The sequence below is a fragment of the Melopsittacus undulatus genome, chromosome 2, assembly GCF_012275295.1.
Source record: "Melopsittacus undulatus isolate bMelUnd1 chromosome 2, bMelUnd1.mat.Z, whole genome shotgun sequence".
NCBI classification, from domain to species: domain Eukaryota; kingdom Metazoa; phylum Chordata; class Aves; order Psittaciformes; family Psittaculidae; genus Melopsittacus; species Melopsittacus undulatus.
Genome location: NC_047528.1, coordinates 13298710 through 13442888, shown reverse-complemented (window position 1 = coordinate 13442888; position 144179 = coordinate 13298710). Strand labels below are relative to the sequence as shown.

General features: G+C 39.6%; 2 protein-coding genes across 9 annotated transcripts; both read right to left on the bottom strand.

The window, feature by feature from the left end:
• Nucleotides 1–28615: 28615 nt before the first annotated feature.
• YAP1 (Yes1 associated transcriptional regulator) lies at nucleotides 28616–115248 on the bottom strand. 8 transcript variants are annotated; one of them, XM_034072642.1, is made up of 9 exons: nucleotides 114630–115242; nucleotides 111577–111824; nucleotides 67523–67638; nucleotides 59669–59782; nucleotides 47969–48162; nucleotides 46462–46509; nucleotides 36292–36422; nucleotides 33292–33404; nucleotides 32320–32695 (listed from the first exon to the last, which is right to left on the bottom strand). In XM_034072642.1, exons 1-9 carry the CDS (start codon nucleotides 114945–114947, stop codon nucleotides 32457–32459), a joined length of 1521 nt encoding a protein of 506 aa, XP_033928533.1. In that variant the 5' UTR covers nucleotides 114948–115242; the 3' UTR covers nucleotides 32320–32456. The 8 variants fall into 8 exon arrangements, with proteins under 8 accessions (XP_033928540.1, XP_033928543.1, XP_033928562.1 ...); XM_034072645.1 differs by having other exon boundaries at nucleotides 47981–48162; nucleotides 114630–115241; XM_034072649.1 differs by lacking the exon at nucleotides 46462–46509 and having other exon boundaries at nucleotides 28616–32695; nucleotides 114630–115243.
• A 968-nt stretch (nucleotides 115249–116216) lies between these two features.
• Nucleotides 116217–138305, bottom strand: CFAP300 (cilia and flagella associated protein 300). Its single transcript, XM_005149716.3, has 7 exons — nucleotides 138138–138305; nucleotides 137618–137699; nucleotides 135926–135998; nucleotides 130134–130300; nucleotides 127535–127707; nucleotides 120710–120776; nucleotides 116217–116565 (listed from the first exon to the last, which is right to left on the bottom strand). The coding sequence occupies exons 1-7, from the start codon at nucleotides 138245–138247 to the stop codon at nucleotides 116434–116436; spliced, it is 804 nt and encodes a 267-aa protein (XP_005149773.1). The 5' UTR covers nucleotides 138248–138305; the 3' UTR covers nucleotides 116217–116433.
• Nucleotides 138306–144179: the final 5874 nt, after the last annotated feature.

Sequence of the window (144179 nt, the reverse complement as noted above, 5' to 3'; positions counted from 1 at the left end):
AAATACACTCTCATGAAAATATTACAAATGTAACGTAAAGTCTAAGTATGTGCACTAATATGCACTATGTAATGTGTGCTTTTCTTTCAGTTAGTGCACATTAGATTACTTTTCATTTATTTACTCCTGTAAGTACTGAAAGGCAGAATTTTCAGTACAACTGCAAGTCCTTTCTCAAAATATTCTGAAGAAATACAGTGTATACAAAAAGATGAGCTTTTTTGTTTGTTTTGTTGGTTGGGTTTTGCTTGTTGTTTTTTGTTTGTTTCATTGTTGTTGGTTGTTTGGGGTTTTTTTTTTAGCATCAACTCATGCCTGCCCTGACTTAAAATCTATCTATCTCAGTACCAGCAAGTACCAGCCATCCCAGGTAGCAGATAATCTGTTCATGCAATGGAAGCCATCTCTACCTCTAATGCAACCATTTGGGCCTGTTAGCTGAAGGTCAGTGTTACTAATTATGATAATCCAAAAGGTCACTCAAGTCCTTTTTTGGAGGAAAAAAATGTTTACATCCAAATAGAAACATTCTTGGCTCAGAAATTTGAAGTGCCTGTGAGTGCAGCTGGCTCAGGGAGCAGCAGCTAGATCCTGAGTTCATTACCCTACAGTGTTGCTGAGACGGAGGAAACAGCAGCCTTGGGAGAGCAAAAGGTCCTTTGTTACTGTGTTGGGTAGTTTCAGCAGAGACAGACAGTTTTCAGCTGGAAAAGTACTGTCCTAAAAATCACTGGAATCAAAGAATGTGAAGGGAAGAGACGAAGTGGGATTCTCCTGTCCTTCCATTATGTGAGACTAAAGAAACAAAATAAACCACCCCATTGCTAACACCCAAAAGGAATGAGTGCATGTTTTCAAGAAAAAGGAAAACCTGGTAAAATATGCTTGTACAGTGTCTGGAAAACAAAGCCCCATCCTCTGAGGCTTTAAGAAGTCATTACTTCAGAAAATATTAATGTCCTAACTAGACCTGAAATGGATTTTATCCTGCTTGGAGAGTAAGGCACAGACTTGAAATAGACAAGACCACCAATTGTGAGATTCAAGGTGCTGTGCTTTCTTCAGGCTCTGATAGTAGTGAAGATTAAATTACTATCTTAGGGCTGGCACAGAAAAAATCTGTCTCAATATCACATATTTCAAAGCTTTAAGAATACAGGATCACTTCTAGCACCACCTGCCCATTGAGAAGTACGAATGTAAAGGTCTGAATATGAACACTCTGTGGTTTGATACTGGCCTCTTGCCACTTCTGTATGACTTCCTTGGTTTTATTCTAGAGAAAGTTAACTCAAGGTTCTTCCCAATGCAGTGTAAAATTGATATCTAACTGTGAGCCTGGTTTTTGTCTCAGCTTTGTTAAACATATGCTGTAGGTCTCCAGAATGCTGTCTCCTTCATTTGGCCACACAATTATAAGCATAAAATAAACTACTGTGAGAACATATCCAAAATAAAGCAGGATATCTTTCTCTGAAAGAATATACAACAGTTTGGCATCAGCCCAGAGCTGTAGGGGTTTCTGTTTTCTGTGGGTCTGTTTTTCTTACTTGGAAACAATAGTGGTATTCATGTCTGGGCAGCTCATGAGGTTAGCACTTCTGAAGTTGCATTTCCAATATGCAGCAATTGCTATAAAAGATGCATCATACTTCAGACCTAAGCACATTCAGTGTTAGCACAGTGATTTCCCTTCTGCTGGCTCCTACGGAGTAATTAAGAAAATAATTTGTTTTGAAGTAAAACATTGCATGTACATATGAAGCAGCTCAATCCTGCACACAGGCATGTAGATCTGTGGGCCAAGGCTTTGTAGGTTGAAATACATATATACAGTGAGGGCTATTCTTTTGTTTCCGCCCTTTCAAATCTCTCCTTCCCCTTCCAGTCAGCTTCTTTCTAGCCAATGTTAATCTTCTGCACACAGAAAATGAGCACATTTATACAATAACCTGTTTGTCAAACGTTGTTTTGTCCCTTTAGTTATTCCACACAAATGGTTTTCAGCTGACAAGTTGTCAGCTACATCATTTGCAGGTTGTCAGGCTTCACAGGTTACAGTATATTTGCCCAGCCCTACCAAGAAAGACTATGGCTTTTTCACAGACAAAGATAAGCTACAAAATTCATTGCAAACCAATCTCTTCTGTTCAACGAATAGTTGAACAAAAGGCAAGCCCCTGCAAAGCAATGCATGTTTGTCTTCTGTAATATAATACTATGTCAGACACCACAGAAAGCTATAGAAAGCAGGCATGCTACAGCAGCTCTGAAAACAAAGAGAGATGCTGACCTGCAAAACTTAGGAAACACCAAGAAAAAAGGTGCAGAATTTAAATGTCAGGCAGGAGAATAACAAAGGTTTCAATTATGCCATTAGGAAGAGAGAATAATCTAGTAAAATGTAGAAATACCGTAGAATAGGTATATCTATATGGTCAGTCTTTACAGTCAAATGAGAAGAAAAAGGTGCATTTAGGATGCATTTTTTTATTAAATCTTGAAATAGATGTTTAAAAATTGATTAAATGCACCATGCTGAAGTGTCTTTTTGTCTATGTTAGTCGCCAAGGAGGTGAGAGTGTTAAGTCCCTAGTGAGCCTCTTCTGAGGCTATTACAACAGATAATACAAAACAAATCTGGTTTTTCTCTCATGGTTCTGTAACATCATAGGAGACTAACGTAACTAAAATAGGCAGATGAGGGAAAATTACAGATAAGTCAATGATTGCTCCAGATCTACATGCTTTTCAGTATGTGGTTTATGAATCAAAGGCAGGAACCCAACAGTTGTTCCCATGAACTGGACCAGTGATCTGACTGGGGCACTCTGCTGCTGTTTCTAGCAGCTGCAGAAAGTACAAGAAATTCTACAGCAGAAAATTATGAGTAAACACAGCAGATCTTCAAATACCTCTGTCTTTTACTCTCTGTCCATTTTCACTTTTGTTTCATTAAAGACAGGATTTGATAAAACTGCAGAGAAATGAAACTGAAATGTTCCCTTCAGGTCAAGTGATCAGAACCCATGAGCTAGTTGGTTGTCTTTTTTAAAGCATACTGCTTGGGACTGTGTTTTTTTAAGAAGAAGGGCCGTTGTTTTACTGGAATAATTACGCAGACTGAGTGACGACAATAACATATTCTTAGTAGGACACTAAAAACTATCCGTAGATGTCCACTTGGCCTGACTGAGCTCATACATCACCAGCCCAGAAAGCCCAGTCTTGATAGCCACATGCACTGGTCCCAGAGAGTCTCTTCTCAGCAGGGAACATCTTCTCTGGGGTTGGGCTGCTCATCCCTGTGGCTCACTGCTGTCCCTACTGCCATCTCTGAGCATGAAAATCCAGGTACTTACCAGCCATGGCAGCTGCATCTCACATGTTAGCAGCACTTCTTCCATCGGAGCAATCCCTGGCACAGCTACAGGTTGGGCAGAGAAGAGATTCAGAGCAGCCCTGCGGAGAAGGACTTGGGGGTGTTGGTCGATGAGAAAATGAACATGAGCCAGCTTCAGTGTGCCCTCACAGCCCAGAAAGCCAACCATATTCTGGGCTGCATCAAAAGGAGCGTGACCAGCAGGTCAAAGGAGGTGATCCTGCCCCTCTACTCTGCTCTCGTGAGACCTCACTTGGAGTATTGTGTGCAGTTCTGGTGTCCTCAACATAAAAAGGACATGACACTGTTGGAACAAGTCCAGAGGGGACCACAAGGATGATCAGGGGACTGGAGCACCTCCCGTATGAAGACAGGCTGAGAAAGTTGGGGCTGTTCAGCCTGGAGAAGAGAAGGCTGCATAGAGACCTCATAGCAGCCTTCCAGTATTTGAAGGGGGCCTACAGGGATGCTGGTGAGGGACTTTTCATTAGGGACTGTAGTGATAACACAAGGGGTAACGGGTTGAAACTTAAACAGCAGAGGTTTAGATTGGATCTAAGGAAGAAATTCTTTACTGTGAGGGTGGTGACGTACTGGAATGGGTTGCCCAGGGAGGTGGTGAATGCTCCATCCCTGGCAGTGTTCAAGGCCAGGTTGGATGAAGCCTTGGGTGATATGGTTTAGTGTGAGGTGTCCGTGCCCATGGCAGGGGGGTTGGAACTAGATGACCTTAAGGTCCTTTTCAACCCTAACTATTCTATGATTCTGTATGTCCAATAAGTAAATGCAGTAGCTGACTGCTATTTAGGTGGCCAGACAGGAAGAGAGGGCATAGTGATAAACTGCTCATGGGGAGGATGGTACTACAGAAAAGCGCTGCAGGGTGTTTCACGCATCAGGAGTTTGGAAAGCTGAGCAATCTATGGGCGGGTTCAGACACACAGAAACTTTGAACTTTGAACACACTTAAGAAGTGTGGTGTGGAGCTAGATTTCACAAGAGTCAAGCTTATCAAAATGATCTGGCTGTTCCCATCAAGGGCTGCGTTTTCTCGAGTAAGATCTGTGATGCACCATGACAGTGGGATTTTATTGCCAAAGAGGCATCAGTGGAATCCTTGATGAGGTTTCAGATTGGTTTCTGAGGAGCCAGCTTCCCAGAGGAGGCAGGAAATTTGGCAGGATTACCCTCAAAGCTTGTGAGAGTCATGTTTGAGGCTGAAGGGATGAGAGTTCATGGGCTGAAGATGGATCTCCTCAGCCTATGGAGCCAAGGACGCAGAGGAGAGAGGCACACCACTGCTGCAAAGCCAGTGTTTCTGTGGTGAATATCTGTTTTTCCAGCAGGAGTGTGTTCAGCAGCAAAAGTCCAGCCCTAGGGTGCCTCAGGGTAACTGCAGTCATCAAAACACTACAGACCACACACCTCTACAAAAAACTGCTGTGAAGAGAGGGCAGTGATACATCCAGACGCTCACTCCTTTGCCTTCTCCCTAGCATTCCTCTTGTCCCCAAACCCCTCACTCCTTCACCTCTTGCATCCAGCAACTGCAGAGCTCATGAGGCCATGCTTCCCCCATCTGTGCCCCAAAAGGAGCCACAAACAGCCATTTCCCTCTCTGAAAGAGCAGAATTTACAGGGTCTTGTTGACTTGCAGCACAAGAGAAGCCAGGATTGAGGTATATCCATGTTTCCTGAGCAGCCCGTGAGCTGGAAGAGATCCAGCCCTGGCAGAGCACGAGCACTGCCTGACTTAGTGTCACCCACATTATCCAGTGTGGTACCCAGTGCAGAGGACAGCATGGTCATGTCTCTAGCACTGGACCACACCTCTGGAGCAAGAGCTGTTTCTTGGGCTCTTCACATAGCATTTAAATGGCTAAGAGGTCAGCACACAACAGCAAGTCATAAACTGTAAGTTAGGCCATTAACCCCAGCACTGCTTCTGGTCACAGGAAGTTAATAAGGTAAAAACTGGTAGGAAAAGGGAGAACAAAGTACAGCATTGTCTGCAAGTATTTAACCACCCATGTGCTGATGAGTGCTGGGGATGCCTGGAGTTGGGTTGGTTCTATTATTTCTCATAAAATCAGAGTTCAGAAATATCATTGCAATTGTCCACAGAGCTATATTACAAGAATTAATACGATAGATGTAATCACATCACGTGCTATGTAGGTTTTTCTCTCCTATTTAAAATTCAGAGAATCCTTCCCTTCAAACATACCAAGTCACTTGCCATTTGGTGAGTTGTTGACTGAGAATTAGGTTAGGAAACATTTCTGGCTGTTCAAATCCTGATCCTTCTGTCTGTGTGCTGCTCCACCTGGGATGGGATCTGTGCTGGATGCTGAGGCTTGGGCTCATCTCTCACACTAAAAGTAGTTGAACTTGAAGAGGTGTGTGTTGCATATTAAGCTTCAGGGTTTTTTTTACCAATCTTTCTTGTATTAGCTGATTAAGAGAAAAATGATGTTTCCCCCAAGCTTTGCCTAGCAGTGTCAATTCTTTGCCAGCTATTTTTGAAAACAAAAGTAGTTTTCATAGTGGCATTACTCCATTTCTCTAAAACGAAGATGGAATCACAAATTAATTAAATTACAATCAGCATCAGAGGAAAGGATTGTGGGTTTCATTATCTCTTCCTGTGTAATTAGGTATGATGAGTCTTTTGTGTTGCTTATCTCTGTCCCATTGGAAACAAAGCACCAGAGTATGAAGCAGTGACCCAGGGAGCTCATTAGTTTTCCTGGCTATTGGATTTGCAGTGGTAGTTTTTCGAAGTGGTGACTTGGACATCCCTGAAGAACACAGGCATTCTCTGCCTGGCACAGGCCAGTGAGGAAATGCAGGAAAGGGGCTGGTGGTGTTTTAGCACCACCGAGTGGACAAAGAAGGGAAAAAAAGTTCGATTTTGAGAGGAGAGGCGCGGGTGTCCTGGGCAGACAGTATTCCCACCATCCCAACCTCACTCAAGTTCTTCTTTTCCACAAGTATCTCAGAAAGCTGTCATACACCATGTCACCAAATCTTAGAATAGTTTGAGTTGGAAGGGACCTGAACCGTCATCCGGTCCAACCCCCTGTGACAAGCAGAAACACCTTCAACTAGATCAGGTTGCCCAGAACCACATCCAGCCTGGCCTTCAATGTCTCCAGGGATGGCTCATCCACCACCTCTCTGGGCAACCTGTGCCAGTGTTTTACCACCCTCATTGTAAAATACTCCTTTCTCACATTCATCAGCCTGAGTCTTCCCTCTTTTAGTTTAAAACCATTAGCTCTGTTACACTGCATGTGGTCACGGAGCCTGGGAAGTCGCTCTAGAAAACGTCAGAGCTGTAAATACAAACATGATGTCTATAATAAATATAACTGTAACATAAAACCAAAATGTGTAGTTTGTAATACAGAATTTCAGTTGTCTCAGAAGTAGCTCAGACATCTTTCAGTATTTTCTGCCAGTTCTGTGCCTCTCGTGAAATCAGTGCCTCATTAGGTAAATTACTGTCATTCCATAAATTACAGGAAATAAAATCCTTAATGTAATGTTTCAAAGTGTTTCTTATACCTCAGCTGTTCTGTGGAGCTTTGGACTCTCATGGGTGGCTGGCCTTGGGCAGCTTTTAATCCTGCTCACAGAAGATATATGAAGACACGTAGCAGCTGTAGCTAAGAACTGCTTTCCCCTGGCACCAGATAAGATAGTTTGTTGAATGAGATAAAAGTGCACTCATCCCTCCCCACACCCTGTATTCCCTCTACTTTACTGGCACACTTTGAGCTTTGGCCAGCTCTGTCTCTGACTTATCAGCTATGGATCTATATTTTGGGTTATGCTACAGCCTAAAGAGCCCTTTGTGCTGCTCCACAAATGCACGCACTGTCTCTTCACCAAAGCATTTAGGGTTGGCTGAGATAAGCCAGGGAGAAAATGAAAGCATGGGTTACCTTTGCTTTCATAGCAGCTCTGCAGCAGGACTACCAGAATGGCCTGTGCCATGCAAGGGGTCTCATTATCCTCCCTCACCAAGACAGTGGAAAGCAGGCAGAGGTGGCTCCTTTCCAAGAGGGGATCTGTATGCTCCTCTTCCCAAGAGGGGACTATATGGTGGTGTGGGAGACAAGGAGAGGCAATATTCCTGAAGTACTTCCTGTAAGAGATTAACACTCGGATGACTGGTGAGTATCCTTTGGGATACACCTGGCTGCACTGCTGCAGCCAGCACAGCTCTCCTGGGCAGGGCAGACTGCACACATCTTTTCTGCAAATTCCCCTTTTAACAGCATGTTTGCTGCTTGCTTATCACATACAGCCTGCTAAAAATAGAAACATCTGAGAGGCAGCTGACATCTCAGGTCCTCTCTGCTTTGAATAGAGAAGAAAAGTCCCCTGAAGAGATTCAAAGGCTACAAATTATTGTTAACTTTTGCTGTGTACTTCTTCATCCCACACGCACTCCTCCAAAGGTCAAGTGAACACTCAGAGCCAGGTCTGACAGTAGATTTCTCAGCTGTTTATAAGACATCAGACCACCTAAGTCCAAAACAACACAGCTGAAGAAAGCAAGAAGGAGCCTGAATATTATTTTCCTTGTTAGGCTGGTTTGGTGGAGGAAAACTCACCTCCTACCTACCTGCCACCCTCCAGCACTAGAGGAGACACATCTTCAGCCCCACTACTCTACAATACTGACTGCTTTATAGTCCAAGTATAGCAACCATGATATTATTCCAAGTTATCTATAACCCAGACTTGTTGGCTGTACTTGTTTAACCCTTCAGAGTAAGGGGAGAATTCACAACAGGTCCCCCACATTGTGGGCATATGAGCTGTGTAGCAGGCTGCTAGGTCAGGTGGGCCAGCATGGTGACACTTCTTAGTTGCTCATGGGCACTCTGCAGCCCATGAGGTTGGAGACCTGAACACATGGGGACACAGAAATTACTCAAAATAGGCTGAGGTGTGGAATAAGCATGTTAGATGCCACACAGTATTCTCTATCTTGACAAACTCAGCCACCTTCTGTCTTCTAAAATAAGCTTGTGCCTTTCTTTCAGGACTGAAATGAATTGCAAGGACAGCAGGGGTCAAGGGAAGCCTCTGAGCTATGGACCGTAAATAATACAAGGCAATGAAAACTCTGAAGGGCAGCTTTTTAATCTATGCTTGTCCCTAGAACTTCTTGCTGGATCATTCCAAGTAGCATTCCACAAAACAGCTTAGCATCAGGTGCCTCTTGCTTTAGACATTGACATTTTGGATTCTTTTCAGATCATCAGAGTCATCCTAAATGCTGCATGCAGGGAAGGTGGGTACCTAATGTGAGGTCCAGCTTCCATTCCACATGGGAAGCTCCTTAAAGTCCAGCTTTGCAGTGTTCAGTTGGTAGCACATAAATTGTCTTTTACATCTCATTCTGAACATCTGGGAGATCTATTACCAAGCATGTTTAGAAAGTACATCTGATCTCAGTTCTGGTTAGAGCAGAGCATTTTGTCTCTCCTCATCCTGCATTGCCCAGCTGTTTGTGTACCAGCTTTCTGTGTAAACAAACCTGCTCCTGCTGATTCATTCAGCAGTTTCACAAGCCAGCATCTGTGACCTTGCAATTCCCAGGCCCCCCTTGGAACAAGCTGATTAAAAGAGATCTTGTACTACCCCACATCTGTCCTGGTACCTCACAGTAATGGGAAAAGGGATCCAGAAACCTATTCCACATATGCATTTGAATACAAAGAAGATACTGTTCCAGCTCACCCAGCTATGGCAATGGCATTAAGGACATGAAAGTTTGTGCTATGATTTTCATAGTAGGGAGTCAGAGGTTTTAGAAAGCATGGATAAAATACATTACTTGGGTGTCTCTTACCCATCTTGCCACGTGGCTGGCTCAAGCTGTCAGGCTCACTTACCTGCTGCAGTTGCACTTCAGAGAGGTAGCAATATGGTTTATTTCCCAGCTGAACCTTGATGGAAATGCAGCTTAGAGAGCAAAACCTGGCTGGCTTAGCAGCATCCTCCATCTCCCTGTTCCTTCCCTGTATCTGGAAACCAACTTCTCAACCTGTCCCCACCCGACCCTCTCCAGGCCCTGATCCTCCCCAGGAGGCACCAGCAGGCAGTTAACCATTCTCCTTCTGAGCTTGTTTCTCACAAGCACTGTCGAATGGTTGGGAACAGAGAACAGACATGGAAAGGAAACAGGGCAAGACCAAGCCAACAGCTGCCCACAGGCATCACATCATCCTACCATCATCCATCCCTCTAATCTGCAGTGCCACCTACCAAACCACCCAACTACATGTGCCTTCTCCAGAAGACAGTGAATGAAGAAACAAAAAAAAGCATGTAAGAAGAGTTTTAAATCGTAAAAGAACATAAAGAAAAAAAATGCAGTTCTGATCATTCTATCTCAGTCATTTTCTCGATGGCATCTGCAAATGTCTCCAGAGCAGGATCCAACAGCTGTGCAAAGGCAAACACCTCCTCAGTGCAGTATGCTCCCTCTGCTCCATCTTAGTGGGGAGATTTTCACTAATAGAAAAGCCAGGTAATTGCATGTATTAATAGATTGTAAATTACTTTAACAGTAAATTGTGTAAATTAGACTGCAATTGAAATGTAATAGACTATTTTCACAGCAAATGTTCAACATCCGCAGGTGGTGGAACAGTTCTCATCCCAGTGAGAAAAAAGTTTTCTTGTTGGGTGACAGACATGTCCATTAGTATGACGATGATTAAACTGCTGGTGTTACCTAGCAGAGATTACATCACAGGATTCATCACCAGCGTTGCAATGAGTGCCAGCCATCACGTGGAAGGTACAGGGCAAGCAGGTGATCAGGCCCAGTCAGCATGGGTTCATGAAAGGCAGGTCCTGCTTGACCAGCCTGATCTCTTTCTACAGCAGGGTGACCTGCTTAGTGAATGAGTGAAAGGCTGTGGATGTTCTCTACCTCGGCTTTGACAATATTTCCCACAGCATTCTCCTGGACAAACTGGCTGCTCATGGACTGGATGTGTGTACTCTTAGCTGGGTAAAAAACTGGCTGGATGGATGGGCCCAAAGAGTGGTGAATTGAGTTAAATCCAGTTGGCAGCCAGTCACAGGTGGTGTTCCCCAAGGCTCAGTATTGAGGACAGCTCTGTTTACTATCTTTATCGATGAGGGGATCGAGTGTACCTTCAGTAAGTTAGCCGATGACACCAAGTTTGCAGGTGGGAGTGTTGATCTGCTGGAGGACAGGAAGGCTCTGCAGAGGGATCAGGACAGGCTGGATCAATGGGCCGTGGCCAATGGTGTGAGGTTCAACAAAGCAAAGTGCCAGGTCCTACATTTGGGCTACAACAACCCCATACAACTCCAGGCTTGGGGAAATGTGGCTGGAAAGCTGCTCGGTGGAAAAGGACCTGGGTGTGCTGATCGATGGTTGAACATGGGCCAGCTTGTGCCCAGGCACCCAAGGCCAATGGCATCCTGGACTGTATCAGGAACAGCATAGCCAGCAGGACCAGAGCAGTGATCATCCCCCTGTACTGGGCACTGGTGAAGCCACACCTTGAATCCTGTGTTCAGTTGTGAGCTTTCACTGCAAGAAAGACTTTGAGGTGCTGGAGCAGGTCCACAGAAGGGCAATGGGGTTGGTGAAGGGTCTGGAGCACAGGTGTGATGAGGAATGGCTTGAGGGAACTGGGGTTGTTTAGCCTGGAGAAAAGGAGGCTCAGAGGAGACCTTGTCACTCTTCCTGAAGGAGGTTGTAGCAAGGTGAGGGTCGATCTCTTCTCCCAGGTAACAAGTGACAGGACAGAAGAAAACAGCCTCAAGTTGCACAGGGAAGGTTTAGATTAGCTATGAGGAAACATTTCTTCCCCCAAAATTTATTCCCCAAAATGTTTGTCAAGCGCTGGAGCAGGCTGCTCAGGGAGGTGGTTACCATCCCTAGAGGTATGTGCCACTGAGGGACATGGTTTCGTGGTGGACTTGTCAGTGTCAGGTTAACGGTTGGTCTCAGTTGATCTGAGAGGTTTTTTCCAACATAAATGACTCCATGATTAAGGTGTCAACTATTTAGCTAAGTTGAAGTGCTCACGAGTTACACCCATAGTTATCCTGAAATCATTACAGATGCAAAACCTGGGGGGTCCTTACTGGGGGATCAGTGGGTGAAATACCTAGAGCTACCATAAAATTGTGCCTGAATACTGCTTTGTCAAGAAGAGTCTGAGTAAACATCAATCCAGGGAAGCCCCACAGCTGTGTTACGCAAGATACCAGATTAGATAACAAGCTTGTCTCTTGGATTTACAGCTGTGAAAGGGCTGAATCCTTCCTACAACTAACTAGGCAGAATTTTAACCCTTTGCAAATCCAAGCAAGAGCTGGCCGAGCAAGTTGACCACGCAGGTTGTGCTAGTTCATCCTATGTAGTTGGTGAGCAACATACTCTCCAAAGTGTGTCACTAACATTTATTACCTTATATTTAAGCTTATATCTGAAGATTATATAAATGAGATTCTGAGTGTCCACAGTTGGGGGTTATAGATTATCAGGTTTTTTAGCTGACTATCGGAAGCTCATTCCTATGCTAAATTGCAAGTTAATACTTCTTCCTTGCTTCTCACATAGAGGTTGTTTGTTTGCTGCATCATTCTCAGCTGAGTTGAATAAACCATTTCAGAGATTAATATAAGCAACATGAGGAGAAAAGTAAAAGCAAAAGACAAGGGATGCCAGATATGATTTTAACTGAAAGCTGACATTAGGGTGTTGATAGAACACACGAACACTGTTCCAGATGGCAGGAACTGCAGAGGAGGAAGAGCACAACTGCAAGAAGTAACAAAAGGAAGCTAGCGATAGATGCAGTCGGATGAGAAACAGACACTCCAAGGCATTCATCCAGTTCTTCAGGTTACATAAGATTAACTTTGCCACTTATGCACTTCCCTCCTTTTCTGGGTGATGTGCATTGCAGATAGAGTTGGTAGCACTGCTTGTAATTACCACCGCTTGACAGTTCTCATTATGAACTCCTGCTTTCGGTTGCTGGTAAGCTTGTTAGATATTACTCATCCAGGCTGAAATGTCTTCTGCCAAGGCTTGGCCTCGGGCTTATTCTTTCCCCCTCCATTTTCTTTTAGGAGGAGGAAAGGGGAGGGCAGTTTCAGTAAGAATGGTTCTGTGGTTTTCAGGGCAAGATTAGGCAACCGTTTATTTGAGCAACAGGCTGAAATTTGGCAAAAGAGGGAGAAGGTCACTCTGATGCCAGAGGATGTAGCCAAGTTATAAATGTGTTTTTAAAAAGCCTCAGCTCATGTACTTTAGCAGGATCTTGTCAGCTTGGCAGATGAATTTGTAGGGGGCTGTGTCAGCAGCAGAGGGCACACCGTTGAGTGCTTCCAGCCCTGTGAGGGGCAACCCTTTCTGCAGGGTGCTCAGGGTGCTGCTGTGCTGGAAGCATCCAGGCTGAGTGTGGATGTGAGTGGAGAAGTAGGGCTGAAGTGGCAAGGTAAAAAGGCACTTGGGTTGCAAACCAGTGAGAATAAAACTGTGATGACAAGGAGCTGGAAAGCAAATACTAGCACCCCAGCTTAGTGAAGAGCCCAGGACCTGGACTGGGATGACTGGTGGGACAAGAAGAGCAGGGTGGTCAGGAGGGGGAGGACGGAGAACATAAAGAAGAGGGCAGAAAAACACCTGAGTGATAGCTACCATGTCCTTTCCAGAGCCCACAGCAGAGCTGAGGTCACTCCCTCCCTCTTTCACTAGCAGAAAACTGGATATCAGCCGGCATGTATGGTTCTTCTGCTTGTAGGGGCTTTCTGCACAGGCTGAAAACCTGTCGCTCCTGTTCCTTGGTTAGATCTAAAGCCTCAGTTCTCCACCAGGGAGATGCATTAGCACTTCACCTGGTAAAGCACCTCAGCCTGGGATGAGGGCAGACTTCTCTGCCATCTGGCATGAATGCTTTTTCCTAATGCTGCGGGGGAGATGAGGAGCGAGACGTGGTGCCCAGGCAGACAAGCTGTCTGTGCTCCCTTCCTTGCTGCTTGGGAGCAGAGAATCGCTGTCACCAGGCTCGGCTGCACAGAGGTGATAAAAGGCCCTAATACCATGAGTTGCAGCAGGCCTTGAAGGATGACATGGAGCAGCTACAGAAGAACTTGAAGAATGGGAAAAAGCAACGGCCATTAACTGTATCCTTACATGTCCTGATGATCTCCTTCCACACTCAGCTGCCAGCCTCCCCTCACACTCCCACCAGTTCCTCACCCCAATATTTTAATCCCCACAAAAATAAACCTCTGCCCCAGTCATGCCAGCATGTCCTTGTTCTGCATCTCAGCATCATCCCAGTACCATTGCCACAAGTGCCTGCTATCCCTCAGGCCTTTTATCCCCAGTATCATCTGAGTACCCCAGAACTCTCCCAATAACTCAACCCCAGTGGCTGCACCCAGGAGCCCTTCAGGCTCTGGCATTAAACCCTGTTAATCTGTAGGCTCTACACCCTCACACCGCAGTCATCCCCACATGACAAGTGATGCTGCTCACATTCAGATTTATCTGTATCATCTTAGATGTCTGTTCCTACAATAACTCCCATATCCCTGGTGCTGCCCTAGCCTTCAAGGTCTAGTTCCCGGTGTCATCCTGTACACCTTCTCCAGCTGCTTCCTATCCTCCATGGGAAGGGAGCTGAATGCAGAGACCTCATCAGCAAAACACGACAATAATTTCTTGTCTTTCTTGGATGCAGTCAGCTCAGTCCCAAGGGCTGGGGTTCCTCCCAGCTGACCTTAGACACCCACATGCAGCCAAGTGTGCTTCAGTTTCCTGGACAGTGGATGGAGATGACTGGACAGTTTTAGGGCACCACTGGTCTAACTCAGTTTAGACATTTACTTTGGCTGCCACAAAAGCACCGTTATCTCTGTAACCACTCCAGTGGAGGCAAGGATTAGCTCAGTTTAGATATGTCCCTCATTGACTTACAAACTTTGTTGAGATGACTGCATGCCAAACAACATTGCATATTTACTCTTATTTCTTAATTCATGCTCAGTGATGACCATTACCTTCAAAACAACATTTCGAGTTCCCAGGCGAGTATCCTATGTCATGAGCTTGCCCAGCGAGGAGGGCTCGGCAGCAGCACCTGTGGCTGATTGATGCCATCAGCACACAGCAATACCACACAACACTGTACCACACTATACCATACTATACCATACCATAACCATACCATACCATAACCATACCATACCATACCATGCCACCTAGTGGTAAGAGTTTGCATCTCAAAACATGATGTCGAAAAAATGTAACAGTTGAGCACAGAGATGCCAGGATGGTAAGCAGGAAGAAAGATGAGCAGGAATAAAGATACAGGAATGACTTTTCCACTATTTCCATCCTTGTTCCTAGAAAGCTGTTCTCAGGTAGGCATCATTTGGAATACATTTAAATGGTATCTTTTGTTAAGGTCAGTATGTTCCAGTTTGATTGGCTTGATCAAAATGGGTGAGAAGTTATAGAGACTAGAGAATAGAGGTGATAACATTACACACTGGAGAAGTCCAGGTGGGCTCATGTCTGGAAATCTCTCGGCAGTTCTGTGTATTGAAAGTGATTGTGTAAGAAACTGAAAGGCTCCAAGAAAGGCTGCAAGAGTACAGAGGTTTGAAACCAGCTTCACACAAGGAGTGTTGAACAAGCTACAGGTTTTCATCTCAAAAATAGAGAAGCCTAAGCAGAAAAAAGATTAAATTTAAATAGGAATGAAGTAATCAGGAAACTATTGCTCACCCTTTCTTCTGTTACAAAAGTTAGACAGCATCAACTGGAATTGGCAGGGACCAAGTTCAAGACAAGCAAGATGCAGTGGCTGTTTACACAACAGTTAACCAAGCAAAGAACTGTGTAAATCTTTGACACATGAAGCAGTGAATAGTGAAATGCTTACCACCTGTCAGGAGAGCATTCAGGGCTCCTACACCGTACACGCAGAGTGCAGTCTGTGGTAATACTTTTATGCTCTGGACCTTAGGCAGACCCATGTATATGTGTGTCTTCCTGTGCTTGAAACCCGTCTGCTGTTGGCCGTGGCAGGCAATGGGGTACCTGCTTTGGCAGAGCTTTGCTTCAGGAAGGGAAGATGTTCTTAGGGAAAAAATGTGCTTAAGTATGAAACAAAATCCAGACACAAAAGCAGAGTGTGCAAAGATAGAGAAGATTTTTTCAGCTGATCTTGAACAGTTATTTTCAAAGCTTTACCATAAAAAATGTTTTTTGTTTTTTTTTTTTAATTGTGCACTGAAACAAGAAAATCTGAAGTAACATCATCTTTCAAAAATTAACCTTGGCTCCAAGCTTCTTTTTCATAGTATAGGTTACTCATTCACGGAGTATTTTCATTATGTGCTTCTGTAGTGAAGATAATTTGCAGCCATATTTATTTGAAAGGTATATTACAGTGAATAAATATATAATAGATATGAGAAGGCAGGGTAGCATTGCCTAGCAGCCTTCAATCTATCATTCCCATGGCTGCTAACTTGGTAATCTTAATATAGCTCTTTGTGTGGGACAAATACTAAACCATATAATCCTGAGGTAAGGCTTTCATTGCCTACATGGTAGTGAGTGCATTTAATTTTCAACTCCATTTAAGTCCCAGGTGCTGTCAGAGTGTCAAAGTTTCAGTCAATATGATTTTTCATATTGCAAATATACTTTGTTTAGTTTAAAATGGAGCTGTCGCTTAAATCCAAATGCAGTGTCCACAGCCTTCCCCTCAGCACCCAGGCGAGTCACCTTATCATAGGAGGAGATCAGGTTGGTCAAGCAGGACCTGCCCTTCATGAACCTGTGCTGACTGGGCCTGATCCCTTCATTTTCCAGCATGTGCTTTATGATCTCACTTAGGATCATCTGCTCCATGACCTTCCCTGGTGCTGAGGTCAGGCTGACAGGCCTGTAGTTTCCAGGGTCTTCCTTCTTGCCCTTTTTGTATAGAGGCATCACACTGGCTGACATCCAATCCTCTGGGACCTGCCCACTTGACCAGGACTGATGATGAAGGAGAGTGGTTTAGCAAGCTCCCCTGCCTGCTCCTTAGCACTTCTTGATGTAACCCATCCAGACCCATGGACTTGTATATGTCACCCATCATCCAAGGTGTTTCTAAGGCTCTTTCTCCCTTTTGTGCATGGGCAGGCAGTGGTTTGCCTGGGAGCTGGGATGGGAGCAGACCTAACACTCTCCAGCAGTTCATTCCCTCCTACTTTGGGTACAAGTGAATAGGGAAGGAGGAAACTGAGCCACTTCTGGAGATGCAGCAGCTGAAGATCCAGCTTCAGCTGCCAGAGATATTTCTCCTTTATTTAATACTGCAGAACAAAATTACCAAGGATTTGATTAACCTATCGTAAGAAAAAGAATCATTTGACCTGGAAGGCCAATGCTTTTCTTTATATCACTACAAATGACACATCCTTTGCAGTTTCAACACTGGTGGCATGAAAGTTTTACCAATTAAAAAAGCTGAAGTGACCACATTAAATTTGTAGGTATGCACCATGAACAAAATAAAAATAGCTTAGGATGCTAGAATCATTCCAAAGCAAACACAACCTAAAAATAATGAAGCTAAAGTTAAATTTAACAGAAATCAAATATATTAAGATCCAGGAAATCTGAAGCTAAAAAAACCCTGCTTTGCTCTGACCCTTGAAAAAATTATTTCAGGATCATGAACAGTATTTGGATTTATAATGAGCTGGGATGTTTTTCATGCTTTATCTGTATAGTTTCTTCTGTTTGAGATTCTGGCCTTTACAAATGTTTAACATTGGACATTTATGAAGCAATTAAGCATTTAGAAATGGACATTCCCATTTGACTGTTATGGTTAGATTGCTTTTTAGGAGGCAAAGGAATGAGGACAAAAGAAATTCTTCCATCTAAGACAACATCAGTTCTGAAGCTGAGCACTGCTCTGCATAGGAGAATTTTGGTTGAATAATGACATTTTTAAACAAAACCAAGAAACAGAAATTACTGTTTTCTTCACACTTGGTAAAACTGTAATTCAAGCACACAATTAAATGTAATCTTTGACGACCTCTCTTCTGGTTTTCAAAACATCAGCAAGAAGATATTCAGGTTGTACATTTTGGGTCCATGCTGATGTATAACCTTTTCAAAACTAGTGATTGTTACCAGTACTCCTCTGAAATGCCCCAGTTTCTCAATTGCTGTTAGGATCATCTTACTCACCCTGGGGTCCATGGTTTGCTGGATGCATTAGCTAACAGTGCTGTGTAGGATACACCTCCTTTTTCCTTTTTAGGTAAGCAGCTTGAGCAAACTCCATCTCTTTAATAATCAGTTATCAAATATTCTCTTAGATAGTTTCTTACATAGTTTTTATCTACCTCAATTTTCCATAGGGGTGGGTTGAGGGGGCTGTTCTGTTTGTTAAAACAGCAAAATTCACACAGAGTCTGAGGTTTAGGAGCTCTCTTTCCTGAGGCAGCCATGAACTTAAAAGCTGCTATTGATACAAATGCCACAAAATAAGGAAAGTCAGCTTCAGCTGGAGAGCAGCCATTCCCAGCCAATTCCAACAGCTCTAGTGCCATAAGGACCTCTCACCAGGGGTTAGTTGATGGCTTCTCCAAACCTATCAAGCCAAATCTGTCAGTGCATGTGTCCTTATTGATCTTCCTGAGATATTCTTCTAGGTGTCTTAAAAACCTTAAAAGTTCCCTTGTGCAGCTATAGCAGTGCCACAGTAGACCAGCATTTTGGGGGGATCCCAAAATCCAGTTGTTACTGGATTTAATGGGTTAGTTCCATTATTCTTTCAGCTGTGCAGGTTTCCAAGGACTTTGTCAGGCAAGGGTGCTGGAGCCTGAGACACCAAATTCCTGCTGGGACAGGAGATCCCAGGCTCTTCTGTACAGTGCCCTGTGGTGTGGGGGGTCTCTGCTGAAAGTGAGAAGCATGGAGGCTGTTTGAGTATCCTCAAACAGGCAGGAACCATCCTGGCAGGAACACGGACAGTTCACAGCAGATTGCCATTGGAGCATTTGGATTACTTTTCAGTTCCTCCTAGAGCTTTTAGCACAGAAGTGGAATTTACACTGCAAAGGGAAGGTTAAAAACATGGGAGCATTCATCAAGCAAAACTGGATTCAGTTTGTTGGAGGTCTCATACACAGATCTGTGATTTACTTCAGGCTGGAAGCAGAGTTTAGAGTTCGCTGTCATGGCTGTTAATTACGTTGTGCAGAGCTCCAAGCTTATTTAAAACTGTAGCAGACAAGTGTAATTTGTGTGTTTAGGATCGGGGTGATTCACTCAGCCACATGAAAACCCAGGGCCTGCACTGGCAGGGGGACAGCTCGAGCTCTGCTGAGAGGGGGCTCTGCTGGTGTCAGCTTCAGCTATTCTCTGAATCATTTAAAGCCAAAACCAAGGAGAAAATTGAAAGTAAGAGATGTAAATTAGTTACTACTATAAACCAGGGGAGGAATCCAGCTAATGAAGAAATCACTTTTAGAGGATGCACCTCCTACTCCCCCCTCAGCTGTGCTTCAGACTTAGTTTTTCTTCCCCCAGGCAGAAAAGTAAAATAGGACCTAAATCAACAATTGCATTATTAATTTTCAATTTATGGCATAGCAATGGGTCTCCAAAAGGATGCTGGATTAGTTCACTCAATGGAATCATAGGGTCAATCTATGTTTGCATTTATCCACATTCTGGAAAGCTGAACCTCATTCAGTGTGAAGTTTTAACTATAGTCAGATTTTGGCTGGGAATGGGATTTATGTACATGTCTGACACCTGGACATCACACCCTCCACTAAAGAATCCCAGCTGAGGTAACGTAATGGTTTTCATGTAAGTGATGTAGAGACTCCACATACCTACTAGTGAATGGATGAATCAAGCAATTCACCTTTCAGCAAAGACATTTTAAGGAGGTTTTACAGGATTAGTAAAATTAATGGGAAATAACAGATGAATGACTTGTGCTCTCATTGAAGTAATTGTACCAGGCATGACTGCATGCTTACTTACGCTTTTGCAACCATGCTTTTCATTACTGGGACTGACTACAGATTTCTGCTTTCCTCCTCTCACTAGATAGAATGGCATTGACAGGTTTATACTGAACAGCAAATGTGATTGAGGAACACCCCAGGGAGAACGTGCCAGGGTCTGTACTACCTGTGGTATTTCATTTCTGCACCCGTGAGTTGACTTAGTAGTGTTTTGCTCCTCTTTTTTGTAGAAAAAGCTGCATAGAATCTGAAGCACCATCAGGCCTGGGTACCCTCTGGGCAGATGAGAGATACTGGGACTGCCGGGCAAGCCAGAGTTTCATGGTGGATGCAGGTGTTGCCAGGCCTATGAAGGTGACACCGTTGACAAGCTAGGCTCCAAGAGAAGGCACTTGAAACACCTCTACAGAAGAACAGGCCAAGTGCACCTTGGCTCCCAAGGAAGCCTTTCTGAGCCAGGTTTTTATAATTTCAGGACATATTTGGATAGTTCTTAACCCTACCTGTTAGTTTGCAAAGAGAAAGAAACCTTGAAATTACTTGATAAAACAAGTTATCATCATACTGGCAAATTAACTCTACCCATTTCACAGATGAGGCATGTGAAGGGAGGAGGCTTGCCAGAAACCTGTGCTCTATTAGAGTTCAGGGTTTGTCTGTGACCGTGTGCGATACTGCTGCCCATCCACTCACCAGTGACTACCTCACTAGTCAGATGTATCACGTTACTGGTATCGCTGTTTGCCTTTCCACGCAAAGCAAACCAGAAAAGCTTGCTTGTACAAAATGACTGTATTTTAGATCTTTTCCATATGAAGGACTCAAGAGAATCAGTGCATGTTGCAGATCAGGCATCTGGATTGCTGGCATTGGTGGGGGTGTCACACAGTTAACCTCAAAATGATGGTGTATTATCTTTGGTGCAAGATGGAAGCACACAGGAATCACAGAATAGTTGGGGTTGGAAAGGACCTAAAGACCATGAAGTTCCAATTCCCCTGCCATGGGCAGGGACATGGTTTTCTTGTAAAGGATGCTGAGACTCCACATACCTACTGAATGGATGAATCAAGCAATTCACCTTGCAGCAAAAACTGGTTGAGTGGTTTTTTGCTGTGTCTAAGGAGTTCTCTGCTAAGTAGACTCAAATACCGTTTGAAAGGAACAAAGTGTTCCCATTCCTCCATCCAAAAATAGAAGGGGGAGAGACAATAATTCTTCAGGCATTTGCCAAAACGATAAGGGAGGTGAACAAAAACCACTCCCCTCTCTGAAGCTCTGCTTTAAGCTCACCAGCATGCTGCTTCACCTACTCCAGTGCTGACACTGCTGATCCCAAACTCACAAATGTCCCACCCGTCAGTGTGGGGCAGAGGGAAGCAGCAGTGCTCTCTTGTCTGCATTTTAAAACAAAATCAGTGGGGAGGAAGGGGGGGATGGGAAGTGCCAGTGAACTTGTGAAGGAAGTGACATCTCTTCGATGGTATCACCTAAACTGGCGTGCCCAGGCTTGAAGCTCCACCTCTAGCGTGTTGTTCCCTCTACATTCAGGTCACTGAAGTACATCTCCAGGGAGGGCTTGTCTCCTGAAGGCTTCAAAATACATCGCTTCCTGTCTCCCTCATCAGCTGTGCAACAGGGTAAATTTAGAAACAAAAGGCAGCGCAGCAGTGCTGGCAAATGTGTTTAGTGCACATTAAAACCTGTTTTGGAAAAGTCAGAACAGGTCGTGCATGTCTCCAGCTCAGGCAGAACTGGCAGGCTCTGAGCAAAATAATAAATGACTTGCATACATTTAGCACCTTTCATCTGAAGTATTTTACATAACAGGAGTTATCGCCTACCCACCCATGAGCAGGCACCTGCGGAGGCCAGGCGGCACGAGCCAGATGGGGCACAAGCATCCTAGTGAGGCAAGTGAAGACTATCACCTCCTCTATTCAAACATGCAGGAGGAATTCAGGTGGGCACATGAATTAGCCTGGCTGGGATTTAGCCAGGAAAACAGTGTATGAAATTGTCCTTGCTTGGCAATAAGTACAGTGAATTATTTAATAACCCTGAGCCAAACACGGAGCATTTCATCTTAACTTACTGAAATGGCTCCAGAGTCCCAAACAGATTTATATTCCAAAAACATTCTTTTTCAAGTCTTATGAAGCTTATTTATTCAAGGGCAGAACTGCAAACAGCAGAAAGTCAACTGCAAGGAAAACCTTCCTTAGTAGGGAAAAAAGAAAAAAGATACCATAAAGAGAAGTTTTGAGGTAAAGGGGGTGGGAAATACACCACTCCCTTAAGGGAAACCTATTCCAGTAAACAAATGATGTATAAGTCTGCAGGCCATCGTTTTTACCGCAGTGTTCTGCACCGGAGAACGTGCAGAAGACTGTTTCATTAGAAAAGACCACACACTTCTGCTGCTGGATTTTTTCCCCTTTTACCCAGTTTGATGCTTTTGTTTTTGCCAAGACTGGTATCTGGGCTTCGCTTCAAGCTCATCAGTAGTTCCCTTAGATTTTCAGCCAAAAATACATCTTTTCCACAAAGGCTGGATGATTTTCAGGATGATTTTACTTCTCTGCAGGAGGTTTTTCTCCTACTAAGTGGGAGCTGTGCTCAATCTATTGTATCTTGGCCACACTCAAACTTGGCTGGCTGGGTTAATTCACAGACAGATTGAACACATGCAGTACATTTAGTTAGAAGGCAGATAGCACTAAAGCACCCTTTACCACAGTGGAAACATTTTGTCCAGTATGTTAAAGCAGTTGAGCTTAATTAAAGCATGCAAAAGTTTTCAGTAGAAGAAAGAGGACTTCTTAAGCAGAGAAAGAACTAATGTTGGGAAACCAAAACTGGACAAATGTAAATAGCAAGTAAGGTGTGGGTTTTTTTTCCATTTTTACACCATCTATGTGATTGTCCATTGTAAGGAATTACCAGATAAACTGATAGAGTCAAAACTGGCCCTTGCTGAGGTGTTTACCTTCACTAACGACAAATTACAGGAGCAACCTGGGTTACTAGTTGAACCAGAGGTGAAAAGTGTCCCTGACCTGAGACTCTGGGGACCTGCCTTTTCTAACCTGGTCTTGAGCTCTGACAATGGCCCCAGTTCTTTGAGACGCTGCCTGGGAGTGGACCTCAGAGGTCAGCTCGATCACCTAGCCCACTGAGACAGGGTCAGCTCTGTCCCATTCCTGAGAGATGCTCGTCCAACTTGTTCTTTGAATTCTCCCAAGACAGAGCTGAAACAGGCTCCTCAGCCACACCAACAAGGCACCCAGAAAACATTTTCCTAACCTAAAGTTTACGTCCTGCTGTGCAGCCGATGACTTCTCCTGTGCTCTGTGGTTAACAGATTCATGGTAGCAGTTGCTTTTTACTTGAAGACCATCTTTAACCATTTAATTAGCTTTTCTCTAGATAAATGGCCCAACTACAGTAACCTCATCTCCTCATCAATAGTCTCCTCTGGACTGTCTTCAGTCTGTGCCTTTCTTCAAATGCTGCCACCAGAAGGCTGACTGGCACTCCAGCTTCTCATGGATACAAACCAGTGTAGAATTGCTTTGCATCTGCTGTATTTGCATTTGTGCACCTCATGAGAGCATATGCATTTCTGTAACAGCAAAGAACAGGCAAAAATATTCAATTTTGTGATGTTCTCCTGAGCCAGGAAATCAACTTTTATCTACTGAGCTACGTTATCTTCAGTTCCTGTAACTGGCTGTTTCTGAGCAAATACTTGTGTGTTGGTCTTCAGTGGTTTGCCTCCATTTTTCCTCCAAGCACTGCCCTGTCTGATCTTGTCTTACAGCACACTCGGAGCCCCTCCATGTTTTGTGTATTTCAAAATACAATTCACAAACACATGCAAATGTATTAATACTTATAACGGCACAAAATGGAACGTCCCTGCTGAGATCTGAGTATTTGAATAACAGGGAGGGTACAGCATACATTTTTACAGACAACACAATGGAAAACAAGAAAGGAAAAAAAAAGCCTAAGAGAGTGGCCACTGGAGTCAGTGCTAGCGGCGTTTAGAGCACTCAGCTTGCCTATTATGGGATATAAAAATCTCTTTGTTCCAGTAGCAGACTAGGTCCTATGCAAGCACAGCACGCAGTCCAAAAGGCTGATTCGAAACCTAAGGTCACAGGCTTCTGACTTCAAAAGCACGCTGAATCAGCTTCAGATGCCTGGCCATCAGCTTGTCATCTTATGTTCCAGTGCTACAGTTCTAACAAAGAAATACCTAGCAACAAAAGTTGCAGAATAGAAAGAGTTATACTCAAGTGCAGAATAAATCCACATGTTAATACATTCTAAAACACTCTAGGCCCACCCATGGAGACAGCTTAAATCTTCAAAAACAAAAGAAACCCCAGCAACTGTCATGGGATCTTTGGGGTGGGGAAGTAATCCAAAATCATCTTAATCTCTATTTAAAAAGAATAACTCAACCAAGTAGCATAGTATGCGCTGTATATCAGTGGAACATGGCACTTGGCTGTATTAGGTATCCATTAGGGGTTTAATCCTACCATGAGAAAACATTTTGCTCCGTACCATACCAGTTCTCTCTCCTTACCCACCCAAATAGCTCTTTGTATACGCATATATATGACTATGCAGGTACAGAATGTGCATATGGTAAGATGCATAGTGTGGATTATGCATTAAATTTGAAGGTAAACTTACAGAATCTTAGAATGGTTTGGGTTGGAAGGGACCTTAAAGCTCATCCAGTTCCAATCCCCCTGCCAGGGCAGGGACAACTGCCACTAGACCACATTGCTCAAGCCAACTTTCTTTCTGTCTCATCTCAAAAGCAAGAGATGAGCTCCCACAGGAGGGGAGTGACTGGCAACCCATCTTCTTTTACCCCACCCCTTTGTGCTTAGGTTGTTTTGTGTGCAAGTGCCTTCAAGTCCCCCAGAGCCAAAGTAACTTACAGGAGGCAATGCTGCTACTACTTCAGCCTTTCTTGAGAGGCAGCACAGCTGAGTAACATGTGCACTCACATTCTGTCTCCTTCATTGTGGTTTTCTGATTGAAATGTTCCTACATCACACCTAAAAACCTGAGAATTTAAAAATAAGCAATGGCCATGCAGACTTTATAATTGTGATGGCACTTTTATTAGGGTTTTTTTTTTCCTTATGAGCCTAGAACAAATATAATGCTCATGAGAATCTGAGTTGTCTTTAGACAGGAAATGAGGTGTTTGCATATAGTGTCTATATATAGATATACACACACAAATGCATGCAGCATTACTCTGTGCCTATATATGCATAATGATACAAGACTTCCCCCCCCCCCCCCATGCTCATAATTAATCAATGTACTTTTAAATCTACACGATTACTTTGGCTTCCCAGAAAGAAGACCAGATAAAGGAAAACAATCTGAAAAACAGCTAAAAACCTTAGGACTTGGACACAAAGGTTTTGAGAGAAGGAAGAGCTGGTGCACATTAATTTGTCAGTGGTAACTGTGCATCAAATACAAGGTAATTCAGGTTAACTGGTGAGCAGCAAGGGAGGGCTGGCTTGAATCAGCTCACCCTTCCTACTGAGTGCTCACACACCAGTGAAAGCTATCATTTGATATGCAGTGACGTATTACCTGTCTGTAATTTATTTGTGGGTTTAGCCTAGTAGAATCAGATACCTTGTACTACATTGTAAAAATCATATTCCTTTGTGGTGAAGCCACTTGGTAAAAGACTCACAAAATCACACATTTTGGGAATGAATTAATAGAAAGCACTTTAATAATGCTTTACCCTCAAAGTATTTTGCAAACATTAACATTTCAGTGCTCCCAGGACACAAGTAAAACCACACCACATAGTCCTCCTGGGAACTGGTATAATGCCACACTTAAAGGCAGAAAAGGAGGCCAGATGTGCCACTGCAAGGTGGGAGTCCTCTCTCCAGGACAGTACCTTGCTGTGTACCTGACTGCAGTTTAAAAACCATCTTTACCCTTTAGCTGTCACCCATGTGCTCACTTCAAAAACGTCATCATCTGTTAGACGGTAACAGCATTAAAAATAAAATGCAAGTAGATGTGAAGCCAGTTGCCACAAGGAAACAAGCCCATCAGATGTCTGCACTTTGGCAGAAGACGTTTCTAAGGGCAGCTAAGAAACTCTGCCCCTGTACAACAGCACAGGTCTGCTTCCTTCCTGCTTGAAGGACTCGCCACACTTTAGTATTTTCATTTTTAAGGTGATGACAAAGCAAAATCATCTTCGCGTATCACATATCACAACAGTAAACTCCACCAGCAGAGATCACAGTTGTAAGGAACCTGAGTCTTACCGCAATCATCGATTTTCATGTAAAACCAGCTTATTTTCTGTGCCATGGCTAGTATAGAGATGGCAGGAACTTGGATACCGATAGGACTGTTTGGGTGAGAGGTTTTCTAGCAGCCTTGCCACTAACCTGCAAAGAGAAATTTCTATTTCTATTGCTGTTCATCACATTCAAATTAATTCTTCTGAGGAATCCATAACCACATAATTACCAGACCCTGACCTTCTAAAGGAGAGTCATGTCTTAACTGAAAAACCAAAGTTAAGATATAAAGGAAGCTGCACCCCCACAGTTTTACATAGTGGTGTACATTGATCTAACCCCCAGGGCTTTAAAGCAGCTGTTGGAGTCCCAGGTGGGCCGGGGTAGAGGTGCTGGCCAGTACAGGCTGTGGCAGCAGGGCAGCTTTAACGAGTCTCTCCATTGGTGCCTTTTGCAGGCACCAAATCTTTCCTCAGCAGCAGTCCAAATCTCTCCTGTAAGGAAGTGTATGGCTGACACACAGGAATCCTTCTGCCAGACACTTCTGAACTATACAGCCATCCGTGGTCCCTTGCAGCCTGCAGGCCACAGGCTGAAGGGTGCTGGTCTCACCAGAAGGCATCTCACAGTTGCTGCCACTTGCTGTGAGGTATTACCACCTAAGTCGTGCAGCTTCTTATAAGCATGTGTCTGGGATTTTGTCATACACATGCATGACCAGTATCTCATTTCAACTATAGACTTTGAAAGTCCAGAATTACAGCTGAACCTCCAGGTCACGCTCCTCAGTGGTGGATGATGGGTGTTATATTGCTTGGTGAGGTCTGAAAAGGGTCACTTGTCAGCCAAGAGTGCTGAGACAATTGTATTTGCATGCTAAACAATGAAACTGTAAGTGGAAGACTGCATAAAACTGGCACCTGTAAAAAAACCCACTGTTAACTCAGGTTGAGGTGCTGATTAGAAGCATAGCACCATCCATAGGGACAATGCCCCTGCTATGATAGAGCTGGCTACAGGAATCAAAGTAATGAGATAGGAAAGATAAACTTTTCCAGTCTCTGGGAATTCAAACCAGAACAGAAATCTAACATCATGCTTGCCAATAAACACCCTGCAACAGTGGCTGGGCAGCAAGTGTGGAGTCAGACTAACTTCTGCATTGTATTACAGACTTTAAATGGTGACAGCTGAATTCCAGAGGAACAACTCTGCTCTCCTTTGGGGACCAACAGCACCTGGTGCTACAGTCCCAGTCTTTTGATAATAGGCAAACAAAACTCAGAGATGGTAAATACAGTTATACCAAACCTGCTAGAGGAGTTCAGAAATAACATCTATGGGAGAAGGAGACATGGCATTTCAGGAAGATCCATCATATCGCTTGTATGGAGCTCTATTTTGTTGTTGCATAACAACGAATAAAAGCCTCTTGGGGCTGCCCTCGACCTTCTTCCCACCTTTTTTTTTTAAATCACTTGCTAATATGATAACAGGAAAATCCACTAAAATTATTTTGCCTCTCATGTTCTAATACAAGCCAGTTTCATGTAGAAAATACTATAACGAGTGACCACCTTCATTCCTATATAGAGAAAATACCACCAGTCAGTAATTACCTATATGTGTAGCGTTCAGTTACAACCTGTCAGGAGAAATAAAAATCATGTTTTCCACAAATACCCTAGGCAGCTTTGCCAGATGCATTGGTATTCATACATTTCTTATTCAACATGCTTCCTCAGTCTATTTTCTTTGGAGAAAATCATACTGGCTTTTTTGTCTCAGGGACATTAAGTGCTGGATACAGTGGTTGGTACAAAGCTCTACCCTATTGTCTAAAGACAATTTGTCATTTCATGTCAACCCAAAGTTCTCATGCTGCACAGATGTCTTCCTATTCTGATGACATCTCAATTTAGTGGGTGTGGGTAACTCCTGTTAGCAGTAAGTGGTGACAATAAGGGGCAAGCAGCACACCTTTACTCTTCAACAGGGACATATAAACTATGGATGCTGATACTCTAAATAAAATTGATGGCCCCACTTTCTCTCGCAGTGAGCCTCCAGAACAGGAGGTGCCAGACAGATCATAGCCCCATCTCCAGTAATTATTTTGTTAATGATCCTAGGTAAAAAATGTTGGGTTTTTTTTAGCTTATAATGTGCACATCAGCACAGGGAAGACTCAAAGCTTCCGTGGAAGCACATTTCTGGCTTACTGAAACAAATACTTTATTTCTAACTAAGCCTTGAGAATATTTCAAAAGGAATTGCCAAGTGAACCTGGAACACGCGGACCAGACATCCCACTTTGCTGGAATAGCCTCAATTTAGGGCTGCCTCAGAAGGTCACTCATACTTCAACTACTGCCATATGTCACTGCCTTATAATTGGAAGAAAGTGGTATCAGCAAGTAAAATCAGAGTCTTGTCATGCCCAGGCACTGGCTTTCCAGCGCACCATACCAGGTGCAAGGTGTGTGATGTTAGGTTTAAAGGATCCAAGTGACTAAACCTAGCTATGAACTCAGGAGTAAAACACAAAGCGATAGAAGCATCAAGCCCTGGATCTTTAACTAAGAAAGGACACAATGACACTGAATTTCACAGGGCTGAGGCATTTCAGTGCTGAATAGTAACGACTTGAATTGCTAAAATGCAAATGACTTCAGCCATCATGAACTGCATTACATTAGAAAACATCTTTCAGAATTTCTGGTTTACAGAAGATTAAAATTAATGAATACTGTCAAGATTATTTTACACTGAAATCTTCAGACACTTTCAAGGTATGTCATTACATATTTCACAATACATAAGTCAAAACTTGGAAATGAAAATAGTGTCTTTATTGATAGTCTGCCACAAATTATCGTATAAACTTAAAAATTAGCCAAAAATGTATCTGCTATGTGGGAAGATCCTGAACATTGCAAGCATTATCTGCAAAAAGCGGATGCTTTCTTACAGTAGGTAACGGGTGTTCTGTTCCCAGCTCTCACTCTAGTGCCATATGCAAGGATTGTTTCACACAAGCTGTATGAGGCTCAGCAGAGTCACTGTCTCTTCATTACTGCAAACACAGAGATGTATACTTTAGTGTTAAGCCTTTGCTGACTTCAGTGGCTCTCCTGTCTCTTAGGTGAGCCTGGGCACAGTGTTTGCAGGTCTGGAGTGTGACTAAAAAGCAGTGACAAGGGGGATGAAAACAGACGTACTATAATAGGAATTCCAACAATTCAGTGCATCCATCTCACTGAAGGAGATCAGTATCTTTACATACTACTGAATGTTAAAAACAAACAAAGACGTTTAAGCACAAAGTATATATTTATACCAAATAAAACAACTGAAAAAGTATTACATAAAGAAAAATAATGTAACAGAACATACTAAGTACCTAACTTACAGTCATGCTCATATCTAAAAGTAACATTGGTAACTAATATATATAATTTTTGACAAGGGTGCATTTAAGAGTTCTCTAACATATAACATTCTAAATGTGGAGAGTATTTTTTCCAAGATACAGAACACACATTATTTTACACAGGCACACCTGTTAATCTGTATAAAAAACATGCTTGTAAGTGAAAAGGTCACTTTAGTACTAATTTACCACCTGTGTGAAAGCTATGTAGTGTTAATCATGTTGAAACCATCTCTTCTCCATTTGCATTGGTGAGCGCCAACACTGAATGGTACAATATTTGATCCGTGTAGTTTACTGTCATTGCAACCTGTTGCCAAGCAGTAGCCCTGCCCAGGTGTTGAACAGCACAGTATTGTACAGCCCCATCTGTCTGCATATAGTGTATTTATAACTAACAGCTATTACAATTATTACAATGATTTCTGTTTCAATATATACATCAGTATAAAATACTACCCCAAACACTTGCATTTCAAACGATTTTAACCACTTCATCAAACAATGCATTTGCAGAATTAAAAAAAAAAAAATCCAAATTAGTGTTGATTGCCAACAGTACAGCATCTCTATGGTATGTTTCCTAATAAATGAGAGAACGGAAATGTATTAAAATCACTTACAATAAGTATCACAAAACATAATTCATGTTAGAGCAGTTCAAGGATTCCCAGTTTGTCAGTATCTACCCTAAGCAGTGCTACCCAAATACAGTATAAGCTGTTTAGTGTTTCTACAATGAGAAGAAAACATTCAAATATTAAAGCTGTGACAAACACACAAAAGCAAGGAAAGAAAATTTGTTCTGTACTCCCTGCTGTCGTAGCAAGGTACAGCATGTCAGGAGTCTGCACTCAGTGCATCGTATGTGCTATTGTACCTGGACACAACTGTGGAAGACAACTGAAATTGAATCAACTCTGAATTTCCTTGCTGTTGTGGTTTTATGTCAGACCATTCAAGTTACAAAAACTTAGTGTCTTTTCTTTCCTGAAGGGAACAAGAGAGAAGAATTCATAATGAAACTGTAAAAATACCATTAAAACCCCTACCTTGGACACACTATACTGCTTCAGGAGCTACTGTGTCATTGCACAACATGAGTGGCCTATTAATCACTGAATTACTGGTGTAGCAGAATATATTTTTGTGGATATGTTTGAAAAATTGGTATTTTAAAACCTGCTTGTAACCCATAACAAGCCACAAATAATTTTGTGTATTTCAAACACTAAAATCCTTACATAAAGTAGTAAACGTATATTTATAACAGCATATTTAAAATCTCTCTGCCTCTGCTGCTTCGGTTTTTAAAATGAGACTTGATTCAGAGTTTTCATTCTTTACAATATCCTAAATCAGATCTATTCCTGAAGCATTAAAAATCCAAATGATAATAACAATATGGGGTTTGTTTTGCCGACTCATTCCTCAAAAAATAATCAATGTCCTTAAAAAAATGCAAAACAATGAACCCCCCAAAATCTCTCCCCAGGAGAAGTCCCTGCTAGCTGAGATTTTTTTCAAAACCAAGTTTCATGATTACAGTATATTTATAGTCATGTTAAACACCCTTGAAAATAAAGGCTCATATTGAGGATGGTGACAGGCCCTTAGTTATAGGGGTGTTAACTGGTGACATTGTTTTTCATCAGAAAAATACCCTAAAACCCCACAATACTTCATAGCTTATACTGAAAGTTTGATTCATGCTCATTTTGTTCATTTAAAAATACTCTTTGGAAACTGTGTCAACTCCTGCCAACAACTTAGTGATACATCTTTTCCTGTTAAAATAAAGATAATTCATATTTCACCTCTACCCCATACTAAGCTCTACCACTAATATACACTTCATTACCTGCTCACGTCACCATCTAACACATATCTTTACATTCTTCTACATATAGTGTCCAGGGCTTATTTTTCACCAAACAGAATTTGATATCTATTACATTTACGATTTGAGGATTTGTTTTTTGGTGTTCTAGCCTTTTCATTGCAACGTAAGAATGGTATTAATAGTTCATACTTCTTCTGTGCTGATTTATGAGAAACTTTTCATAGGTTTTTTTTCCCCAGTAAGGGTTTGAAAATCTAAACTCAGATATCAGAACTGAAAACCAGAAGAGAGATTAGATGGCATCTGTCATTTTAAAATGGTTTCTGTTACTTTACAGTATGTACAAGAATTGTACATATGACAGGATTCTAACTTTCATATTGCTGCGATCAGACTCTAATTAAAAATCTTGCAAATAAACATGAAAAATAAGCCACTGGTCATGAATTCTACTGATTACATTCAAAGCTAGCCTTTAAAACAATAAAAAAGTTACAGGCAAAACATACTGGTTTATGTACTCACTAGCTTACCAGGCTACAATAGGCATGTTTTAAGTATAAAAAAAAGCAGACAATTCAGATTTAAATAAGACTATGTGAAATCAGAAAAAAACTTAGATTTCACTGATAAAAAAAAAGAACACCTAGAATTACTTCCCATCCTACAGCTACAGTTAAACCAACTAACAAAAATAATCAAACTATTTCTGACAAACAAAAGTTAGGCTAGAATACGTGGCAACAAAGTTCATATACGTTTCTATGTAAAATGACTCATGATTTACTATAACATAAAATATGAACAAGAGCACTTTGTGACTAATGAAAGAGCTACTAGTAGAAACACTTAATGCCAAACAGTCTTCAGCCCTCCTTTAAGTCATTTCTCCAAATCAGTATTGACTTCTTTTGACCAGATACATCATTTTTGGCTTGTCACCCCAGTATGTCACGTTTTACCACTTGCCACAGGCAGCAGGAGACAACTAGCTGAGCAAACTACAAGCAGTGACATGCAGAAATTAACTCTCAATCTGAGTACTTAGATAAAATGATATGCAAGTGCACACTAGGACAAAAGGAATGGCACTCGTCATCCAAATAGGCTCATCGTCCCTCCCCACCCCCCTTGAACAGTAGTTGCAACAGCAATAGAAAAAGATCAAGAAGATGTCTGTTCTTCAGAGTCAACTGTGGAAAAAATTCAGCAATATATAACAGCAGCGATGGACAAGGAAGAGCAAAACAAAAGAATCTTGTTGCGTATTTGTTCATTTACTTTTTCTGAACACAAGCCCAAGTGTGCCACACTTGCTTGTTCTGAGCTTCAGGTACAGATGTCCTAATCTCCTTAGATCCTTCACAGATTCAGAATTCAGTCTCCCTGAGGCCCCTATAACCAAGTAAGAAAACTCTCTTTATCTAGCTTGGTGGCTGCCAAGACAGATTCCATGTCATTAAGGATGTCAGAGCTTAAAGCCTCTTGCAGACTTGGCATCAGTTCTTCTCCTTCTATATTCATCCCATCTCCTTCCAGTGTCCCAAGGTCCACATTTGTCCCTGGAATGGCTTCAAGGTAGTCTGGGAAACGGTTCTGATGGGACGGTATGTTACTTTGGCTGATACTGTCACCTGGTTATAACACAAAGCAAGACAGGTATTACATATACCAGAAGTGCCCAACCCACAACATATCAGGACAACTGCATCTATTGCATTATACAGCAATGTGATTCACAAATATCCATCAGAAAAACCAAAGATGACTGCACACAGATATACAAAGTACATGTCCTTTGTTTCAACCTTTTCACCTACTGATCAAAGTCTTTACATATCTTTGATGTAATTTATATTGGTTTAATTTTTATGCTTAAAGGAAGAAGACAATACCGAGTCAAATATTGTTTTACAGCCATATTAGCAACACTGGATGAGGTACTACTCTTAGCTCTGAACAAGCAATATTACTTAGAAAAGCAAATGGACACTCAAACTCCTTATAACAGGAGTGATACTAGTAACAAGCAATCGCCCACCCTCCCAACAGAGCTAATTACAAGTATATGTCTCACATATCTATCTCCTAATATTTCCATTACAGAACTAGAATGTGGCAGTAAAACAATGCAGAAAGCATCACAGGTTCTCAGAGATGCTTGATTTCATTGCAAATGGATGCAAGTGTATTTGTAAAACACGCATTAAGGATGTACACAAAACCAGACCTGTATCCATCTCATCCACACTGTTCAGGAAGTCATCAGGGGTTCTGGGTACACTGTAACTGCTCATGCTAAGTCCACTGTCTGTGCTTTCATCTCTGGAGTGATATGTTCCACTGTAACAGAAGAAAGGGAGCAACAAATGAGGGTAGTGTACCTATTATAATAAATGCTTGGTTTTAGAACCAATCCAAGGGCTATGAAAACACCGCTGTCATGAGAAATGCTCTATTCTGACCAAAACCTGAAGCCTTTGCCTCTGTGAGACATCTGAATTTTGTTTTATCCAGGTCTTTTCCAATTAAAACCATATTATTTAGATTCAGTTAAACTCTATGAGAGCATACTTAAGTAGCTTTAAAAAACTGCCTGTGTTCTGCAGTTTTAAGCTTTTCACACCCACCCACAGATTAAAACCATTGGAAGCATATCACAGACATTCCCAAATTATTTTAGAAGTAAAAATAATAATGGCACACCCTTTCACACTTCTATAAAGATAAAAAATGATTTCTAACTACTAATGTCCCCATGTTTAATCAACCACTGCAGTGTATTTTTAGGTCACTGCTGTTATAAATAGGAGCTATAGTTGGAACTCCTTTAGTGATTCTTCAATTGCTTCCCACAGTTGCATTACTACCAGTTCAGTCATACATGTCATGGCAAGAGAGTGCCCTAACATAAACCAAAGACTGGTACAGAGCCATCCTGGAAACAAACCCTGTTCAAAACAATCTTGTTGACAGAACAGTTAACAAAACAGTGATGGCATGGGGCCTTACATGCATTCGCTTTGTTATTGCCATCTTCTTGCCAAAGGAGACAGCAAGATCAAGAAAGCTGCAATGGCAAATTTGGGATGGGGCAGGGAAGTAGGCCAGTGTAGAGTTTACATAGCAAGGTTTTTATAGCAGGTGGGCTGCAGTGGTGGCCTCTGTGAGAAGACATCAGGAGCTGAACCCACATCAGACATAGCTGCTTCCAGCTGCTGCCCAAAGCTGAGACCATCAGTGACAGTGATGGTACCTTTGTGATAATAAAAATGTATTTAAAGGGTGAAAACATTGTGCAGCAGCATCTGGGAGACAGGAATGAGAAAATCTGAAAGAAACAGCCCTGCAGACACCAAGGGGAAGAAGGGGAGGAGGTGCTCCAGGCACTGGAGCAGAGATTCCCCTGCAGCCCATAGAGGAACCCACACCAGAGCAGGTGGATGTGCCCTGAAGGAAGCTGCAGCCTCTTGAGAGCCTGTGCTGTAGCAGGTTCCTGGAAGGACCTGTGGACAAGGTGCCCAGGCAGAAGCAGTGAAAACACTACCGTATATTTACTCAAACTGCTCCAATGTAGCAATTCTGTTCAGAAATTTTTTGGCTGTTCTGATTATTTAGGCAGTAGAAAGTAATTCAACTATCTACACTTTGGATATCTAACTTTGGTACCTAAAGTTAGGAGGACTGTCTCACCAGGAACTTCTTATATACCCTATAAATACAGAAAGAAGCATTTCTCTGATTCTGAACTTTATGTATGACAGGAGATTCCACTTGCATCAACTCCACTGAACTTTACTAATTTTGAGAATTACAGGAAGGATACGGTATGAAAAATGACAAAGAAATCTCCTGGAAAAGGCAGAAAATGAGGAGAATTGAAACTGAACTGATGAATATCAATACCTGGAAAAGTTACATACAATGACAGTACATCTTTCCAGATGCAGAACCTAAGTGTGAGACATTAGCAACATTAAGTTATTCAAAAGACTATGAGAAGGGATTTAGAACTGCAGAAAAGGTTTATAAATATTTTAATAGTTTTCAGTATCTAAAATTATGGCAGATATTTACGCTTGTCCTACTCTAAAATCAGTCCAGTTCTAACATGATGCAGATTTCTTACCTTCTGAGTAGGTTTTAAACTGTATTGATATCAAAACACATGGAAGTACATTGAAAGAACCAAGATTAATTTTATGAGGTTTTCCACAAGTATAGTAATGTATCATCAAAGAGAACCATGTTGTTATACTTCATGAGCACATATAATAAGCATCCTAAAGTTCAGCTAACATTTCAAGGTAATGTAGAAAAGTAGTGATGAATTCTCATTATTTTCCTCTTTTATAGTAGGGGATACTGAGTTGGTATCAGTTGAGAATGCTGACAAAATACAGTCCAATGAAGACCTACAAATGTAACTACTCCAACTTAACAGCAACTACTTGATACTGCTGAAATGTTTGTAGATTCTTACTCTATTAATTACAAGTTTATGTGGCTTGGAGATTTAACTCTTACTATTTTCATCTTTTCTTTCCAGCATGCTAATAAGCAAAAAAATATGACTTATCTCAAGCTGCAGCAGTTTCTTCAAAGTTGCAATGGCTAGTATGAAGCACTTGCAAGCTGTAATTAGAACCATATTTCCAACAAAACAAACACTCCACCTCAGAAGGATTGAGAAGAAAGGTATATGAAAAAGACGGGTCTATATTGTAAAATGCTAAATCTTGAATGAAAAGACCCATGTCAAAATAATACAGCATTTAAACTGAAACATGCCACTATCTGCAGACCTAACATTAACAGGGTGAAAAAACTGCTAAATTAAGTACCTGAAGTGGAGGGGAGAATAGAGAAACCTTAAAATGAACCTCAAGGTGTAGTCCTAAATGTGCCTCACAGTTCATTTGATCTCATAGCAAGCTATTCACAAATTCTTTTGAGTCAGTAATTTGAAATGACTGTTAGTCAACAGATTATGCAGAGGCAAACATGTTATGACTTTGAATAAAAAACCTTCCTACAAGTCTGAACAGACTACTTCCTCCCACAGGAGACAGCTTTTAATCCTCAACTTTTACTAGACTTGCCATTTAAGGAAAGATTCATTTACAGCTGTGGCTTTTGGCACACACAGATGTTCAAAATAAACTATTACATGTACCAAACAGAATTTTAAATCATTTTTCCCCCCCTTCTAGTAGCTACTCCTACAAACCTGTTAAGAAAGGGATCAGAACTATTTGTAGTCATTGTTCTCAGTTCCTGAGACATTCCAGGAGATGACACAGGATTTTGAGATCCACCGTCTTGTTCCATTGTTGGAAGCTGGCTACGGAGAGCCAATTCCTAGAACAGCAGGAGTGGGAGAAAGAAAGACCATGTTAGGCATTTGAAGGCATTTTTCAGATACAAATCAATGAAATTATAGGTAATTGATGCTTTTACTGTTCCCAGCTACAAGATTTGAATGAAGTTAGGTTTCTGAAGAGAAGGCAAGAATTTTACTGCCTTTAATGATAATGAAAGTTCCATCAGTTAAGCCCAGTATTAGAGAGACTTCATTGTACCTATATTTATAGATTTAGAAATCTTTTCTAGTTCACTTTAATATCTTTTGCTAAGTCTATTCTTAAGACCAACAAAGAACTGTTAATAACACTTTCTGACCCCTAAGATATGTCTGTCAAGCTCTGCTGATTAGCACTTTTCCTCCTGTTTCTTTTCCCCTGTTCTGATTTAGTCCCTGGCTTCCTTTTTACCTTGCTTGCTTTATTCAGCAAAGTTTAGAGTCTGTACCTGCAAGTTCCCATTCACTCCTGTTTGAGGCATGCATTTTGAAATTTCTAATTGATCAAACCAGTGATTTGTCCCACATGTACATGTTAGAGCTCCTCAAATCCCTTGAAGTTTCTAAGCAAAACCAAGACGCTGCACTTCAGAAATTACAAACCTAGACTACATATGCATTTTTACGCAACTGACTGCGCACCAACTTGAATCAATCCATCCATAAAGCTTGCTTAATGAAAGTAAGTTTTAACATAAAATACACAAATTTAAAGGTGGGTGGTGATAAGCAGCATTTTGTGTAATTTCCAGTGCTCCCCTTCCCCCACCCACTTTTAAATAGGTAATCCATGAGTTACACAAGTGAAAAATAGTCATTTCCTTCAAGCAACTCTCCTGTAGCATCATTAATGGCTCCCAAAATCTCTGCTTTGTTAATGTAGAGACTGGCAAAGAAATCTATTCACTATCTTGTTATTAGTAGTAAGTGATTTCCAGGCTGTGTCTGGGAAGCTTATATCAAGCAAAACCAATCTTGTCAGTCTTGATAATACTCAATATTTCTCACTTGTAAAATGAGAAGTCTTCATCTATTCTTAGTTCTGACCCTAAGGATTTCCACAGACTTTTAATATACAAAAAATAAACCTTCTACAATTCTTGTTCAAAGTTGATTAAAAAAAAAAGTTAATTTTATTTTCCACTAGATTGTGCCAAATATTGAATGCTTCCCTACCACCTGCTTTTGTCTTCCCTTTTCTAATCTGCATACGCTTCACTCCCATGCCTGTGTATTATTATTCTACAATTCCTTTAACTCTAAGTTTCATGTATTAGAAGGTTTTCTAAACCCAGAAGTTTTAGACCTTTGTAGAAAGTGCACAAACATACCACTGGCTTTTGTGTTCGTCACACCCAACTGCCTGCTCCAAGTAAATCCAGTCCTGTGCTCATCACCACTTACTTCGCCACTGTTCTAATAAATAGTAGCAATACTCCTCATTTCCAGATCATGAGATGGTAGGCACCTTTTAATCTTTTCTATAAGCTTATCCATATGATTTTCATTTGCCATTTGCTTATGTAACAAACCCATTGTTTTACTGGAGAAGAAAAAAGAAATCCCCTTTCCAAGAGCTCCTGGCAGCAGGAAAATAAAAAAAAACACAATTTTCTCTTCTGTACCTGAATCAAAAAAAAACTGTCAGTACAGAGGGATAAGCAACGGAAAAATGGGAAAGTTACCTTTGTATTTTCTAAATCCTTAGAGGCCTAAGAGAGAGACTGAAGTTCCACCAATGTATGAACTCAGGTAACATGGTTAAAATAAATATAGCTCAGATACTAGCCAGCTTAAAAAAATTAACTGAAAATCACACTTCACTGAAGCCCCACTAAAAGGAGCTGTACTAAACCAGGAGAAAGAACTGTATTTTGCCTCTTCTTTGGCACGTACAATGAAGTGAAATATGTCTTTTTAATATTAGTACTACTTTTAGCCTTGTTTCAACAACAACATTGCTAAAAGTACAAAACTACAACTATTTTTAGCTATTAATAAGTAGCATTACTGCTACTTCTTCAGGAAGTTCAGGAGGCAGAACTACAGCACTTCCCAACAGAAGGAATGTTATTCCATTACTCATTCAAGTAATAAATTTATGTCAATCTGGGAGTCTGAAAGAGAAAGGAATTACCAAAAAAGATGAGCTATTCAGAAACACAGAACAATTTTTAATAATACCCTAAGATAAGCAAGGTTTCCTACAAGACTAAAGAATGTATTAAGACTATATTTCCTAAAAGGTGCATGTAATGGAAGCTAAACTTGTGTTACTTTAAGAATGGTCTTTCAATTTCTTCATCCTTATAAAACTGATTGTTTCCTATACTTAAACAAAAGTATGTATGGGAGTGTACAAGCCTCTCCCAGCTCCAAACAGAGTAATGTGAACTCTAGGCTTTTAGTTCATGCTTTAAAACACATCCTTTATTAGAAGTATTTAAAGTCTGGAGGCAAAAATAAAACCATGACAAAATCCTGGCTTAGATTTCTATTACTTGATCTCATCCTATTTCTGTAAGTATTTCAAAACTTTTTTTAAGTACCTCTGGGAAAATAAAAGCTTAGCATTCCTATTGTTAACACAAAAGCTGAATTTTAGTTATTACATAAAGATCAAAATGATCTGTCATCTCCTTTAGCAAAGTCATTTAAAAAATAAGGTCAGCATTGTGTAATTTATCTGGCTGACCTTACCTTTTTTTTCATAACTGCATACAGGTTTAGTTTTACATCAAGTTCCAGGTCATTCATACCATGTCCAAATTAGCTTTATAAAGTTACTCTCTTCAGAGCATTTTTATCATCACTGTGCATTTGAGGAAACGTAAAAGGCTTCCTTGGGCAACTCATATATTGTAGTCTTGCTGTACTGAACATATGATATGCTATTCTAATTGATATATCCTTTTGATGATCCTAAGGTCCTTTCCAACCCTAACTATTCTATGATTTATTTAGTTTAAAAGGGTGAATTGCAACATTTCTGCCCCTAAACATTGCTCAACTATCAAATAATCCACAGGATTCACTGGGATGGGGGAGAAGTGTTTGGAGAAAGACCATGGCACTTATGGGCAAGACTTACAGCACCAGTTATTTCTTCAGACCCAGTATTTACGTTTTTCTTTTTTGAGGCCCACAGAATTTCAGCATGTGTAGAAAAGGAACAGGGAGAACACATGGATGGATGAAGGCAAATTCAGCAATGAAGAGTTGTGCCATTAGTGAAGAGTAAGGGGGAAATATAAATCTTTCAGTATTGCAATCATGAAAACCAGCAAAATTAATTTAGGAGGCTGATAAGAGTGATAATTAATTGCACTGTATATTGCAAAGAACTCAATGCTATGCAGAGCATTGCAGGCACAAGTAAGGCAGCATAAAATGGAACAGGCATTTATAAAGAAAATCTATTTTCTTGTCTGCCTTTGCAGTCCTTTGCTGTGCCACTGCTTCATGCTCCTCTTGCTATCCATCTGCCCATGGCTCCACAGTGCACCTGCCCAGCCAGCAGCACCAGCAAGGCAGGTACGAGTCAGCAGGAGTCAGCACTCACAGAGCCAAGGCAGAGCTGGATGGCCTCCCTCTGCCCAGTTTTGTTTCCTTCTAGCAAAAGCTGTTATTCACGGCCATCTCATACTCAAGGTCAACATGACTCATATCTTCTGCTAAGCAACTGCTTTAGCAGTACTTATGTGATTCAGTTTTGCAACTGCGATCAGCACCAGCAACCCCATGAAATCCACTGCAGTGAGCTACAGCTCTTATATAGACACAAAATGTGTCCTGAAGCAATTAGAGGCATACAAACCAGACAAAGGGAATGAACAGAGTTCTGATTTACCCTATAGACTTTTAGGCAGGTTATTTATCCATAAAGACCTACATTCATAAGCAAGCAATAGAATGATTTTGCTAATCCTTAAAGTTTAGGTGCAAGTGGAATCAGAGCTTCTGACATTTTAAGTTACTCATATAATACAAGCATTTTTCCTACTGTTCAACTTCTAGCTACCAAGACTCAGCATTTCTGACTCAGAACCACAGAGTGTGAAACTCAAATTTTACAACTCCTGCCACACAAACTAATGAAGTTTTGCTTAGACCTATGGTTCTCAATGATGAATGAAGTTATACTATTTCAGAAGCCAAAGAACATTCTAAGCACCTAGTTCCCAAGCTGGCTGAATAACAGCAACGTTGCTTTTGTAGTAAAACTTAGTTCCACATTTTGTGTATTTTGATGGCAGCCAACATACCCCCAAATTCAGCCACACAAAACTCCCATTCATGAGCATTTTCCTATTAATGTTCAAACATACTTGCATTTTCTAAGCAGTATTCAAAGTAGTTCCTTACTGTACTGCTCATCAGAAATACCAAAGACTTATTATTTCATTAGGTCAAGGAGTATCTTCCTAATTTCTACAGGACATCCAACTCCAAGCTGAAATTCCAGATGGCTTGACAAAAATTTCTGTTTTATTTAATAGTGTTCACAAGTGTGAACTTAGGTCAAAAGTGTTCTAAGTGTTAATTAGGTCTAAAGAAGATGTGTGCCTTGATCTCTTAATCATTGAGCTCACAATCCAGGGGCAATTCCAAAGTAGCTTTTACTAATAGCTACAGATGACCTTTGCATATTCTTCTCCCAGCTTCAGCTGGAACTAGCATTTGTATGGCCATACGCTTAAGTCAGACAACCGACCTAGCTGAAAAATGGTCAGATCAGGTGTCTGATCTATCCTGCAGTGTAGCCACACCAACACTTCAACTAAGAGATTATGAAAATACATTAGGCACATCCTGTTCCGCTGCCTTAAGGCAATCTCTGGTAGACAGCTGAATTTAATGGCTTAAACTGCTGCAGTCCCTTTTGCCAGAGCATGTCTACCAGACCTCAATCAGAAGTTTAGTTATTAAGAAGTAAATATTTTGCTTAAAAAGCACCACACAAATCCCCAGCTGCGGTCTTCACCCCGGTTTAGGATGGCATTAGACAGCTGCTTAAGTCTTCTTCTTAATTAATTTCTAAAGTCATGGCACTGCATAGGTGTGCTGCCTCATGTGCAAGCCTCATGGTACTCTGACAAAGCTCTGTGCGACCACTGAGGAGTGACAGGTACTTGACATTACCTGTACTGATCTTTAGCTACCTAAAATACAAGTGCTTTCCTAGAAACACATGTGCATATAGAGACAACATGCTAAGGTTTTTATTACACAATGAACTTACTGCCACAGATTGAAAAAGTCATTTCATTAATTATGAAGATTTTTGGAAAGTAGCGCAGTGAATAACACTGTCTCGCTACCTACTGAAGTAAAATATACCTGCTAACAGTAACATATCAACAGTTAAATGAAAACTGAGATAAACGCATACAAACTTGATTTTTGCCTGCTTGGAACCTTCAAGTTACTTATGGTATCATACATGCTGCTCAGGTCCTTTACCTGTGTGATGGTTCTCCATGATATTCTGTTACTGATTTTAGGGAGTAAGAAATCAGTAACAATTTCTGTTCACTGTGCAAAAGAAACATCTAATACAAACTTCACAAAGGACAAAAAAACCCCCTAGTACTAGTAAAAAGAGCTATCAAGTAAGTAAAACACAAGTGGGAGACATTTACTTCCACTAAATTAAGAAGTTTCAGTTATTATTTGTGACTTGGTTTAAAAAGTTCAACCGGAAGCAAAAATTTTAAATGGGAAACAAACTTTGTTGGAAAGACTCCTCACTGTGTCATAGCTAACCCTCCTCAAAACTTCTCAGATAATGGACCTCTTCAAAGTAAGACTTATTTTCTCTTTTAAATACCAAGCAATAAGGCAAATTAAAAATATGGGACGTAAACCAGCTGTGAATTTCCTGCAACTGACTCGTTATTTTCTTCCTGACTCTTGTAAATATAATTTTCAAAAACGTTTCTGTGTACCAGTGGCCGTGTCTTCGCTGGTCAAAAAAGCCATGTTCAAAGACCAAATGGCTGGCTTCAGTGCCTTATCTCCATAAAAGAATAACAAAAACCCAAGCTCACAACAAAACTGCACATTAAAAAAAACCCCAACCAAACCCCAACAAGAACACACTGATGAAATCAAGACAAATAATTTACCTTGTTAATCTAGGTCAGCATAGATAATAGAAGGATAAGGGACATTCAAGTGATAACACTGTTTGGGACTCACTAAGAATCAGAAATAACTGTTGCCCATCATTTCCACTAAGATTTGAACATAAGCATATCTTGTTATTGAAAGACATGACAAGGAAAAGATAAAAAAAACCCAAAACAAAACAAAAATCCCCCCAAACCAAGGCCTCAGTGAAACTTCCACCTTCTCTAACATCATGGAAGTTCAAGAGTACAGAATTCAAGAGTATACTTGTTTTTAATGATGCTTTCCTTACTTTCTAGAAAATGGCCCACACCTGACAGCAACACTGCTTTCTATTGGTATATATGCAAAGTGACTTAAAAAAAATCTTTTACTGAAAAATAGTAATATTGTCCTAAGAAATTAGTACTTTCCTGGAACAGATTCTTTGCAGATTCTTCACTGAGTAGGGGAATTTCCAGAATGTCACTCAAAAGTTGATAAGCAATAAGTCTGGGGCAACAGGACAGAGAATATGAGAGAGGTAGTTCATAAAATATAAAGGAGAAAAAAGAATGAAGACAACAAACAGAGAGCACATTCCAGGTATGCAGAACTATAACGAAAGCAGCACAGATACAACAGAAAAGTAGCTGGAAAGCACAACTGAGCAGAGAAGCAAGAAAGCTGGGCTGTATCTAGTTCTCAGACAGGTATCTCCATTTAATGCTGGAAACAAGCAGTACATATGGAATGAGCAAGCATATACAGAGGAACTTATCACATAAACAGCTGTGTAGTATGCTGATCTTACTAGCAAGTACCCTAATATTAGTGGCAGACAAGTGATCTCCCAGTCTCAGCACAAGAAAGTAGTCTGCACACAACATCCAAGAATAATGCATTATTTGCCTCTATCTCAGCCACTGTATACTGGAAGGCAAGAAACCTGTTACCTGGTATCTAGCCCATTTTATGATTTATACAAAAGCTGACTGACACCTGCTTTAGGTGAGACACTGGACAACTGGATGCTAACTGCAGGAAAATGGAAGGAGAGCTTGTGGGGATGGAAAAATAGTCAAGTCACTCAATCCCTTAACTAAAAGAGGCAGGCATTTTTAAGATATTCATAGGTAACTGATGATGATGAGCATAAGTAACTGGACGGATGTACGTCCCTGGATGTACCAATAGCTCCTGTTTATATACAGTAAATATGTGAGTTTTAATTCTTGCTTCAAATACCTTTGACTTGGCCATTTTTGGAAACATGGTAAAATACATCCTCATCTAGACAAGATAAATACTTGCAACTAAAGAGAAGCTGAGCAGTTGTTTTAACTTTCCAGGAGGTATTTAAGTGCTAAGGCCTCCACACATAACACCTGGAGTGTTATTGTCACTACAGGATACTAAAATATCATGGCAGTCAGATAAAAACTGGCAAGGGCACAATTCAGTACCCAAGAAAAACTGGCCAAAGATATTAATACAATGATGGCACTGCATCCAGGCAAAATGTCAAGAAGGAAGAGGAGGTTGGTCTGGATGTAGGACGCTGGACTGAAGGACCTTAACCAGCCTATTTGATTCTGGAATTAAGGAAAGCTCAGAGACTGGATTGAAAGTTAAGAAACATTTCTCGGGTTTGTTATTTCAATTAAAAGAGACACCTCATTAGAGCCAATCTTCAAGAACGCTAATATCACATAACATTTCTTTACAAACAGAACACCTCTAAAATAGACTTAGTCTTCCCAGAATTAAGAGCACTTAAGATTATGTAAACTTTCAGTATTCCTTGAAAAAACATCTAAAATTTAGCAAGAGAAGTTATCATTCCTCCCCCAAGCACAACTTCATCACCACAAAAGCAGGTAATTTCTCTATAAACTTTTTTTTTTCACAAAGGAAAGAAATGATCTGTCAAAACAGATGAAGTTGAGCAAAGAAAACTTAGTTCTTTCCAGAGATTTTTCACAGATTTACAGGGTTGGATATGACCGTATAGGATGTACAGAGTGGGACTTCAGTAATGGCATCACTGATGAAGACAGATGACATTTGCTCAGTACAAGGCCTCAAGAAGCATTTAGAGAACAATTTCCAGAATCAGTTCCACATGTGGCTGCTCACTACATGAGTAAGGTGATGTGTGAGAACACAAAAAATACATGTAGATGATAGAACACAATCTAGCATTACAGAGATTTTAAGTTGACACGATTGCTTACTTTTCTATCCACGAGATCACTCAAATGCAGCTTTACTCATAAAACTGATCCCAGGCAGGTGAGTACAGAGGTAAGCCTGGTGTGCAGCCTGTTTATATGTAACTGGAATCCTGATTTTTGCATAGATCTTTCACCAGTTCCCATCACAAAGAAAGTAGAGCGACTACCATACATATATTTACTGAATTACTAATAAGGTCCCTTTGAGTTTTTGCAGCTCTGTAGTATTTTAAGCCAAAATTTCAAGTTCTACTTTTACTAAGTACAAAACTGATCCCAAAGTTCTCAATCAGCTGCATATTTCTGAGTCGGCAACGGAAATGAGTTACTGTGGAAAAGCGAACAGTTGTATGACAGGGCTTCAGGAATACAAGAAAACATAGAATACTCTTTTGATGCTCAGAGTAAGTGTCCCATCTGACCTAATTATAGGAGAAGATTAGGTGTTTCCAACTGGCGCGGAGGAATGTGCTTCTCTGTTTATTTCCTTGTTTACAACAATCCCTAAGGACTTTTTTTCTCCTCTGTAATAGGATCTAGTATTGATTGATAAGATCATTATGCAGTCAATGCTCTGTAAGTCAATCAAATTATTACATCTCAATTAAAATGCTTCCGTTTTAGAGCTGCACTGATACTACCAAACAGGAAAGTACTTCCATAGTGTCAGTACTGTTTCTAGGGTCAGAGGATCCTATTCTGAAGATGATCTTCTCAAGGGAACTATTAATGTACAAATTTTGCAGTACTCTTAAGAATGCAATAGTACACCAGTACTCGTGACTTCCAAACACAGGATACCTTCTTTTATTCTCCTTTCCTAATGTGTAGAGTGTTTTTTCTTAGAAAAACGATTTACAGTACAAGCCAATATAAATATTGTCCTAAGAACCAGCAGATTAGGAATCTCAGCAATAGCAAGAAAGAAGCTCTGGGAATATATCCATAAATCCACTTTCAGAGATTCATTCCATATTCAACTTCTTAAAAGCCTAAACAAAGTCTACATTAAACTTTACTATCCTTCACATTTTGACCAGTTTTCTTTTGCTCTGGGCTTGGGAGGCTTCTGAGAACTATCGTTTCCTACACAGAAAATAGATCTATGCAGGAGCCTGTCAAACCGGAATAATTACATATTACATCCCCACAGCAATTATTTTGCTAATGTAATCTCTTAAATAATTTTGCTACACTATGCATGCTTAAAAATCGTAAATATTTCAAGTGACTTTTTATCCACTGATTACAGCTATCCATCTTTAAGATCATACCTGTTTAAATGAACTGATAAGAACATTCATATGAACAGTATTTAAAAGTCACAAACTACTACCTTAGATATAATGGGAGGTTTGCTTTAAATACACATCTTGATGACATCAGGACTGGAACCAGTAGTATCCTCAAGAATGCTAAACAAGAAGGTTGTTTTCAATGCAGAAAAATGTGCAATGAATTCTTCAGTTGCTTTTAAGTATTGATATAAAGTTGTGGTAGTGCAGCACTCTTCAAAACTATGTTAGGGTCGTGGCCAGAAATGGTCCAAAAATGTGTACAGCAGAGCTAGTAGGGTTTTTTGTTCATTTGCCTCTTTCAGAATGCCTTCATGTAGCAAAAAGTTACCCTGATAGCCTGATTTAATGCTTGCGTTTTTCTAATTATGCTGAAACATCAGTTAAGAGCCTACCTGATGTTTTGGAGAATTTGCTGTGCTGGGATTGATATTCCGCAATGCCTAAGAGTAAAAATAAGATGGATAAAAATTACTTTAGCTGCATGGTTTGCCTATGCAGGCCGTCTTTATAAACACCATCTTGTAGTATATCAAGCCCCCAAACAGGCCAGATGAGACAGAATGAGGGAGTCAAGAAACTATGAAAATTACAACACATTGAAACAGAACTCAGAGATTTACTGACCAGGGAGAACAACATGAAGGGAACTGGCTGTCACCTGGTCCAAAGTTAGTCAGGCTCTCAATGACAACTGAGGCAAGAAGATAATTAGAAGGCCTACCTAGAAGCATGCTAGCACAGGGTAGAATGCCTCTTGGTGGATTAGTTGCGAAGCAGTAACAGCAGAAGCCCAGATGCTTAAGCAGAGAGAAAGTCCTGATGCCACGTTTGCAATGTATTCTTACCTAGAGTACTATAAAAAGTTAATGGCTGTTAAGATGACCCATCTTACACCAAGAGATGCTGAAGATTCCTACAAAACAGAACTTGACTACAAAGGGGATAATGGGAGTCAGATTTCAGGACAGAATACTGCAGGTGATGAAGAATGAGAAAAGCTGTCTTTGAGGACATTAAGATATCATCTTCTCCTGAAAGAAGGCCCATCACCCAAAGTGAAAAGGGAAGAGGGTAAGACTTAAGGTTTTCTTCAAAGAAAAATTAGTGCTTTCTCTACCAGATTCAAAACCCCCGAAGAATATCCTAAGTATCTAGCACAGACGATATTAGATCTTGAAACATTCAGATGGGAAAATTGAAGCAGAAGGCTTAAAGTCATGCCCGAATCCAAAATCCAGAGATTCCAGTGTCCAGTCCTACACTTTAACATTTGCTACAGCTATATTCATACAGTAGAAAAATACTGAAAGGAATAGCTGAAAGCCTCATTATCAAGTTTGAAATTCTTCAGCATAAGAAAACCACAGTTTCAAAATGCAGCACGAGTAATTCACTTGCTTCATGTTCCACTCCACTCTTTAACAGGTAAGATTTTGTCAACAAGGTGTCTTCTCAATGCATCTTGTGTAAACTGTACAAGCACGTTGAAATTTTACAGACTGACAGGTTCTAAAAGTGAAAGACTTTTCTCCACTTAGGGAGAACTAAAGCTGCTGTGGGAACCAACTTCTTGCTTTTTGCATGACTCAGAACTCAATGAACATGAAATACAATCTCACAAGGAATATCCAATCAGATCAACGGTCCATGATGTCATCCTAACAGTAAAGAAGCCTGTTCTTGTGTTAGAGAGAGCAATGAGGGAGGAAAGCAAAATCCTTCAGTCTGCTAAGTCAGATGCTTCCACTACCAAGCTGATACCAGTAACAAAATGAAATCAGACTTTTTTAGATCTCAAAGCTTTTTGTACAGTCATTGATATTTAGGATTTACTGAAACAACAACTTAGAGAAAACAAAACATAACATACAAAAGAAATAGTGGAAGTAGGTGTCTAACCTGTGGCCTCACCTGCCGAAGCAGTTCTTGATGCTTCAGTCTCAGCCTTTCCTTCTCCATCTGTAGCTGCTGAAGTCTCATCTGTTGTTGCTGGTTGGAGCTACTCCCACCCATCACACCACCCTGGGGACTCTGAGGGGCCAGAGGAGGTGGCTGTTTCACTGGAGCACTTTGGCTGATTCGCTGATTCATGGCTAAGGAACCAAAACAATAAACATTTAAAAATGAAATACAAAGACACATAAGGAAAGTATTATACTTAGAAGACATAGATTAAAAACTTTAAAAATTACAAGCCATGACAGTACAAAACATGCAGCTATGTTGATGTTCAGAATGTGAAATATTTGCTCATGTGTTATTCCTGTAAAATCAATGTAAGAGTCTCATGCTTAAGAGCACACACTTGCTCCAAAAGCTTCTGAAAATAGTCAAATGTGTAAGTTGGTGAAAAATTCAAAGTAGCCATAAAATATGAGAAGGATTTATCTTCTTCCTAATAAACTATTCTCAATTTAGACACAAAAATACAAAACCACTTTTTTATTCATGTGAAATCTTGGAATCATTAAACTTGAGAACACACAGAATGACAAAACATCTCACTTGTATCAAACTACACTTGATTAAAAGCTACCATTCTTCTCAATGTGGTGCAAGTCACAGAATCATAGAATAGCGTTGGAAAGAACCTTAAGTTCATCTAGTTCCAACCCCCCTGCCACTGCCAAAGACAACTTCCACGAGACCACGTTGCCCAATTACTAGACCATGTCACCCCAACGTCATGCAACAATCATTCACATCCTTGTCACATCAACTTTTGAGTGTTACAGGCTCCATTGAGGGCAGCCTGTCATGCAAAATTAGAGCTGGTATAGAAACAGCTTTATCACCAGAAACAGATGAATTACACAGCCAAAATACATCAATACAGGAAACATTTTGCTGATGCTTCATTTTCTTTTACCCCACAGAAGTACATGATGCATCTTTTCTGGGGTGTGGAGAAGAAAAATTGTCATCTTGTATGCCTAATGCACAATGAAAACTCATCTTCCCTTCCCCCAGAAGAGCAAGACATAAGACAGTTTCATTGTATAAAATAATGCATGACTGGGATGCATCTACTTGACAGCCCTTGATTTTTTCCCCACTCAAGACCTGTATGTTTAAAGTCAACAGAGGCACTGGAGTTCCCATAGTGAAACAGAGGGCTAGGAAAGACTGTATTACAAGAGCACTGTTTTCAGGGGCTTTGAGTTTTGGAATTAGCTCTCTATCCTGTTGTTGCGAACAGCCTGAATCTGTTAACATTCACAGTATGCTGCAGAAAGCATTTGTTGAAGCAGTGATGGCAGAGTGGTATGGATTCCTTTTTTTTTTTTTCTTTCCCTGGGAATGAGGATTATGGTTTATGGGAACTAGGAAAAAAGAGGGAATGAGCTTCTTTTAGGATGACAGGCTGATTCGGTGCAAAGAAAGCCATCTGTTGTGTAGGTCTCAATCAATGTTTTTCATCATACAGAGAAGATTCCTGAAACATTAACACTTCTAACTATCAGAATAAAAGAGAGTTCTCATAAAGGATCTGTATCATTTTTTCTCTGAAAAGCCCTTCAGTCTCCCCTGTCTTATGAGTATTTAACTTAATTTACAATAGTGTTTTTCTTCTGTTCTGCAAAAGCCTAGATATATTTATCTCAAAATAAAACTAAAACCGGCTGCTGCTTTACAGCCTTGCTCATTTTTCCTCCTTCCACAGCTCGTCCTTCCATTGAGAGGTAGCATATGAAGAAGAAATGCCATAGGCTCACTGGGGTGAGAATAGAAAAGTAAAAAAACAGTTACTTGTCTCTCTAGTCTACCTTTTCAACTATTCTGTAAGTCCAGCACAGAATCAATAGTCTAATGGAGAGATGGGTCACATTTTCATGAGTCAAGTCAAAATTAAATCAAGTGTCAGATGGATTGAAACAATTTGAAATACTCTTGTGTAGTTACCTGCAAGACAGCTTCATACATAAGATTATGATAAAACTTCCTACAGGTAGAGTGCACAGGTAAAGGTAGGAAGAGAAATTGAATCTCAGTACCAAGCAGAAACAACAGAGCATTACATGTTCAACCCCAAGCTGCAAGCCCTATCCTGTCCAAGCGGGGGAAAACAAACTAGAGGGAAGACAACACCACTCTGGATGAAAGCTTAAAATCAAGCAGTTGATCTTAAAAGACATCCAGTATCACTTCATCATCAAAACTGAACTTCAGGAAGAGGTGACCAGGATGAGCCAATCAACCAGATTTGTGACATAAGCTATGGTACCTAGGCCAGCAGCAGGACAAGCTGCTGCTCTGCTAAACAGACACAGAAGGTTCACATGCCCCAGGACACCAGGAACTGCAGAAGTTTCAACAGTACCAACAGCTGCCCTGCAAGGATCTGAGCAGTGAACTATTAATTACAAGCTCCACTTGCCCTCCACTGGGAAATCCCTGCTGGAAGACTGACAGCAACAGGAATAGCTACATTTACCAAATTAGGCTGAAGTTGAAGCTAGAAAGCCCACCAAGCAGCTTTAGACAAGCTGGACACCACTGAAGGAGTATCTCCTCCTTTCTCTCTTTTACCAAGAAACCTATCAAGTCTCGAACAAGGACCATTGCCTTTTGGTTTTCATATCATAACCTGTTTCACCTTAAACGCAGACAAGGAAAGGGCTAGTATGGGACAACAGAAAACAGCCTTCTATTGCTGTTAGCTAATTGCAACTCAAGCAGAAGTCTGTGCTTCTTTCAGAAGTTCCAGGATTCAAGCCCTGCTATTAAACAAGATGGGAGGTAAATTACAGTGGAAAGACGGACAAAGGTTAGAAAATTACAATCACCTGAAAGAAGCACATCTATGCTAAAAGCAAACTACCTACTGCGTAAAAATTAAGTACCCAAAGCTGAAGAATGCCGGTTTTCTTTTACTTAAAAAGGCCACCTTTATGGCCTTGTCTCCAACTTATATAATCATGGTTTCGGAGCCCCTGCTTCATGCAGTTCACAGCCAAGTCATATTACAGATAACCTCATAAAAATGTAACAGTTTCTAACCTTAAACTCTTAAATGCATTATCACTAACATCCCTTCAACATGTTATGAATTTGGTTTTCCTGTCTGTACTCTGGAACTAACTTCCCTCTCATGCCAAATTCTTAATATTTTATGTATTGTTATCTTTCTGACAGCTGCTTGTATTATTCTGGTTCTCTCTGATCACGGTTTGCTTCATTCTTCTCATCTACTGACACTGCAATTAAAACTGTAAGAAACAAATCATGTTTGACTGATGTTTTTCATTTTATTCCCTCATCCTAGATTCCTGATATGTCTCCTAATGTGCATTTTCAAAGTAATGTTTCTAAACCAAAAGTGTATCTAAACCACAAATACCATAATAAGATACAGAGACTTTAATGTATATTTAAGATTCATCAATAAATATTTTTGGAAAATTATTATAGTTTTGTAACTCTTCAGAAACTGAACCTAAGAATGCAATTTCTAGACCTCACTCAGGTACCCATTAAAGAGATTTTTCTGAGCATTTTATTATTTCAAGAATGCAACTGCAAAACACTTCAAATTGACAAGATTTTAAACTGTCCTCAGAACAGATGGGGAGATGTTTTTCATATAATGGAACTATTTTGACTGTGAAGTTAAAACTTAAAAGTTCGGACATTTTAAAAAGATACCGCTAACTGAATTTTAGTGACTTAACAACACACCCAAGTGAAGAATCAGGGGAAAAATCCACCACCACTAATAACACCGAATGCTTTTCACCCATCTTGGCTGATGACACAAGTATCTTCAAGGCAAACAGGAAAGAAGAATGTAATTCTCTATAGTTTCCAGCACAATATTTAAAGAAAACAGGGAATATACACCTCATTTCTAATGACAGGAAAAAACAGAGGGGTTAAAGTTTTTATTACTGTTGGGCTTATGCTTTTGTTTGTTTTGGTTTTGGGTTGTTTTGTGGTTCAGGTGTTTTTTTAATTCTCAACTCTTCATTACTTACTGAGGACACAACTATAGAAATCTGCAATCAACATAATCTCAGATAAGCACATTTTAATTTTCCACATCTTATGGGTTTGTGGGGATCCTGACATGCACAGCTCTTTTTAGGAAATCTGAACTCATAGGCAAAGGGCTTCATTTATCTATTAGTTAGGACTTATCAGTTTTCTAATGCATCCTGTTCCTTACCTTCCATGGCTATGGAAAACATTTAAATAAGGGGCTCTGCACCCACACAGCAGAGTCTGCAAAGACCTCACAGGCAGAGAAGGAACAAACAAGTCTTTGTTTCTAGAAGAGGGGGATTTGAGGGAGGAGGAGGAGGAGGGGCAGACAAGTTAAAAACCATGGGCAACTTAAGACAATAAAGATCTTGCTGTCCCAGAATATGGCTTAGCTTCACTATCTGCAGAATACAGCCAATTGTAATAGCTGCAATATGCTGTTGAGAACAGAGAATTAGTGGTCTTCAAATGTTACACATTAAAAGTTTTATTGCCCAAACTCAACAGCAAAATGCCCATTCTGTACTGTAGCAGATAATATTTGACAGTTACTGAAACAAGTTTAGACTGCTGTCTACATCCTTAATGGGGGGGAGGGGAGAGGGACCAAAAACCAAATCAAAAGCGGGAAACAATTACCAGTCATCAGAGTTGGAGAGAAAAGGCCAGCAGATTGTTAACAACTCAAAACATAAAAGGCTAATTCTTTCCCAAGATTCTATGCCAATTAAAATCACACATACCATGGCACAGACAGTTTGCAGTAACACAGCACCTCAGCACCTTTCTCCTATGGAGAATTTCCAAAGACTGCTGTAGAGACACAGCTGAATGTTTGATGAGTTTTCTTTTGTATTTATCATTTCATCCTTCAACACTAAATCTAATCTGCAAATTTAAGGACATTATTTATTTAAACAACAACAAAGCTCAGGGTCTGAGCATACTATAACTTACTGTTCTTAATAATAAGAATCAGTGTTTCCATTGAAAGAACTGAAAGAGAGCACTTGTCCCCTTCAGCTTCATTTGGAAACCAGACAGCTTTTTTGTCCATCATTTTTTGGCTATGGCCAGGTTTATGAATGGTGCTAGTTTGCAGCACGGCAACAAAGGCAAAAACCCTCTTTGATTAAATTGAAAAGAGCTGTGAAGAAAAAAAAAATTACCAGCAGGATTTTAAAGAATGAGTCTCGGAAGTAATAAAAACTTGTTCCAAGTGGCTTTTTTTGGAGAGACTTGGTACAACAATTTGTTGTTTAATCAGGATACAAATCATGTTTCTGGACAGAACTCTTTATCAGGTATTGCTATGTTACTTTAAGGAAATTACAGTTTCAGTTTCATAATTCTGCTGTTAGAAAACAACAAAAAAATTAGCACAATAAAACATTCTATTGTTTTCAGTCTTAAATTAATCTAAGAATCCTGGAGTTTACAGTAAGGGGGAAGCCTGAATGATCTTCTCCAGATCATTTTCTGTCTCAAGTGTACAAACAAATCCTAGTGTATTAGGTAAAAATAAATATTCACACACTCCTGAGCTGGACTCCTAGTTAAAGCAAGATATATCTAATGAAAATACAAATACCACCTATTACAGAAGTATGTCCAAACAACAGAAGTTACGAAATCCAGTAGAAAATACTCTAATAAAAAAATAAAATTAACAGTTTGCTGTCAAAAACCCAAGTAAAACTGTTTTCTGTATATAAGAAACAAATCATGTTTCAACATGACTGAATTCAAGAAGGAAAAAAGCTGACGCCTCTTTGAATTTTAGATTATATATGATTAGATAGAGAGCATATAATTATTGTGTGTATACATATATTTAGATTAAAGATAATGAATGATGTGTTCAAAACGATCCACCTTCAATTTTGAATGTAGTAGTATGCTCATTAACAAAGACGTGCAAACTGCAGCATTTAAAAGATATGGTGGAAAAAATGCCCCCCTATTAAGGGGGCAGCTTTCTTTCATGGTCACAGCTGTTCCAGCGCAGCACTGAAGGTATGCATTATCTTTACTGGCATAAAGACACCATTACCAACAAAATCTCCTTTCCCAAACAGGATTAAGTTATTCTGAAAACAAAACAAAACCCCAAACACGTATAAACTTACATAAACATACTGCCCTGACAAATCCCTAAAAAGTGAGGGGTTCTTTTTTTCCTTTTTATTAGCATATAAATCTACACAAAGTAGGTAACTGCAACCTTACACAATACTTGTAGACAGATTTAACAATTTCTTCTGTGAACTACATTCAGTGGAGATACCTAAATACATCCTGCTTTTGAAGAAACAAGATTTCACTTTCTGCTGAACAACTAATAAACTTTTATTGTCACTACCGTAAGGGCAGCATCCCCTATTACAAAGGGATGCTTACCAGTGAAATTTTATCCACCTCTGCAGATTCACAAGCAGCTCACTTTGACACAAGTCACTGTGTTCACTGAAAACTGCTGCTCCTCCATCTGACCACATTCCCTGACACACACATCAATATACAGAAACCTTTTCCCCATCCTAAGCAGTCTCCTGAAATTGCTCTTCTGGAAGAGAGAGACAGGGAAGTGAAAAAACTAATACCACTATACCTTTCAGATGAATCAAATCCACTATTTTTTTTTTGAGAGCATGTAAACAAGAATATGCCATTGCATTTGCAGATCAAAACCAAATTTGACTCATGCTCTGCGCTTTTGCACTTTTCTGCAGATCTGGAACTTAAAAAACCTGGAATGCCACTGTGACCAGACACAGAAAAAATGCATCCAGTCTAGGGTTCTAGTTCTGTCTTGCCCACACATATGCCTCTGGCAAGGATACTACAAACTAACTTTAAAATACACATATTAAAATGCTAGACAGGTAAAGGACGACAAAGCAACAGTATGGAATACTTCCATTTCATTTCTGATACTTGAAAATTAGCAGATGTTCTGAATCTTAAGCACTTTTCAGATTTGGTGTGTGATTTATTTTTGGGGTTTTATTAATGGAAATGATAAAAACATGTTTCAATGAAATCTACAGGTGCATTTTACTTCAGTATTTCTGCACAAATCCTTTTCATTGTTTCAAAGGTTCTTGCACTACAGAAAAGGAAGAAGAAAATTCTGATGTGCATTCCCTATCCTCCCAGTTCTTATCACTTTTATTCCTTTTCTTACTCATGTATATCAAACAGCTACTGTACACAGAGCCCCCATGGCTCTTGCATAATGATATTAAACACTGTCTTCCCTTGCCTTCCCCCTTACCCAAAATTCATACAGAACTTAAAAAAAAAACATTAACACAATCTCTAAGTGGGAGTGATAAAGTTGTGCCAATGATTTCAATCTGACATCAGATCTTTGCTTTATTCTCCATATGGCAGCTCTGACGCTTGAAAGAACAGAAGGAAAAGGACTGGGCATGTGTAGCACAGGTATGATCACTTGTAACAAGCCTATAAAACCGAAGTGTGTAATAAAATAACAAGAAAACTGAAACAGTATCTTGTTTTACTCTAATTCCTGCAGACAGACTAGCCTGACTTCTCTAAAGGAGTACTACTGTTTAAACACAAGACTTACACCAACCCACTAGACATGCAGAAATAAACTGCCAGTTCCTGGTATTTTCCCACTTCATGACCCATCTTTGAATGTAAAAAGTTTCCTCAAAAGGGAAATTACTTTAGAGTTGCATTTCAGAAACAAGCCCTATCATATGCAAAATTAAATAACAGCTTAAAATCACATTAATGGTATTTGATACAAAAGCCAATTCTTGGAAACTTGTATCAATAAAATTGAATGATTCCAAACTTCGACTGGTTCTAGGAAATTTAATTTTATAGAAAAAACGGATATTCTACTTCACCAACTTCAGCCACTCAGAATGCACAGCTGACCTGCTTCCTACCTTCATGTTCTTTTACTATCAAGATAACTTGTTAACTTATTTGGAAGGCTTAAAAAGAAAAATCAGTAGGATCTGTGAAGTATGGCAAATAAACAATAGTAGAAGGTAGTGAAAGACACACCAGTCCAAAACACAAACTCAACCGGACAATGCAATTACCATACATAGCTTTCTAAATAAATAAATGTATAAATACAAGTAATTTGAAGCCTCTTACTATGCAGCCTGCAAAGGCACTGAGAAGGTAGGACAGCATGTTTGTACCAGATGCTCCACTAGACAAGAATCCTGCTGACATAGGCCTAAGGATCCCCCCCTTCCATCCCCATTCCTTTGATCTCATGTCATCTTTTATGATTGACTGTGCTTGGCATGAGAAGACCCTTCTCTCATACTTAGTTCTTTTCTAGATTTTAAAATTTGTGAATTCTCCTAATCTAAAACTGTTCTAAAGTCAAATACATGGACTTGGATGATCAACATCTGAGCTACAAGACTTCACTGCTGCTTAAGTGGTATAGCTGAAGACCTGAAGCCCACTTCAAAGATTTTAGCTGAGTCTTGTAACAAAGTCCTTATCTTCAACTTGGAGCATTAAGGTTTTAGATCCAGCCTACTCCACATCAGGTATTCAGGCCGGTACTCTTATCTGATATGTCAGTCTTAAAAGCCTGCTCCAAGAAAGAATCCATATTAACTACATCCTTTTATTTCCTGTTCAAAAGCATGAATGCAATATCCAAATTCCCCTTACCAAGTCAGTAAGTAGGTGTGTCCGCCTAAAACAATTTCTTCGAACTGATCCTCCTTCCTCTCTAGCTATGTTAATGGAAAATTACCAGCACTATTTCTTTGAAAAAAAGAAAAAGGAGAGGAAAAAAAAAGGTATATGCACATTTACTGGAGAAAATAAAGATGAATGTAAAGCTTCCATCCAATGAGGAACATACGAAGACATAAGGGCTGTCTCCCTGGAAGCTGGGAATTCAGAAGCATAAGGGCAAAGACTCTTCAAACCTTCTGTTTCTGAGTACTGGAATAGAAGAGTATGTTTGCACATACCATTCAACAGCATTATTGTTTTCAATGGTTCTTCAGATTCATGAAAGTTGCATTATCAAGGAAGAAATTAATTTCTCCTTCTGTTTCAATCAACATTAGTATCACTGTACTAATCAAAAGCTTCAACATGACAGAGATGAATGCACTTAGGATTGCTTCTGAAAGTGTTAGTGGTCAACAAATAGTGAAATCTAAGCTCTTATATTAAAACACAGTGATAGAAAAGGGAATGATAATCCCCAGGGGGAAAAAACCCAGCAGGGTTTTCAACCTATATTAAGCACAGAAAGGTAAACTTCTGAGTCATTCACATGCTATTTAGGGTCACAGCACATATTTGTTGAGGATCTCCACATGATAAATAAATGCAAGGCTCAGTAAGCTTGCTCTGTCAAACAGATTTTTTTCTTCTTTACTGACTTAAGGAGGTCAAAAGTAAGAAAGCAAGATGAATAAAATTTTGTATTTTCTTGGCTCAAATGATGAAAACATAAACCACAATACAATACATACAACTTAAGATTTCAAGGAAAACTCCTTCAAGCTCAACAGCAACTAGCAGCTTGTCTCTATTTGCCGTCACTCTAGATCAGAAGAGCCCACATGCTTTTTTTTTCCCTTTCCTGCCCCTTTCAGTTAAACTTGAGCTCTTTGACTGAAAAGGTCTGGAACAGATTAAAAGTCCGACCACAAAATAAAGAGCTTTGGCATGTACTCAAGCCTGTCTGGGATACACATACGCAGTGGGCCCAAAAAGGGAAGCTATGCAGCAAGAAACCCTCATGCAGTCTTTTGGACTTTACTAACTTCTTTGAGTTTAACTGCACAGCCCTAACATCTGATGGAGTTTCAGCATGCAGAAGACAAGTGGCTTTTGCCCTTAACAGTTAAACCATAGTATTTATGGGAGTACAAAATAGTTCTGAGAAACAAGATTCATCTCACCACCTCTGTCAAATAAAGCCTTTTCCACATTCCCTTTTAATTCCAGCGCATCACTGGAAACTATAAAGTAATACAAAGAAAAGAAAAATACATACCCTGCAAGGTTACTTAAGTAAATATAATTGACCTGCCTCTTTTAACTGCAAAAGGCAACACTGATTTTCAAGATGACTGCTTCCTTTTCAGCCTTATTCACTTATTAAGTAATTGTGAAGTTGCAAATTATCCACACACTCCCCTTACAACAGGCAAACAGACCTACAACTCTGGCTGGTTTTCAAGCCAGCAGGGACATTTGCCAAAGCTGACAACCTTCAATACATGCCCCACCTTTGGGCTCAAGTTGCACAGTGGTTCAACCTGTCTACAAACTGGTGAGCAGTTTATAAACAAAGTGTGACAACCTGGTGTTCTCTAGAAGAGCAAACGGATGTTTAAAGTAAGCACTCAAGCCTGCAGAACAAAAACGCTGAAACTTCTAACAGCTATTTCAGAAAAACAAAACAGAACAGTCACTGTGAGTTTTGCAGCTCTGTGTTTATATGGCATTCATGGAGTTAATGCCTCTCCCAAAAGGGGCCCACAGTTGTTGTTAGGTCAACCCCTGTAAAGCTTCAAAGGCTTTGTATCCCCTCAGCCTGACCTACTCAGTGATCTGCACACTGTTTTCATTTAGTTGCATCGAGTCCAAAACGAAAGCCTGGAAACCACAATGATCTCTTCATTTTTTTATTTTATTTTTTTTTACCCCTACTGTTTTTTCCATGGCTCTGGAAAAATTACTAAAATCCAAAGGAGTTGAAAATTGGGAAAACAAATCAATGGCAAATTAATGCAACTAAAACAGCTTACATACACCAGTCATGGCTTTATACGAAAACTAAAGTTGTAATATCACCTTAAATACATCAGAATAATCACTTGGACATTCTAAGGGACTAGTTTAGAGTCTCTTAATATTATATGTATTGCTATTCATAATCATCAGTGCCAATGTTTTCTTGAAACATTTGCAGCTCTGCACTTCATATAGATCAAAAAACATTAAAAATGAGATATCAATTCTATTTCTTTACATTTTTACATCTAGATCTTGTGATCCCTAATTTATTATTTCTATTTCCAGTATTATATAGTCTTTACCCCAGAAGAAGATTATTAAAGTAGAAGCAACAAAACCTACCATTTATCTCCATATCGTTTAAAACAAAATTTTGTCATGATCATCACTATGACAAGCTGGAATTATAAGCTGGTATGTGTTTCAAGTGTATTAAACAGCATAAATTATTATTTGACAATGCCTTTTTCCTGAAGACAGCACAAAGGAACACAAGTATTTGTTTGGAAATTAAAAGATTCCTGCATGGTAAAGTTTTGCAATTTTATAAGAAAGAGTGAGCTTGGCTGAAACTGTCTCTAGATCGGTCATTTCTGAATGCCACCGATTTTGGGAACTGTATGGATCGGCAAAATACCAACCCCTAGCATTAGAAACTATTGTGACATATACTCCTAAAGGAATTATGCTAATCCATTTAGCATTTTTTAAATAATGATTCAAATACGGTCTCTGTAATTCAAATTAAAATTGTACTATAAGAAGTTTTCAAAATATGCCTGAAATATTAAAGTTGAGTGAACTGAAGCAAATCAGAAATTCTGAAGCGATATGAACTTTTACCAAAGCGTGGGTCAAGCCTTGGGTCTAGCCAAGATGTGGTCTTGTTCTTATGGTTTATGTAGTAAATTTCTCCATCCTGGGTCATAGCTTGTTCCCATCCATCGGGGAGTGGGCCTGCAATATAGAAGGAAGGAGTTGATGGCGAGCTCTTGTTTGCTCCAGCTGAAATTGATCTAAAAGAAATTCCAACATTTTACATATATAACAGTACATGAAACAGAAGAGTTTCAAGCTCATGTCTAACATTGCTGGGATAAGTGCAAAGAAGTGGTGGGTGGGAAATGGAAGAACAGAAAACACTTCTATCACTTTGATTTAGGATTTGGAGTTTAATTTTATAACTTGTTTGCATCCTTTCATATGCTTTTGACACTCCCTGTTGCTACAGCATTATAGTACAAAACCAGCAATAAGTCAAGCCTGCCAGAATGAAACCAGCATAAGCACCAGGAAAAAAAAAGAAAAAAGCACAGGCTGATTCTACCTCTCATGTGAAAGTTCATGTGGTGAATTAAGGCCCACCAACGGCAACAAGGTAACACTGACGAAGTCCTGAAATATTTCTCTTTCACAAACAATTAAAGTGTCAAAACTAATTTTCCCTTTACCTCATACTCTTAACTTTCTGTGAAAGTGTTAGAGGCTTAAGCAAGCGAAACACAAACCTGAAGAACAGGAAGCAAACAAGTAAAGAGTACACCAGGAGCAAACATAAGAGACACAGTGCTACGCCTCTACAAGCAGGAAGGCACAGGCAGGGAAGCCAACATTTAGGAAATGGGGAAAGGGAGGTAAGTGATGGTGTTCTGGAGTCCATTGAAAATGTCTGAATACAGAGTCTTGAGGCATGTTTTCCTTGAGTTCCAAAGAGCAGCTTTTAAGAAACCACCTTTCATCACTATACCATTCATAAGCCACTTATTCCCATCTCTATATGATCATGTACCTCTATGTACACTGCTTAGACTGAAAACTCTTCTCAAACTTGCGTTCATCTCATTTCATCTGATGCTATGCAAATACATGTTTTTCAGTTCTTATTCTCACACAGACAATAGACTTCAGAAAATATCTAAATCGGATACAGGAAGATATTTAGACTTAAGTACAAACCTAAGATGATATAGCAAAAGATCCACTACAAATGTTGAAAATGTAAAAGAAATTATAACAAGACTTGCCCCAGGAAGCCATCATATTTCAACCTCAGATTCAGATATACACACAAAACAATGTGTATCTGATAAATGCCTGAATACCTACTGTATCCATGTTCAAATTACAATCTGTCATTCTGTCCTGAAGTCAAAGCTCCTGTTGAAGATCTCATTGTCTAAAGCTGGTAGGGGAAGGTGGGGGATAGATTTGTTTGCTTAATCTCAAAAGCTGTTCTTGGAGAAATGTCAAAAAGAATAAAATAATCATTCATTGCATTCCAGTAATATCCCAAGGAGTAACCAGGACAAGAACTTTATTGTGGTCTTTGAAGAACCCCTGAAAACTACATTTCTAATTTAAACTTTATTTTGTATCAGAAAATTATGTCTTTCTCTAGCAGTCTCTCTACTCCACCACTAGATCTTTCATGTGAGGAAAACCAGTGATCTAACCATTGGACATTTCCTTCCCATACTTAACACTCACAAGCTTTCAATGCTGTATACAATTAACAAGAGTATTTCAGCTTTGATCATTAGCTAGTGAAAAGAACAGACAAGAAAGGGTGACAGCACTGCAAAACATTCATAAATCCTGACATATTCACAGTATGTCAGGACTCTGATGCAGAACTGAAAGCTCAAGTGAAAAGAACCCTGTGTTTTGTTACCATACCCAAAGAGTTGCCACCTAACCAGTAAGATACTGCTGTACAAAACTGAGGCACAGGAGCACAGCAACATGCCCCACATCATCCAAGTGTAGAAGCCAATGAACTAAAAACGTTCCTTGACTGCTAAGCCAATATGCTAGCCATGAGGGCAGACCTTGCTATCAGTCTTCACAGAGGCCTTATAACCCACACATCCTTCAGAGATGAAACTCAGCAAGAAATTCTCTTTTGAACTGCAAAGGAAAAAGCCCCAGCTGGCTCTAGGAAAAACAAAACTAGCCTTGGGGTGTCAGTCCTGCTGAACACTGAATAAAGTGTATACTGGTCCAGCATGTTCCTTTGTAGTAAGAACAAAATGCCTTTGAAGCAGGATGCCAGGAACTGATCAGTCCACCTACCTGGCAGAACAATACTGTTTATGAGATTCAGTGATCTGATGAGGACTAGCTTACTAGAGACAAACCCGGGCAAGGTTCTCTTTCTAAATAAAATGCACAGCTGTGGTCAGGACAGGAAATGTCTGTCTCTGCTCACCTGGCTGTCCTAGAAGCAAGTCTTCCTTGCTAAGTGCCATCAACAGCTGCAGACAGAACTTCTCTCTAGCAACTTGTGGCATTAACTGCAATGTTGCTTTCTTCCTTGGCCAGTAAACTACCTCATACTTCTGTTGACAATGGTAGTTCAAAAATTGATTAGTCTTGTTTTCTAGAATTCCTATTTGGTTTTGTGAGCAGTTGTGAAACCAGAAGACTGTCAAGTCTGATTTTGTAACTGACTGACAAAATGCTGTATTAGAGACAAGTAACGGAGGAAAAAAGGAAAACTATGGTGAAGAACAGAAGACACATTTACTCAAGAGCATCTAGGAAAATGCCTGTGCAATTACATGTCCTTTCCCCGCCCAAAGGCTCAATAGGAACAAAATTCCCAGCATTAGCTTATGTTTTAAAATGTCTTAAGTTATATATGCTCTATGTTGCTGCTCTTCAGACCTGCTCACCACTATTTTCATAGCTACAGTAGCTCATGTTCTACAAAAACATCCATGCTGGGTCTAACCAAAAGTTTGTTTAGCCCAGGCGTCCAGTCTGGCATAATGGACAGGTCTTGCTGCTGAATACAGCTTGTTTAGTGACTGTCACACTGTATAAACTTTTAAGTAGAGCACTGAACACACATACAGACCCAAAAAGTGTAGTTGTTACTAATAGTCACTTGGACTCCCAGTACCTCAGGTGATTTCTTGAGCCAGATTCTGTCTACTTGCTAGGTGCCAAAGGATCTCTTTCAGTCTTTTCCAGTCTCCCCTCAAACCTTTGTAAATACTTTGAACCAACAATATCCTGATAGCCTGATCTGTTCTAGTTCTGTTTGGTGCCTTGTAGGTCAGTTGCACACAATCACAACCATAAGCTTACAAATCTATGAAATCATTTGCACAGGGAGAGACAACTCTTCCAAGGAACTCTCAATTGACTATGGTACTTTTAAATACAAGGTTATTAAAAAATTAGATTCCAGTTTCCAAACACAAGCTATCCTTACAGAACTACCAATAAGGCATACCTCTGTAACAAAATACATAATGGTGTAACTTTTTCATATGCCCTAAACACAGGATCTTAAACATAAAGCAGAGCTCACTGCTGGCAGATAGAAAGCAACAGGAAGAAGAACAAAAGCAAAAATGTACTAGAGATTCTAGCTATGCTGGGATACAAAGTAAATCTTACAAGTCCCCATAGTCTCTGATATTTATGTGTAAAATAAATGTAAGTAAAGCTGTATTTTATCAAGAGTCTAATGCATATAACGGCACCTATATCTAGATAATAAATATTGATGGACAACCCAAGAACTGGAACAGCTACATTCAACAGCAGGAATCACCTGCACCTAATGCAAACACTGATCTCTAAGAACCTTCCTAATTTTTCTCTGTGAAAGTTGAAATTTGCCCTTCTGTCACTATCACTGTGATTATAAAACTTTTTAAGATTATATCAAATTCTACAAAATTTACCTGAAGACCTTCATTCTGTCAAATCAGTTAAACTTACAATAAGACACTATCAAAAAGGGGCATTTTTTGCAGATGAAGGAAGAAATAAGCATTACTGTCACGCAGATACTTAGAACACAGATAATGTGCAGTGTTGACTGTACACAAAGCAGAATTTGTAGTATGACTGGTTTCATAGAGAAGAAACCAGCAACTAAAGAAAGCTAGAATCTTAGAGAAGAGCTGGCACATATTAAGTTACTGGCATATTCCTGCCTACCAAGAAAAACCCTCAGGAGCTATGAATGAGTGTTCATTTTCCTACCAACCTTTAATATGGCACTACGGTCTTACCCTAAGAGGCAATGGAATTACACTAGGTCTACAAACTTTCACCAGGACAACAAATCCAGAACTGCAGTATAAGCATGAAGACAAAAGAGGACAAAGACAGGTCATCTGCTCCAAAGCTCATTACGTAATGTCTACACACAAGCAGAAGAGGCTGAAGTAAGCCCTGCTGTCAGGCATGATTCAGGAAGTACCTGAAGAATGGAAGTCTGTAAATACAATCACTATCCCATCTCTGTTATATCAACTCTAACTGTACAAGAAACGTTATTTACTTTAATTTATAACTTCACCTCAGTAAGAAATGTATAGGAGAGGCTCCTTAGAAGAACAAGAAACTGTTATTACTATTTCACTATTTTTTTTTCTTTTTCAAATCAAGACAGAACATAGTTTCTCCTGTAATACCTTAAGGAAAAAAAATTGTTAGAACACATACACAAAAAGTCGTTAACAGTCAAGACTAAATTTTACACATAAGTTGCATACTTAGAAGTAACAGGCTTCTTTTCTTTCCATTACTGATGTGAAGATGCAGTCAGATTTCACAGAAGATTAATCAACAAATGCCACCTCAAAGAGCACTCCTTGTTTCTCTGCATACATAGTGCTCAAACCATTTCAGCTGATTAGATGAAGTTCAACAAGACTGAGAGCAAAAAAGAAAATTAAAGAAACAAAAAGACTGGAAACCCTCCCCACTTTTCACATATCAGTGCCCTCCTGTAAAGGTTTTATGCTAACGCTCATAAAACAGTTCATTCACAGAATCTTGATAGTATCAGATGAGGCTGCTTCAGATGCCTATTCATTTCCTTAAAGAAACATAACTTGCAGCAAGCTACTTGGATTCTCATAGTCTTGAGCTGCCTCAAGAGGTGGGATTTCTTAAGAAAAACAACCTAAAAACCGCAACCTAATGCAAAATGACACCTTCCCTGTTTTTATTTTAAACACTCTTTTGACTTGCCTTCACCTATACCACACTTTTCAGTTTTGGTTTCTTCCCATTTTCCCTCACCTTCGCTTATCCTAATTAACCAGAAAAGACAACAGGCTTATATTCAATATGAAGACAGCAGCTTTCCAGGTTCTGTTCTCCCTCGTTCTTCAGTTTGTTTTCCTGTTCTTAATTCTAGTGAATGCCTAGAATTGCAATTCTAGCTAAATGGCTAAAGCTTCTAATGGCTTTCAAGACAGCTCCTAAAAATCTCTCAGCATTTCACTAGAGCAACTTAACTCACACGCTCCTATGGCAGTCGGTATAAATATAAATAATACTATAAATACACTAACACTTGGGACAACAACTTCTGATTAAGGGCTACAATTAATGAGTTTTTCACAGTACCTTTCATGAAAGGCTCTCGAAGCATCAGGACATGTTTCACTGACAGCAATATTTCATAGCAGGAAAGTTCTGTCTTAAAGGTCTCAGCTTTATTTCCCAGTTCTTGATGAATATCAAAGTTGGAACACAAAGTAATCTTGTATTTTTAACATTAGAACTCAGGTTTAAGTTCCAGTGTGCTGAACTGGTTAACAGTTACTTGGTTTTTCCATTTCTCTCAAAGATTCTTTACCACCAAGGCCACCAAGGAAGCATAAGTTACCATGAACTCAACAGCAAAAAGTAACAGAGCCAGATATAATAGACTCTAGTAAAACAAATATACAGTCATAATTTAAAGTTAGTACACAAAGATTTGCTAAATCAGGTACCAGAAACAGAATCATATCCAATAAACGCAGGTTCAGTATTATTTAATTCAAAACAGACATTGTACTTTTGTTAAATGCAAGTTAAGGGTAAGCAGGTGCATCCAAGGAGCCAGTTCCAAGTCACACTGCCTCTGATTTAAGCCTTAAAAAAAGTAGCGTCATGTAAACACACAATCCAACATAACCAGAAGTTCTGATTTCTTCATGCACTTTACAAATTCAGAGCACCAGGGGGAAAAAACTCCAAATTTACAAGATTTTCAGTTCATATTCAATATGGTATAATTTGTGAAATTTAAAATAAATTCAATGAATTTGTATTCAGATAACTGCTTTCTCAAGTCACAAGACAACCTACTTGAACATCTTAACACTTTTTTATTGCACAAGCAACAATACCTATGCAGAATCGCTTGCTCACACACATAAATTTTATGTAGGGTATTGATTTTTAAAAAATAATCCTCCTGTACCAATTGACAGATTCTCTTTTAGATTTTTACCCCTCACAACTATTTTTTTGCTAAGGACCCTTTCATTTCTTGTTAAATACATAAGAAGAATCCTACTTCACTATCAACATTTTTTCTTGTTAATTCTTGGTAAAACAGAAGGTTCAAGGAGTTATCTTAAACCACAGAATTTATGTCAATATTCAAACAGCAAACATCTAGTTTTAGCACAAAAAAGATAAGCCAAAGGCAATACAGACCGAGAGAACTGTTCCTTTCTCCTGTTTTCTGGTCTTCTGAACTATCCCTGCAAAAACATCTCTATTGCTGCAGGTTTCCTGGGGTATTTCCAGAAAACATAATCACATGTATTACATTTTCACACCAGAGCCTGAGACCTTAATTGCTCTGAATCATGACTTCCTGCACTTGAACAGGACTCTCATTTGTTTCAGGATAATCCAACCTCCTGGCCTAGGCGGCACAAAGTTTGATTAGCTTCCCCTCTAACACTCAGTCATGAACAGTACAGTTTGGTCACGCCTGTTAATCTTTTGGCATTGTCTGCAGCATATGAATTGCAGCATGAAACAAAGCTGTCTGAACAGACAACAAAAAGCAGCACCAGAGAATAACCTTTGTGAAGCACAGGAACAGCAGACATACACAAAATACAATCAGACTGTGAGAAAGTAAATAAAACACGAACCTCAGCAACAGACAAAAGGTGACAAAGCATAGGGAAGACTGAAGCAGCCAAACTAGCACAGCATGAAGTTTATCTGCTTGCTCAGGACAAGAGAGCTCTGAAAACATACAGCAGATTCTGTAGCAAGAACAAGCACACTTCTTTACTGCTGTCTAGTGATGGCCTGTCCCAACTACCTGAACAACCAATTCTATATTCCAGGAAAAGATATTAGGCTTCCTCAAGTTACAGGATTTTGGATATTCTAGGAAAACAAGAGGAAAACAAAAAAAAAAATCAAGATTTTCCAGGTGTTTGCTTTATTCATTTACGGAAGATAGGGGGTGGAGGGAAGGAATTGCCTAACAAATGTAGGAAATGTACATGAATGGGAGTATACCAAGTCTTGTAAGTGAGCAAAGGGAGGCAGAAGACACTTGCAGAAGCACAGTAGCTTTAATATAACTTGGCACCAATTTAATGAAAATTCTGGACTTCACCAATTTAACAGCGTTTCCAGTCAGAAGCAAGTAGACAGGAATTCTGCTGCTTTAAAATACCTGAATTACCCATTTGAAAAAAATAGTAACACAAACCAAAGAACTACAGGATTCTTTCTACTGACATGATACATAATATATAAAATTCTCTTACCTCAAGTATCAGCCTCTTGCTTGATGCATCAGGCATTAATAAAGTTTTAAACCAGGATAATTAGGACAGTTGAGAGATCTGGACTCCCCCTCAATTAAAACAGCTAGCAGTATTTTCATTTATATATCTTTTTATAAACACAAATCTGGCTTACCTGATGCTGAGTTCATGATGTTCTGCTGCACAGAAGGACTGGTGGGAGCTGTAACATTCATCTGGGAAAGCATGGCCTTCCTAGGATCTTGCCATGTTGTTGTTTGATCAATGTGACTACGACAAAACAAAGCTAGAGTTAGGCCAGTCATGCACTCACAGCAATGTCCTGCTAGCACAGAAAGTTTAAGAACAAAAGGTTAAGCATGCCAACAACAGTCACGTTCAAAACCAAGAACTGTTTGGATTCTTTCCAAGCATCACCCTGTATCAGATTCCTCAATCCCTTACTCTGGCCACTACCACTTCCCCAATAAACAGGTATAGCAATCAGAGCTAGAGTGATGGTGAGATAAGGCTCAACACGAATATCATAGTTTAGATTGTTGTACCATAACTAGCTGTTTTAACCTTGAACCAACCATTCTTTTCCTTTTTTCATTGATTAGGTACTTGTCACTCCTAACTCTGAGTAGTCTTTCAAACCAAGCAAATCACATCTGGCATCTCAAGCACAGTCCAGTAACTTGGCATGATGAGTTCATATTCAAGTGTCCAGGGAGTTGTAATGAACTGGCTAGGGAGTAATCATTACCCTCCCCAGACTTTCTGTGCATAGACCACATCCTCAGATTATTTGCTGGACTACTCCCCTCAACTGAACAATCTCTGCAGTAATTTAAGTAACCAGTCACACTACAGCAGTAATATGAAAGTGATGCACATCTGCCTCTCAACCGCATGTGAAAAGATGAGGACAGCTGGACTGCCAAGTAACACAGTGAGCCCTCTGCACAACCAAATCACACAACTTTCAGAGCTAAGATTTACATGTTTTGAGAAAACTGGAAACCACATTCAGCACTGTCATTCACAGAAGTATTCAATACAATGAAAATACAGAAGTGTAGTGACTGTCACATTTTGAGTGTGTGATTAGTATGTTTTTCTAATGAATACGTAATGCAGCCTATTCAGAACAAGCATCAACACTATCTTGATGCCATTAACCAACACTGCTCCCAGAAGTATACTGGAACAAAAATTTTTAAAAAGTTTGTTATTGATTCATTTAGAACTGGTATCAATTAAAACTATTCTAATAGTACTGTTCTCAATCAGAATCCAACACCTCATTAACTTGGTACCATTCTTTCTTTATATTAATAACCCTTACAGTTCCTTTTTTTTTTTCTGGATTACATGGAATGCCCATTTTCATTCACTTCAGCAAAAACACAAGATTTAAATCTGAAATAAATTTGATTGGTGATCTGAGTTCAAAACTAGGTACTCCAACTCTTATCTCTGCTTTGTACCCATGTCTTGTGCTGTGATTTGTATGTATCTTGGTGGATCAACATGTATTTGTACTGAACTATCCATCAGGCTGTAAGTTTTCCATCATTTTGTTTGGTTTAAATAATAATCGTGTAGCAACTGTTCCCAATTCACAGTTTCTCGTATTTTAAAGCATATTCAAGTTTAGGAGCTGCTATTGTATTATTTTAGACATTCTAAAGGCATAAATAACTCAGATTTGTCACCTCACCACTAGCATCTATGTGGACATGACATCTGACCTTGTCACTTTGCTTTCCACCAAAGAGAAAGGAACCTACACAAGGTGAATATACTGAAGGTGAATCCGGCTTGTTTCCTCCTTCAAGGAGGGAGCCTAAATTAACTAGGTCAAATACAGCAACATTAGACAAGATGAATCTCAAGCTTTGTTTATGTATTTGCATGACCACAGTATCCAAAAGCTGCGGTCATAAATTAAGACCTCATCACATCTGGACGAACAAAACCATATTATTTTCTTCCTGCCCTAAGCAACTAATTGCTATGCCTAGAAACTTGCTAACAAAAAACTTGACTCCAATTAATAAAAGCACTCCACTGAATTATTACATGTTTTAACATGATCTTTGATATTCTAAAAGTTGGTACTTTCCACCAAAATACTAAATTTTGCAATTAATTCATCATTCCAAGCAAGTGAAAACTAAAAGACCCAAGATCAGAAGATAATAAAATGGAGCAGTTGTCACCAAAATAACTACCTATGTAGAATTATCTATCACATTCTAATCATTGAAGGGACTGTTATACGGTAGAAGGTATCACAAAGTGGCTTTTAAAAAAGTTTTAAAGATATGCGTATTTTACCCTTCCTAAACATGCACACAAACAATTCCAGGTCAGAATGTTACAGACACACTGTAGGCAGGGTCACAAAACAAGCAGAAATGATGCTTGTACAAAAATATAATAGCAAACAAAGTTCTAATTTGTCTGCATCTGGCAATTACTGACAGTTTTGCCTTGCATACTGAAACCCCCCCATTACTAAAGTGTTAATTAAAATGGTGTCACTGCCATGCTGGTTTCCACAATACAGCTCATTTACTACAGGTACTATTAAGCAAACTGCATCTTTGGTGGCATAGGTTTTCCAACATTCAGCTCTACTAAGAAACATGCCACATGCAGTAATTATTTTTTTTAGCCTAGTTATTTATAAAAAAACCCTATTTATTTATAAATTTGCATTTATTTATTATATTGGACTGTACTACACATAAACCTTCATACTGGAGAATATTTTTTTCACTTTTCTGCAAGTTAATTTTACAAAGCAATGAAAGCTGGTAAAGATAATACAGATGTAAAAACACTGCCCAGTAATGCTTCACAGACTCTGTTTAAATTACAGTACCAGCATGTGCTACTCCTCCCCTCTATTTATGTTATGCAACTCAGTTCTGGGAACAGTGGAAAATGGGAAAACACCACTGCACCCATGATAACACATTCATTTATTTCCATTTAAATCCAACAAAAATCCACATAATGCTATGAGCTTATAAAATGTCTAAGGTGCCCATTTTATAGCCTTTGTTTTTATATGCTACTTGAGTGCAGAGTAAGAAACAAAAGGAAAAAGTTGTCTCACTGCATTACAGAACCATTTTTGCAGCTAACTGTAGGAACACACTGAAACAATATTCACCAGTTTTTCCAAACATAGCTGGATATGGGATAGAGGGACTGCGGAAGAAGCAATTTTGAGAGCAAGGACAGTATTAATGATTCCTCAAGACTTTAAGCATACCACACAAAGTACATTTCATGTTCCTATAGAGCTGGAGAGCCATTTTAGGCAGCAGCACCTTCCAACTTTTCCATAGCTGAGTATCTCTTGGGAAAAGTTGGAAAGTCCTTACTTGACCAACTGAACTTCAACCAGTAGTCTTAGAGCAAAGAGAGGAAGATTGAAAGTCTCAAAGCAATTGAATTGATTACACTAAAATGATACTAATGATTGTTCAATAAGGCAAACTCTTTGTTCTCTCCCATTCAGCTCTGCACCCTGACTGCACACCTATTTCCCCCACCACCTTCCCTCAAAACCTTTCTCTTCAACCTCCACCTAACCACAGTCCTTACACGTATCTTATCTCCATACCCTGAGTTTTTAATGCTATATACTAAGAAACCACATAAAATACATTGCAACAGATGAGTCCTTTTCCACAACTTCCAAGTCACACTCATCAAATTATGGGATACAAAGCAGGCAAACCTCCACTTACATGGATGAAATGTTCAAATAAATCCTAGTACTACAGGAAGGAAATTAAGTCTTCATTTTGTTCATATCTGCAGCATGTGCAGCCCGGCAAGTTACTATGAGCACTGTGTATTTCTCAAAGTTACATTAAGTATGGGAACAGGACAATCTCTACAGGAAAGATCTTTCCCTCTGTTTTGAGTAGCAGTGCAGAAAAAGTCTAAACAGACACAACAAGAACACACACAAACATATCTTTCCCTACATTAACGTCCTGTTTCAGCTGGGATAGAGTTAATTTTCTTCCCTGTAGCTGGAACAGTGCTGTGTTTTTGGATTTAGCCTGAGAACAATGCTGATAACACACTTATGTTTTAGTTGTTGCTAAGTAGCGCTTACCCTGATCAAGGACTTTCCAATTTCTCATGCTCTGCCAGTGAGAAGCAGCACAAAAAGCCAGGAGGAAGCAGAGACAGGACACCTGACCCAAACTAGCCATGCACACATCATGCCCAGTATATAAACTGGGGAGAGTTACCCAGAAGGGCGTGATTGCTCTTTGGGTCAGGCTGGATGACCAGTCAGCCGGTCGTAAGCAATTGCATTGTGCGTCACTTGTGGTTACTAGATTTTATTTCTCCCTCTCTTTTTATTTACCTGTTTTGTTAACAATATTATATTTTACTTTTTAATTATTAAAGTGTTTCCTTAATTACCAACCAGTTTTCAATTACTCTACTGTTTTTTATCTCAACCCATGGCTTTTACCTTTTTCCAGTTCTTCTCTGAATCCCGGTGGGGAAGGTGAGCAAGCAAATTATATCAAATCAATGAAACCTATCAATCAGCCATTACACTTCATACTGCATTATCAAATTAAATGCTACCTACTCATGAACTAGAGTCACAGCTCTGTACTGTGTGCATAGAACAAAAATGGGTAAATATTCTCAGAATTAAAATCAACATTTCTGGGGCAACCAAGGGATGTAAGACATGTTACTTCATAAAACAAATGCACAAATCCAATATCTGACACTGTATTATCGCTCATTTATGTTTAGGTGAAGCAAAACCTTGTTAAATGAGACAAATATTCAATAAACTAAGGAAATCAACTTAGAATGTACCATAAACATAGATCTAGGGCAACAGGCCTTAGAAAAACAAAGTGAAAACACCCAATATGCTAAACATTTGTCACCAAAATCACGTCAATTCTGGTATCAAGAGTACTGCCCCGCAACACACCATCCCCCCCACACACCAAAAAGCATTTTCAGAAGTGGTTTGCGTTATGAAGAGAAACAAGTGGCCTCTCCCCACCCACCCCCAAGTTTTACAGTCCTATATGAAGTATTTACACATCAATAAAAACAACTTTAAAGAAAAATGTTCTCATTTTATGCACACAAGGAGGATTTCTGCAGTTACTAAGAATTAGAATTCCTAATTGAGAGAAATCTTTATTGGCATTAAACACTATCACATGCCTGAAAGTTTGCCACATTATTTCTAACCTAATTTTAAAGAGTTCTTCTGGTGCTTTTTTTTGTGAAGGGTTTTTTTTGTTTGTTTTGTTTGCTTGTTTGTTTTAGGTTTTCTTGAGGAGAGAGTTGGGTTGTTTGGTTTGTTGGGGGGAAGGGATGTTCATTTTATGTGTGTGTGTTTCAGGAGGGTGGTGGGTGGTCTGGCTGGTTGGTTTTGGAGGTTAAGTCATGTCACAAATGAACTAACACACAAAGGACACTCAAAAAATTACTCAAATCCCTCAAGAAAGACTCGAGGACTAAAAGCCCTTCAGTTTTGATATTCCATACAATTTATTCCTTCTACAGGGCCCCTCTTGGTAGGCACACTTTCCAAGGTTATGTTGAGGATTTAATTTGTAACAGAATTCTCAGTCATCACAAGAACTTTCCTTCCTCCCCTCCCTTTTTTCCATTTATTAGCATAAAGTCACCTTACATATGGTGCACGTCTGCTATGCTATTTTTAGTGAGAACTTAGAATCTTCTCAGGAAAGATTATTAACATAAGCTGGTCAGAAATTGCCAGATTATTTTACTGAATTGTGCCATTAGGAAGAAAAGCAAAATACAACCAACAGGTATTTTAATGTTAGGTACCAAATTAACATCCTAGATGAAATTTCTGCAACATCAAAAAACATTTGATAGAAGAATAGAAACAAGGCAGAATATATCACCCATCGCTTCTTTTTGCATTAGTACCTGATTCTTGATAAAAGGACATTCCAAACAAAATAGCCACAAACATTCAGAAAGACAAGCTGCCTTCAGTATAAAAGCATCACAATAAAAAAGCATCTCTCAGTAAAGTAATCCTTGTGTTTTATAAAGTAGACAAGTCTTATTTTATGCTTGTGAGAAAATGATTTCCAGGCTCCAGTGAAGCCGAGATGACTAACTTGGATTTTGGTTTTCCGACTTTTGGGACTGGTTTAGGAATTCACCGGAAAATCCTGTTTTATTAAAAGTAAAACACAAACACTCACCACTGACCACATCATGACAGACCTACCAAAACTGTTGACTTGGCATTGTGTACTTCTTATGTTGGGAATGTATAGAAAAGCCTCTGTGTAACACAAGCAAGTACACAAATTAAGCTAAACCTAATTATTTTCCAAACTTGGTGTGAAATTTCAACTTTTCATTATATCCCAAACATGAACTGTTCCATTGACAAGCATGTCACCTATGATTCTGTTTTACCTTAAATGACCAGTTAAAAGATCCTATTATTTCGTATTTTTTCCTCTGTATTCCTAACCAGCTGGTTTCCTCAATTCATACAATGCATGACTTTCTGACAGGTTCTACCTTTTTACTTCTTTCCATCTAAGAACTTTAAAGATTAGATGAATCATGACCAGATTAAGGTATTATTCCATTAAGGAATTCTTTTGAAGCTACAACCAGTACATTGGGATTTCATGTATAGATGAAAGTTACTTCTAACCCCTTTGTCAAATTGTATACAAATTTGTCCTGTGCATAGCCAGTGTAGGTTACTTGCAAGATATCTACTATAAAAGGCAGAGAAAACAACCAGAATATCTACTTCTGCAGAGGCCTCAGCATGAACTGCTCCGATTATCACTCTCAAAAAAGTGTAGCATGCAGAGATTACTGGGTTATGTTAGAATGTTACACACAATGGCATGGATTCAGCTTTGCCTAAGGGTCACAGCCATGACATTGTGCACCCTTTTTTCTACTCTAGGGAATTTCAAGAATTAGGAAAGATTAAAACATGAAATTAAGTCTTCACCTATATGAGTAGTTTTTAATTAGGCATTGCTAATGTAAGAATGAAGTACATTTCTTTACAAATGGTGTAACAAATCTAGTAGCATTAATAGATTGTATGAGATGACACAAATTTCAATTGCAAGCAGCAACAGTAAAGTAAAAATCCTGAAGGGGAAAGGAGATAGCTCTGTTAGCTATTATCTCTACCCCAATTCAGTCCTCCATAAACACTCCCCTAAATCTGCACCAGCAGCACTACACAAGGACAAACTCTTGAAGTGGCTGAAGAGCCTTTAAGGACTTTCCAGCTGTCTTTGTAAATAACATCCAACAAATGCAAAAGCTATTGGTCACACAGCAATGGAAACCTCACGTGCCAAAAGATATTTCACCCACTGCTTGGGAAAGCACTGTATTTCCACTTGTCCTCTCCATATTAACTTGCAATATTTCCTTATGTTTCAGGATGATCACCACCTAAGATACACATAAAAGCACACAGCAGTAAAATTCGTAATTTCTTAATCTGTGCCCAAACAAACCATGAAATTTCTAACATGGTTTGTCTCTTGATGACAGGAATGTCTCCAGGCATGGCTTAACTGCCTGAAAGAAATAGAAACAGATAAAAGTATTGCTGCAATACATCATATGGCTGTAGTTTTGAATTTTCCATAGAATTTCTTCTGCTTGACAGGTTTTTGTGTGTTAACTAAACAAAGCTGGTGTTGGACTACTCCACCTATGCAACCAATGTCATGGTTTAAACCCTGTTGGCAAGTCAGCCACGCAGTCTCTCTCTCACTCTCCCCCTTTTTTATCCCTGCTCCCGAAGGGATGGGAAGGAGAATTGAAAGAATGTAACTCCCACAGGTTGAGATAAGAACAGTTTAGTAACTAAGATATAGCACAAATCACTACTGCTACCACCAATAATAATAACGATAAAGGAAATAACAAGGGAAGAGAATACAATACCACCCGCCGACTGATAATATCCAGCCCAACTGAGCATCAACTGATACCTAGTCCCACCCTGCAGTCAACTAGCCCTTCCGGGTAACTCTCAGTTACATCCTGGGCAAGACATGCTGTGGTATGGAATACTTCTTTGGTTAGTTTGGGTCAGGTGTCCTGTCTCTGCTTCCTCCAGGCTTCCCCTCCTCCCTGGCAGAGCACAAGGCTCAGAAGTCCTTGGTCAGACTAAATATTACTGAACAGTAACTAAAAACATCAGTGTTATCAGCGCTGTTCCCAGGCCAAAAGTCAAAAACTTAGCACTGCACTAGCTACTAAGGAGAAAAAATGAATGCTACTACTGAACCCAAGACAACCAATTATGCCCTCATCAAACCATACCAACAGGCTTATCATGACAGAGAGAATACTGATGATATGATAGATAGCTCTATCCTACTACCAGGTTGCAAAAGCATACCTTAAAATCAACATACAATTGTTCAGTGTGCAATCATGTACTGTGCCATACCTGTGATTCCATTGACTGAGAACCAAAACATATGAACATCCTGTTGACCAGGTGGGAAGAGAGCCTGTCAGAGCTCCAGCCCCTTATTCAAAGTTTGAAACAGAACCATATATATACTACCCTATATAACTGCAGTCTCAGGCAGCAGAAATTAATTCAACAAATTAATGGCTTGAATTTGAACTAGAACAAAGTAGTAAGGGTAACTTATATGCCTTAAAAGTCTCTGTCAAAGTCTAATTGGTGCAGAAACAGATTCTTCACACAGTCACTAAGAGTTAGGCAAGTTTTGCTACAAATCCCTCTGGAATTTATTCCTAAAGTGGTTGCTGCTTGCAAGATGCTAAAAACTACCAGAAATTCCCAAAAGCATGGCCCATAAATTCATGGATACTGATACACAAAATAGAGAGTTTTTAGAGATACACAAAATACAATAGCTAACATTAAGGTATTCGAATGCTGTCTTCATTAATGCACAATACACACACCAACTACTTAATACTAAGCTTTCGATAATCTATATCTATAAAAACAGGGATAGTATCACAATGCTGAGGCATATTTTAAACTGATTCTCAAAAATACAGGTGTGTCAGAGCATGTTTGTTTGCAGGGCTTTTCCCATTACTTTGAAAACTGTAAGAAGCAGCAGTATTACACAGGCTAAGAAGAAAAGTCCTTGCTCTTACAGTCCTTATTACAGTCTTTATATCATTCAAATCCTTTCCCAGACTCCGCAAGGGATTAAATGCTGTGATCAAATTCTGCATCACCAGATTTATTTAATTTTAAAGTTGCCATCTCATTTCCACAGTACAAAAATAGGCTGCTTTTAAAGAAAACCTCTCCTTCTCTTCAGCCTGCCCCCAAAGTTAAGAAGTTTTTTTCCTGTGGCCAAGTCACTCAGCGTACTAAGAATTCATCTCTCTCTCCTTAATTTTAAACAAAAGAGATAAAGTCATATCACCAAGGAGGGCAAATCTGAAAGAAGAACTGTCTTTGCTGCAATTTCAAGTGAAATGACTGGATTTGTTTAACTTCATAGATACCCTCCTACAGCTCTGCTTAGCAAGCATCGAGACCTCAGGATACAACAACTTTGTCTTCTCTTACACTAAGACAAGATTAAACAAATGCTGACTTTCACATTATTAAGGGAAGGGCACATGATTTTCAGTAGTGATGGGCCATAGAATCCTTTATCACTTTCTTGTCCTTTTATCTCTAAGATTCTATCTCATTTCTCTCTCCCCAGTTAGCTCTTAAAAGGAAACAAAGCAAGCAAGAGGGAAATCAAATGCCTCTTTGAATGAACAGGAGCCAGGCAATTTTACGCCCCTTTCTATATACCTTTTTTCTGTTGCCTGAAGGTTTTCAAGTCAGAGAGACTTGCCTAAGCATGCTGTAATAAAAGCTGCTATAGCCAGCTGCCTTAGTATCTAAAGGGGGTTCCTAGCAATCCTGTTGAATAACCCTGAGGCTACTCACCACCGAGGAAAACAAAATATTAAGATAAAAAGATTCTTTAGGTTGTTTCCTTATTGCTCTAAGTAGGAAGTCCCAGAGGGCAGTTCAAACTGGATGCTTGAGTGCTCAGACAATGATCCCTCCCTAGATGGCCTTGATAGGATGAGCTGACTCTAAGAAATCATTGGTTAGGACCTACTAGAAATGACTGCATAGCATCCTGCTACAATGAATAAGAGAATCTGGCTTTCTTAACATTAAAATAATTAATATTGACAACTATTTTTAATGTATGTTTCAGAACTGACACTTCACACCTTAAATTGATCAGCTGTTTAGATGTTCTCAGTTTCAGTCATATACATAGCCTCATGGACTATTTTTCCCCCCATTTGAGACTACAGTTTAGCAAAAACAACACCTCTCCCATTTTCTTTCTCTATACTTACACAGGTTTTATGTTTGTTGGTTTTTATTTTTGTTTGGGTTTTTTCTTTATTTTTTTTCACTTCCACTTCCTTAGAAGTGTTTCCGGGGATTTATTTCATGTCTCAGGGAGAGCTTATTTTTTCACTTCAGACAAACACTACCCTGCTGCTGAGGCTGGGGGGTAATTATTCTTGCCGCTGAAACCTTTGTGGATTGTCATGTAAAACAAAGAAGAAAACCTTCCAAAAGCAAGTTGCTGCCTGAATCATGACTGGTGAGATACCTGCTCAGCCAACTCTAGGAAACCTTACATACTCTATTTTTTGCCAGCAAATTATCCTTTTTTCATCCCCCACACTTCAACCCCTGGAGACAGATTTCCCAAGCTGCAGTGCTCCAGAAGCAACAGATTTCTGAGAACCCGGATACCACACACTGTCTAAAGGCTATGCTTTTCAAAATTATTTCTATTTACCTATTTAACCTAAAGCAGCGAAGACAATACAGAGCAAAAGCATAAGAAGAAATTAAGCTATTTAGATTTTATCATTTAAAATTATAGCCATAATAATAGGTATTGTATAATTAAATATAATAGAAACTATATTTATTTTTAAAAGTGACCTAAAAATGTTCGCAACCTGAGGATTTTTAGTTCCAGGTTCTATGTTTTCTTCCATCAGATACGAAAGAGTTTAAAGAGCATCAGTTTAAAAAGTATTTCTGAAGTCCATCTTTTAATAAGTAATGCAAAGTAAAACTAATATTAACTCAAATTTCATTGCATGGTTCTAAAGTTATCAAGTGGGAATCTTCAATTCTGTTTTATTATTAAGTATTTGGGAAATAACAGAGAAGAAGTTTGAAATAATCATCAGCAAAACAAAATACCTTTTTTCTAGAAACGAAGACCCATGTATTCATTAAAAGAGGTCTTACATTTTAATTTATTCCATGAATTCAACATAATAAATACCAATACCTCAGCTTTTATGTATTTGATTTGCAGTCATTTGATTTGTTTTCTGAGCTTCTTTTGGTAGAGAGGGAATTAAAAATAGTGATTATAAAAAGTAATAAGCAAGGGACTGTATTTAAAAGCACATCACTTAAATTACTAACAGTACTTATATACAGATTTCATTTAGAAATATGTAAGAGCTTAGGTTTTGCCAAAGTTAGCAACTATTACATTTTATCAATGAACAGTTCAATCCAACCCCCTCTTAGATGCGAAACAGATCACAAAACAAAAGTCACAGATCTCCTACTTTCACTAAACTTCAGCAGGAGATTTGTAAGAGTTGAAGTTCTCAGTAATTCCTAAATAATTTAAATTAACACTTTAACTTAGTACAAGTTAATTACAAATTTAGAGTCCCTGGCATTCAACTACTGCGGATTTTAGGGAGGATGTGCTGCTGAGTGGGAGAAGGGGATACTTGCATACATTTTTAGAAGTCATAACATTTATGTTCAGCATTTCAAATCAAGCTTACTAGTAAGTGGTCTTTGTAATACAATAAAGATATGCAGACCTCCTACCCACGTAAAAGATCACAAAACAGGTCACACCGGAAGTTAGTTGTGTGCCTTTGTTAATGGCTAAGAGCATCATTATGATCAAGCTCTCTTTCCAGCAGTCTCTCCCCACTTCCTAATAGTTCAGTTTAGAGACCTCCCCAACCCAAACTTCATGCTTGAATAGTACAGGGTTTATTTTCCTTTTAGGAAGTGAGGTCAGCTCTGAATACAAGAACTCCCTTACAGTGTTTGCTGACCATTAGTCAGCACTTCCCTATGACCTATCCCCTTCCTCCACTCCCTTTCAGTTCCAAATGCTGTCATTATTAATTTCCAGGTTTTCCTTTTTTTGCCTGCAAAATTCACAAACTGTTTCAGAAATTCCTTTCATGGTGAAGAATCTTTTTTTCAATCAATATTAAGTCACTTTGAACTCCTGGACAAACTGAGTTCTTTTAATCTCATCTTTCTATAGGTCTTTCATGGCTAAAATTCTTATCACCTTTCTACAGGGCTACATTTGCCCACCAACCATGTAGCCCAAATTCAAACAAAATTGTACGTGCAAGCTCTGAAGGTTGTTTAGGTTTTGTCTATTTGCTTGGGCTTGGCTCATTGAGTAGCTAGCACATAAAATTCTTAAGACAAAATGTATTTGTTTCATAACCTGTGTTTGGAAGATTCACTGCTACTGATCTCATACATGCCAGTATGCACTATCACATATCAGCAATTTCAACAGCTGAATAATTAAGACACAACTTTTCTGAATTTTAAGAAGCATATTAAAGAATGCAGTTAATGGAACACTATTCATCCCAATCATGCCTACTTATCACAAAACAAGCCTTTATATAGGCTACCTGATACAAACTTTCTGGGCCAAGCTGCGTGAACTGAAATAAACACACAGTTACAACATGGCTCGTTACTGCAAGCTTCAGAATACCCACTTTTGCCCTTTAAACTAAGTAATCTAGATGGTAATCTTCAAATCAGAAGATAAAAAACAGTACCTGCAGGCAAAAAAAAAGGATGTGTACATCTGCAGGTGAAGGAAAACACTCAGTATCTTTTTTAATTAATATTTCTTCATGTCATCGACAATTAGCCTGCTAAAACCTAACACTGAGTTAATATAATCCTTTTGGTCCACCCTGCTGTACTAATTTTCAGCATTCTCATAAAATGTCCAATCTGTATTTAGTGATCTGAATCAACTGCTTCCAGTCACCACATACTAAAGCCTTTTTAAAACAGATGTCGTTTTTTCACATCCATTTTGTATCCAGAATTATGGAAGAAAAACAAAAACACTCTGCTCTTCATCTCCCAGTTTCTTTGTTTTGAACTAAGAGGCTTGAATAAACCAACAAAGCAAATATTCACCTGGCTAACGCCTTCTGAGCTGTGGTTTAACACTTTATAGTTCCAGGTACTTAACCAGCAACTTCCTTCCAGAATTTATCACTCAAAGTCCAGTAGCAAACACACACTGTTTACTGTTATCTTTAGAATTTGTTCTGCAATCATTTTATATCACTACACAGGTCATAATTTTAAACTTTATCTCAAAACCTTTGAAAAGTAAACTCTACATTAAAAAGAAATAAATCTATTTCTAGATACCATAACTCTAGTTCTATTAACTGACATATTACACATTCTACTCACTCTTCTTGGATATCTTAGTATCCTTTAAACAGATTTTCAGAAATCTGTTTCTTCAGGAAATTGCAACAAAGTATTTCTGTTCAAATGAGACTTGGACTGTCAGAGATCAGACAGTATCATGTTCTCGCATTTTCATGTACATAAAGAAGGAAAAAATGCAACAGCATAAAAAGGGCAAAGCTTATGCTGCAGAAGATGGACAAACTATTCAGAATGAAACTGAGAAAGCAGGCAAGGCCCTGGAGCTGAGAGGCTCCATTTCTTTGTGCTCTGTTTCTCCTCACCTCTGACTTGACTACTGATATTCTGAGCTCCTGAGGATTACAATTATATTTGACTAAATGGACTTTGACTGCAGTAGCCTTGTAATCTAGCAGCCTATCTGGTAACTCACCTACTCTACTACAGAGAACAGCTGCTTGGAGAGCAAGCATCATCCATGCAGCCAACTATCACCTTCTGTGCTGGAGCATGCACAGGACTGTCTGGAAGCTGTTGCTGACAACACTGCTTCCACATGAGGGAGGAGGAGGGCCTGGAGGCACACTCCTCCTGCTCACTGAACAGGTCAGGAACTGCTCTTTGCTGATTTTGTCAGTGCAGTCAAAGCAAAGGAAGTAGGCAGATATTGGATTGGTCCCTTAAATACAGTAACTGCAGTGAGACCATATCACACTATGAGTACACGCAAGACAAATTAGTCCAAGTCACTTGGCTACAATTTAATTCAGACATTCACTGGTGATGAGGGACTTCAAGCTAATCAACTTCCTGGATATCTTCATAAGATACTAAGTATCTTATCTGAAAATCACTGACTATGCTGGAGTAACAGATGTCCTGCAGGTGAAAGCTGCTGACAAACAGTCTGCACAAAAATAAATCATGTCCATGGAAAATGAGTTTGCATCCTATCCAGAATGGTGCAAGGATCTAATAAACTGTTTAATTACTGAAAATCTGTAGCTATTTAGTGAGACAACAAAACCAATTTAAATTTCTGCACTTGCATAAAATTGAAGGGCACCACACTCCAAAACAATGCAGATGTGAAAACGTGGTTTACCTGGCTCCCTGAATATGGAGCTCATTATGTGTTTTCACTCATGTAAGAGAGATAAAAATTGCTGTGAACCACTTCAGCACAGTACAAGTGATGATTAATTGGGGAGTGGCAGAGGAAAAGATGAAACATCAAAAGTGAACAGTGGAAGTCTAAAAGAAGAAACATGACTTGAAGAGGAATCTGGCAATCTGTTAATATCAACATCTCCTAAGGAGCCAAGCTTCATGAAGAGAAGCTAAAGCAGCCAAGGAAGAACATTGAAGCCAGCAAGTTTACAAACCACAGGAGGAATTCTTGTTGAGAATGAACAAACTGTTGAGTTCACTGGACAGAAATATATTGGTCTAGGAGATTAACCTGGAGGCAGACTCTCGCTGGAATGGATGGAAGTACTGAAAAAAAACATAGTGAATCCTCTTCTACCCTCAGGCAGAGGAAGAATTCCTCTTCTGCTTTTGAAACTTCAGCTCAGATGGAAGAATTAACTCAATTTGTGAGCAGAAAACTATCACAGAGGAGGAACACAAGTTATCAGAGAGACAAGGAGCTGTAACAGAGACCAGCAACCATAATAGAAGGATACAGATGTGTTTCATTTCAGCAGCTGAAGAAGAGTAGAAAGAACATAACAAAGGGGAAGTTAAAAGATGGTATAAAATTTTCTTATTGTAAGAACAGATTTTGTTTTTAAATCCACACAAGTCAAAATAAAACTTCACATACTTGCAAATTGAAGCATCTGAAGCATCTGAAATGTATTGTAGGCATCACTTGAGAAACAGAAAAACATCACCAGAAGCTGAAAATCAGTAAGTTTTAGAGTAAAAAATGTATGCAAGCTTCATAAATGTCCACTTCCCAATGCTAGAATTATTTTTAAAAGTGTGCAATTCCTTGTATTTTGAAAAATCTTTCCCATCCCCCCAAAAAAGAAAGGAAAAGTTCCTTGTCTCTCAGATCGCAAATTATTAGATGAAATCTTTCACTTCACCATAGCTGCCAACAACCAGGACTTTTTCCCTTACTTTTGATCAGAAAAAAAATCTAAAACTATGCACCAAGTATCCCCAGACCCTACAGAAATGTGCGTGTATTCTGTGTAAGGTGGTACCGCTGTTCTCAGCACAGAGAAAGCCAGCACTGACTTAGCAGTTTTGTGCACAAAGCTGCCCATTTGCTCCTTGCTCTCCCTGGTTTTGCTTTGCTGATCAAAGGAGTTGCCAAGTTTTTTTCTTTACCATTACAAGGCAGGAAAAATGGCTCTCCTCGGAGAGGCCCCTTGCGAAGGTCACAAAGGTTAGCTCCACAAGCCCTGGAGTCTGCTCTGATGCTGGAGTGATTGGCTGGCTTCCCTGCAGTTACCCTGCATTTCCCCTCCTTCACAATAGTGCACTGGTTATGGAAACTAAATATGAAATAACATGGTGGGGGAGGAAAGGATTTCTATGGAGACACAGTCAAAAACACTCAGAAGTTCTACTTGTTTGAGCAGCCCGAAATCTAGCACTTTAAAACATTTCTGGAAAACTCAAAGTAAGAACTTCAGCATAACCCCCCTTAACAAAAATGAATTACAAGTTTGCTTTTTCTTATAACACAAATGTATACTGGTCTGGAAAAAGTTATTGAAGGTGTTTACTTGCCCCATCCCTGGACTTAATCAACTGAAACCCACAGGTCACACCCTCTTAACAAAGACTGAAACAAAGCCAACTAATCAGGATTTCGATTTGTAGCACCTTCCAGCCCCTAAGCAGAATCATACCAGAGCCATTTTTAAGATCTTACAGAAAATATGAAAGCTAATTTATAGGCATCATACTCCAATTACTTTTAGGTCCTAAAGTTAAGTAATGAAGATAATTTGGAATATCCAGCAAAGCAATCATTATGTTTCAGATGGTTGATTAAGTAACACTCCCAATTTTCCTTAACTTCAAACCTACCACAGGCAGCCACAACTATTTAGGTTTTTCTTAAACATAAAAAATTTAACCTGCAGTGTATACACTGAAAGCTCATGCTGCTTCAAGGCATCTACTCCTAGGAACCAGATTCAATGTTGGTCTAAGTAGGGGAAAAGTAGCATAAATTTTGTACATCGAAGAAAGAGCATTTTGAGACTTCATATTCTGGGGGCACAATTTCATATCACTTTACATATAAAGTTCTGATTCTCAGCATTGCTCAAAAAACCTTCTTACCACCCTGAAAGTCAAGTCAGACTCCTTCCTCTCTGTAAGTACAGGTATCAAGTTCTGCCTCCAGTGCCATCACCAATATGTTTGGACAGGCAAAGCAAGTTAAAACTCAGCCATCACTGCATTTGATGCCAAACCCACCTCTGCAGCTGTTTTGTGTTCATTATGTTACCAGGAGTCAAAAGTAGTCAAGTTGTACAGCACCACTAACCAGGTATTTCAATCTGTTTAAGTACTCCCGAGATTTAACAGTATTCAGTAACAGAGAGCTTCACAGTATAGCTTTTTCTTCTGAGAAGGAATCAACAGGCTTCCTCTTCCTACCCAGTCACCTCTGTTCACAAAACATCTAGGAAAACAAAACCTCTGTACTGGGAGACAGCAATAAATAATTGACAATGCTAGAATCCTAAGGAAACTAAGCTGAAAACAATAAAATACATCATTAAAGAAGGAATTTCATACTTCATATAAAAGATAGAAGCACAAGAGGGATTTTGACCTTACTACTGTGATCTATTCACCCATAGATATGCATTACAAAAAAGTACAGAGACTTCAAAGAGTCTCGAGAATTGCTTTTACCTTCAAGTCCAAATTCAAGTGCAGAAGCATTAGGAGAGCAAGGAGAAATCAGTGCAGTATGTACACCATAACAGAAAGCAAAAGGTATCTGTAAGAAAGAGCTGCACCTGATCATCATGATTATTATTATTTACTGGAGAAACTTAGAAAAAAGCACAAAATATCACCATACCAAATTCCTGTTCTCCAGGAGAGCTTTCCTGCTTTCTCAAGCCTCTTTTCAGGAGGCTTCAAAGACCAGCACACCTACATCTACCAAACCCATGCTCTCCTCAGCTCCATACAAATGCCGGGTACACAAGCACTGGCCAGCAGAAGACACAGTCAACAGCTTACCTGAAATGTTTAAAAAGCCAATAGATGACATACTTTTCAAACATGCCAGGACAATAAAACCCAAGAGGAGACACAACCAGGTCAATAACATGTTATTTTGCTAGCAGGCACATCTTTGCCCACCTCAGTATGAGACAAAAATTCTTATCCCTCTTGGCTGATATTGCCATACAGGGAAAACATCTCCCATGGCATATCCTATGCCAAGATGAAGGCACTTTTCTTGACCATGCCTTTGTTCCAAGGCAAAAATCTTCTTTCTGCCATGACCTACTGAATCCAGGGGGCTCTGCTGTTGTAACAACATTTTCTGAGGTACTGACTTCATGACTACATTAATCCACTCCTACCTAAGGAATTAAATAGGTAACTGGGAAAGGTGGAACAATGTCACATTCCTGCAGCTCCTGTATCTTTACAGACACCACAGATAAGAGGAAGGAAAAAACAAAACAAAAATACTTAAAATATCCAAGACTATCAAAATCAACAGACAACACCAATAAATGAAACAAAAAACCCTCCATAGCAGCAAGACCAAGCTCCCACCCAGACCTGTAAGACAGGAGAAGGCTAAAGTTTAGGGCTATGGTTTTGTAAGTTTTTATGTTAAAGGTTCAGATTGCTGTAATTCTTTAACGATGACACAACTGGGCCAAGGAACAGACACACTGCAACCAGCTTTTTCTTTCAGCTGTATGTAATGCTGGAGGAACTTCCAAGACAGTCATGGAAACAACCCCCTTCAAAAAGACACTTTAAGAAAATGCTGAGCAATTCCCTGACACAAGACTCAAGCAATACAAGAATCCATCGAGTGGATATAGTACCAAGGGCCCTACATCAATCCTGCAACTGTACAGAAGAAAGATGAGCAGAGCTACTGACTTTTCCTGAGCAAGTCAGAATTACAGGGAAATCACTAAAACCAGTAAAACCCATCTTTCTCAAAATCTGAATGGAAGAATTCCATGTATGGCAAAAAGCTTAAACATCCCAATAGGTACATAAATTTCTTTAAGTTTTATGGCTTATGATGAAACCAACAGGTCACTAAGCTCATAATTTCTAAATTAACAAAAATTTCCATATATTTCTCACACAACACATGAAAGTAGAATAAGGAAGAAAAAAAAAAGGATGCAGATCAAAATTCACTCATTCCACACTTTCTATTCCAGCAATATGGATGCTCAACACACCAAATACCACATCTGACCTCTGAAGTTCAGTCATTAACTTAAACTACGACAGACTTTATTTTTGGTATTCAGCCTATGAGCACCAGTAAACCTAACAGGAGGTTGTTTAAAAGTGTGCAGTATTTCTTAGAAATTGTAACTCTAACATCATAGAGAAGAGCAACTCCTAAAACTTTTCCACCAGAGTAACTTGTAGAAATCAATGCAATCTTACCACAAATTTAACTGTTCACACCAGACAACCTCTCATACACTCATGTCTGACCAACTAAGAAAGGAACTGCAAAATGCTTTGTTCCCAATGTGTTAAATACAAAATTATATGAAGATACGGAGGTTTTCCAATAGGAAAGGGAAGCAGGAGAAAGAACCCACACACTTTCATCTTTCCAAATAGAAATCCATTAAGGCACATTACAAATACTACCCAAAATTAGGAGCCTAACAATGAGAGCTAATGGAATTTCTGTTGCCTTTCTACTTTCATAAATGCAAAGAGAAATCTGACGTGGAGCTCATGCTGAAGGAGATCCAGTCCTAAAAATTCTCCACCAAATACAACAGGATTGGAGAGGGGGTTAAAGCAGGAAAAGAAAATGGTCCTAGTACAAAGCCAAATCCAAGTCCAGAAGACAAAATCATAGCCAGCAATGAAGCCAGGCATGACCTAAAGGACTCAAGTTACTACAAAGACAAAAAGGTTTCCCCCATTTACTGCTTGCTGCAAAGAAGGAATCCTTCCATTTGCCACAATTTTAACATCAACTCACATCTAAGGGGTGACCAGCTAATCATTGATCACCTTGTGAAAACCTCTACCTCAGAGGATCTGACTTCAGCTTGAAGAATACTCTATTAAGAAAACAAAGCTATGACAATTATACAGGTATTAAATTCTTCTAGATGTTACTACTTTTTGCTAGATAAAACAATTAAGTGTTAAGAATGTATTTGAGCTAATGAGAAATGGGACAGGTAGGAGATTCAGCACTACTTTTCAGGATTTCTGAGTCATTAGGCCACAATATTCCTTTTTCTGCATATGGATGAAAAGGAAAAAAACCTACCTAGGAAAACAAGAAAAGAGATAATATTTTGAACAACGTAGCTTTATTTTGACTCAATATTCCCCATGCATGTAGTAGTAGCAACTCCAAGACAGTCATCAGCAAGACTCAGATTCTCCATCAGTACAGTTGCTTAAAAAGAAAAAACTGGTAAAGTGGCAGGGGAAATTATGGCCCACTCACTAAGCCTACACTTGTTATGTGAGACTGCTATTTATAATGTCACATGCTGGAACTTGTTCCCAAGCTAGCTAAACCTACATGCTTAGTTGACTCAATAGACAATGCCGCATTGTCAAGACTAATCTTTTCCTACAGGCTACAGTTTCTCAGCCATGAAAGCTTTCATACATTTCCATTTTCTTAGCAGTCCCAAAATCAGAAAACTTCAAAATACACATGCACATATATACACACAGTATGTACGTGTGTAGTTACTATATTGACTACCACTAAAATTCACATATCCACAGGCAAAACTAAGTTATCAGAAAGTCCAAGCATTTTAAGGAACTTGGAACCCAGAAGGTTGTTTAAGTTCCTATTTCAGACATCCAAGACAGAAGGGACTAAGGAAGAAAAAGGCCTGGAAATAGATTCATGTCACCAATATACACCATATGATGCATGGAGCACCAGCTCCCACATCACACTATATTTTGACTAAGCCACTTTATGAAGTGTTCATTTCAAGTTATTTCCCAAGAGTGAGATTTTGGGAAAAAAGACGACTATTTCTAATTTGTTTAAAGTCTAGAAGTTTTCAATTAAAAACTATTTTAAACAAAGATTACCTGGAATGCTGCAGACAGACTGAATTGCCAACGCCTGCAGACTATTTTTTATTCATATTGATGCAAAATGCTTTCAGGAAAAAAAACAAAACAAACAGGCATACTAAGGATAAGAAAAAAGAGATAGGAAGATACGAAGTTTTGCACCATAAACACGTTTGATGAAGTAATTAAGCAGTGAAATGTAAATTAAGTTTTCAACATTTGTCCACCAACTATCAAAGCCATTGCTGAATTTTAGGAATTAAAGTGATACAATTATTATTTATTTAAAACAGAAAACTTGAATCTCTTCATAACCAGTTTCAGAAAGCTGACATTCAGTATCTCAGGATTCACCAAGGAATTTCAGTGTTTTGGGTTTTGTTTGCTTGGGTTTTTTGGTGGTGTTGGGTTTTTGGGTTTTGGTCTTCGTTGTTTTTTTATTTTTATTATTACTACTGCTTTCCCAGGACCTGATGAACCAAAACACCTTAGACAGCACCACTAATAAGTTTCAAAAGCTTTTCAACAGCTTTAGGAAAAAATAACAAACAAACAAACAAAAAAAACCCTATGCCTTCTCAAAATACTGCCAGATATAAATGACTAGCAGAACTGAAGTCTTTATATTATAGCCAAGCAACTCCTAAAAAGACCACTTTAGTTCTTTAAGAAGCTGAAAGTCAATTGTGATCACATGGTCTAAAAACTTATAAACCACACAACTGAATACACCAGTTATCAAAAATACAGAGACTAGAAGTCAAGCTAAACATTGAAGACATCCATGTACAGATGTACATGCATGTTTCTGTACAGACTGGCTGTTTAGTAAGTACATTTCAAAATTTTATACTGAAAATAAAAAAGATGGTATTTGAACTAACTCTTCCTGTTGCTAGTATCTTGACAAGATAGCACTCAACAACTAAAAACAGCCTTCCCCTTTTAAATGGCGATGCTGTAAAGACAGCCTTCAAAAGGATGCATTCAAGTACATGCAACCCTTCTTGAATAAAGCAGTCATGAATGACATTGCTGAGCATGTTGCATCCAGCACACTGCTGATAAAACCTGTTTCAGTTAAGTATGCTGTATCTCATGCTTCATTAACTCAAGTTGAAAACAACCTTTTAAAATGAAGGAGGCTTAAATTAACAACCATCATGTCCTTCCTCTATAATGCATCTCATTCTGATTTTCCCATACCAAGCTCCTGTGAGATTTCTACTATAGGAGGACAAAACAAAGTTTTCTTCCATCTAATAACACGCTGAAGGGCATCTGGTCCTATTTGTTTCACTTTTCTCTGATCTTCACAAGACACAATTATTCAACCTGACTGCAAAAATTAAGAAGTTGTAGATAGAAAAGTTCTAAACTACTTAAAGCATAATAAAAGGACTCCAAAAAGCCAAGCCATGTTGGAAAGATGCTCTTTCAACTGCCACAGGGTCTAATGATATTTTGACAAGACTGCAATTATGTTTCTGTTACAAGAACAGATCTTGTTCTCCACGTCTTGCCGGGATAATACTGCTTTTAATTAGTGCTTTTGTTGTGAAGTGTACCCTCAGGCTGTAATAAGTTTTATAATAATTTCAGTATGGAGCATGTACTTCCCCACACCATTTATTCAAAATTTCTCATCATTGGGCCTCATAGATAATGCCCAAGCCCCTACTTCCCAGAATTCTTCAAAACATGGCTAACCACTGCTGTGCTGACCAAGACACTGGTATAACACGTCTCCAGATGGTTGTTTCCCTCTGCTTCCCTGAAGAAGAAACATTACATGTCTATCAGACTGGCACAACCACCAGAAAACACAAATTTCTTTTTAAACATCAGTCCCAGCTTCACTTTCCGAAATCACCACACATATATTTCTTCTTTTCAAATGGCTGATACATGCTTTCAGTATCCCTATCTTGTAAACCGTTAAAACCATTGCCCAAGTGCCATAAGGCACCGATCTTCAATTATGTTCAGTGATCACTAAACCTAGGAGAAAAAATACACAAACGTAGCCTTTATTCTTACAACCCCCTGCATAACCCACCTCTCAGATTTGAAAAGTCACACTAAAGGAAGTTACAAACCAGAGCTTCGGCAAACAAACAGGCCATTACTGAAGCCACAGAAATCGAGACATGTATTTCTCCAAAGCCTGAGACAAGTAAAGTACTGTGTGGGAAATGTTATGAAATCCCTGTCAAGAAAACTAGGCCTCAAATTTAATCCACTGCCTCTCTCTACCACAAACAGCTGTGAAGTAACTAACTTGTTCTCCATTTGAATGTTACTAATTCATAAAACATGACTAATTAACTCCACAAGAAGGTAGGAAGTTTCAAACCAATTCTTATGCGCCGATTAAAACTGGCTTTACAACCTGTCTGGATAGAGTGCATTGATTTTGAAAAGTCAATATGCAAGCTGCTGCCTTTATCTCCACATGTTCTCTCACCATGTTCTAGAGAATAAATTAGAATTTTAGGTCCATTTGGAGTATTCACACTGCTTTTTTTTCAGAAGTGGTGTCTATATTTTGGTAGACTCAGTCCCCTGAAGTATTCAAGCACTAAAAGCAATGGTAAGTTTATACCTTCAACAGAGAAAGGAGTTAACATTAAACATTATTTCCATTTATTTTTTTCTTATTTTGCTGGTAAAACAAATCAAATATTCTGCCTGACCTCTCAAAAGTGAAATTAATTTCAGAATCTTACTCCCATTTCACACAGAAACAACCTTCAGTTTGCCCTGCATGTTCTCTGCATGACTTCACTAAGAGTAAACATTTAAATAGAGCAGTATTTGGTAAGAATAAATGTATGCATTGTCAGCTGCAGAATTCATGGATTACGTTTTCTGAACAAATAGGTCAAATAGGTGACAGCCATCTCTACTGCTTCCAAATTCTCTTGCAGCTGCTGGAAGGTGCATCTGTCTGAAAGGGCACCACCTGAATTTAGCCACGTTGGACTTATTTGTATAGCCCATAATCTGATGAACTACTAAGAACAACAGCGGGTTGAACTCCAAGTTGTGTGATTTTGATTTGCAAAAGCAACCAGCAGAAGAGTTTCAAGGCTTGCAACATGAAAGAAAAAGAAGTCATTTAGTATGAATTCTATTTAAATAGCTTAACAGACATAAGACCATTCACACACAAACAATAGAACTGTGTATACGTAATTAATTTTTAGAACCAAATTACCACAACTTTGACCTTTTGCAATCTTAACTTCAAGTTTTATCTACACTACTGATACATCTGCCCAGCAAGTAACTCCTAATGGATTTCATAGGAGAGATCAAAGCCAAACAAGAAATAAAAATCCTAAGCACGCAGGCTTTCCTTACAAGATGTGGCTGAATTGCCAATCAACAGAAATCCACTGGTCTCCTCTGAATATAAATGTATAAGCATTGATTAAAGAAATTATCCTTTTAACTCTTCCCCTTTAATGCCTTACAGCATTACTCAGTTCCCAATATGCTTCTTTGAATGAAGAAAAACTTTGTAATGAAAATGGATTTATCGAACAAGCAGAGTGAATAAAGAGTTAAAATACCAGACTTCTGATAATCAACCTTTAATAGTATTAACATCAAATAATTCACTAAAGAAGGCTGTTACTGGGTGTCACTACAGCCATAGAGTATTACACAATCTAGAGTATTAAAAAAGTGCATAACTCACGACCAAGATTTTCTCCCTCTATTTATGAATTTTGCCACACTGGCTAGGCTGCATAAAATTATTCTGTAAAGACTATTAAAACCCACATGAAATAGTTTCAAATAAAAAGATTTCCAGAATCAGAACTACAACCTCTAGATCTCAGGCACACCTGATAATTTCAGCTCTGAAAGAACAGCAATTTCATGCTATACAAAGTCTTTGACTGGATTTTCACACAGTATTACATCTAGCACTGCTATATCTTTTCATTCCAAGGATGTGCTAATCAGTGAAATTCTATACTGAGCACTGAGAATTTTAATGACATTTATTCCTTAAAATGTGTTTGTGTGATTCTGACTTCTGATTAGAATAAATCTGTATGCCTTTTGGTTTATGTAACTGATTGTATACACAGGGGTGAATAAAAGGTTTTCAGATGAGTTGACTACATCTTTCTGTAATGAGCACATACGCTGAAACTATTTGCTCTATCATCATATAGCAGGAAAGTTAATTAAAGCATTCAAAGTTTACTTTAGTTTTACACAGCACAGCAAGTTAAACCAAGCTGGTCAACTGGAAGAACAAGTCATAAATCAGAAAAGAGCTGTGTGCAGCAAGGAACAACTTCATTTTTTATTCTGGTGTTTGAGATGAACCGTAACTGCAATAACTACTTACATAAGCAGCAGAGGAGATATTTTAAAAGTATCAAACTTTAGAAAATGTATAAAATACTACAGTTTATTCACACTTTGAAATGTCTAGTAGAATATCTGAAGACAGAATGGTACAGGCTTGAATTCTTCCTTAGTATCAGATCTTCCTAGAACAAACCATGACAAATTCCTTTACTAGCAGGCCTGCACCTACATGTTTTTTGTTTTCTTGTTTCCCCACATCAACTCCTGTTGGTCAGACACTCAGTATTCTTCATCTTCCTCCTTTGCCTATGGCAAACACAGCATCCACCTGCATTTCCTGAGCAAAAAAAAAAACCAGCACAAAACAAGCCTACCCCACCTCTTATGCTTCTGTATCAAGCCTAACTTGACTACAGGAAATGAAGGAGTAGCACTGTATCATACAGGCACACATTTATCCTTTCAAACTGTCATTACTACTTAAAACTAGCACTTGTTCCTCTTGTGAAGCAACTTTGCCTCAACACAAGGGAGAAATAACAATGCCAATTCTGCATTATTTTCTGCTTTTGTAAAACAATTTTTTCCTCCACTGGTCAAACTACTACTGAGAATGGTTTTGTCCTAACAAGACACATATCATGGTGGGAATCTGTTATAGACCACCAACCACAATGAAGAGGCAGACGATATCTTCTATAAGCAGCTGGGAGAAATCTCACGATCACTAGCCCTTGTTCTCCTGGGGGACTTGAACAGATGTCTCCTGGAAATGCAATACAGCAGAGAGAAAAGAGTCCAGGAGGTTCCTGGAGTGTGTGGAAGAGAACTTCCTGACACTGCTGGTGAGGAAGCCAACCAGGGAAGGTGCTGGACCTGTTATTTGTGAACAGAGGACTTGCGCATGATGCGATGAGTTGGAGGCTGTCTTGAGCACAGAAATCATGAATATATATGAATATGAAATTATAGTTTTTGATTCCTGGAGAAGAAGGGTAGTCAGCAGAAGTGCTATCTCAGACTTCTGGAGGACAGACTTTGTCCTGTTTAGCAGTCTTGTTGACAGAGTCCCCTGGAAGGCAGTCCTGAAGGGCAAAGAAGTCCACGAAGGGAGGACATTCTTCAAGAGGGAAAACCTAAAGCTGCAGGGGCATGTGCTGAAAGGCAAGCTGGCAGAGAATTCCACAGGCCTGGCTGAACAGTTTTAGCGAACTCAGGAAAGGGGAAAAAAGGCTGAGGTACTTAAAGCCTTTGTTGCCTCAGACTTTGACAGTAAGATCGGCTGTTTTTGGGGTACTCAGCCCCTGAGCTGGAACACAGCGAAGAGAATGAAGCCCCCATAATCCAACAAGACATAGTCAGTGACCTGCTACACTATTTAGACACACACAAGCCTATAGGGCCAGATGGGATACACCCAAGGGTAGAAGGGAGCTGGCACAAGTACTCACTCAGCCACTTTCCATAATTTATCAGTAGCCCCAGCTAAGCAGAGAGGTCCCAGCTGACTGGAAGTCAGCAATTATGATGCCCATCTACATGAACGGTCAGGAGGAAGACCTGTCAGTCTGATTTCTGTGCCAGGGAAGGTTATAGAGCAGATCATCTTGAGTGCCATCACACAGCATATATAGAACAACCAGGTGATCAGGCCCAGTCAGCATGGGATATGAAAGACAGGCCCTGCTTGACCAACCTGATCTCCTTCTGTGACAAATCAACCTGCTTAGTGGATAAGTGAAAGGCTGTGGATGTTATCTATCCAGACTTTAGTAAAGCCTTTGACACTGCTTCCCACAGCATTCTCCCGGAAAAACTGGCTTGGACTGGAAAACTGGACTGGAAGGGTGAAGAACTGTTCATGCAGTAAAAAAATGGTTGGATGGCCAAGCCCAAAGAGTAGTGGTGAACAGAGTTTAATCCAGCTGGCAGACAGTGACAAGTGTTATTTCCCAGGGCTCAGTATTGAGGCGAGGTCTGTTTAATATCATTACCAACAACTTGAACATGGGGATTTAGTGCACCTGCAGTAAGTCTGCAGGTGGGAGTATTGATTCTCTTGAGGGTAGGAAGGCTCTACAAAGGGATGTGGACAGACTGGATCAATGGACCAAGGCAAATCATACAAAGTTCAACAAGTCTCAGTGCTGGGTCTTGCACTTGCAACACAACAACCCCATGCAATGCTCCAGGCTTGCGAGAGAGTAGCCAGAAAAGTGCTCAGAGGAAAAATACCTGTCAGAGGGGTAATGACTGACAGCTGCAGAAAATGAGCCAGCTTGTGCCCAGGCAGCCAAGAATGCCAATGGCATCCTGGCCTGTATCAGAAATAATGTGGCCAGCAGGACCAGAGCAGTGATCATCCCCCTGTTATTTGCACTGGCAAGGCCACACCTTGAATCCTGTGTTCAGTTCTGGGTCCCTCACTACAAGAGACACTGAGTTGGTGGAGCAGGACAAGAGAAGGGCAACAGAGCTGGTGGAAGTTCTGGAACACAAGTCCTATGAGGAACAGCTGAGGGAACTGGGCTTGTTTAATCTGGGGAGATTCAGATGAGACCTTATCACTCTCTACAGCTGCCTGAAAGGAAGATGGAGAGATGTGGTGTCAGTTTCTTCTCCAAAGTAGCAAGTGACAGAAGAGGAAATGGCTTCAAGTTGCAGCAGGCAAGGTTTAGAATGGATTATTAGGAAATTTCTTCACCAAAAGCATTGCCAAGCATTGGCACAGGCTGCCCGAGCAAGTCGTAAAGTCCCATCCCTGGAGGAATTTAAAAGATGTGTAGACGTGGCACTCAGGGACATGGTTAGTGGTAGACTTGGCAGCACTGAGTTAAAGCTTGAACTCCATGACCTTCAATGTCCTTTCCAACCTGAATGATTGTACAATTAAGAGTCACTTGTAGATCAGTCAGTAGTTGAGCTCAGCATTTTCTTCTTGTAGTAAGTTTTTAATACCAGGTGTACAAAATTTACAGTTAATAGACTAAAATGAATACTCTGATTTCATTAAAAGTTATCTACACTAAGATGTTAGTTTTGTGTAGATTTTAACAACCTCGTGAACAGGCGGAAACTCTGCTGAATGCTTACAGGCTTAAAAATTAAACACTTACATGCAGCAACAAAAATCCAACTCTTTTCCCAAAATCCACAGTATTTCAGATCTTCAAGAGTTTTTTTTTGCACAGATAAATTAGAGGAGGAAAAAAAGAAAAAAAAAAGAGAGGGGGAACATTCTTTACAAAGGCAACAAAATTTTATTTCAAAACTGCATTATTAGCATATCACATCATACTGGCCAACAGCTCAACTCAATGTCCAAACTCAAATTCCAAGACAGTTCCAGATTTCTTTTTTTTTTTACTAAAAAAAAAAAAAAAAACAACACCTAAAACAAAAAAAATCCAACCACAAAACCACCTCACACACACACACCCCTTGCTGACTTCAGCTGAATCTCATTCACACATCGAAATTCTAAGTACAGCAAAGCCAACTTTACATATGTTGTGTGGGTTTTGTTTTGTTTTTAATTACCAGTCCTAAGATGTGTATTGGTGGGACTGGAAGAACCATTGTGTCACCCTAGTTCAGTTTCTGTGCTACAGGAAGGTGGTAACTCTACACAGATGTCTGTAATAAAACTTCTTCAGTTTCAGTTTACAAGCCAAACACCGATACTTTTAATTCCCCCTCCTCCCCATAAGGCTCATTAAGAACTGCTTTTCCCCATGATTTTATTTGCCAGGTTTGAAGTTCATATTAAGCTACATATCAATGCATGGCGCTTTTTTACTAAGAAAAAAAGACTGCAAACAAAAGACTCCAGTAGCCACTACTTCCCCCTCCAAAAAAAAACCAAAACCTCACCATCCGGACGGATGATGCTACATCAACTTGTTGGTACAATTGCAACAGACATATCACATACTCCTTAAAAGAAGACTGACATCTTCTGCTAAAGACAGTGAAATAGGCCATCATGCACAAGTCAGATTACTCCATTCAATGAAATCTGTGCTTCTATAAAGAGCATGGGAATGCAAATTCCACAACAGAAGATGTTGATCAAGTATCTACAGGAGCTTAATCACAAATTTGGGGTTTTTTTTTTGTTTGTTTGGTTTTTTTTAAACCAAATGTCTCAAAAAATATAGAGTAGAATTTTGTAGACTTTTCAAGCCAATTTCAATTTTTTTGAGTACTGCAGTTAATCAGCTCTTTGAATTTTAGATTGAGAATAGTTTTGTTGAACAACATCATAGCAGCTCATGGAACTGTTAGAACAAGTCCAGAGGAGGCCACGAGGATGACCAGGGGACTGGAGCACCTCCCATATGAAGACAGGCTGAGAAAGTTGGGGCTGTTCAGCCTGGAGAAGAGAAGGCTGCGTGGAGACCTCATAGCAGCCTTCCAGTATCTGAAGAGGGCCTACAGGGATGCTGGTGAGGGACTATTCATTAGGGACTGTAGTGATAGGACAAGGTGTAATGGGTTGAAACTTAAACAGCAGAGGTTTAGACTGGATATAAGGAAGAAATTCTTTACTGTTAGGGTGGTGAGGTACTGGAATGGGTTGCCCAGGGAAGTTGTGAATGCTCCATCCCTGGCAGTGTTCAAGGCCAGGTTGGACGAAGCCTTGGGTGATATGGTTTAGTGTGAGGTGTCCCTGGCCATGGCAGGGGGGTTGGAACTAGATGATCTTAAGGTCCTTTCCAACCCTAACTATTCTATGATTCTATGTGGGTAGAAATTAACTGAGAAACCTGTTTTCTAGTTCATAATAGAATCTGCATTAAAGGAAGCCAAGAATAGATGTTATGCTTTATTACACGCTTAAACATTCTTGGAATAAGAGTGTTTAATATTCACCATGAATTTGTTTGCAACTAGAAAAAAGAATAGTGCTTAGAAACTTGAGTCAAGAATTACAACATAACATTCAATAGTTTTTTTAAGTACATACATCATCTCTAATGTTAAATGTCTTATCATTCAACTATTACTTAAGTCACATGATAGAAGAGTAAAAACAGGCTTCAGTTAAACCTATTTATTGCAGACAATAGACATAAAACAAATGCTATCTGATGCTGCCTGGGTTACAGCAATATAGAATGTACCTATTTGTCCATAGGAAATGGTAACAGTATGATTTTGCTTTGCAGAGAATAGTATTGACAGTAACTGTGAAAAACAGGCAAATTAAAAACTAAAAGCAAAACAAAAAACAACCCCCCCCAAAAAAACCACCCCACAAACAATAAATCCATCCTCTACACCTCAAAATCCATTCAATACCTCCCAAAGAGTAACTCAAAACTGGTTTACTGGCTCCAAAATTGTATTTGGTCTTCTGGGAAAATATCACTATGAATGTGGGGGGAATACATAATTTTTTTAATGGCTCATATTATTTAGTACAGTTCTCTGATAAAAGTCATTGATACTGTACAAATTATTTCAACACTTAAGAACAAAGTATTTGGGATTTGCTTATACTGAATTTTAGATTAGCAATACTAAAACACATCCACATTACTTTGTAGATTAGTGGCTTGTTTTAAGTAAAAAGTAAAACTGGATTTCTGTATCAGATGGAAGGACTCCACATGTATCTCTCTTTTTAGTGGTTAAATCACTGATTTAAGGCTTAATACACTCGTGTGCAGTGTCCATCTATACTTCCTCCTCTAAGCAGTCACACCATGAACTGGATCAAAGAATGGATCCATCTGAAAGGATGAAAAAACGTCACTGCAGAAAAAAATTGGCATATGTCTCATGACACAGCTACTCAAGCAGTTATGCCAGCACAGCAGCAGCTATCGAATTCAGACTGCCTCAAATTCTACAGACAAAGCTGGCTTTCCCTCCTCAAAGCCAACTTATCCTTAAATAAAAACATCTTTAACCTCATTATGCCCTGCTCTCTTCCCATGAGTTTCCTTATTCCCATCCCATGGCATTGGTAAATTCTCCAACAGCTGACTTGCAGGGAAAGTCAGAAGAGTAACTGTAGTAATAGGAGGCAGGGAATAGGACCTGCAATAGACAAAGTACCACTGCTGATGAAACAGCTGCACCCATGTATAAGCAGCTTCCTTAGACTACAGGTCCACTACTTGAATCAGCTATGAAGTGATTTAAGATTTTTTTTCAAAATCAAACTACATTACAAACAAGAGAGTCACTTTCCCAATGGAAATATGTTTCTCTGTTCCATCTAGTTCTCTCTTTTCTCTTCTCTGTTCTATCTTCTAGGGAAACCCATAATTACAGAACATCAACAGTACAAATATGGAAGATGATCTCAGACACAAGCAGCAATTTCTTCTATTTTGAACAGGATTCCCTGCTATTATGACTTAACACAGAGCATATAGATCATTTCAGCAGCCATGTCATGTCCTAGCTGAAATACAATTACTGTGTTACACATCCAGTAACCTGCCAGAGCTTCCAACAGGTTAAAAGGAATAGCATAAATATGATCACAACAGTAAGCAATAACCTAGAGAACCAATATATATCAACTGTGCATTCCGGAAGGGAAGTCCTGTATGAATAACTGCACAAACAGGACTGCAAAGCACTGCACAGTCATTTGGACAACTTGATGCAAGACAGGATGCAAGATCTCACCACACACAACTACCTTATGTATGTGAAACAGACTGGTGGGTTGACCGTAGCTGGACACCATGTGCCCACCATAGCTGCTCTATCACTGCCCTCCTCAGACAGACAGGAGAGATAAAAAATACACCTAAAGGCTCATAGTTCAAGATGAGGACAGGGAGAAAACACTCTGCAAACCTGGCAAAACAGACCTGACTTGGAGAAACTGGTTTAATTTTTTACCAACAAAATCAGAATAATTATAAAATAAAATAATAATAAAATAAAATAAAAACCAATAAATCCAATAAAATAAAAACAACAAAAAAACGATAAAAACCAATAAAAAACAGAATAAATAAAAACCGATTCTTAAAAACAACTTCCTCACCTCTCCCTTTTTCATGAACTACACTTCACTCCCAATATCCCTACATCCACACCCCCAAGCAGGGGGCATGCCAGGAGACAGGGAATGGGGGATGCGCTCAGTTCATCATGCATTGTCTCCTTCCTCCTCAGGAAAACTCCTCATTCTACCCCTGCTCCACCATAGGGTTCCTTCCTGGGAAGACAGTCCTCCATTAACTTCTCCAGTATGAGTCCTTCCCATGGGCTGAAGTTCTTCATGAACTGCTACAGCGTAGGTCCCTTCCATGGGGTACAGCCCTTCAGGAACAGGCTGCTCCAGCATGGGTCCCTTCCACAGGGTGCAGTTCTTCAGGAACAGACTGTACAGGGCCACAGGTCCTGTCAGCAAACCTTGACCACCGGGAGAAGAAAGCACCCATCTGAACAACTTAAGCTTTTTTTCTCAGACAACTGTCCCTTATTATCTGATTATTCACTGATGCCATATTTGAAACAACATATTCAATATCACAAAATCTACTACAGATGTTTGACAACTTTAATCTCAGAAATTTGGAAAGCCAAATACTTCTGGTTACCGAAGTGTTGTGATATACAGACACACTGCATGGCATATTAAAATAAGGTGTAAGCATCTGATACCGAGATAGTGGGAAGGACAGCATGGTACAGACAGAAGCTATTTTGTAGCTAAACTTAAAAGTATGACATGAAACAGTTCCAAAACAAGGTCAAGATCCATGTTCTTTCAGCACTGCTAGAACCAATATATGAAGAAACATAACCCATTTCCCAGATACCCTGACACTGCTTACTTCTCTAATGACATATCCATTCAGTTCAAAACCTACATATGTGTGTTATATCAGTCACAAGAAATTTTATTCTAGAAATACATCTCACTTGGATCTTTCCTTGAATGACATCCACCACATCATTTTATCACACCAGCAGACTCCTGCTTTCTTGGAGCTGCTCCCAGATGTAAGCTGGAAGCAAGTGCAAATGACCTCTCCCTTTCAAGGTAAACAGACCAAGAGAAGTATTTGCACCCCAGAGTTCATACAGAAGACACAACTTCTGGAGACACAGTAAGCATAGCAGGCATTGTGTTCCAGAAACTGATGACTAGAAGATCTGAACAAAAATACCCAACACTTGGTGTTCCTAATTAAAAAAAAGAACAATAAGCAGACACAGGATAAGGACAGGTCCCGATATGACATGAACAAACAGTTACCAATAAAAAATAAGAAAGCAAAACAGAAGGGGGGGAATTGGCAACTTCAGCACCTGATCTAGGCCTCTGGTCAACTTCCACGAGGTGTATATACACTGGGATCTATACAAGACAGAGAAGCAGCACCACAGAGTTTCCCCCGACACAAATCTACTACTGGTCAACTGCTAACTAACTGCAAAGAACTGAGTAGGGGAAAAGTGTAGAGCATAAAAGGATAAGGAGCCAAAGTAATAAAGTGATTTTTTTTTTTACTTTTTAAATGAAATGATCAAAATGGTGGATGTTGTAAGACATTAACCTTTCATCTGAAAAATAACAAACTGGAAAAGGCTTATAGAAAGGGCTGCAGGGATCACTGAGGAAACCTTCTGTCCCAGGAAGACCCAGCACATTAGGACTCGTTCAACTTTCAAAGGAGGTAATTTCCAGAGGAAAAGATAGCAATCTTGAGCAGAACAAATATGCATCAACTGTTAATTGTCACTTCCAAAATAAGAACTGGGCACCACTGAATGAAGCTGATGGGAGCCAAGCTTAAAACAGAATGAAGGCGTTCCTTCATGCGCTGGATCAACAACCAGTGAGATTCCTTGCCAAAGCATGCAGCAGATGCTGAAGGTTTCTGTGGCCTCAAGGGAAGAGAGTACAAGTCTTGGAGGACTGCTGGAAGCTGGGACAGTTCTCAAGGTATCACATATGGTTGCACTGCTCATAGCTGTTACAAGAAATTTGCTCATGACCACTTCTGACAACAAGATACTGACCTGGACAGACTTGGTTTGAATCAACATGGACAGTTTAAAGATGCTGCTAAAAAGCTCTCCTCCAAGAGCAAAGCCAGCAGGGCCCAGCAATCATTAGGTTTTGAAACTGAACATCTTATCAACAATAGCAGATAAAGACTTTGGGAGAACAGTATTGCTACTTTTCCTGCCTCCCTACTGCCAGTATTCCTGGGTTTTGTCTCCAGTTCAACTACACATCATTTTCTGAATTTTTTCATTCACCTAGTCATTGTAAGTATACCTAACATGTATGACACAAAAAGATACCTATATGAAACAACACAGCATTATCATCTGATACTGCAGTTCAGCCTTGCTATGTCTGCCAAAAGCCAGATACTGGTTCTGTAGGAGCCACTGGAAGGGTAACAGCCAGGAAATTCTCTGCTGATACAAATGCTGGGCAGGCAAATGAGCTAAACAGCTTTGACCAATAAATGGGGGTTGAGGCAGAAACATTGCCTTAAACAGTACAGAAGAGATAGGCTGACCTAAATTAAAAGCTACTAGTCCTACTGAAGTGTAAATTAAAAGATTACTTTATGAAGCACAATGCAACAGCACCAGCTGATACTGCACAGCAGTCTGTATATATTAATGGAATGCCTTGGGTTCAAATTAGATAACCTTTAAGGCCCCTTCTAACCTCTCACCATGGGCAGTGACATCTTCCACTAGACTTTTTATTTTTGATAGAATAATTGCTTATAAGAATCTGCATGTTATTTTGCTGCTTAAAAAATAGACAAGCTAGAAGTCAAAAATTGAACAGCATCTACACAATAAAAGAATGTGTGCATCTATTATTAAAGAAGGTGTATCTTACAGTTTGACTAAATGAAAAGACACTAAGTATATGAGTATTTACCTATACATGGCTGGAATGCTTTCACCAGCAGTGCAGATGTAACTGTATGGTTTGTATTCTAAGCTCTCCTAACTTCTTACCACAACTACAGATAAGGGCAATAATAAATTCAACCATATTTATCTGTAGAAATTGTTAAGAAGCTAGTTATTGCACTAGTTACAAAGTAAAACCATCATGCATTAGCAAAATTTTAAGTTCACTTATATCTTTAAATAAAGAATTTCACAAAGTTACAGGTAAACATTACCACCTACAACTGACATTTAATCCATTAAAACAACAAACTGTGTGAGTTCCTCAACAAATACGATACAAAGCTCATCATGTCAAGACCCATCTAACAGCACAATATAAAATGGGCACAAATTTGAATTGTAAATTATTTAAAGAATGTAATTAAGACTTTCTTTAATATTGTTAATAGGGATGCTAAAATGCTAATTCTTAAATAACTGTTTATGCTGAGTTCTGTTTTTTCTTTTCCTTACGCCTAGGCCAGTGACTAAATCACCAGGATATTGTGAAATATCCAATAGATTTTTTCCAGCTATTAGTCATTACAGCTTAAAAAAAAAAAGACAAAACCAAAAACTCACAAGTATACAGATTATAACAGTTCACCTAATACCACAAATCTGGAAGCTCCTGTCCTCTGTTACCTAATAATTATATGGTGCCAACATCTTAGGTCTGCTTTAGAATAATTTCAGAATAAGATTCACATAAGAAGTGAAAACCTGAAAGACCAGTTACAAAGGGTAACCCTTACTTCAGTCCAACTGTCACACTCACTGGCTAGAAGAGTTTAAGTGACATACACAGATGGAAATTAAGGATTTTTTTGTGTGCATCGGATACTCAGGTTTATACAGTTATCTATATATAGTTATATTAATTATATCATCAGCACTGTTAGTAAATACAGAAGAAATTTCTCTTTTATTCTATTTCTTATCATTCTAAAGAGACTATACAAGTGTTGGAATGAAAGTAATTGCAAAGGAATAGCTAAGCAAGCTTTTCAAATAGGAACAACAAATAGAAAAAAATAAAAAATAATTTTAAAAAACAACATTGAAAAGTGAGGTCCTTTGAGAAAATATACCTGTGAGTTGTTTCCTTTACCCAAAGGACTCCATTTGCCTCTACAGCCAAGGACTGTTTACTTTCAGATAATGTTTTATTACATCATAAGTGTCTCATTTTACAGCATGCCTGGAAAAGGCAAAAAGTTTACTTAGTATTTTAGTTACAACAGATAATCAGAAAGGGAAAGGCATCCTTTACACAGTAACAATGCTTAAATAAATTCGTGTAGTGCAGACAGGCTTCCCACAAAGCTCTCCATAAATCAGAACCCATTGGAAATAAACTAGCAAGAGTAAATGACCTTTGACTTTCCTATAGAACAGTTCAGTGGAAAAAAAAAACTGCTTCACAATCACAATGTAATAACCAATAACAAACCTTAACCACTAACACTGATCTAAGTTACCAAACAGCATGTCAGAGGCTCAACAAAAGTGATCTGGTCTTTCACCATGACACAGCAAAGTCTCATTAGTGAAATTAAACCAAAGTCCAAGACTGTTTTCAAGACAGCTTTGTCTCCTTAGCAACTGGCATGACTGGCAGGCACTATAGTGGTAAAAGTCTTACTTTACAAGGCAGCTTTATATTATTAGCTTGAATTAACCAGCAATTTGGAAAACCTAGCTATACTTGCCCCAAACACAGCCTGAAGTAACTTAGTTAAAAGCCAAATAAAACACCAGCAGAGTGAATCCCAGAAAACAGACTCCAAGAAGCACTTCAGGAAGCAATGAGACAGTGACACAGGCTAGTCACACCTTTCAAAAATTCCTGTTCTCCAAATAAAACTCAAGTTTTATTTAAAAAAAAATAATAAAAAAGCTATCAAGTACAGTTTTCATAATAAAAATGTATTGCTCTAGATTCCTATTTAAATACTTCACAAAAAAATATATATTGTTTAGCTGGTACATTTCCCAATATAGCCTTACATCAAAGTGAGAAACTGTCTTGCCATTACACAGCATCTATCTGTTAGCATTCCAATATGCAGCCTCCTCCCAAGAACTGGATTTCACATTATGCTATATACCCCCAGGCTGTCGCATTTCGCCTACAGACAATTCTGTTTTTCTCTTGGGTCAACTACATGGTACCCTGACCACATCCTGGGGGCACCTGTCAGAGGATTGCTACTCCTGTGAACTTCCTGAATTCAGCCAAGTGAAATTTTCTTTAAATTTTAAAGATTTAAAACTGAAAACTGAATTTCTTTAAACTTACTTAAATCACTTCAACATGAGGGTTTACAGAATTATTCACAGCTGGTGGGGGGGAGAGGTGGGAGGTGAAAAGGAATAAGTAACGCACACACACATTAAAAGAGGGAATAATATACAAATAGCAAAAGATGGTGAGTTCCACCATTAATGAGCTTTACTGTGTATGTACCTTGGATTGTACAAACAATAAATGCAAATATGTTGGAATTTGTCAAAATAAAAGGATGCAAAACAAATAGAAGCGAGTATCAGTTTCAAAAGGTTAAACTAAATCTAATTACATCATCTGAATTTGTTCCCAGCTATGAAGATAAACACATCCAGTGGTCTGGCTACATATAAAAAGAAGAGAAACATCTCTAGTTTTGGCTGTCAGCTCTCTATAGCTGTTTACCTCATTTTGTGGGGGGAGGTGTCTAGTCTTCATCAAGAGCCTAAAAGAAACTGCTTGTAGTTAGTGTCAGACTAGCTTTAACAGTTAATCTTGTATTTCAATCCTGAGTAACACATCTTGCACTCTTGGGTGTCATCCAGTAACTGCTTATGTCTGATATGTGAAAATATTTCTTTGGGATTAAACTAGGAACTTTAATTTTACACATGACCCAATTTAGGTCCTGCAGTTCAGTATTTCAGCATCCTGAGTGCTAGGAAGTTGATTTCTCTGAGAGTCTACTGTAAAAATGCATAAGCTGGGTGAAAAACCCACTTGGCTTGCTCTGTGACAGCTTTTAAAGCTTCACAGCTGTTGCACCACAACTACAGAGGAAACTGAGTACACTATAAATGGAGGGTTTCTATTTGGAATTCATTTCCAGAACAGGAAAGATAAGTGAGAAATGGATCTTGTAAAAGTAGGTATGATTTTACGCACATATGCCATTGATCAGTTCAACTGCATTTACCCATTAAACGTATTTTTTTGCAAAAGCAGGTGGGGTAATGCCGGTCTTACTTTCACAGGAACTTTCAAATTAACATCCTTTTATTATTTTACTGCTTTCTATCAAGTTGGAATTTCCATGATGTGACTGATGGGTTACAGATTGCTCTATGCTACAAAACAGACTACAAAAAAAAAAAAAACGCAACTGTAATTCTTTGCCATCTTCAACATACCGAAGAAGAAAGGCTAAAGGATAAGAGTCCAGAAGACACTCATCCTGATTTAGATCAAATTCTTGTTTGTCTTTAGAAGAGGTCAAAACCTGAGAAAACAGAAGTGGTTCCATAGTGGTGCAACTGCTTCCACGGAACTCAATACTACTACTTTTAACCAAATATAACCAGACAAAGACAATGTCTTTAACAGGCAGAATTGCAGAAGCATCTTTTTTAAACATAAAATTCTGATTAAACTTGTATGAGAAGCCCCTTATTACTGATCAGAGAAACTAAGATTTTTCTTACACAGAAGACTTATTAATACAATCTATCACAATTATAGCTTTCAACAGAATATAAAGTTTACAGACTTACAAGTAAGATAAAACTGTTCTCAAATTTGATTGAGGAGATAAGAAAGTATACAAACTAACTACACCAGTGTTCTCAACAGCTAAATGAGATGTAATTTTGACCAATTCCATAATGGAAGTCATCCTTAATGAACATTTAATTAATACAACCCAAGTTTTCCAAGCATGCCAGTACCTTCTCTCTCCACTGCATGTATATTCAGATTCTATTTAGATTTGTAAGACTTTTATATTCTACAGCTGGCACATCCTCCCCTACAGTATTAGAAGCTTTCAGGGTTTACTGGAAGATTACCACAGGCACCAAATCAGACACTATAAAGCACAAGGATTATTTTATGAGAGATACTGAAAGGCCAAACCTGTAGGAGGAAGAAAGGTGCAGATCAACAGCCGATTTAAAAAAAAAAAAAAAGAAATATCCTCAATGATAAGGAATGCCAATATGCTTATAAGTAGAATTCAGTAGTGAACACCACAGGGCATGTTTTTGGTCTGCCTTAAACCACATCTATTAAACTGTTGCTGGAATAGTCTTATAAAATCACCTTGTACGGTAGAAGAGTACTGAAGGCATGGACATCATCCTCTGCAATTTTTCTTAAGCAAAACAAAACCAAAACACAAGAAAAGTACCATGTGCCATTGCTTTCACTGATGCCCACCCACTAAGCTGGCTATGAGTTTTCTGTACTCAGAGTGCTATGTACTTTCATCCTCCTCCCAGCTCAGGCTCAGCGCTAACACAAACAAGGCAGGGTTGCCCTTATTCTTCCTCTGCCTGTTTAAAGATACTGCTCTTTTGCAGGACTCTTCAAAAGTAAGAGGCAGAATGAAAGATATGCACTTAGTAGTACTGTCTTCCAAGACAAAAAAACCCCACAAAACTGAAGTTGCCAAAAACTTCCAACAGCGTGTTTTACTGTAAAAGCTTTTTAATATTTTTCCTCCAGCTTCGTTCTGAAACTGACAGTGCCCATTTTCCCCTGCACAGATTTCATGGCTTTTTTTTTTTCTCCAGATCATGGATCTTATGACTGTTTTCATAAACACGCAGAAATCATCAATATAAAAATTAAGTTGATATATTGCAAATAAATTTTAACAAATGAAAAGTCTTCACCTGCTTTTTAGTATACAAGGAGTAAAAAAAAGTGGACAAACTCATCTAAGAGCAGAGGTTGAAGTTTTGGTTTCCTACAATACAACTCTTAATGACAAACTAGATTGAACTGTAGAGCCATAAACACAAGATGTTCAAAATCATCAGTTCTGAACATGCATTTCCCCAGTATTCAATAAAATATGCAACTGTGACAGCAGTTTTTCCTCTATACATCTTCTGCCCTGGAAGACTTAAGATTACCTTGGGGGTTAGGGAGAAGGTGAAGAGAAGGAACAAAGCAGATTGTATTGGTGTTGTTAGTGGGTGGTTCTAGTCTGGGGCGAAAAGGATATCCAAGAGAAATCCAATGGTGTTGCTGGTTATTCTTCATGTGTGACATGAGGAAAAAAAAGGCACAGCAACAAACTTCCCTGTTATCTTAAAATTATTAGGTTGCATAACTTCCAAAGCCATGCCTCTGATGGAGCACATAAGAAACGTGTAACAACAATCTATTCTTAAGGTTTCTGCCAGATGGGTAACCACCTCAAACGCACCCACAGATACTAACAAAAACCACCTTGGCCTCCTTCAGGAAGTCATTCAACACTTCAGAGAAAAAAATAGGAAGTTGTTGATAAACTACTTGCAAGAACTACTTCCTGTAGGAAAAATAATTACAAGACTTGTTTGCTAGACAAGCATTTAACTTTTCCTCACACTACAAAATGAGAAGTATCACACAAGCTTCCTAAGAATTAAAAGCATAAGACAAAGTTAAAACAACACAAGAGTAATTCTAAAACAGCAAAACTTTTTTCCCTCTGCAAGTTGCTGTCTGCTACTCCCATGGCATATTATCTTTTGCCTAGAGAGCAATCCCCTATCTTTCTCCATAGTTCACTGAAATGTCAACCAGCAGCTGGCTAACAGGAAGTGGTTAAAAGCAATGTGGTTGACATCACCACACAAACCAAGCACATCTTTTTTACTGCATGTTTAAGAATGGGGCTTAAGCATTTTGCACAGCAATGCTGAGATGACTCAGGCATGACCACTTACTAACCAGGCAAGGCTTAGCTTATGAGTTCTGTTTAAGTAGCAGTTTCAGTAAAAAAACAGTATTGGTTTTACCAACTGTCTAGCAAGCGTATCTTCACTCACTGGCCAAAATCATCTGTATTTCACTAATAGAAAACTATACTGCAGAATTCTACTTACAACAGGGAGATGAAAACTAATGACTGGAATTCTGGGAAATCATATGTTGGGCATTCCCACACAGAGGGGTCTATTTGTCAAGATGATGGATCGATTTGCAAGAGTAAGTCTGGTTCAGACCTTACACTACTGCTCTCAACTTCTTGTAATGCACATGTATACGTGTGGTGTGTATACAAAATACCTGGCCAAATAACTCTGTGCATGCGTATAAATATACAGACAGGTATTTTCACTCCTATACATATTATTTTCATTTCTTTGTGCAAACTACCACTCTTGCAGTCCTTGACCTATTTATTAGTGAAAGTGACTATAATCCAGTCAATATTAAGTGCAGTACTCAATTTTGTATTAGTCTGTTTGCACTGTAGGATGTTATGATAACTATAACCATAAGGCTTACTGACATCTGGAAAAAATCTAATACTGTTACCTATTCTGCAAAGATCTTTCTAGAGCCTTATTACCAGACTGTTCATGGAGTGGCTATAGAACAGAGTACATGGAAACAAAGAGCAATGCAGCCAATCCAATAAAAAAAGCTGAATACTTGGAAGACACACCAAAAATCTGCATATGGTAGAAGGAACCACTTTAAATGTATTTAGCATCAGGAATCTCAGCACTCAAGCTCTGAGCAAATGTTTAAGGTATAACTACACATGATGTGAGCTTCAACAGGCTTGTAGAGATGAGAATTTACCACTCAACACTCAAAAAGGCTCCTGAAATATAAACTTGCTACTTAAAAATAATTCTTACATTTCTTTGGATTTCCTAAAGATGCAAGCAAACATTTTGCTAGTACTTGAAATGCTTTCAGCAAATCTTCGTAACTCTGGTGAAGTTGGTGGATCTCACCTGTAGATACTAGTAAGCAAACTTTTAGGAGCAACAAATGTTCTTCAGGTGCTAACAGAGCCTTCAGAACTAGCTTTGTTAGACTCTCCCATCCCACAGTATCACCCAATGAAAGCAGAAAGAAAACAGCCCGTTTCGCTGTTTAAAATCTCCTAAGGTCAGCATGTGATCCAGCAGGGAGAGGTTCAAAAAGTACAGCCTTTATTTTTCTTCCTAACAACCTGGTTTGTTTCCACTCCTTTCCCCATCAAGATACATCCTTCACAGCTAGCAGCTCTTTCAATCATTTACTTTGGATGTCTGCTTGAGAACAAATGATCTTGCTCATGCAGATGAGTTTGCCAGACTTGTGTGTACTTTCCAGTCTCAGCCTTTTTATTGTTCTTTCTGAAACCTGACCCTTTGAAATGGATACCAGGACACCAAGAAAGGACAAAAAAAAGAAAAAAAATGGCAGACTAAAATGAGTTTTGTGGCAATAGTGAAACCGTACAAAAGCTTTCTGGAAAAAGAAAAAAAAAAAGTATCTTTCACTAATTTTACCTGAATGAGCATAACTTAAAGAAAAATCTGTTGCAAGAGTGTGAAGTCATTCTGCATCTCAAATTGTTCTACTTCCTGTAAAATTAGCAGTGTTATCAAAAACAAACATTTGTGACAGTAAATGTTTAAATCAAGTTTCTATTTTTCCACACTTCATAAGCTGCTCTTTAAGAGCTCTCACTAGCACAGTCAAAAACAAAGTTTGCTTTTCATTTCCAAACTCAGTCTGTGCTTTCCTCAAGGTCCAGTGAGGTACAGTTCTCAAATGGCATAAACTTACAGGTTCCAAAATACCTGTATTTGTGCACACTGAAGAGCTCACATTCCAGAATATGGCAATTTGTTCAACAGCACCAAAAAAAAAATCACATATTAAGATCTACAGCTAATGCTCATTTTCACACTCGTAATACAGAATGATTGTTTTCAAGAAGTAACCTTCAGGCTCAAATAGTAACTCTTTTCAGTAAAAAAAGTTAAGCTAATTTCTCTGTATGGAAACACCACTGATACAGAAACAAGAAACAGTTTTAAGAAGTCGTGCAAGTTCCATTTTCATCGCAAATTTGTTTTTGAAGCTACAAATTCAACCACTGCAATCAAAAGCACATATTAATGACAATGTTTCAGCAAGAAAGGCAAAGATAAAGATGTTTTTCTTGGCTGAAAAAATTTATATAAATAACACACTCTGCTAGCCCCCCCCTCTCCCAGCCCTGAAAATGAGATATAATTGGTTATTTAAAGACCTGCAGTTTAATTAACTGTTCAAAATATACTCAAGATATCTGAGGGCCAATTCTATGTCTTGGTGGGCACACTTTCAGAAAGAAGGACAAGCTCCTGCTGTTTTAGAAAACTATTCAGCATAAAACAAAATGCTTCCTGATGGAATAGGTGTCAGATGGCTGGCATGTGTAACCTCTCTTCAGTTATAGAAAAGGTGATATTAATTTCACCGTGTGAAAAAGCTACAGCTGCAGGAACAAGAAATGATGTTAAAAGTTCTGCAATTTCCCTTTCACTGCAGGGAATGTGGACCAGTTCAGAGTTACAGACTCAACTATTGCAATCAAACACACACATTCATTTCCTCACGAGTAGACAGCAGGCAAAAACGCTTCCGTTGCTTACTTACACTACTGTCCTTATTCAAAAAATAAGGCAGTCGATATAGCCTCACTACTATAGTTTCTAAAGTTACTCTGTATTTTACATCTGGATCACAAAAATGAGGTAAAATGTACTTTGACCTGCATAACAACTCTGGCAAGATTCAGCAAATCCAAAACTCACATTGTTTAAAAATCACTGTGTGCATTTTGCTGATTTTTAGCACACAACATAATAGATAACATTCTTCAGCTAAGATTAAGACAGGGTAAATATTCACAAAGTACCATACAGTTTTCAGAAACAGTGGAGCGCTGATGTTGGAGAAAGAAATACTGGAGTTGTAGGATCTCCTACTTAAGGTCAGGCGCATGTTTTTCAAAACATGTATTTTAAACACAATGAATTCTACTAAAATTCAAATACTATAAAATAAAACAACAAAAAAATCACCATCAACAACAAAAAAGCATCAGAGATACAGCCAACTGAAGACAAGTTTTACTTACTTAAGAAAGTATCTCTGTCCAGATGGCGTCTTAGCCATCTCCCAACCTGGTGGCAAAGGCACATCATCAGGGATCTCAAATGAAGACTGGCGGAGATGTTGAGAAGCTGGAGCTCCAGGTCCAGTCACTACTCCAGAGGGTGTAAGTGTCCCTGGAGAAACAGCTCCCAGCTGCAGCGATGCTGGAGAGGAATGAGCTCGGACATGCTGCGGGGTCAGGGCTCCTGCTGTCCCTGCATCAGTGCTGGCCTGCCAGGAGTGAAATTATTCCCATTAAGACTCTCATATTTCATCAGAAATGCAGCTGTCAGACGACATTTCATTTTAAATCAGCCTTTCAGAAGAAATTCACAAGTTCATCATTCTGAAGTTCTACTTCTTTTCCAGTTACTGCTGGTGAAGAGAGCCTCCAAGTAGGCTGGTAAATTAGCATCACAAAAGCCCCCGTGTAAGTCAAGAAATATTAACCATAAGTATGTACTAAGTGCCTTTAGTTTTATTTTGAAAACTGGAGTTCTTACTCCCTGTTGCAGGGTTAAGAGAAAAGCTTGCCCACAGTCAGCAGACTTCATATAGCATGGTACATTACCACCCATTCCCATCACACCCACTGTCTGATGGGGGAGTTTATCACAACTCTCCTTTTGAAATGGAGGTCAAGGACACCCACACATTCATCCTCTGCAAGGGTTTAAAAGGTTCCACAAGGAGAAAAGTAACAAAGAAATGCCAACTGACAGCGGTGAGATCCATCAGAGAAGACTCCGGAACTCAACCATACAAATCACCTATACCACAAAACCGAAGACAAAATTTCCTAACCCACACACAAACTGTGCTTTTAAGGGTATAGGGAGCTTATAAAGTCTGTCTGTACTTCAACCAAAGCAGAGCTTCAGCAAACTGTTTAACCAGTCAATCACAAGTGACTCACAAAACCATTCCCCAGTTACCAGCCATAAGTATACAGAACTTCCCTGTCAGTAGTGTACCATGAAATAGAAAAAGCAGCTCTGAAAACTGGATTAAAGTAATATCGAGGGTTTTTTATATATTTACTAATTAATTTTGCAGATACACCAGAACAACATGGACACCTATAATAAGATGCATGTATCACAGCTTTTGCCACACCTCTCTACTCAAGGTATTGCACCATGTAAGGCCCCACTTGCATTCCTACAGAGACTGACAATTCTGTTTCACTGCGTATCTATGAAAGCACATGCGAAGTTTCATGTATTAAACTGGAAAAGAATTAGCTTATGTTTACATTTCGACAAAATACACAAGTTGTAAATCAACTGAATCTGAGGCATATTAATTCTTGAAAAACAGGGCAAACTACAGAAACTTCAATACTTTTTCTGTTAAACAGAATACTTCTGTGGTACAACTAAACCAAAAAATAAAATTGAAACAGTTGTATTTTAACAGTCCACAATGGAGCCTTTAGCCGAATTTCCAGTTTATGTTATAGGAACCACCAACTGTTACAATGCACAATGATCCAACTAAACATGCATTACAGATGAAGAAAAACATACACAAGCAAGAGAACGCTAAACTTAAAAGTACAAGGTGTATTAATGTCACACACATTAAGTGCATTTCAAACACAATAGCTATTTCACTGCAGTTACTGCATTTGACAAAGCACCAAGTGTTAGCTGAACATATACCAGAGTTCACATTTGTACACAACGGAACTGTGGTAAGAGCTGCACAGCTTAGGGAAAAAACCCTACACAAAATAACCTTATTCCTTGCTGGATTTCAGTATGCTATTAAAGGCCTGCAACTCAGAAGCAAACAAAACTACAAGAGCAGCTCAGCCCCACCCCGTTCTATTTTCTTTTCAGTCTTGCAATATGAAGGCCAGACTGATTTTTTCTAGTATTTGGAAAATGAATTAACTCCTAGGCCGAGAGTATGTGCCAAAGGTTCAGTCTGGAGTGAACTTCTGAAGCCAAGTCATAAATCCTTCAAAACAGAAGTTTAATAATGGAAATGTTGACAGACCCTTAACAACAAGGGTACCAGTACACAGAGCAAGTTTCATTCCTACTGGCTACACAGACAAAGCGACAATAGCCAATAATAAAACGTATTTTATAGCTTAGCAACAAAGTTCATTACTTAATAAAACACTCGAGTAGGCACAACCTCCTTCCAAAAAGTTGGTAACTCCAGCCTAAACATTAACTTTCAGTCGCATCCGCACTAACACTTCACTCTGTGCGCAAAAGTCACTCAGTCGAAGACCAAACGCTCCCGGAGGCCGAGCCCGGCCCGGCCCCGCATCCCCCCTCCCCCGCCTTCCCCTGGGCCCGGCCCCGCACCCCCCGTCCCGGCCGCGCCGCTCCCGGCCGCGGACTACAGAGCCGCTGCTGCGGCCGGTGCGGACCCCGACGCCGTCGGACTTGAGGGGCCGCTCGGGAGTGAACTCCTTAAGTTAATGTGTGTACTGAGGGGTTTAATCCCACTCAGCCCAGCACAGCGATGAAATGGTGGAACAACTCCATCCATGTTGTTTGACGGGGCGCTGAGGAAGGGGTGTACAAGTTTGGCACAACCGCGATACCCTCCTCAATAGACGGGCCGCCCCGCGCCGCGGGGGGCTCAGACCTCACAGTGAAACCCTCCCCCTCTTCCGAGCTAAGAGTATTCACTTCAGTTTTAGGGGCCCCCCCACCGCCGCCGCCCCGGATCGGCCGGGAGAGCAGCCGGCTCTCGCCACGGAGCGGATGTGGAGTCCGAGGCCCCGCCGGAGACCGGGCTGGGGCCCGCGGCCGCCGGCTCCCCCTCAGCGTCTTGAGGCGCGGGCGGCGAGGGGCCACACGGAGGGGAGGGAGGAGGAGGAGGCCGGGCTCCCCCGCACGGCGAGGGAGGAAGCACGGCAGGAGCGCCCCGTCGGGCGCCCCCCGCCCCGCTCAGCCCCGCGGAGGGCGGATTCCCGCCCCGGCCCCCTCCCCCACACGCCTCCCCCGGGAGGAGCGCGGCGGCGGCGCGGAGAGCGATCGCACGGACAGGGCCGCCCAAACCCCCCCTCACCTGGCGGGAGTGGGCCTTGGGCTCGGGCGGCTTGAAGAAGGAGTCGGGCAGCTTCCGAAGCCGCATGGGCAGCGTGTGCGGCACGTTGGCGCCCTTGGGGTTCATCACGGCGTTGAACAGAGCCTCTAAGTCGGTCTCCGAGTCGCCCCGCACATGGACTATCTGGTGCCCCGCCGGGGGGGGCCCCGCGCCTGGGGGCTGCGCCGCGCCGGACGGAGCCCCCGACACCGCGCCCGGTGGCTGCGGCGGTGCCTGCTGCGAGGCCGGGGGCTGCGATGCCTGCGGTGGCTGCTGCTGTTGAGGCTGCCCGGGATCCATGGCTCCGTCGGGACCCCCCAGCACTTTCCTGGCAGGGCTCGGCTGCTCAGAGCCCGGATTCCCGGCCCCGCATGCCCCGCTCCCTGGGCCGCGTCTCGTCCTTGCTGTGGTCGGTGCTTCTCGCCCCTCGGCAGGGAAACCGACCCGGCCGCAGCAACTGGCAAAACAACTCTGAGCGTGCGGCTCTTTCCCGAGTGCGGCCCAGCCCGGCCGGCGCCTCTGTCCCGGCGGCGGAAACTAACTCGCACAACACACCAAACAAAAGTTCGGAGTTACGCCCGCCCGAATCACTCTCCGGCGCCGGCTCCGCCCCTCCTGAGCCCGCCCGCACCGTATCCGACCGAAAGAGCCCGGCACGGGCTCAGCCCTCCTGTGCGCGCCCGCACGCACCGCCTCCCGCCCGGGGGCAGTCCGGCGCTGCCCGCCCCCCCAACCCGCAAACTGCGGGCACGCAAAAGCCGCCTTCCGCACGCGCTCGTCCGTCACCCCAGCACCCCTCTTTGAGGCCCGCCCGCCCGCCTTCCGCCGCCGCGGAGCGGTGCCGCCAACCAGAACTTTTATTTTCCTTTCCCGAACTTCTGTCCCAACTTCCAGGAGCCCGCCCGCGCCAGCCCGCGACCCGCCGCTGAGCACGGGCTGCTCCAGCCCGCGCATCCCGACCGCAGCGGGGGCCGGTCGGCTTCGAGCCGGGATCCCCGCTCTGGGGCTCCCTCCGCAGCGAGGGCGGCCGCTGGGCCCGGCCTGTAGCAGACCGAAGGGAGGCCAGACCCTGCCGGGCAGCCCTTGGTCCCCGCCTCACCTGGCGGCGGCGGGGTGCGTCACAGGGCGTGGGCTGGGGGCGAGGGCCGGCAGGCAGGGAAAGAGGGATGGATGGATGGATGGATGGATGGATGGATGGATGGATGGATGGATGGATGGATGGATGGATGGATGGATGGATGGATGGATGGATGGATGGATGGATGGATGGATGGATGGATGGGTGGCAGTGGGGATGGATGGATGGATAGGTGTGGGGATGGATGGATGGATAGGTGTGGGGATGGATGGATGGATAGGTGTGGGGATGGATGGATGGATGGGTGGGTGGCGGTGGGGATGGATGGATGGTTGGATGGATGGATGCCCGCCTGACAGACTTTCATCAGGGATTGCACTGGCTCTAGAGCCCCTCCCTGCATTTGTGCATCTTGGTCTGAAAACCTGGATCACAAAGAGACGAGATATCTAGAGAAGAAACTTCTATTAGATCAGAGGGGTAAAGGGAGATGTGACAAAACTGCCAAGAAAACAGCTTCAAGAACTATGCTTCTTAAATACAGAGAACCTTTTATTACTAACCACAGTCACATGTACATGAACCTGTAACCTTTCAGAGCGTGTAACCTAGGAGCGGCTGCTCCTCACAACTGAGCAGTTCCTACCTGCACCCATGCAGAGAGAAGGCCACCTCCACTCTAACACTAGAGGACAGTCAGGTTTGTAACTAGTCTGTAAACAAGCCTGCACCGAAGCTGTGATACAGAGTGTTGACTTGCCGCTTGCAGGAGTCCACAACCAGGTAGGCAAAAGTCTGATCGTGGCTTTTGCTTGAAGGGTAACACAGGCCATTAATGTCCTAAGAGGGAGTAGAAAAAAAACACAATATTAGTGACAACGTGGATACCCAGGAGAAGTTCATAAAATCTGACTGAAATTATCATTTTGTTCCAATTGTAATGGTTTATTTCATGGCAGAATAAAATAAATACACCATGGTTTATTTCAGCAGTATTATGTCTCCATGAGGATCTTGGCACTACAAAGTGCACAGTTGCTCTGTCTGAACAGTTCCAGTTACCTTGAGGTAAATGTAAAATTAATATAAAATGTAAATTTCAAATGTAAAATTAAACATGTAAGCATGTGTATACACAATTCGAGCCTGAAATACAGATGATGTAATGATCCAATCGTGTTTCCTTTTACAAAGAAACAGATTTAGGAACTCAATACATAAAGCTGCTCTATAAGCTGAAAAAAAAAAATCTGTAAAGCTGGCTTTAAACTGACAGAGGGGAGATTCAGATTAGACATCAGGAAGAAATTCTTCACTGTGAAGGTGGTGAGGCACAGTTTGCCCAGAGAAGCTGTGACTGCCCCATCCCTCACTGTTCAAGGTCAGGTTGGACAGGGCTTGGAGCAACCTGGTCTAGTGGAAGGTGTCCCTGCCTGTGGCAGGGGTTTGGAACTGCATCAGCTTTAAGGTCACTTCCAATCCTAACCATTCTATGAGTCTATGAGTAATTCTTTTTCACTGAACATTTGCTACTGCATCTGTTCAGTTTCAAATGTTTGTGTTTAAGGAAAGCCCTCACTACAGTTCTTACTAACAGCTTTGAACCATTACTGAAAACATTCTGTATGCCAGGCCTCGGAGGGGGTCTGAAGGGAGTCTAGGCACAGCACCTCGCTCCCAAATCCTCATTCTGAAAGACCATGTTGAGCTGACAACCAAAGGAAGAACTGGGCTCTTTAGTTTCATACCCTACATCGGCACGTGTCAATAAAAGCTTTAGCATTGATAGGGCAGCACAGCTTGCCACATGCTCCTAATCCAGTCGGGATCCAATAACTACATGGGGGGAATTTTGGAGGGTTTACATTTAGTCTGGTAATTGAACATCTGAAAGATCAACAAATGCGTGGCTGACACCTCCTTTCATTTAGAACATGAATATCTCCTGCTCCCCAGCACCTTCATACAGCCATTGAAAAATATAGGTTCTGCTCCACTTTTCCACCTGAAAGAAATAGTTATATTGCATGTATTGTCCATTTTCTCCAGGAACATTTGGAACTCCCGGATCAATGACTATTCCAGATTAGAGGTACATCTCACACATACTTTTGTTGAAGCTGTCTTCCTGTGCATAAAACAATTCATCTTTTATTGGACCAAGGAAACATGCAGACTGTAACATCTCTCCATGATAAAGGCTCAGCTTAGAAGGAAAAGGTATGGGTTCCTCTTTATACCCCAAGAACTACTTTTTATGGTGAATTTTATCTTGTAGCTGTTAGCGACACCCCGTTTTATCTCCTGGTGTTTCAAAGAGTATGACCTCCCTTCTGTATGTTCTGGTATCTCCCTTTGGGGGACTATTCAACATCCTAAATATTAAATTAAGGTATGCACCACTATACAAGCATTGTTTAAGACAGCTAGAGATTTGACAATGCTTATTCACAGCATTTTCTGATGGTAGTCAGACGCTGCAAGCTAGAAATAGCATGCTGGTTTTAAGCAACACAGCATACTAGCTCTCTAGGTCCAATTTTAGAATGCCTGACTCTCTTCAGGTGTTTTCTAGAGATACATGTAAACCAAACAGTAGATTCTCAAATGCAGTAAGGAGAGCAAGCTGCAAGGTTTTACTGTAGTCAGCATCACAATGCCTTTGGGCCTTGATCCATAACTAACCTAAGCTCATGCACAAGACTGGAAAAGGAACAAGAGAAAACCAATGTCAAGATGTGGTTGCCAGTTAAACATTTTCCCATTGCTACTGAAGATCCACTTCCTGCAGTCCTTACAGAATTGACCAATATCAGTTTGGCTTCTGGTGATGAGGCATTTCAAGAAACTCTTTCATTATATGCAAGCCCCAAAGCTTTCAGGGGTATTTGGAGTTCCACAGAGTACTTGAACACAAGATTTAAAACTCTTTTTCTTGTGATGCTCAGGTCTGTCCGGTTGTGATGCTAAATGGATCTGCAGACATGTATAATTACACCTTAATACCTGGAAATATTTACATCTCTATAGTGGCCTTTTTTAGATATTGTTTCAAAACAAGGGCTTCTTAGCCACAGCTTAAGAACAAAATAAAAAGGAAGGGATGGTAGCAGGATTGTGTTACATACAGTTCTTAATCTCCAATTCCATTTGTACTTGTGCAAATATGTAAGTATATATATTTGTCCACTAATCAATCCAGCGTGCAAAAAAAGTGTGTTCTGGTTTCTCAGCAGCTCGAGTCACTTTGACCAGAAGAGCTTTTTATTATTTCTATCAGACTAAGAGGGCATGGCCATTTCTTTCAGGTACAAACCAAGACAGTAAGCCATTTTAAAAATTGTCATGTCAACGTTCACATTATAATAACACACTCTACAGTTATTTACCAGAAGAAGCCAAAAACTAAACCTACTTTTCATCACAAGCATGACATTTGTGCTCCAGTAGGTGCCCTTCCTGTAATTTCCAAGTAGGGTTTAAAGCACTTTGATCCACATAGCTATTACATAATCTAGACATACCCTTGTAAGCCTTTCTCTATTCTGAGAGAAAATTCTTCAGGATGTTCCTTAATGGAAACCAGAATTTCACAACTCTCCTTTATCTCACAAATTTTCAGAATGTGCAGAAAAGCTCAGTTTTCCCCAAGGGCTACAAGGAGGAGAGCCTGCTCTGGATTTACACTGGATTTTCTGTTGTCCATCCATGGTTTTGCTTCAGAAAGTTGTCAAAGTCTGTCTTTTCTCTCTCCTTTCTCCTTTCTCCTTTCTCCTTTCTCCTCTCTCCCTCTCCTCTCCTCTCCTCTCCTCTCCTCTCGCTTTTCTCACTTTTTCTTCTCTTATTCTCTTTTTCTTTTTTTTCTGTTCTTTTTCTCCTCTTCTCCTTTCCCTTCTTTTTTTTAATTTTATTTTCTCTTCATATTGATGATTTTTAATGTATGGCAAAGACAGTTAGGGAAACTCTTGAAAAATACACTTCATCTACCTAGGCATAAAAATCTGCGAAGTTCACATCAACACATTTGATTCAGAGATGGGAAGGAAACAGTAGTAAAAGAAGACCACCAAGTTACCAGTGTTTTGCTTTCTTATTTTGTTTTTATTACAGTCTGCAACCTAGAAGAAAGGTAAATTTTTCTGCTTCCATAAAGTGGTTATTTTCAAAAACCTTTCATGAATCACACATAAAACTTAACAGACCATGACCCACAGGTGAACAGCTGGGCTGTTGACAGCTTACAGGGAAGTCTGTGCAGTCTGAAATGACATCAGCTAGTTCTTTTGAAAGCAGGTACATTATCTGACATTTAATTATTACATACTCTGGTTACTCAAGAAGAATTTGGAGGAGTTCATCCTACTGTAACACTTAAATGACAGATATGCTGAATCTAGTAAACATGCAGCCAGTTCTCAGACTTATCTTGATGGTAAATGTTTGATTTTGCAAGAGAAACAGATAGGAATGAGACTTGACAAGGGAGGGAACAAGAGGTGAGCAGTTGTCTCACAATCCCAGCCTTTCTGCATGCTAAACTTCCCAGAAGTCTTTACAGAAACAGATGTGACACAAGCTATTTGGAAAGCTCTAGCAAGATTCCTAAAAACAGAACTATACAAAGTCAAGAGTGGATTCTTAATCCCTACTGCTGTCTCAAGTAGATCGAAAATCAGAATTACTCAGACCTTTTGGGTTATTTTTTCACAAACTAGTTTATGGGTGACCATTACAACTTCTAGTGTAATCCAGTAAACCTATTTTTAGTGAGCTATCAAATAAAACCTTAGCTAGTGGCTGTTGATGAAAAGTTAGTAAAGAGGATGAGAAAATAGGATGGGATCAGGGAAAGAGTTAATGAATAAAAAACAACAACTATGGAAAAATATCCCTTAAATATGGAATAGTACGATTTCTTTGTGTATTTTCATGTTATGCATGTTACTTCCACTAAAGTCTTGTATCAAAAATTATTAATACTTACATATGCAGACACTCTGAAGACAGTAGAAATAATTCTTATTTCTTTTGTTTCAGGATTCTTTTGAACACTGAAACACAGGGGAATAATACATACTTAACAGATACACTGGGAAATAATATACTTGATACACTAAGACTGTTTATTAAACTTCAGACTGTTTATTAAATTCTACATTTAATAAATACTTTTTTATTGCATTCATTGTGTTCTTGCTCAAATTTGATCCAGATCAATAGTTAAAATTCGTCTCATGCCACGTTGACCAGGAAAGCAGCATTGGCCACTGTTAGACAACATGGATATCATGACATCTTACTGAAAACCATTGAATGTGTCTTGTCAGCTGGATTGGTTCTATTGTTTTCAGTTACTAAATCACAGCAGTATTAGCCAGGCTCAGGTGATTCCAATATAAAGTCTGAATTTTGATAGCTATAAGAAGTTATTCAGCTAAACATTTTGTGAAAACCTTTTCACATATCCTTTAAGGAAAAAAAAACCAAGATGCAGTTCACTGTTGTTTAATACAGAGCACAAGAAGTAGCAGCAGTACTGCTGAAGAAATCCAGACTTTAGCTATAGAATTATAGTTCAGGTTCATTTTTCCTCCTTTGGAATGTTGTATAGAGAGCTGTGCAACTAAGGATGGTATTAGTTCTGAGTTTTTACATTTCCAGACTGTTTGTTTTGAAGACTGCCATTTCTCGCATCACCATCACTAATAACATTAAGATATTATTGCAAACATCCAGGCATCTCCACATATCTTACACTTAAGTAGTTTTAAATGTGTAATTTTTCCTTGGGTCTGCTTTAAGTGATGTTTACATTTCTTCATAATTTACATCATGTAACTCCCATTAATTTATCTAATTTCACAGATCCCTATTTACATTAATGCATTGTGGAGCAGTTGAGCCTTATAAATGCCAAACTTGCACAGTTCCAAGAAATGCATAGCTCAAGACCCGCCTTGTCACAAACAGGTTCTGTTCCCAGGGGTTCTCTTCCCAGGAAAGGTCCCAATATAGCCCAGTTGCTGGAGCATATGTGTTAAACACAGCACAGCTTACACCACACTAGCTCAAAACCATCTGTGACGACAGTCCCCTACTACCACTGCTTTCGCAAATCTTTTTATAGGAACAAACCCCAAATTAACCAACATCACCTTTGCTGATTCAATCTCTCCAACTAATAAAAGAAATTGACTCTCTGATTAACTGATTTCATATGTAGAGTAATGACACAGTCATGTATGAATTAAGCCTCTACTGTGGAGTTGATCTTTCCTATGATGAGTCAGGAAGGAGGCTTTCTCAGAACTTTTTGTTGCAGCTGGCATGTTGATATACTCAACAGTGGATTGAGAGAGCATTGCTGAAGCTTATACTGACCCCCGTTGTCTGCTTTACTACCCCTCAGAAAGGACTGCCTTCCCAGCAGGAACAGCTCAACAGGCTCATGACTCAGCTGCAGTTTACAGACCAGCATATTAAGATAAACTAACAGGGATGTCAGTTTATGCTAACATATCAGGCTGTAAACCACAGCAGTTCAGAAGGTCTTTAACCATCTCTGCTGAAAAAGTGACAACTTTCAGGACAAGGTATAGAGGGGGTATATAAGTGGGGTCAGCACTTTCTACCATATATCACCACCCCAAAAGATACAGTTGCATTCAAGTTACTCTGGCTTCACATTCCTTTTTTCAGTTTCTGGCTTTTTAATTTTTATGTTATGTGTATCTAGGATACCAAAGTAAGGGGTGACAAAAAGTAAGCATTCCTAGTTAGTCTAGTGCCTTGAGAAATTTTCCCCTTATGGTTAGCTTCCTGTAAGTCATTTTTCAGACTGTTTATTTTTAGTACTTCTTAAGGCAAAAGAACGTATCTGCCAAAATCAGATGAGAGTCTTCCCTTGTTGACTTGAGAGAAACCAGGAGGTTGCCTCTGACAAACTTACTTGCTTTATTTCTTTACTTTTTTTTCTGAAAGGTTTTAGAAAACACTACCTTGTCCTCTTGAAGAGGATAGTGTTGCCTTAAAAATAGCCTTCATACCCCACTTTGTTCTTTCAAATTGTTAACTTCTAAACTATTCACCAAATGTGGTGGTTCCTTCATCATTTTAACATGCATCTATTCTCCTTTTATGAAGGACAAACTTCCTCATCATCTCTCAATTCATTTTGGGTTCTATTTATATCTTAACCTTACAGGCAATATTTTATTAGGCTTTCAATCATTAAAATAACAATTCTTTAAATAAATTCATTTATTATGGTGAAAAGGACACGGAGATGGCACAGAAGGAAGGAGAAGAGGACAATGACTACAAGACACTGCAGCAGCTGTCACCACGGAGAGGCACTGCCAGAAAAATCAGTGGTTAAGTTCAGAAAACAAGATTTAGCAACAAAGATGGGCAGATTATATTTTAATTAACAAGTTTTTGTCACGTAAATGTATTTTAACTAAACCAAAATACTATGACAAGGATGTTGAAATTATTTAGGTTATGCAAGTTATGACAAGACATGGTGTCCTCAACATAAGGAGGACATGGAGCTGTTGGAGCAAGTACAGAGGAGGGCCATGAGAATGATAAGGGGCTGGAGCACTTCCCATATGAAGACAGGCTGAGAAAGTTCGGGGCTTTTCAGCCTGCAGAAGACAAGGCTGCATGGAGACCTCACAGCAGCCTTCCAGTATCTGAAGGGCGCCTACAAGGATGCTGGAGAGGGACTCTTCATCAGGGACTGTAGTGATAGGACTTCAAACTTAAACAGGGGAAGTTCAGGTTAGATATAAAGAAGTACTTTACTGTGAGGATGGTGAGGCACTGGAACAGGTTGCCTAAATAAGTAGTAAATGCTCCATCCCTGGCAGTGTTCAAGGTCAGGTTGAACAGTGCCTTGGGCGACATGGTTTAGTGTATGGTGTCCCTGCCCATGGCAGGGGATTTGGAACTAGATGATCCTAAGGTCCTTGTCTAACCCAAACCATTCTAGGATTCTATGACATTTAAAGTTAAATTTTGTAGGAATTCAACTGGTTACAGACTAATCACTGCTGGATTTCTAAGAGACAACAAGTTGTGTATTAATTCATTAGGAAGGTATTGTTACTCTTTTTACAAAGGAGAAAATATCTGCCATTTAGTAGTTGTATTTGGAAGTCCCCAGCTGGGCTTGTAAAATATCCAGGAGGGTTAATTTCAAAAGATTGTTGCATTCTTTCATAATAAAGCACTGCACATGGACATGCTTTAATAAAATTAAATCTCAAATCTTTTGTCACTATTTTGAACACTTGCACCTTGGAGTTAGAACTCAGGAAAGGCCAGAGAAAAGGCTGTAAGAAAGAGAAGTGGGGGGAAACCCATACCAGGTCTGCCACTCCCAAGCACTAAAAACACTTTTGTGGATGTGCTTATGCCAAGGCTCTTTTCCATAAAAAAACTGTTACAGGAGCAAACAGGGGCATTTTATACCCCTACAACCATATCACTATTAGATATATTTCATCTGTGGGGGCTAATTTTTTAATGCAGCTAGCAGCTAGTAATTATTGCACCACCCATTTGGTTTTCACCAAGGCTCTGGAGCCCTCAAGACATAAAAATTGAAGTTTAAGAAGAGTACATTTTACAGAATTTTTAATACCATGAGAAATATTTAATATTGCTTTACAATAAGTAGAAAGTATCCAATGGAGTTGCAATCCAAGATGAAAAGAAAACAGATGGAGGACAGCAGTCTGAACCAGAATTATTTAAAGAATAGCTGGTATTCAACAGAAATTTGAAGGTGGTCTGTTTGGTAACCAGAATTTAAGAGATCACTTATCTCCTTAGCAATTATTCACTGAAATTAAGAGGGCATAATAAAGTAATTTTAATTGCTTTGTTTTCTGGTGTAATTTGTGCAAAAAGGAAGTAACACAGTGCACAGCAGGGACTAGAAATTAGAAATTAAGACTGTGGCACACGTGTCCCTCTTCAGGGCTGCATTGCTTATGCTTTCACTGGCCTTTTGTCTCAAGATGGTGGTAATAAAACAGCAACATCATTTTGGATAAATTTGGGGCAGGTAGGAATGGGACAAAGCAAGAAACAAGTGATTGTGAAGGGGAGGGAAAGTCTCAAATGTTGAGATCAAAAGCTTTTCTCACGGGTCCAGCAATAACAAAGGAGCAAGAGAAAGATTTCATTAAATTGTGAGTTTCTTTTTCAACTGGTAGTTGGTGTTAAAGCCACCTCCACTGACAGTGAGAAATCAGCAGGCATTATAGGCACAGAAATTGAGAGATATATGGCAGGTAGATACTGAAGATCAGTTATGTCAAATGAACTGAGTAGATGTACTTCAGAACTCAGGAGAATAAGAAAGCTGGTAATTGGGAAAACAACCAACCAAATACCAAAACAACAGAGGAATGGTTCTGGAAAGAAGCAGCAGCACATGAGAAAAATCACAGAAATATATAAAGGACCAATAGGAAACAAGTTGAGGGTATAGAAAAAGCGAACCTTGAAAGCAGCATGAAATCGTGGGGAAGGGTTTGGCAGATCTCTTTTTTTTTTTTTAAGTGATGAGAACTACCTGACATCATCACCAAATTTTACATCAGGAAAAGGAAAAAGAAGGGGAACAGGGGGATAAAGAAAAGAAGTGGCTTAGAACAAAACTTAAACAAGTTGAGGAGAAAACAACTCAACAGCAAAGTAGAGCAATAAAGTGGAGGAACTGACTGGATTTGTGCTTTGTTCTAGGTCAATTCAACAACACAAGAGCAGAAACAGCTGTAGTCAAAGCAGTCAACTAAATCCACAGATTAGAGTAACAAACAGCCTGCTCCTAGTGCAGTGCACTGTTTAAAAGGAAAGGGAGGGTAGAGTTGGAGCACTGATGGATCCTTTTATGTCATCTTCTGTATTTCTGAGGAACCCACTTTATTTCCATATACGTGTGATATGGAAATATCAAAACTAATCAGACTGATAAGAAAGCTCTGGTGACTAATCACAGTATTCAAACTCATACATGCAGCAATCTAAGTTCATTATTTCTAAACCATTTTCTTGAAATATCACTAACACTCTATTTCGGTTTCAGTGGTTTCTCTAAAAGCATCAACTGTTCTACTGCCACTTTGATCACTTATTTTTGATGACCCTGGGGAACTGCATGTGACTAAATCAACTTGCATCCTGAAAAGTACTGACCATTAAAAAAATCTGAAAGCTACTCAGAAGTTATTAAAGATCTGTAAGTTGCTTAGGTTTAGTATTACAAAAAAATCCCCAAACCAGCCAAATATTTTGTTTTAAATATTTAGTTTGGATACAGCAATCTAAACACAAGTGCTACAGAAGTAAAGAAATATTCAGGTGATGAAGAATCACTGGGTCTAATCCTTTCACTGTATCTTTGTTCAGACATAAGTTTTACTCTTAAGTTTATCCAAAGACATTTTAAGAACAGAATTCATGATGAATACATCTTATGTATTTTTTCCCTATTATGCATATGTATAATCTTAAAATAGGAGATGAAATAGCAATTGGCCATCACACCATTCCAAACACAGCTGAGAAGGGAGAAAAATAGCAATTCCTACTTGAAGTAATTTGAAGCCTTTGTGGTGTACATTGCTGTGCATCACCTAGTATTAGCAGAGTCCTTGTGCTATCTCTCATTTCAGAGGTCTGCAATTGTTTTCAATTGTTCATGTTAATATTGTTCTTTTTACTATCCTATAAATACTTATTATGAGTGGCAAATAATAATATCAAATATGGTAGTATCATTCATGATCTTCATACTCCCATTAGCTCAGCAGGGAATGAGTCTTTGCATAACTGATAACTACATTCCATTTCCCACTAATCAGGAAAGAAGAAATTTTGTCAATTGGATATATCAAAACAGAGGAAAAAAAGCCTTTCTTTTCCCCATATTTGATCAATCATCTCTAAACTCAATTAAAAAAATACATAAAATTCCAAATAATTCTATATACCAGACCTGCCAAAAAGATGTGTGTAAGTCAAGTCCACTGTGTCATGTTAACAGCCAGGGAGAGTAATGAGACACTGGCACAAGTTGCTCAGAGAAGCTCTGGCTGCCCCATCCTTGGCAGTGTTCAAGGCCCAGTTGGATGGGGCTTTGAGCATCCTGGTCTAGTGGAACATGTCCCTGCCCATAGCAGTGCGGGGAACTAGATGATCTTTAAGGTGCCTTCCAACCCAAACCATTCTATGATTCTACCACACTTAGCTTTATGCTGCAAGAAGTATATGTGGAATGAAGAATACCAAAAGCCAAATGCATTACAAAAAAAAAAATCAGTTGGAATAAAATATATAGAAAACTTAAAATTTTGACTGAAGTATCTCAATTTATAAATCCTAAGACAAAAGCAGCTTGAATGTAGCCCAAGACTATACATCCAAGGCTTAATTGTTGATAATTATCAGTGACAGTAGGGACACAATCTGGTTCCAGTGGCATGCTATGTTTTCAGTAGATAATTACAAAAATAAAAATCCTTGAAATTGGATTGAATTATAAAACACCAATGTCAATATATATAAGAAAAGGTTTTATGTGGGACAGATGCCATTGAAATTGCATAGATTTTGGCACTGAACTACAACTGCTGTTACACATTGTTTCGATAGTTGAAGATGAATAAGGTTGCAGATTGATTAAATAACAGCCCTATTCCTGAAGCAGTAATGCAAATGAACTTATACAAATTGACACAAAGTATCTATGTGTACGCATATGTATGCGCTTGTATAACACAGAGACACTTACCTAACTAAGTCTTTATAAAATGCTTTTGTAGTTTCTAAGTATGGGCCAACTGCATCTTCAAACTGGCAAAGAGATCCTCCAATGCAAAGGTGCTTAAAAAGACAGAACAGAAATTCCTGGCGATCCAATGGACTGAATATGCCATAATGATCTGAATCTTCCAGAAGCAAGACCTTGTGGAACAAGAAAATAACAAGGAGGTCAAGTAGATGAAAATTTCTTACTTGAGATTAAGTTTATAAACAATGCAAGTACTTTGCCGTGTGTCACAGAGTTTCTGTCCATATAAAATAAATGCAATAGAGGTGGAAATAAATAAGTACTCTGTCTAAATTCTTCTTCCAATGATGCAGTTATGTCCAAAAATTGTAGATAATATAAAGCAGAATCACTGCCAGATGTGTGCCCACAAGACCTAAGGGGAGATTTTTTCAAGAGTTGTTTTTCACTGGTTTATTGTTCAGCATGCTAACAAAACAGTCAGCCACCTGAAAATTACCTATATTTCATAGCATGGTGTATGTTGGAAAGGACCTTAAGATCATCTAGTTCCAACCCCACTGACATGGGCAGGGACACGTCACACTAAAACAGGTCATCCAAGGCTGTGTCCAATCTGGTCTTGAGCACTGCCAGGGATGGGAGCATTTACCACTTCTTTGGGCAAAGAAGAAGATTTAGCATGTCAATTACTGCCATTTAGTTTGTCTTTGATAATTTTGCCTACTTTTGCTTTTTTACTCTAAGTTTACACAGTTATCTCACATTTGTAAAGGAATCACAAGGATCTCTCAAGGGGGGGATCGCTCAAAACTTGAACCACTCTTTAGTGCAGACTCTAGTGAGCCTTTATCTGCAGCCTGGATTAACCAGACATGATATCCAGCTGCCTCTATGTGTCTCACTTGCCTTTTGCTGCAATATTATGTGAACACAGAGGATGTGCTAGATCAGCCCCAGCTGCACACCCTGGTAAGGGTAGACAGTTATTGTAACTTAGTGTGGCTACAAGGCCTTCTAGTCACATCAGCTGAACTGCAGATGCCAGCCAGGTGAAAGCCAGACATGAGTTCACTGCTTTCTGGCCCTCTTTATAACATCACTGCACAACCTGAGTTAAAAGGGGTCAGGGCAGAAACTGTTGTTGATGGCCACTTCATAGGTATCCCAACCCCCCTTCTTGGTTTCAAGCAAGAGAAGACATGGCAGGTAGGAAAGAAATGTGGAGCTCCGCAGCAGAGGGCCACCCTGACAGCAGCAGGCAGTTTCTGCCCCCTACAGTCTGCCCTCCTACGGCGCTGACTGAGTCAATCTCAGGTTTTGACTGAAGTTTTGTTCCTGGAAGATTTTGACTCTTAATTCTTTCTGCCATCTCAGCTCTTACAAGTAGGAATCACATTTATTTCAAATAAATGTGAATCCTTCAACTTGCAAATGCAGAAACATACATTGTTTCCAAGGGAAGGAAAATGGAAAGAGACTGAATCTCCCAATTATTTCTTATTTTAAATGTTGCCTCTAACTTTCCTACATCCAATGCACTTAATTTTTCAAGAGACATTTCACATGTACCCAGCTTACAAATAAATACTTAGTATTTTGAACTGCTAGGATACAAACCACATCTGAAATTCAAACATGAGCTTGAGTTCTCTCCTTTTCCCAGTACTTTACAAGACAGACCAGTATTTCAGGCCACATCCTGTAACCAGTGTCACTGGTTCAAATACATTGCCTTCAAAGGATTTGCCGAGTGCAAATGAGTGCAACTCTATAATTATTAGGTGCTTATGTTGATTATATATACAAGGAAGAGCAAAATCCAGTTCTCCCACACTATGCTTTGCTAATGCTAAACAAACATAAGTTAAAAAAATTGTTTTACTTATGAAGTAAAAAGAAAAACAGGGAAGACACACATTGATTAAGAAGGTGCCACTGAAAAAGAGATTCTTTTTTAGACTAATCTGCTCTCTGACACCTCCACCGGAGTATAACAAACAGGATTTACCTTGCAGGCCTGTTCAGGGGTTATATTTAGTCCTTTTCAAGCATGCACCGAAAAATAATTTCCCTTCTCATGATTTTCTTTCCTTTGTTTCAGGGAAAAGACATGGAAGATGACTTTCCTTAAATGCCTTCACATACAATATGGTCAGCATTCCTGACCAGGAATGCTTCTGGATGTAGTTATCAATCAAGTACATTCAATTTCATCTACTACCTGGAAGGCTGGATGAACCCACAATTCTGGGCATCAAAGAACCTTTTCATTGGCATCACTTGTTTTCCCCTCCTAGGCAAATGAGTAGCTGCATTCCCCCCACACGACCCACTAAGCACTGACTACTTGAGACAAGGACAGGCAAAAGAGGGTTTTACCTTTTTCTCCCACCTAGAAAGGAAAAAGGGTCCACCTGGAAACCAGCACTGCTTTCACACATTCAGGCACTCCAATGCCTTACTCATTTCAATGCCCATTTTTACCAGAGAAAATACATATCATCAGAAAAAGAAAACAAACCACTGAAAAAATGTGTCCTTACAGTACCTAATAGAATATGAAAAATTGTAAGAAATTATTCATTGTTATACCGACCTTTCTTAACTCATCAGAGATGAGAATATCATCATAATAGTCATCATAACATTTTACAATATCTCCAGTTTCTCTAACAATTCCTTCAGAGTAGAGCCGATCAAAAAATGACATGGAAATCTCTGTACAGGGCACCAGTGTAGCTTCAATTTTTGTCACTTTGGAACCTGCAATATATAGGAAGGCTTCACTCCAAGTCTCTTGCAATACTTAAAATGGGAGCATTTCCATGTACTAATGGTTTTACTGTAATTTAATACAGTGTGGAAATAATCAACTTCTCTAAACGGTTGTGTGGGGGATATTCTGTAAACAAAGTACAGATCACACAAGTATGACTCAATCACAGAGTCTCTCAGAAAACAAAGCAAGCTAAGAAAGAAACAAGCGTAAAGAAAACATTAAATTCATCTGAATGATACTTTCCATTAAGGCTCATGTATCTGCTCCCCCTGTTGGTAATACTATCAGCCGGAACAAGAGAGAGATGAAACACCGTGTGAACTCAACAGCATGTTAGATCACACTCTTAGAAAATCACATTCCACAGCTTAAGCCTTAAAGAATCTGAGGACAAATACCAAATTCAGCCTGATGCAGTACAAAAGTCAATAGTTGCTAACAGCACCCCACAAAGTAAAACCCAAAGTGAACATAGCCTTGATGAATTTTTGGTTTGTTAAGTATAATATCTGAACTTCTTAAAAAATTATGCTGTAGCTACTGTAAGCTTTACTAACTAGCTATTTCAGAAGATGAAAAAGGTATTATCAGCACCTTTTGTATGAATCTGGAGTATTATTTCTGTACTTGTTGAGTGCTGAGTACATTTTTCTATCATTTTTCTGTTTTCTGTGCTTGCAAGTGATCCAAGGCTTGATCCTGTTGTTCATAAACATCTAGTGGGATTTGAGATACCATACAGTATTTTCCTTAGTGAGGTATTAGCCCATAAGGGCATATATCATCTTTGGATACAGTGTTACATCTACAAATTTGTATATGTGGTGTTGGATAACTTATGGCATCTCAAATAGCGTTTGATTCCATGTTTAGGAAACTTTGGACTCAGTCCAGTTCCATCTGACCTCAACTGGTTTAAGTGTTCAGACTAAATGCTAGAACACATTCTCTGCTCATCTCCAAGTTCCCCTGAACACCCTTCAAAGTGCTTTTGGACAGCAGAGGGGCACACAGGAGAGCATGGACACAGGTGAACATGCAACACAAGGGCAATGTGTCTCAGCAGAGATAATATTCACAGCATTACATCTTTCCATGACTTTTCCCAGCTGTAGGTTCCCTTAATGGGAGACCAGTCACCAACATCACAGTATCAAAAGGTTTTTGACCATACAGTTAAAGATAAGATTAGCTGTCCTGACAAACTGACCTAAAGGATCACTAAAGATTAGTGTTTAGGAAATGTTCAAATTTCACCCTTGATGGCAGTATTTCAGGAACAGAAACATGGCAAAAAAGGGATGATGCTTCCCAGAATGTCATTTCATTCTCATCCTAGTCTTTGCAAGTGTAGCTTAACAAATTTCTCTTCCCCCAAAGAAACCTCTCTGGGCTTTCTCCCATACATTATCACAGGCAGACTGCTTATCCATAGGTTAAGTAGGGCTAGCATTTTGGTATCTAAGACCAGGTAACCTGCACCCCCTGTCTCAGCAACACTAAGAAAATAATTAAAAAGAAGTTACAAACTGATGGCTTGAAGATGTGTCTGCTTAAGCTAAAAATACCATCAAGAAACTTCATAATTATTTTATTGGGAAAGTGTGATGTGAAGAAAATTCGCTACAGAGATTTGCTACAGATTCGCTTGGCATCTAATGGCCTGGCTTCACATCTGCAGGTATGACTATGAAAAAGGGTACCGTTTATTAAAGAAAAAAAGGTTTAGAACACTGTCCTACCTATCCACATAGTGACCATCAAAAAATAACCAAACTATGTAACCAAAATCACAAGTCAGAAAAAACTCATGGCATGCAGCCTCACAGCCTAAGAAAAAGCCACAAACTGCTGCTGATTGATTGATTGATTTGTGGTTCCTCCCACCCCCTCACTTTCAGACTCTTCTAACTTCCAGTTCTCCAGCTTTCTTTCACAGGGATAGGATTTTTATTTTATAAGAGATTTAATAAGAGCCAAATCAGCCTCTAACATAGAAATTATTTGGTAAAGACCTATGGATCAAAAACTCCATGAGTCAAAACTAATAAAAATCAGATGTTAAATAACTTAAGAAAAACACAGACATCTTACATTTTCCCAGTTATTGAGCTCAAAGTACAAGAAACTGAGCTATTCAGAGGCCTTCAAATTGTTAGGATTTTGCTGGGGGAGGGGTAGGAAAGGAGACACACTTGTGCTTTGAAACAAGATTTTATAAAAACTTTCATCAGGAAAAAAAAATTGAGAACCTTGTAATCTATTCAGTAGTAAAGAAAACCAAGCTATAAATGGAAAGGTTATATACACAGGAGTACACAATGGAGAATAGTCTCCATTTGAGAGGTGAGATTTGAAACTGCAGATTCAGAATTTCCTGGAGGAGAGTAACCTGTTTTAATAATACTGTAAAAGTGAGCAATAAAATAGGAAGAAGAAATGCCTTGAGAACTCTGCAAGTGGAAAACAAAGCTGAGAAGTACTGAAGCAGTTTAAGCTTCTTATAACAGCTAGCTCTGGAGTATCTATGCCTCCAGTATACTTTTAAATTAAAAGGCTGCATATCTAGTATGTTGCAGAAAAAAACCCAGATTAGGTATATTTAGAATTCCTCTAAAGTTTAAGAAAGATTTTTACCTCAGGAAAACATCTTGCAATTTCTTATTTATGAAACAGTTTATATGAAACATACATAATGCACATTCAGTGCTCTGCACTAAAAAGATGGTATTTCAAAATTAAAAGGTGTAGGTTGCCGATTTATAGGTTCAAATGACATCTAAAATTTTTGCAAATTATAATCTATAACAGTAGTCTAAAAACCTGCTGATTTAAGATTATCTTCCAGATTTTAAAACCCCATTCCAAAGACAGCAATCGTTAGAGCTTCAAGTATATATGACAGCTCAAGACTCCTTCTTAGGCAAACACTGAGTTTTATTTGCACAGAAAGACAGTAACCCTATCGCTTTGAAGATATCTTTTCAAGTGTTAATTGAGCTTAAGCAGATACAGTCGTGCCTTCCCAAGACTGCTGACAGGTGCAAGGCCAGTAATGTGTCCAAGGAAAAACCACAAGTTTTCATTGCAGCTATTTAAAAATACAAGTCTCAAGATGTAAGTTGGTAAGCACCAAATTTGTTCCTTTTGCTGCTTCTGTTTTTTAAATAGGAGAGTAACAGATGAAGGGAGTGTGATGGGGCTTAAAGACCATGGCAGAACTATCAGGTACTTTGCCAAGCAGTCAGGAAGAGAGAAAAAAATACCACTACTACAAGAGGCACAAAAGCGTGGTAGGAAAACAGTTCATTAAGAATCTGTCTGATCAGATGAAGTACACTAGAGAATATCTTTGTGTATTGTTTACCTAAAATGTTGTATTTCAAGTAGTGTTAAATCTGGAGTCCTTGCGACAATGTACTATCTGGGATTCCACCAAGAATCCCAACACATGGGGCAGCTGAGAAGGGAGGTACATGTTGCATTCCTTAAGGGGGGACACCGTGTTCTATGCCACCTTTTAATCTAACAGAGGGAGACTGAAGATATTATGGTCTGCTAATACAAAGGTGAGGATGAAAAGCAGCCAAAAGAAATAAAAAAGGAGATTAGACACAGGAGAAAAAAGTAATAAAGAACTTTTAGGAACAGGTTTTAGGAAAAGGAGATAGACAAGTAACAGAGAAGAGGTAGAAATAAAAATGAAAGTGAAACCATGCCACTGAATTAAAAGAAAAATAAAAGCAAATTCTTAGTGAGAAGGTAAAAGGGGGCCACAGCCTGGAAAAGACAAAAGGATTATGAAAACAAACACTCTCATAAAATAATATTATTTTGATGTTTTATATAATGTTGACATCTTTCTGTGGGTCCATAAATACTTTCTGCCCAAACTCATAGTGATGAGAAGGGCGTTTTCTAAGAACCTATTAAATCCTACTTACATTATGCATCCGAAATATCTTCCCTCTGCAAAAAACACCCTAGCATTTTTGTTTGCAAATATTTGAATCAATCTAGATTATGTAATTTTCTTCATATTTGCTGAAAAGTAAAATAATCTCATTTCTAGTATTTTCTTTCAAGAACAGAATAAGAGTTACTCTACAGTTGTAAGTAAATAGCGTATTTGGATTAACATACAAGTATGTCTGAAGAAGAAAATACTAGATGATCTTTTACCTCCTCCCACTCAAAGCTAATTCTTACTATATTTTCAAAAAATGCACATGAAGACTAAGTATAGAAAAATGTGCCAACATTCCTCACCAAAAATAGGCAAAGAATGGGAAGATGAAATTTTAAGAGCAAATGGGGTATACCAGCTGTTCAGGATTTAGGAAGGGAACCCTTCCAGTCCTCAGAACAAAATGTATTACTTCTGTGCTGTGGAAGATTGAGCAGAATCAGGAGCTGAGCTGAGATACTTGGCAAGTGACCCTCTGCTCTTCACGCAAGGTATGTAACCTACTGACCTGCACTTACAGGGACTGGCAAGTCCTAGGTTAGACAGATAGCCTGAAGAAATTCCTGCCTAAAGCAGGAAAAGGTTTACCCATAGTTTGAAATACATTTATTTTATTTCTGCTTGCCAGAATGAAAAAGAGATACCTGACACGGGACTTGAGATATATTTTACATATTTCAATTGTTTTAACAACCGGATACCATATTTGGAAAATGGATTTTTGCTGTATATAGTGGAAAAAACCTATGCCAGTTCCAGAGAACTGAAATGGAAAAGGTAGAAAACTCCCAAAGTTCATTAAATATTTATACACGGTAAAGTGTTTGCAGACAAATGAAAAGAACTGAGGACTTCCCATTATGCTCTTTCAATATATGCCTATTAAGGAAAATCACCAGAATTCACATTATGCATAAATCCCATTACAATATAACAAGCAATTTCCATGAAATTGTGTTTCATTTACATAACCAAAAATGCAATTTCAAAGTAGTGCCATAAAATCATGTGCTGTTTTAGTAATTTTCCTTTAGTGTCTCACTTCCATCTACAAACATAGTCAAGTGTGGTAAGCAGTTAATGATGTGGCAACAAACTAGAAGTCAACTTTACACTGTGACTGCAACTAAAGTAACCTATGACAGGGTTCTTCCTGCCTGGAACACTCCTGTGCAGATGAAATAGAGCACACTGCTGAGCTTGTGTAACTATCTAATCTTCTGCTCTCTCCACTTTAGTTTGAAACAGAGCAATAAACTCAGATCTCTCTTCTATAGAAGAGTGTCTTTGTCCAAATATTATCTGAATAAGATAGCATTATAATTCCACAATTAATGCAGTTGATTATCTCTGGATATATGTTTGGGTCAGCTGGATGACACAGACTAATTGAAATCAATTTTAGTAGCTTGCTTTATGGGTTGATGTACGGGTCAAGAAAAAAGTGTAACATCTGATAATTTAGTAACAAACTAGGTAAGAACATTTTCTTATTTTTTAGTAGAAGTCATTCTTTAAAATATTTCAACTACATAACATTTTCAACTACATATAAGAACTGTCATTATTACAAATGCCAAATTAGAGGAGAATAGTTACAACACAGACTTTTTTACTTAAGATTAATTTATTCTAAATTTACCCAGTGTAGTCCATTGTTCTGAAGCTGAGAGCAACTTCAAGTTAGTTTTCACATTTTGGTCATTAAAAAATGCCTATAATATTCAAATAAGAGAGTACAAGTTAATGAAATGAAACATAAATTCATCATCTATAATGACTTGGATACTTTCAAGGCAAATTATAAGGATCCAATTAGTAAGTAGATTCTGTATGATCTTTCAGTCTGGATACTAAATATCACACTACCAAATACATGGGTTTGTAACTTTGTGTAGCCAGTGTCTTCTACATATCCAAGATATCTTCATGTATTTTTATATGCAGTATTTACAGCAAAGCACTTTCAGTCCAACAACACACAAAAAAGGTTGCATGAAATCCTTAGAGGTACAGAAAATTGAAGAAAAAATTACAAAATTCTATCTCTGCATTCAATGTTGTTGAAGTAAAAAAAAAAAAACACCTAAATATGATTGTTAACTTTACATTTTGTGAATAAATTTGAAGCTTTGAGAACTGTAGAGACACACAAAACTTATTAAACAGATGCAGAAAAAATCCATAAGTTATTGAATAAGATTTGAAGTATTCAAATCTCAATGATTTATCAATTAAAAAAGAAAAGAGACATACATAGTAATATTGGTGGCTGACAAGTTTAAATGATAGATAAGCCAATTAAGAAAACCCACAAATATATATGCATACAAGCAGAGTAAATAATTATTGAAGAAGCTGCTAAGAAAATACTGAATTTTTCAGTCTCTGCAACACCAAATCTCTTCACCACCTCTCTGTAATACAGAGGTCAGACTATATAATGTAATGGTCTCTCTGTTCTCAGTTAATTCACAGCTATTCAGAGTTCACCATTTTATAGTGATAGTTTTACATTTTTTAATTCAAAAAGAGACAAGCATTGAGAAGGTAAATGCATATTTTGTAAACTTCAGTCATTTGAAATGTTTAGCAGTGGGAGATGAAATATTAGTGTACTTCTTTGTGAATTTCTTTATATTATCCTGGATAAAGAATCCAGCTTTTTTCTATTTTAAAATAGATGTACAACAAATCAAACAGTTGTTTTTAAAACAACATATGTTAAAAATATGTTTTTTAAAAAAAACACAGATTATTTTTTCCTGTCTGCAAACATATGAACACATTTGACTTTGCAGAAAACAGAAGTGGATGATACAAAATCAGCAAAAGACTTGAGTCCCAGAAAGCTGAAAGCCCAAAATTCCAGTGTAAAGCAATGGTATCTAATAAACTTTAAACTCTTGCATTTTCATATATGTGCTGCATATGTACATCTATTAGCACAGTATATTTACTGTGACAAAGCAGCAGTAGCTGTGAGCAAGGTGCCAACTGCATGTACATTGTTTAAAATCTCTCCCTGGGTGGACTTCCCAACATTAAATGCAGTGGCCAAGATCAGCATTCAGTTCAGATTCCCATTCTTGGGAATCTTGAATTACTAAATTCTTTCCTCTTAAAACAGAGTAATATTAGTACAGACTAAAATATTTTTACTGGACAATACATTTAACCGACAAAGTCTTGAGCACCACACCTAAATCACCTACTTTTAAGGAGACAGTGAATAGCGTGCTAACACTGCTATAATATTTGCTGTTATTAGCTTTCCAATGGCTATAATTTCATGGGGAAAAAGTCAACCTAAAATATAAAAACTTGGAACTACCGTAACAAATTCATCCTTTAGATAGGGTTTAAACTGCTGGTCAAAACCGAACGCTTGTGCTGTGATCCTGCCTTGCATAGACCTGAAATGATAAAATGAGATTAAAAATTCTGCAGACATAATAGGTACTAACCCACTCTGTAAATTTCCGTAGGCACACTACATAAAATACTATTCTGACCAATAATTATACTTTTTTACTTTTCTTTTTTTGCCCTTCTCACTTAGAACCGGCTCCCGCTCCTCCTTGGAGAGGCGGGGAAAGCCCGACTGCTGCGCTGCGAAGCTGAGGTACATCTTGGCTAGCCCTGGAAGACAAGGGCCAGGCAGTTTACGTGCCTGAAAAATACTGAGGAAAATTCCGATTTAAGGCGGGGAAGAGGGAAGCAGGAGAGACCCTGGCCTGCCGCCACCACAGCGGGCGCCCTGAGGGCACGGTGACGGCCTCAGCCTTCAGCACCGCCCGCCTCCCTCGGCTCCCCAAAGAGGCGCCTCTCGCAGAGGGCTTTCCCCCTCCCACCATTTGAGGAGCCGGTCCCGGATGTCCTTATCCTCCAGGCAGGGGAAAGCTTTCTGGGGCAGGGGGCGGAACGCGAAGGCCGGCGGACAGCGCCGATCCCCGGCAGACATCTTGCGGTGCCGGCGGCGGCCCGGCGGTTGCCATGGACACGGAGCCGCTCAGGCGGTGCTCTCCGGCCCGCTCCCGCCGCCCGCTCGGGCCCCTCACAGGCGTTCCGGCGCCCGCCGCGTCCGCGCTCGGCCGCTCCCCGTTCTGAGAGGATGAATTCAATTACTGCTATAAACCCCCTGATTAAACAGCAGTCCCCTTCCCTCTGCTTCTGCCTAGGCACCGGGAAAACTCAGGCTTGCCAAAGGAGAGCCTAGCAGAGCGGCGTGCAAAAGGAGGGTCTGCCATTGCCGGCTTAATCAACACCACCCCTGACAGCACAATGCCAAACCGAACTATGAAAAGCACAGTTATAAATTATGAAGCTCCGATGAGTCAGGGCTGCTGCTTGCTTCTCAGGGTGTTGGGCTATTTGGGAATAGCAAGGTCATTCTTTCAAACCCTTCCCAGTGGAAAATTTAAGGAAAGTATGTCATTACTTAAGGAAATTATTAAAAGTCCAGTAAAGCAAGAGACACCTTGCAAAATTTGGGGAATTTCCTGCCCTTTGCACGGAACGCAGTGAGAGTTGAAGGCTGCTGCACATCTCACGTTATACCCTTTAGCAATCCACCACCCTCCAAAAACCCTTTGCTGCTCATCTCCAACAATGTCATTTTCCTGCTAGTCCGCTGCCCCGTTTCTAAGAAGTTTAGCAGTGGCTTTGTGTGTTTCCAATTAAAAAAAAAATTATATATATAAAATCAAGCTGAATCACATTCTATTTGATTAGGAAGCAGAGGGAAAGGTGCAGTGTGCCATAACAGCGGGAAGCAAAGCTGAAACTGCCAGTGTGCACCTCCTTGTCTCATCAGCCTCTAAAAGATGTCCTACGGATTTAACTTGTAAGACATGTTAGTCAAACAGGCGTGTACCAAAGGAATCCAGAAGAAACAGTTATCATAAGCCTGTTGAGAAATCCAGTTTTAGCATAATTTCAGTAGAACTTATTGCTCACTGCATAGTCACTAAATTTTCTAAGAGTGCTTACACCAGTGGGCTGCAGTTCAGAAGACAAAGTACTTGTGGAGCAGCTCGGTGACTAAGGAGATACAGGATAGTCCTGTATATTCTCCATTCTGTTTTCTCCAAGTGTTTCCCACATGCTTCTGTAATCGTTTTTTCACTAAATCTTTATTTGCAACTAAAAAATTATAGAAAATAAAGTCATGCTATACTTCAAGATGTTTAAATGGTAGAGAAAGTTCAAAAGGGGTAAAGAAAAAGTGTGTGTTTTCTCTTAGCACTTAAATACAACCTGAAACACAGTATTATAACCTTATTCTCAACATGTCTCCACCTACTCCAGCACTACCCCATCTGTTAAATTCCTCTTGCCACCAATATTACTAGCCAGCGATTAAATAGCCAAAGTGAAAGAACTGGTTTGGGCAGGTAGCGATGCGTAGCAACAACTGCCAAACATAAATTCTCCATTTCAAGTTATGCAGACTCAAATACAGGATTAAAAAAAAAAAAGAGTGAAAATTTAGGTCTTTTAGGGCAAAACTTCCCACTGAATTTAGTGAGGATTTTCTCTGATTAAAGTGTTGAATCAACAAGCATATGCTTTAATCCCTTTGAAATCTAGAGCTTTTAAGTGCTCTGATGAATCAGGAGTAACAACATGAGTAAGGACATCAGGACTGTGTCAGAGACTCAAGACAGGAAGATCTAAACTATGGAATTAATTTCTTTAATGTTGTGCCATCTACATATCGCAGTTTTATAATACAACATTTCCAGTTTTAAGCAATTTACAATAATAAAATTTAATCTGGGACTTTCAGCTTACACACTGACCACATTATCCTCTGATATCATTCACAGCAGCCTGAAGCAGAAAGTCAGGCATAGTACATTTTTAGACACAGACATTTAATTTGTTGGGTTTTTTTACAAAATAAGGATTTTATAGTCTCATAGTAGATATTTGGAGGGTAGAAAATATGTTTTTCTGCTGTCCCTCAGACAAAAGTAGTCCCTCACTTTTGACCAGAGTAATTTTCAGCATTGTTTGTTTTCCACATACTTATATGTGATTTTGAAGAGTTTTACAGTCCCGAATAAACCGTGGGCCTTAAGTGCAAAGCAAACAAACCAGCCTTTCCATGGAAAACAAATGTCAAATTACAGAGGACCAGCCCTGTTGCACCTTTACGAAGTGCACCAGTCTTTAAGGCAAAGGTCAGCTGGTGACGGAGCAGCAGCGTGTTCGTGTTCCAGTCGGGGAGGTAGCGAAGAACCTGAACAGCAGCTCCTCCCTGCCTCCTGCAGAAGTTTTCAGCATCGCTGAGAGGTAGTCAAGAACATGAATTAGCTGAATGGAGAAGGAAAAGGATAATTACCGGTATATATCTGTGGAATAAATTAGTCTTTCCAGTGTTATAATACTTAGGAAAAACCTGATAGGGAGTAAATTAAAATCCAGATCATTGTCCATAGTAAGGACTATAGTAAGGAAGCCCCCAGAACAGAAAGCACTGTACACTATGGTGAAGCTCAGATCCCACAAAAGATTTGTAGGATGTCAATGTCCAATTCTAGGCACTTGCACAAATAAGAGATTCCAGGTTCAACTCTGTGGGAGAGACAGAAAGTAATTAAAAATATCTCTAAATTAGCAAATAGGAAAGACTGTGGTATATCTGAATTCCCCCTTTTCTCCACCTCCACCATGAGTGTTACCATTCAGTAATCGAAGAATGCAAGGCAGGAGTCATTGTCTGCTCCAGGGCCAGGCTCTGGATCCTCAGGGTGAAGTCAGGTACTAACACCCCTGCCTGGAGAGAACTGCCTGAAGTTTTCTTCTAAAACACAACCAAAGGGCTTAGGGTGGCCATGTGAGCCCTTTGATTCATACTATGCAACAAAAGCAACAAAAGGAGATCTGGGGTTTACCTTCTTTTGATATCAGGAAGTCCAAGCTCACAGCTTTAACATCTAAAGCGCCTCATCTGCTAGGTCTGCTGTCATGTCCCGAGTTAACTTTACACTTACCCTAGCAAGCTTATTTCTGTGTCAGTGTCAGGACGCTGCAGAGATACTGCAGAGATACTGCAGCCACTTTTTCCCAGTAGTGTGGCTGCCTGCACTTAACGCTGGTTCTGCTGTGACCTTGAACAAGACAGCTGAGAGAAGAGCTGGGTGGGACAGAGCTGCAAAGCACCTCAGTGAAAGCCTCTGGGTTTGGGAGCTGCATTTGAGTCCCAGCTGTTTCCCGTACTTGTTGCTGTAGCTGCATGGACAGCATGCCTGTGCCTGGCCATGAACCAACCTATCCTGAACATGACCTCAGGCTCAACCTGTCTCATCACTATAGACTGGTCTGGTGATCTGGACTCCTGGCTGAATTGTGTTCACTGTCACTAGACCTGTTTTGCTGTTCTGGTTAGGGTGCTGTGGGACGGGGCTGTGTCAGTAAGGTACTGCCTTACTGTCCTCACTGTCCCCATCAGCTCCCAGCTCAGCCCAGTTTACAGAGCAGCCCCTTCCTGCTGCTGCCCGACATTGTATGTGGTAAAATGATGATTATGTTTATGCTAGATTTGTCTGTGTTGCCTGTTTTATTTAATCAACTCAGCATATCTGAATGAGTGCTCCATCAATAACCTTTACTTTCAAAGGCCATGTTACATGGTGCTGTACATATGTGGTACAGCCTATTATGAAGCTTAATTCAAAAAGCAATGCCTAAATAGATAATGTACAATTTGTGTCACAAAAAGTATTTAGAGATAAGTAGTAAAGAAAACGTGTGAGGCTAAGTACCAAAAGTGAGCTTAGGCATCAAAACAACAAGCAATGCAATGCCTACATTTTTTTTCGGTCCTCAAAAAAGAAACATGAGATGCTGAAGCTGCATGGTGAACATTAGAATGAGGCCCAGGAAACTCAGCACACCATCCAAGCCAGTCTAAGAGGCAAACAAAGAGGATTTGTATTAATACAACTATTATTGTATTTTAAGAATTCACATACTCCCCTGGAGATTCACTGTCTTACAGCTCTCCTTTGAAGGCTGGTGTCTGAACACCCTTTCTGTAAATCAGGCACTGGTTGTTATTTCTTTTAAACCCAGCAGAAGAGAAAAGGGTTATTGAGCTGCTACTCCTCTTTTCAACAAATACATGAGTAATTCATATACACAAGTAGCAATTGAGATGCCCAGTTTCAGGCTCACCTTGTGCTTTGAGAGCTCAGCACTATACCTTCTTTCTTTCAGGACCTCAAGCCAAAACCACACAGCTTACATATGTAGTTTCCATACACAATTTACATACAAAGACTTACAAGGCATCTGGGTAATTGTATCTCAGAAACTGGTTCCCTGTATAGGAACTAATATTTCACTATTGTAGCTGGAGAATATAAACATTAATTTTGTCTCTACAACTTTTTGGTTAGGGCTTTAGGAGGGAGGGAGCAATTCTGGGGCCTGTTCAAATGCCAAAGACTGCTTATTTCTTTTATCCAGTGACTGCCTGGCTAATATGAAATGTTGAAATAATCTTAGATTTGGGCATGCAGTTTATTTAGCAATCCTGTTTTAAATGCTTTTTACAGATTATAATTGTGCAGTTTTTTTGTTGTTATTTGTAGACAACTGTGTAGCCACACTTCAAGGTGTTCTGTTAGGTACCCAGAACAGTTTTTACATGTATATTAAGAACTAAATTTTGCCTATATACATGATTTTGTCTTCATTGATTTTTGATGCTCACATCTCCTGAGTCAAAACTGAATTCCTTTAAGCTGTAACAGTTCCTCTCCCTTCTACATAAATGAGTACAGCAGTACCAGGCTACCAGATCTGGTGTTTTTCTCTGGACAGTGACCAGGGTATTTGCAGAAGTAAGTGAAGGTCTAGATGCTGGAGGCTTGTTTCAGTTGCTTGAACTTCGTGTCTGCTGCCACTTTAGATCCCTCAAGGGACTGGAACATCTCCATGAGGCTGCCAGATATAATGGAAGACCTAGAGGAGACCTGGTGGCTGGAGGTCAAGTAGACATTTCAGATGGCACTAGACCTGGAGGTGAGAGCTGAGACCTGGGGGTTTGTTTCAGCTTCAGAGATTTCATGCTAAATGTCTACTTGTATATGTTTATAGGTCAGCTAAGCTTCCATTATCATCAGGGGAGATCAAGATCTCAACTTAATTGCATAGTATCATAGAATCATAGGATAGTTAGGGTTGGAAAGGACTCTAAGATCATCTGGTTCCAGCCCCTCTGCCATGGGCAGGAACACCTCACACTAAACCATGTCACCCAAGGCTCTGTCCAACCTGGCCTTGAACACTGCCAGGGATGGAGTATTCACAGCTTCCCTGGACAACCCATTCCAGTGCCTCACCACCTTCACAGTAAAGAAGTTCTTCCTTAAATCTAATCTAAACTTCCCCTGTTTAAGTTTCAACCTGTTACCCCTTGTCCTGTCACGACAGATCCTAATGAATAGTCCCTCCCCAGCATCCTTATAGGCCCCCTTCAGATACTGGAAGGCTGCTATGAGGTCTCCACGCAGCCTTCTCTTCTCCAGGCTGAACAGCCCCGACTTTCTCAGCCTATCTTCATACAGGAGGTGCTCCAGTCCCTTGATCATCCTCGTGGCTCTCCTCTGGACTTGTTCCAACAGTTCCATATCCTTTTTATGTTGAAGATACCAGAGGTACCTTTCAGATTGCTCCAGATACCTCTTTTCCGATTTTCTGGAGTGGCAGCTGGAGCTGAGTCTACTCTAAGTAATGATATATCTGCCAGCTCCATAAAAGTGATACTCTGCTTTGTCTCAGATGGAACTAAAGTTAGGATACAGGGATGAACTTCAGCTGTGGAGATGCTTGATGGGTGACTGAAAAAGCACACTTGTCCCTTTTATTGTAAATTTACTCAC

Coding starts and splice junctions, on each gene's coding strand:
- CFAP300 (XM_005149716.3), bottom strand. CDS start 138,247: ATGTCTGCCGGGGATCGGCGCTGTCCGCCGGCCTTCGCGTTCCGCCCC. Junction 130,301..135,925: donor AGAACAATGGACTACACTGG/GTAAATTTAGAA, acceptor TATATATTGCAG/GTTCCAAAGTGACAAAAATT. Junction 116,566..120,709: donor TCTTCAGAGTGTCTGCATAT/GTAAGTATTAAT, acceptor ACTCCCTCTTAG/GACATTAATGGCCTGTGTTA.
- YAP1 (XM_034072642.1), bottom strand. CDS start 114,947: ATGGATCCCGGGCAGCCTCAACAGCAGCAGCCACCGCAGGCATCGCAG. Junction 59,783..67,522: donor CATCATGAACTCAGCATCAG/GTAAGCCAGATT, acceptor TCTATATTGCAG/GCCCACTCCCCGATGGATGG. Junction 32,696..33,291: donor TGTGGATGAGATGGATACAG/GTCTGGTTTTGT, acceptor TGTTATAACCAG/GTGACAGTATCAGCCAAAGT.